Source organism: Camelus bactrianus, chromosome 5 (assembly GCF_048773025.1).
Source record: "Camelus bactrianus isolate YW-2024 breed Bactrian camel chromosome 5, ASM4877302v1, whole genome shotgun sequence".
Lineage (NCBI taxonomy): Eukaryota > Metazoa > Chordata > Mammalia > Artiodactyla > Camelidae > Camelus > Camelus bactrianus.
The window spans coordinates 72,655,292-72,784,915 of record NC_133543.1 but is presented as its reverse complement, the minus strand read 5'-3'; the positions used below and the strand labels follow the sequence as shown (position 1 = coordinate 72,784,915).

At 37.2% G+C, this 129,624-nt stretch overlaps 1 protein-coding gene across 3 annotated transcripts; it reads left to right on the top strand.

Moving 5' to 3' along the window:
* The first annotated feature begins 14,563 nt into the window (after positions 1-14,563).
* On the top strand, positions 14,564-93,306 carry PTH2R (parathyroid hormone 2 receptor). 3 transcript variants are annotated; one of them, XM_074364089.1, is made up of 13 exons: positions 14,564-15,256; positions 40,404-40,506; positions 48,436-48,546; positions 48,659-48,780; positions 55,968-56,065; positions 59,656-59,845; positions 60,781-60,934; positions 67,598-67,658; positions 74,609-74,672; positions 88,160-88,254; positions 89,758-89,870; positions 91,361-91,402; positions 92,689-93,070. In XM_074364089.1, the coding sequence occupies exons 1-13, from the start codon at positions 15,182-15,184 to the stop codon at positions 92,925-92,927; spliced, it is 1,467 nt and encodes a 488-aa protein (XP_074220190.1). In that variant the 5' UTR covers positions 14,564-15,181; the 3' UTR covers positions 92,928-93,070. The 3 variants fall into 3 exon arrangements, with proteins under 3 accessions (XP_074220190.1, XP_074220189.1, XP_074220191.1); XM_074364088.1 differs by having other exon boundaries at positions 14,566-15,256; positions 89,758-89,896; positions 92,689-93,306; XM_074364090.1 differs by lacking the exon at positions 14,564-15,256 and having other exon boundaries at positions 40,496-40,631; positions 89,758-89,896; positions 92,689-93,306.
* The last annotated feature ends 36,318 nt before the right edge of the window (positions 93,307-129,624 follow it).

Genomic DNA, 129,624 nt, shown 5'->3' with positions numbered 1-129,624 from the left:
GTGCAGGGCTCTCCCACTCAGAACGAATTCATAAACTCAGCACTATGCTTTCTTGGGAAAATAGGCTACATAGTAGTGCATGAAGTCACTGATGAACTTGCAACAGCTTAAGACTACAATTCAGTTGCATTGGTCTCAACACCATTAAAGCTAGAATTCCACACATACTTTCAGGAAGGTCTCATCTCCGGTGACATTTCTTGCCATCCCTCAACACTGCACTGAGGGCTCTTTCTTCAGTTGTGTCTCCTCATGAGTCCCAATCCATCAAGACTTGGGTAACCTGCTACATCATATTTATCTCTCATCTGCCTGTGTTGGTATATAGATATTATAACTCCTGAAGTCCTCTATCTTTGCATGAAATACATGTTTATGAATTGTGTGATTTGAGATACCAAGTAAATGTAATTGCTCTGGAATAGACAAAACAGAAGTGGTGAAATAAACATGACGTAAGAAAGAAAACTGTCAAAGACCAATGGCCAAACTATTAGGGTATGAGACATACCAATTCACTGCCCAAACCCCTGAAGTTCTGCTTCTTCTGGAGTTTGGTTATAGTTCGACTCACTCAGGGTGTGATACCTAGTAAGCACTCAAGGATGTAAGCAGCCAATATCCTGTAGCCTAGATTCCTTGGAGCATAACACATAAGAAAGCAATGAATGATTATTTGAACTTTTCATGAATATGCTGAGTTGAATAAAGTAATAGCATCAACATCTTTGCCCTCTTTTTCTTAGAATCAAGAGATTACGGTTAATAATAAAAAGGTAGTCAGAATGTGAAATTCATTATTATATCTGTATTTAAAAATCAGAGAGTACTACACAGTAAAGTTATTAGAAAAGACTGAATTTCTAAAAATTTATTTTCCATTCCTCTGAATGCTAGGAATACACTATACTTTAGAGGATGATACACAAAAAACAAGTGTGCACTCCCACATGCATGTGCACACACACATAATTTATTAGGGAAAATCTCCAGATAGGCTGTCTACAGTGTTTGGTGCAGCTCTATAACATTATGCACTGTTCTATTAAAATTCTTTCCTCGTATTATTTGTAGCTCTTAACAATTGTTCTGCTTAATTAACTCAATCAGTTGTGAATTACTGCCAGTTATATTGCAGAAACCATGGTAATTTATTAACTCTCATAAATGCCAAAAGATAAAATAAGCACCAGAGGGTTGATAATTAAATGCATCTTTTAATTTCTAGCTTATAAATGGGATTTAGCTCATGTTAGTTTGCCAGTTGCTGCCAGTGTGTAGAGCTGGAATAGCACCTTCCTGCCAAGTCTAGGCCACAAGGGGAAGTCGTGAGTCATGGTTAAACTGACTTGCCCATTACCTCTAATACACTGTGCCAAACACTGATGTTTCATTACAAACTATCAATGAGCAAAAATTTAAGATCCTTGAAGAAAGGTTTTTTTAAAAACTATGATATTGCCACAGCCTAAAAAAGTATCTGGCATACAGTATACGTCTGATAAATATTTTATGGAAAGATAAACAAGTTGCTTTTAGTCCTGACTTTGAGAGGGAACTCATACTTTTCTTGGTCTCCAAATACCACATATCAGAAGATATTTATTCAAAGTAAATATTTATTTTATCCAGTGAATAATAGCAGTAATAATACATGTAATGTATTACTAGAAAGCAATTTATCATTAAGCCTAAAAATAAAATCAAACAATAGAAAATTACTTTTCTGGATTTGTAATATTCTTGAAGCCACAGAAATCATGGAAAAAAAATTTTCTACTGTAGGCATTTTGTTAAAAAATATTAGTTTCTTTTTCTGTCACAATGAAGTATTTTAAGTCCCAGAACAGCGATACCTTCATTACCTTTAATGAAATAGTGATGTTTCTTAATTTTCAATATACAGAGTCCATGTCTTATTTAGTACTCCCTGGAATTCTTTGCAAGGATGCTATAAAGGCCATGAAAGTCAAGCACATGTTTTGTGCAAGAAATTGAGCAGCAAACTCACAATGGGTTATAGTAATCGTTGGTTGGAAATGTTTATTTTTTGTAGCAGCCGCCATCAGGATTGCATCCATTTCCAGTTACCATAGTGACTCAGTGGGTGAGTTAAATGTGTGTCCTTAGACAGAAAGAGGCAGAAGAAAGACAGTCACACTCGGGTTCAAAAGGAAAAGCTTCTTTAGGGATATTATATTTTTATTTAGAGACTCATTTTAGAGCCTATATATCGGGTGTATGGGTGTGATTTGGGAATGTAGTTAGAACATTCTGCTAAAAATATTTAGAGGGACTTCTCTCTTTCCCAGAGTTGTTATATTACCAATTTATTTTCTCGATCTTTTGCCATTTGATACACGCCTAGAACCATGTGTCTTAGAGCAGGGCAATTGTTTCATCGACCTATGTCCCTTGTGATAAACACAACAAAGGCTTGAATTGTCAAATTGGACTCTCCTGAATTCCAGCTTTTAACCAGCATCAAACTTGACTAATGCTTCAAAAGATTAGGCAAACACCAGGCACAAATAAATAGTCTTTTATTGGAGCTGTCAGCACAGTTTCCTAAAACGCCCCCCCCCCTTCTCCTGCGGTAGGATGAGCTTTGGTTTCAGATTAAACAGAAGAGTTTAATTTCTTTCTAAGCAATGTATTCAGAGACATTGTTCAAACAAAGGGAGTAACTTTGGTTATGAAACATCTCTTCTTCATACCCTGTTGATTAACTGTTTGCACGATCATCTCTCATTTTGTGGCAAGTCATATCACCCATGAATCTGTAAATTCTAAGTTTATTTATAATAAACAGCCTACATAGTCAAGATATATTCTCCTCACAACATTTTACACATATAGACTCCCTGTTATCTTTCCACTTCTAGTAAGTACCGTTACTATGCTTACTGGGAAGTCTGGTCACGAACGTGTGTGCAGGCAGGGGTTAGCTCAGCAGGGTTATCTCTGAGCATTCTTCAAGACTGGCCCTTGGCTGGCTCCTGGGAGGGCAGCTCTGAGTCCTGGCAATATTCTGCTGGATGAAAGTATTTTTGTATGCCTGAGACCTTGCTGACTTGACCAGATTGTTTATGCTAACAAAGGGATCTATGTTTGAATATCTATTTTTGCTTGAGGTAGGGGGAGGCTGGAGCAGGTGAGGTCAGTAAAACCCTGGATGCCAACGCTTGGGTGCTTTGCACGCATCATGGCTGGGAGAATGAAACATGTGTGTGAAACTCCAGTGGGAGAAGACACCTGGAAGCTTGTGCTTGGTTTCTTCTACATTTTGTCCCATGTGCCTTTTCCCTATGTTGAATTTAACCTGTAGCCTTTCATTGTAATGAACTGTAACCATGCATGTAATAGTTTCTGCCTCCTAGGAGTCCTTCTAGAAAATCATCCAGAATGAAGATGGTGGGCTTGGTGACCCCCAATACAGCATGTTCACAGAGAGATTTGAGGTGTTTTCTCTCTCTGACAGAGGAAAGTCTGCAGGCTTGCTGCTTACCTTTTCCTGTCCAGCATCTAGAGTAGAGATACAAACCTTACGTTAATATCCCTCCAGGCCTTTATACTGACGCTCACTTCCTCCGGTGACTTAAACCTTCAAGAATTATCCCACAGACAATAAAACTTTATTTCAATCGGTCTTAAGTTAAATCCCCTGGAAAATTAATCTCTTTCGAAATCTTAAACTACTTCCTTATTTGACCTATTTTATTCTTGCAGATAATGCTGCTGTTTATAGCTTACTAAAATAAATATTATGTTATAGTGGTTATATGTTCAGAGGCCAGTACAGTGCTTGCTTGTTGCAAACAAACAAACAAACAAAAATGAGTTCTAACTAGTAAGGTCCAAATTCCTCAAAACATAAGTGGTAGAATTGACTTTAGTAGACATTTCTCTTTTGTAATATTATAATATTTTGAGAAGTACCTGTCAAAAAAAATCTGCCCAGTTATTAATCTAGTTATCAGTACCTATCCTTGGGACCACCTAAAATGAGAGTCTATTTCTATTTACTTGTGAAGGGATATTCTTTTATTTTCAGGAATGGCAAGAGCTATTTGAATTTCTCATTAGAGTCTCTCTTTTTTTAAAGATGTCTAGTTTTCCCTGATAATCTAGTAAAAATAGCAACATTACCTAGGTCACTGGTTACTGTGGTATTAGGTTTATTACATTATCTATAACTTTTTATACAGATCCCATTGATTTATTTTGATTTAGGGAAAATTATTTTAGACTTGAATAAATCAGACACTGAGTTTTATTTAAAAACTTTTCAAATCAGGTCAGTGAGAGTTCAATATATAATCGCTATATAAGTTTCTTTAATTTCTAAAGTCTATTTGTGGTTTATTGGAAATACGGTGCATGGGTGTTACAGTCAATTAACCAAGATATCCTTTTATCAAAAGACTTTTGCTGTCTAGACAAATATTTCGCCGAATATATCTGTATCTCTTGAACTTAAGCCAAAAAGTTTTGTGGAACGAATAAATGCAAATCTCATAGTAGATCTTAAAAAAATATCTGACAAGTGTTGACTTTATAGTTCCAGAAGAGAAACCAACTGGAAACGGTACACCAGAGTCAGTAGATCTGGTTTATCAGCGTCATGCCCATTTGTTAATTGTACTCCAAACGTCTGAAGGAGGCAAACAGTACGATTGTGCCATATGCTGATATATTAGATGTGTGTGTACGAGTTCTACAAGAAAATCATTTATATTCTCATATACATTGAGTTTCTTCAGGTAATTCACCCACAGATGGTCTCAGCTTCCATCGTATCTGGACTAATCCTAAATGTCTTCAGCACTCATCTTAGCCCCAGGATCTCATTCTCTTCCATCCCCAAATTCTTCCCCACCTGCCACCTGTATGTTCTAACGTTACCTGCAATTTAATCTGAGGAGAGTTAACATCAGCTTCTCCTCCCTCCCAAGACAGTACCCTTCCCTGCCTTCCCGTTACAGCCAACGTTATTCCTATGCTTTTGGTTTCCAAGACTTGCAAAACCTGGGACTTAAAAAAACCCCACCATCCCTTTTATCTTCCAGTGCCAGTCAGTGACCAAGCTCTGTTAATATTTTCTTTCACATTTTCTCTCAGCTCTGTCCTTTCCTATGTGTTTCCCTGCTTATCATTTTCACCCTGGGGGAGTGCAGCTGCACCCCTCTCCCTTCTAACACCGGTGATCCATCACGCTCTCCCCCAGCTCCTTCCGTGGCGCAGGCGCTGACTTTGCCCTCTGCCTTGAAAGTCCTTTCAGCGTCTCTCCCCCGTTGCTGACTCACACGTAGCCCCTCTTCACACTCAGTTCCCATGTTCCCTCTAGAAATTTTCTCTCGCCCACACAGGGCGAAGTGGCTTCACGGCGTCCACTGCTCCCCGTTGAGCACACCTTGGAGACAGGATGAGATTGTTCCTCCTGAAGCCCTAACGCCTAGCCTAGCGCGGTGTCTGGTGTGCTGTCTTTATTGTTACACGGTGTCCTCTTAGAAAAGGTTCCTCCTCCCTGCTTCTGCATAGAGCAAACAGAACTCTTTTTCCTATAAAAACATTTTCATGTCTCAGCTTTCCAGTGGTGTATGACTGGCTACCGCACCATTCCAAATGCCACACCTCAGCCAGTAATGAGGGACTCCCAGCCCCCTGCTACTTCTCACCTTCCCATTCTTACCAACAAGGCAGTTTCCTTCCCGTTTTCTTATGCACATTAGATAAATATTATATAATACTTACATTTAGCTTCTTGGAAAACTCATGCTATACAAAACATATAAAATGACTTCTCCCTTTCTTCTATCACTTAAGGAGCTTTGTAAATCTTCCCACCTCCTGGACACCTAGTAACCTCAGCCCCAGAAGTGATGATTCCCTCACTCTGCAGACTGGGGCAATTTTTATAATATATTATTTTGTCAATGTTGATGTTTTGCTTTGTCATATAAATTCTTTAAGGGACAAACAATATGTTCTCTGTCTTTATTTTTATCAATATTTACTTCTTACAGTGAGCTTCTGTGTCTAGAGGGTACAAGTATAAATTTCTAACAAATTGTTATGCTCCCTAAGTCTTAATCAAGTTATCTTTTTCAAGGTTTCTTGCATTTTTTTTAAGAAATAGAGGAACAACAAATTTGAAATTTTCACTGTTCTTTCCTAATCCATCTGCAAGTTAAAAGATCATTCCTTTTCTTATCTAGGTTAAATTTCTCTTTTTGTTGTTATTTGGTACATTCTTGGGAGCATATGGTGCCCTGTGTTGAAAGACTCAAAATAAATCAACCATAGATATGTTATACTGCCTGTAATGTGACTAATCCTTTAGTTTAAGAAGAACCTCTTTTAAAAATATGATTCTACTAGGAAATTATTTTTGTGGGGAAAATGAGAACATGAATGAGAAGGCACTTAGTAGATCTGTGAAAATACTAAACTACATCGTATGAGGGTAGAAGAGCGTAGCAAACGTGATAGACGTGGAAACAGAAGAACCAAGCTGAAGCAGCTGAAGCCTCTACTTTTGCTGTGTGTCCTTCTGCCGGTCACTTAGCTTCTCTCTGAAAAGCAGTTCCTTCGTCTAAATGGGTACCATCATTGAAATGGGTAACTTAGTTTACCTATTTCTTATGGTTGTTTGAAGGACCAGGATATTCTGCTGGCACAAACATTTTGCAAGATATGAATTTATGAAGGGAATTTGTAAAATTTGTGAAAAGTTTACACACCACTATAAAATATGAGTTATTGTTATAGTCAGCCAATTGTAGTCATTTAACCCGTGGTTTTGGCTAGTCCAATCAACTGTTTCCCATGTAAATCCTATTACCTACTAAATCAGTGTGACTTTCATCACTAGAATTATTTTTATTGAGGAAATATAGCTCTAGATTTGCAGGGGCAATTTAAGTATTGGGAAGAAGTTGAGAGATTTTTCAAATACCAATATTCTATGTCATTTCTCGAGAAGCATCATAGTTCACAGAAATTATGGACAGAAGAATGAGTCAACTCTGAGAAAGCCAGATGATTTTGGAAAAATAAAATGGAGTTATATGGGTAGAGAGGGTCACCTGTACAGTCAACATTTGGTCAGGATTGAATCCTGGTCACAAGTCATCTAACAATGAAACCAAATTATCCTCATATCCTATGCTATCAGCTCGATAAGATGTTTTTCAAGACTTTTTTTTTTTACAGAGATTTCTCTTATGTCCCTCCCCCACCAACATGCCTGGCCTGAGTTTTGTCAGTGTTCCAGATTTTGGCCACTCTAATAGGTATGTAGTCATATCTCATTGTTGCTTTAATTTGCATTTCCTTAATGACATATGGTGTGGAGCATCTTTTCATATGCTTATTTACCATTTGTATATCTCTGGTGAGGTAACTGTCAAGGTCTTTGGCCCATTTTTTAAAATTGGGTTTTTTGTTCTTATTGTTGAGTTTTAAGAGTTCTTTGTATATTTTACATAGCAGCCCTTGGTCAAATGTGTCTTTTAAAAAAATTAAATGGAGTTACTAGGAATTGAACCTAGGACCTCGTATATGCTAAGCACACGCTCTACACTGAGCTATTACCCTCCCCTATCAAATGTGTCTTTTGAAATATTTTTTCCCACTCTTCTAATTCTCTTGATATTTCCTTTTGCAGAACAGAATTCAAAATTTTTTATGAGGTCCAGCTTATCAATTTTTTTCTTTCATGGATGTTTGGTGTCATATCTAAAAAGACATTACCAAACCCAAGGTCATCTCAGTTTTCTCCTTTGTTACCTTCTAGGAGTTTTTTATTTTTAATTTTAAATTATTTAAGTTCCTTGTTTTTTTATTTTATTAAATTTTTTTTTTTAAATGGAGGTACTGGGGATTGAGCCTAGGACATCATGTGTGCTAAGTATGCGTTTTACCCCTGAGCTATACCACCTTCCTCACCTTCTAGTAGTTTTATAGTTTTGCACTTTACATTGAGGTCTGTGATCCATTTTGGGTTAATTTTTGTAAAGGGTATAAGGTCTGTGTCCAGATTCCCTTAATTTATTTATTTATATATTGGCATGTGGATGTCTTGCTGTTTCAGCACCATTTGTTGAAGATGCTACCTTTGCTCCATTCTATTGCCTTTACTCCTTTGTCAAAGATCAGTTGACTGTATTTGTGTGAGTCTATTTCTGGGTTCTCCGATTTGTTCCATTGATCTATTTGTCTACTTGTTCACCATCACCACACTGTCTTGATTACTAGAGTTTTTAGTAAGTGTTAAAGTTGGGTCACATCAGTCCTCCAGCCTTTTTTCTCCTTCAATATGGTGGAGGCTATTCTGGGTCTTTTGCCTTCCACACAAACTTCAGCAGGTGAGATCCTGAGGCCACAGGAATAGTAGTTAGATAGCAAGATAGTGTTCAGCTATTATTGCTGTATAACCAGCTAACCCCAAACTTAAAGATGTAAAGTAATTACAACCATTCATTAGCTCAGAAATCTGTAATTTGGGCGGTGATCATCTCTGCTCCATGTCGCATCAGCTGGGGCAGCTCAGCTTGAGCTGGAGGACCTGTTTCTGACTTGGCTCACTTGTATGGTTGCTGCACTGACACTGGTTGTTGCCTGGGATATCAGTTAGGTTGAGAGCTAAGATCCTCAGCTGTCTCTACGTGAGTTTCTCTATGGGCTTCTTGGACTTCTGCAGAGTATGATGGCTAAATTCCAAGACTGAAATTGAGTCCCTAGAAATGGAAGCTGCCAGTGTCTTAAAGCTACGATTTACTTCCAGTGTATTTTACAGGCTGAGCAGTCACAGAGACCAGAATCAAGGGGAAGAGACATGGACTGTCCCCCACCTCCCTTAAGAAATGGAAGAGTTTCAAAGAATTTTGGGGACAAGTTTTAAAACCTCTATAGATAGAGAATACAAAGAAGGAACAGAGGGCAGAGGTCTTGGAGGGCAAGGTTGAGTTGGGCTGTTAGGCAGCTATTGGGGAAGAAGTCCTCATTTAATTATTCAAGAAACAAATGAAAAACATTGGGTATTTAATAAGCCAAGACAAACGTAGATTTAAGAGAGAGAAAGTGGGATCGTGCCAAACACATAATTGTCCAAATTCTTAATTTTCTTAAGGCTTTATCTTGACTGAGGTGGGCTCTGAATTTATTACTTATTTTCTTTAATCCTCAGTAGGAAAATTTTAAGATTTGCTGTTGCTTCCCTTTCTAAGCTACCAGTTAATTACTGAGTAATGTATAATAGGCTTTGCATATTAACAGTTATACGTTGAGTGTGATAGTGTGTATGAAAGTATGCTGTAAATACCAAAGTTGTTTGTCTAATTCTGTACAGCTAGTAAAAGCTTTTTTAACATTGTCGTTATCTCATTTAATTCTCCCACAAACATTGTTACTAATAACAACCTTCCTAGATTAAACAGACAGGAAACCACTTTCATATGAGCCACTGAATGTTAGTCTGGGGTCCAGACAGAAGCCCTTTTCTTGTGGAGCACATTTTCCCTTTGTAGTACCTGACCAATAACTGTGTTTAAATGGCCAGGCTTTTCCCTGCTGTGATCTGCCTGCTTCCTGAGTTCCAGCCAGAAAGCCCTCAGGACTAAGCTTCAGAAGTCTAATTTTTTACAGCTTTCCAAACCCCAGACACTCAGAAGAAACACTGCCAGCTGTTTGGTAGGGGCTTTTGACATCTGGGTTTGATGAATGGGATCCTGCCTTGGATAAAACCAAGAGATGCTCTATTAAAGCATCTGCAAAACCTACTATAATTTCTAAACTTCTAAACTTCTTCTAGTACAGCAGCTTTATGTGGAGCTGAAGTTGCGATTTTAGAGCCATCAGCAAACTTTCATCCTCCACCTTCCTTCAAAATATCTTTGTCATTAAAAAGATGGATTCTTTATTAAATGATGCTGTATTAACTAGTTAGATACTTGGGAAAATTATTAAATTGCCACTTAAAAAAGAGTCAATACTTTAAAATGTTCAATGTAAAATTATGAAATAGTAGAAAAGAGCTAGATAAAGATCTGATGAAAGATATTCTAACTTTTAGAATGCAATTTCTTTCTTGGTTTAAAAGCTAAGGAAGAAACTATTAAAGATTGGTAGATTTAGGTCCATAAAAGTTAAAAAAAAACTTCTGCAGTGATTAATATATTTCAAATTAAGCCAAAAATAAAGTTGAAAAACATTTTGGTATTTATAGTAGAAAAAGACTTAATGTTCTAAACAGAGATAGTGCTTTTTTACATCAATAGGAATCACTCAGACTCACCACAGTGCTTTGCCCATTCACATGCTATGGTGACGAGACTTAAGTCATTAATAATAGTAATAATAAAATAATACTATTCATGATAGCTGACATCTATTGAGCATTTTCCTCGACCAGCTATCTTCTTAGTGCTTATGTCTGTTAACTCACTTAACTTTTCCAACAAACTTTCAAGGGAGGCACTCTTATTTTCTCCATTTTGCAATTGAGATTAAGACAAAGGAAGGCTATCCTAGAATTGTCCCAGGGTTACACAGCTAGGAAGGGGCAGAGCCAGAGTTCAAACCCAGGCTATCTGCCTTCATACTGAGAGCCGCTTCATTTCTTCCCTCAAGAGGAAAGAACGTGATACAACTGGGGGTGGTGGAGGGTATAGCTCAGTGGTAGAGCTACTTAGCAAGCACAAAGTCCTGGGTTCATTCCCCCAGCATCTCCATTAAATAAATAAATGAACTTAATCACCACTCCCGGCTAGAAGAATGTGATACAATTGGCCAATAAATGTATACTATAGTCAACCTTATTAATATATAACAAAATAAAATTAAAACAATAATGATGTCATCTTTGCTAAATAGGATTCTAACACAAAAATGTAAGGAAATGTTTCATCAAGACTATAAACAGGTTTAATTTATGAATATCTACAATAAGCCTTAAATTTGAACATAACTTTTTAACAAAAATTTTTATTTAAAAATGTATTTTAAGACAATATTCAATGATTTACATAAAAATACACGTTCAAGGATCGTCATCCCAGTGTTTTTGTTTCTGGAATATTTAGTAACTTTTTGTTTCCAGAATGTTTTATCACATAACATGAAGAATGTATAGAAAATTAACTAATAAAACCCACCCAACCTAACATTCTTAGTGAGTCTGTTTGTTTCTCATCCTTCTAAAAATGTTATGTACAGTACAAGGCCAATATTATTTTAAAATAGTTATGAGTAGACAAAAGATCAGGTAAAGGAATTTTGGTTGATTTTTATTCTCCTCTTTGTGATTTTTTCCTGCATTTGCAAAATTTTCTCTTAGAGTATGCATCATCATAAAAAAAAGTATGACTAAGAATTTTTAAATATGTCTTTTCCCTTGGGTGTTCAGAAAAAGTGAATGGGAACATACATTTATGTCTATCGTCTGTTTAAATTTCTATTGAAATGAGAGAAAATGCATATACTTTTTTTAGCAAAGACTTTTTTATTAAAGTATACTTGATGTACAATATTATATAAGTCACAGGTGTACAATATAGTGATTCACAATTTTTAAAGGTGATACTCTGTTTATAGTTATTATAAAATACTGGCTATATTCCCTGTGTTGTACAATATATAGCTTATTTTATACACAATAGCTTATACCTGTTAATCCCCTACCTCTATGTTACCCTTCTTTCCTTCCTTCTCCCCACTGGTAACCATTAGTTTGTTCTCTATACCTGTGAGTCTGTTTCTTTCTTCTTTTTTTAATTGGAGTGTAGTTGATTTAAAATGCCTTGGTTTCTGGTGTACAGCATATTGATTTAATTATATATGTATATATATATACATATATATATCATATCCTTTTTAAAAAGAATCAAACTGCATCACACTAGAAAACATCAAAGAATGGGATTGGTACACTAAAATTTTTGAGAAATTTTTGGAGTGTTAAAAGCGATACAATTGTAAATGCACACAGACAGCCACACAGACACAGACACACACTCGCAGACACACATAGCAACAGCACGACCACCATACCCAAGCTTGGGATCAAAAAGCTGGAAAGAACTTAGAGACATAGTCAAAGCAATTAAATTATATTGATGATTAATTAATTAACCTCATATCAATTGCTTGATTTTGGGGCTTTAGTGCCCTTCCACCAGATACAGAGCAGCTAAGAGCAGCCATCTTTGCTCCCAGAAGAAAGCCCTCCAAATTCATCCCTAGAAACAGAAGATGTTCTGCTCCAGAGAAGCTCACCAGGAGAGGACTGGAGCCTGAGGAAGAAGCAGAGCAGAGCTTCCAGACCTCCGGTCTTCCCAACAAAAACAAAAAAAGAAGAACAACATTAAAACAAGAAAGATGAATACATTCAGAGATAGAGAAATGACAACAAAAACAAAAATAGTCTTCCTCAAAATCAGGCTGTCCAATCTGCGATGTGGGGGACGTCAGGCCAATAGCCCGCTTGTGGCCATGGCTCCCTGTTACAAAGTAGGCTGACTCTTGACCCCCCACCCCTGGCCCCTCCTTGCAGAGGGTAATGCACTGTTCAAGGAAGGGAAGTATTGCGCTAACAGACCTTACAACTGCCCGTGAAGCCCATACCAGCTGTGTGTACCAATTGGTCCAGACAGCGGTGTCCAAACTTTATCTTGTATGAGAATCACCCAGGAGCTTGTTAAAAATGGAGATTCCTGAACCCCAGTCCTGGAGTTTGGGATTCAGCAGGTCTCAAGTAAAGTCTAAGAATGTACATTTTAGCAGGCGTGCCAGCTAATTCTGATGCAGATGGCTAGTGTATGACATAGAGCACCTATAAATGACAAAAACTAACAAGTGAGTAAACAACAGCAAAACAGAAAACAAAACTTTGCCAGAAATAACCAGATGATTTCTCTGGGACCAGAACTGACTTGAAACTGAGTTCCTTTGTCATCAGGCTCCTGTTTTTTATTTGTGAATGTGGATGATCAGAACTGTCACCTATCTTTCATTGATTTTTAAGGATTGACAGGATGTTATTTGCAAAGAGATTTGGTGGATAAGCCATTTCATCGACTTTGCACAAAGTTTTTTTTTCAGTTATCAATTTGTAAATGATTTTAACTAATTATCCCACGCTTACCTATAATACAAGCAATTATAATATTTTATGGCAAGAGTAGCAAATATCCTGATTCTATCACAGCGATTTGTGTAATTATTTTTTTATTCTACCTAACATGCCAGAAACATGTAGTGTGATACACCAAAAGTGTGACACAACCAAAACTGTCTCCAGACATTGCCAGATATCCCCTGGGGGACAAAACTGCCCCTGGCTCAGAAATACTGTTGTAATGCACAGTGAATTATTCTCAGGTTTTGGGAGGGGGCACAAATAAAGAATGGGAAAGAAAAATTGGCTGGAAAAGTGTTTGTGGTTTTGTGAGGCCTAAGGAATATGAAACAAAATTGTGATAATACTATTGCACAAATAGGAGAACAGATGGTCAGTAGTGCCACTGGACCTTGGGCAAGTGATTGTCTATTTTCTCATCTATATAAAGGAGAACAATACTGCTATCTCATAGGGTTAATTGTAGAGATTAGTCATTTTATGTACTTAGAAGAGTAACTGGTGTAATAAAGCACTTTATAAATGTTTTTATTTATCAGTATTATTATTACCATTATTTTCTTGCTTGAGTAGGATATTGTAACAGGTAATAATTGTAAGTAACTTATTCAAAGTGAAGATTTTAAATAATAGTGACCACAGAGAACTCTGTTTTGAAAAAGAACACACACACAAAAAAATCCCACTTAAATCTTTGACAGAATAAATAGAAAGTGAACTTTACTTGGTAATTTTGCAGGTGTGTACCTATGTGTGTTGTTGGATAATTTAGGTCTTGCTACTTTCGAAAAGCACATAGAATTGTAATACAGATACATAATATAAACAATAAAAACAGAGATAGGAACATTTTCAGACACATAGAATTAGAAATATAAAAGTCAGCTCTTCCTGGTGCTTCAGAGCTGGCCAGTCATTAGTAATCTGTGAGTTTTAAAAGCAACCCAGTTTTCACTTGGCACTCAAATGAAAGCTGGTGGTGACAAATCTCAGGTCTTTATTGTCAAGAGGAGGTATGGAAGGGTTGTGTTTCTTCTATGAGAGTCGTTCCTTCCCAATTGTATCAGATTCTAGGAGACTCAATATTCAACTCAAATGTCTGTGAAGCAAGGTCTTTAACATCTTGATGATTCTGCCTCTGAGAAAAATAAAGGAAAAGGCTTGTCTCAAACGAAGATGTTTACGCACACACACACACACACAATTATTAAAGAATATTTGTTGTCCTTTTTAAATGCTTAGATCCAAAACACAAAACGATCCAAAAAAATTCAACCCATAAATAGATTTCTGCTGGCAAAGAATCTCAATCTCTCTCTCTCTCTCTCTCTCTCTCTCACACACACACACACACACAGACACACACACACACACACACGCACACACACACAGCACTATGATAGTGGTGAAGGAAAAACAATCAGAACTTCAGACGACTGTTCGGCCCACAGCCGCGGATGGAGAATGCGCCTGGGCCGGGAACCTTTAACCACACTGTCCAGGTGGCTGGTGGTCAGTGCGGGAGGGAACTTCCCTGACCACTCCCCAGGGATCTAGGGCGCCCCTAGAGACCGGGCGTTGGGATCTGGAACAGAGTGGAGGGAGGCAGAGACCGTGCGAGTCGAGGGTGGCGACAGCAGCGCTCTGGGTCTGTTGCCCCCGGGCCCGTTGCCCCCGGGCCCCTGGGCTGCGGCACTCAGCGACTGAGAGGAAGAGCGCGAACACCTCCCCGCCGCGCCCGCAGCCGCGCAGGGCGCGCACGGATCCACGGGGAGCGGGGGCCGCGAGTCGAGGCCGGGACTCGAGCAGCTCTCCCCGGAAGCACGGACCGACCCGCCAGGCTCCGCGGCAGGACCAAACCTGAAACGCGCGGGACGCCGGCCACCCGGCCCTGGGCGTCCCCAGACGGTGGCCCTGACCTGACCCCCGAGCTGCGCCGCGCTCCCTGCCACAAGTTTGCCTCGCGCCGGCCAACTTGCGGGTGTGGAGCTTCCCTCGGGCTCCGGGAAGAGCGACCCCGCTCCTTGCTCGGGCTGGTCCGGGATGGCCGGGCCGGGGACCTCGCCTCACCTCTGGGGATGGCTGCTGCTGGGCGGCTGTCTCCTCGCCAGAGCCCAGGTAAGACCCCGTGTCCCGCGGCACCTGCTTTCCAGAACCTGCGGCCGGGACTCGGCGTTAGGGCGGCAGAGACCAAGGCGCGCGAGGGCGCAGACTCTGGCACATCAGCGCACTAACACACACACAGCCCCACCGACAGACAGACAGACACACATGAAGTGCAGCCGGCAAGGTTTGACAAGCATTTGGTGGAGCTGCAAAGATATGCTTTAGATAAATGATGTCTTAGGCTGAGCGCTATTCCGACCAGCATCTTGGCATCTGCAAAGTAAGTGTATTTACGAACCACAGGGTTCTGGATCAGGAGGGTGAGGCTGGAAGGTGAAGAGAACTTTTCTTACTCTTAGACTCCTTGATCCTTGTTTAATTAATCCAAATTATTTTTGTCTACTGGCAATTTACCGTCAGTTTTGAGAACTTAAATTTCTGGGATTGTTTGTGACCACTGTCTGAAAGGAAAATTGGCTCTCCCTGATACGGAATCACGTATCATTAAAGCGAGGAGACTAGATAGAAAAAATACATGTATAACTTGTTAAAACTCAGCTGTTAATGTTTAGAATAGTGGTAGTTGTCATTTTCTTACTGGGTGATCTTTCACAAAGGAGCCTCTCTAATGTGCAAGTTACAATTCATCCTCACTGTTTTTTGAGTCAAATAAAATGTAGGATTTGCCCTCAGCTTTTCGGATGAGTTAGAAAGAGATGCGTGTAGTGTTGGGTGTAATCCAGTTTAAGAACCGACTTTAAACTGAACCAATGTTATTTCTCTCTTCTGTTCGAAAGGGGGCGCACTTTGACCGTCAAATAAAGCCCCAAGTTAGGGTTTTTTTTTTCTTTTTCTTTTAATTCTTTACTCCTAAGAAAATTAAGGCATTCGTTTATATACTGTTATATCTAAACTTAATACTATGTTCTTGACTTTCAGATGGCCAGTTTAAATTTCAGTTATTCTAAAAGTGCGGTTGCTTTTGTTTAAATCACATAGCCACATCCATTAAAGAAAATAAGTGCCTTGCTAAATACTGGGCTTTACCTAACATGACCAGGATATTTCATGTAAACTTAATTGTTTAAAAAAAAAAGACGATATGTTATACATTGACTAATAAGAGTATCAGTGAATGCTCAAAAGTAGAGTATGCTCAAACCTGAAAAATTTCACCAAGGTGACAGTAGGAATATGAATGAATGGAAAAGCTCTAAGAGTTTGGTGACAGTTATAGAACTCTGGTGATCTCTAATGTACTTCCTGGATTTTTGTCTTACAAGCTATTTGGATAATATGCTTGAAAACCCTGCTTCCTTGTACAAGGGGCAAATGAGCCTAAGCATTTATTTCATTCAGTGTTCTAGATTACTTTTTTCTAAGGAAATGGGGAAGTATTGCTTAGCACAAGAAAGAAAAAAAATCACTATGGGATTATGGGCAGAATATGTTCTTTTAATTTTCAATAAAACAATCACAGCATTGAAGTCTTGTTTCTGTAAGGCTTCTCAGCGTTTTGGGCCATATAGTTCTTTGTTGTGGGGGCTGTCTTGTACATTGTGGGCTATTTAGCAGCATCCCTGTCCTCTTTCCACTAGATGCCAGTAGCAACCCCCTGCCCCTTCCTGGTTGTGACAACCAAAAATATCTCCAGGTATTGCTAGAGGTCCCTTGGGAGGCAGAATCGCCTCTGGTTGAGACCCATTGCTTTGAACTAATTTTCATTTATGTCTATAGATTAAGGATTGTGTAAAGTGACAGTTTGTGATAATATAATACATTTTTGGAACTTAAAACGATCTGAAGGTTACATTAAAGTGATTTACATTGACATGTTGACACCTTCTCTGATCTTCAGTTTCTTCATCCATAACTAAGACATGTATTAAATATTTTAATATATTGATAGGACAACAAAGGGGACTCATCCAAGCAGAGTTAGCTTGTGTAGAATAAATGTTTAATATCCAGCAAACAGTGACTCGCATCACAGAATAGATAACATAGGCTAGTACTTGTCAGTTGTTTTAAATATCTCTGTGGTTTTTGGTTGGTAAAGATGCTGCCTTTGCCTCATTGTGCAGTTCAAGGGCAATGAGTTCATGTGTCAGGTGTCATTGCAGAGTCCAGCAGTGCACTTCCTAAGTCAGATTATCCCATGGTAATGAGTTTAGCTGTATAAATATGTGCAATATTCTTGTTCCTGTCAGTGGGTCCTCCTGGAGACAGACTGTGAGCTGGAATTAGAGGTGCAGTAGGTTGATTGAGGGGTAATACCTGAGAAGGATAACAGGCTGGGGAAGACAAGGAGATTGGACAAGGGGAGCCTCACACCAGGATGCAGATCTGACAGAGTCCTGGCCAACCCCATGCAGGGCTCTGGGGCAAAGGTTGCCCATCACAGGAGTCCCATGTGGTAATAAAATGGCCAGGTCCTTGTACTCCCACTGTGCCCAGTCATCGGGTGGGGTTGTTTGTAAGATTGTTGACTTGGCTCCAAAGCTGAGACAGATGCTTGAAAGCACTGCAGCTGGAAGCTATCAGTCAGTTGCACTCCTTCCAGACAAATGGCAGAGTTTTCTAGAAGAATGGTCTTAGTGGTGTACCTCCATGGCTGTTGCCTCCCTTACAAAATTATCAAGGAACAACACCGGTTTTGCTGGGTTTGAGAATGAGCTGACCCTGCGTGACTCAGTCACCTTCTCTGGGCTCCAAGGCTGCAGATCAGTGTGGCTCTCAGACAGCGTGTGCGAGGAAGTGGGTACAAATCCATCATACAGCTGGAAAAAATTCCTGGGAGCTCGTAACATACTGAGTGGAAGTACATTAGCTCCATAGGGTACCAGGTGTGAGCAGATACCAACGGGCACTGGCCTGGGAGCCTGGAAAGCTGCATTCAGATCTCTCCTCAGATAATATGCGGCCTCTGTGGGCGTGAAACTTGATCTGTTTTCCCTCTTTGCAGTGAGGAGGATGCACCTTACTGACCTTCCAGTGTGGTGATTCAAAATCTGGAAAATCAGAAATGTCTTACTGAGTGGGAAGAAAATGATTATCATTGATATTTGTTTGCTTACCACATGCCAAATACCATGCTAAGCTCTTTAATCTGTTATTATCTCATCTAATTCTCACAGTAATTTTATGAGATAGGTACCTTATTGTTTGTGCTTTATAAATGAGAAAATGGGGCTAAGAGATGTTAGGTACTATTCTCAGGTCATACAGCAACAGGTAGAGTAGCCACGACTTACACTTTTGCTTCTGCTCTGGAGCCCACCCCTCAGATTGGTGCCTTCATCATGGAGACCAGTTGGACACCACTTAGCTAGATTACATACACACAGTCTCTGTCTCTGCAAGATCCACCCCTGGTATATTTCCCAAAGAATTTCTCACACAAGTCCGTAATGGTTATTGCAGTAATTCTGTGCTGTTGGAGAGTTGGGGACCATGTGGGTGTTCAGTGGGGTTTTTTGCAGCAATTAAAAAGTAATGGAGTGAGGAGGGTAGAGCTCAGGTAGTAGAGTGCATGCTTAACATGCATGAGGTTCAATCCTGGGTTCAATCCCCAGTAACTCCTCTAAAAATAAACAAACCTAGTTACCCCCCCCCGACCAAAATAGAATAATTAAATAATCCAATAAGAAATAAAATATTAAAAAAGCAATGGATTCAATGTACACAAAGAGGCATGAATGAGATCTTTAAAACAGGCAAAAATATGGCACAGAAACAGAAAATTTTATTTACATTAAAATACATGCACAGAAAAAGGATACATATTGTATCAATGTATTCAGGTAATATGTGTATATATATATTTCTGGTTGCATATGGGAAGGCAGAGAAGTAGGAGTGAGGTATAGAGATAAAAGGAGATAGATAATCAGTTAATCAGTCAAATACGCCTACACTCTGTATTGGAAATTGTGGTGATAATAGGTGGAATTACCCATGAGCCATTGTTGGTTGATTTAAGAATGAGGACATAACTGGCTCATAGGCAGCTTCTCCAAGATGGTAAGCCAAGGGACCACCCTTAGCCAAATCAAACTGGAACTTGACTGCTGATAATCCTTATATTGTGGATTCCACAAGCATTGTTTTTATTAAAGCTCCAGTGGTTGGTTGGGTCTTCTTTCTTATTGACACCTGGGACTTCTTCCATTTGTCTTCTAGTTTTGGGAAGCCTTGTGTCCCTGAAGGGGTGGACTTCTTGGTGACTGCACTGATTCTGGGTAGTGTCTCCAGCCCCCAAACCTAGAAGCAGCAAGATGGATGGGGCTTTTTCTTGGCAATGTACTGAGAGTAGGTCTCATTTCCTCAGAGCTTCCTCAATTCTTTATGAATGAAAATAGAACATTTTCAACTAATGTTCATACATTCCATTTATTTTCCTGCCTCGAGCGTCGATTGGTTTTGTCATCTGCTAGAATCCATCTTCTTTCTTTCCCTCTAATTAGTTTTTGCCTTTTCTGAGTTATTCTTTATATCTGTTAATAACAGGGTGACTTCAGACCACCCATTTCACCTATTTGAGGTTCCATTTCCTCCATTCTAAAATGGGGGCAATAATGGCATTTATCTCATAGAATGTGAGAGTATTAAATTTAAAAAGATACAGATAAACAAAAGCCTTAAGGTGTCTGATAATGAAAATATCAGCTCTTTTTTTCCATTATCCAATTAGTAAAGAGCTTTTCAATGGAATGGTTATGAGATTGAGATTATTTCTGAACATGATCGAGGGGCCACTGAAAGCTTTAAAAAAGGGTGTGTGTGTGTGTGAGTGAATTCTGCAAAGCTGTTCCCTCTGCCTGCAACACTCTTCTATTCCTTATAGTTTCTCTGTCAGAACCCAACTCCATTCTGAAAGTAATTGGACATTTTATTCATATTGCTGATAGATGTTATGGTGACATTTGTTAATATGAGTACTTGATTAATATCTGTCTCCTCCTTTAAAGAAGTCATTCTGAAGACAGTGCAGCCAGTTAGAAGGCAGTTGCAGCAGTCTTGATAAGTTCACTGGTGTGAACTTTTAGAAGTGGAGATGCAAGGAGGCAGGTGGACTCGAGAGACAGAAGGTACATTCAACTGAAGGAAGAGCAGGTTGGGGCAGGTATCATCAATGAGTTAGGTTTTTAGATAAGCTGAGTATGAGGAACTTGTGAGGTATTTAGTGAATGAATAGGAGCTTAAGGAGCTTAAGAAAAGCTCTGGATTTGGCATCATCACTTTTTTAATAGAGAGAATTTGAAACCACATATGTGAATGATATTTTCAATGAGGGTGTAGTGGAATTAAAAGGGCTGACTGACTATATAGAAGAAGGGTATGCAGATTGGTTTTCTATAAGATTGCCCCTGAATTGTAAATTCACAGGGAGAATGGGGCTAATAAACAGTTTGGAACCTCCTGTGACAGTTAACATGTTGCCTTTGGGTGGTGGATTCTTTATAAATAATGTTTGACTAAGGTAATTTGTGTTTCTTTCATTCCAAGAAAATCCATTCTCTTTGATCCTGCTTGGAACTGAAGTCTCTAATCATTTGCTCCAGTTTTAATTTTAAAAATGTCATTCTATTTTAAGGGGCAGGGGTGGCTGCCCTGGTACAAATGATGCAATGGAACCTATGTCTGGTCACAAAGATGCAGAAGAGAGAGTCGCTGGTAAAACGTGTCTCTGAGAGAGTAGGGTGTTTCCAGAGCTCCCTTGTCTTAGTAACTGACAAACAAGCAGGCTAAAGGTTGAGCTTGGCAACTACTTCTTTGGCTAATAGAATTTTATAGACTCTCAAAGAAAGCAAATCTTGGCTTTCTAGAGGAAGAGGAAACTATGCAAAATGGTCAAGGTTATGGGCTTTTATCAGAAATGAATTTGGAATGTGTGTTTCCTACTCTCATGCTGTCACTTATCTCAAAACTCAGTTTCTTCATTTAAAAAATGGGATGACCTCGTGCCAAGTTACTTTTTTTTGACATGTTGATTACATGAAAACCTCAGGAAAAGCATTTAATGTAGTGCCTGTCACAGAGTTTGCTCAATAGAAGTGTTAGCCATCGTTGTTGTCATCATCATCATCATCCCCATGATTTCTGTTGCATTTTAAATTAGTTATTGCTGGTATAGAGAATTTCCATTATTTTTATTTATTGAGTCTCACCTACAATGTTTATTCCTGACCAGTAACAGTTTTTTTTTTCCAATATCTATATGTTATTTCTTTTTCTCTTTTGTCTTGTCATATTTCATTAGCTAGAACTTTCCTATAATGTTAAATGGTAATAGTAATTATTGTGGGCATCTTATCTTGTTTGTTACTTCAGTGGGATGCTTCTAAAGATTTATCATTAAGTATGATATTTGCTCTAGGTTATTTTTTTATTGAAGTATAGTCAGTTACAATGCTCTAGGTTCTTAATAGAAGTAACATCATTGCTAATTTTAAGTTGTCAACTGTAAGGCTAGTATAGAAGTTTTGAATGACAACATTCAAATTTTTATTTTGAAGTCACAAATGATATGTTATTTCTTTAAAAAATGTCATATTGGTTGTATTGAGCTCCTGCCACAGATATTGGACTAATTGAGGGCAAGAACTGATTCTTAATCATTTTTCTAAAGTGAATAGTACCCAGTAGAGGCTCATTAAATATTGATAAGTGTTTGCATGATTATAGGTAGAAGGACTATTATGTATTGCTATTTGAATTAGCGTCCAAGTCAAATACTCTTGTTATTATAAGATACAGATTGATAACATATTAAAGTGTCTAGCAAACAAATAAAAATGTTGTTTAATACTATTTGGCCAAATATTTATATGATAAAATTGGAACAGACTGATATGGGTAATTAAGGTAATTAAGGTAAACTGCTTCTCTTTTATGAAACCATTGTATCAAATCACAAACTGGCTGTAATTTCCTAAATGAGAATAGTTTATACTGCTTGTCACTTTCCTTACATAATCAGGCTAGCTCTGTTTTCTACAAGAAAAAGTCTTGTAGTTATTTTTTAAAATATATTTTTCTGACAGCAAAGATTGTGCTTAATGACTCATTTAAACCAGTTTTGTGGGCATGAACTATGTCTAACGCGAATATTCCTCTGCTTACACCATGAGAGAATCTGCCTTTAGATGGCACTCATGCATGTGGTGCGTGCCAAGGTGGAACTTCTCTTAACGTCTATTCTGGCATCTTATTTCTTAGATGAATAAAGTCTGTAAGATACAATATCCAGGAGCTTTTGATAGTTATGTAAACTCAAAACTTGAGCTCAATTTCATGTTGATTAATTGAGCTTAGAGATATCTAAAAACTGGAAAAAAACCTGGAGTAGATACATGGGGCTTTCCTGCATCCACAAGAATACCTTTTAAAACCAGTATAAAAGACACAACATCCTTCTCTTTCCCACCAGATTGGTATTATATTAGTAATGACATTTTGTTTGTGAGCCTGTTGCATTTTTACCGCTCATGGTACTAGTGTGGTTTAAGAGCCGTATTGTACCTCCTGCCCTTCCCCTGGGCAAGACGCATGGCTTGAATTTGCTTTACGTCTATCTTTTGCCATAGTGTCTTGTCCATGGGAGGACTCGACAAATACTGGTAAAAAAAAAATACGCTCGACACTCCTCACTACTAACCCAGCACAAGCAGTGTAGAATGGGTAGATGACTGGCTGCAGGCTTTTCTGTGAACATAAGGAGGTGCCCCCCCCCCCCCCCGCGATGAAAATTCTCCTTCCTTAAGTCTTCTCGTTTGTAATTCAATAAAATCGCATCAGACCCCTATGTATTATATTTATTGTGCAGGCCCTGAAAGTGATTAATACATGGCTCTGCCCTCCAAGGAGCTTTCACCCTAGACGAGGGGACAAGATTGCCAGTAACGCGAAAAGGAGCTCTTTGCCTCTGCTCTTGACGTAGTCTCCCCTCCCTGCAACCTCTGTTCCTGTCCCTTTGTCCTAGCATATCTTGTCTGTCTTTGGCTTCCATGTTTTTGCAGTGTGAATGGCAGCTACTCAGCTAGAGATGGGGAAACCCTGTCTGATCTCTGCCAGAGGTTTCTCATGTTCAGCACTTTTTTTCTTTTTGCTTCACTAAGTTTATTTTGGTCAAATAAACTTAGCATGTGACAAAAGTATAGGTTTGGTGATAATAGCAGTAATAATAGTTAACATTTAAACAGTGTTCACTATATAAAGGCATTTGACGAGGCACATACAATGCATTATTTTCTTTAGTCCTCACAACAGTCTTATGAGGAAGGTAATAAGCATTTTTATTGTCTTCCAAACATCCGCTCCATTTCTCACCAACTTGGTGGTAAACAAGGACAAGTGGGAGAATAAGGATACACTGTGGAAAAAAAAGCAAAATGGAAGATCCCTGCCCCTCAGAAATTTTATGTTCTCTCATTCTTCTGCAGCCTGCTCTGACTGTGGGTTCAGATACATGTGCCAAGAAATTTCCTTATGTTACTGAGTTAAACATATCACTGGCACAATTTTACATCGAAATCAAAGAAAGTTTGTGCTTTAATTGTATAGATACGGGAAAACAAAGACTACCTTACTTATTGAACATCTTCTCATTAAAGTTTAAGCTATGCTAGATGAGTACATTCTAGAGATCGGCTCTTCAGCACCATGATTAGCAGCACGGTATTGTGCACTGCGAATTTAAGAGGGTAGATCTTGTAACTGTCCTTACTACAACACCCCCCCCCAAAACTAACAGGGTCACAAGGACACTTTGGGAGATGTTGGCTACATCTGTTGTTCTGATTGTGGCGATGGTACTGTGAGTGTTTGCATATGCCCAAGCTCATCACATTGCACACATTAAATATGTGCAGTTCTTGGTATATCAATTATACCTCAAGAAAAGCTGCTTAAGAAAATAGAGTGCCTTATCTAACTTAAAAAGAAGCCCAAACAAAAAAAAACTTCATAACCTTTTATTCATGACAATTCCATTCAGCAAGTACTTTGAGAGCCTTTCATGTGACAGACAATGTGAGAATCACTAGAAATATAAATACAGTGAAATACATGCCCACGTTTTCAAGTGGATCATGTTTAGCATTTTTATAAGCATTTCTAAATTTGAATTAATGTTTGAAACAGCCTTTGAGTGATGATGGTTCCTTTAGAGAGGAAATCAACTTGACAAGGCACCTTATTGTTGAATTGCAGCCTCTTATGTCTTCTCCCTCTTCTCTGTCCAAAGTTTATATCACAAATTACACTGATATCTCACAATCTTGTCAAATACAGCATTCTTTCCCCCTTTTTTCACCCTCACTGGGTTAAGTTTTGTTGGTTCAAAACCTTGAGAGCTCCCTGGGTGAAATTTGAAACTGGCACCTGTACACAGAGGTCAAAGAAAGGCTTAAGAAAGAGGCAGACACTCCAGATTGGTAGGTGGCAGGTTTAATAAGCAAAGGAACATATGTATGAAGCTTGTCTTGGGCAGCTGCAGGATAATAGATCTCTACACTCACCTCCAGAATCTTATAAGTTGACATAGAGGCCTTACCTGGGTTCATTCCTGTGTACCATCTAGATGGTCTCCATAGCACAGCTCTCTCAAGACTGTGTCCTGAAAAGAGCTCCCACCATGGGAACAGTCGGCAGAACATACATTCCAAGGACAGGGGAGGGGGCGAGGAACCTCTGATCACCTGGGGCCAGCTCTCAGCTCTACCTGCATCAGGTCCTGTCTGTGACCTCCCCCAGCAGTTTTACTTTACATCCAGTAAGACCATGTAGACTTTCACTACTTATTCATTTAGAACCTTTTTATTATTCTCCAGCCTGTTAACTAAACTGCTCAATACAGCCTACCTTCTCCTACTTTTTTTTCTAATATTCACTCAGCTATCTAAGAACAGTTATGTCTTGGCCTTCCATCTTTCATCCATAAAGCTAGCTGTTGTCTGATGGATGGCCGTGTCATTACAGCAGAAATTAGGGAAACCAAAATTTAGTTCCAGTATTCACACCTGTTTTGAGAGGCCTTAGGACATTGTTTACTTTACAAATTCTCATAGAAATTTTTCTTCATTCTTTTAATATATGTGCACAATTGTTATAGCAGAGTTTCTACTCTGAAACTTTACCTTACAGTTTGTTGACCTTATAATCAGTGGTGATTTTACCTCATTGCTTTTGCTCGAAATTAGCCTCTTCATTGCCAATGATATGATATCAGCCATGTTAATTTTCTAAGCCACTACTCTTTCCCAGGATCCCACAGCTGCGCCGCATGACAGATTTGTTGCCTGGGGGCAATGACACTAGTTACAAATGGATGGAATGTTGGCCACTGCAATTTGGCCTGCAACCTGATTTTCCATAAGTCGGATTCTGGTTGCCAGCTACCCAAAGAAAGTGATCTTCTTGCTGATTTGTTATGTCCCCAAACAGGTCAACACTGTGTGTGTGGGAGGAATGGCTTTCTGATTTGGATGTATTTTGTTTCTTCTTCTTGCATAATCTCTCTAGCTAGGAATTCCAGTATCATATTGAATAAAAGTGGCAAGAATGACCATCCTTGTCTTTTTCTTGATCTTAGAGGAAAAGTTTTCAGCTTTTCACCTTTGGGTATAATGTAAGCTGTGTTGAGGTACATTCCCTCTATATCCATTTTGTTTAGAGTTTTTAATCATGAATGGGTGTTTTGTGAAATGCTTTTTCTGTATCTATTGAGATGATCATATTATCTTTGTCCTTCATTTTGTTAATGTGGTGTATCGCACTGATTGATTTGCAGATATTGAACTATCCTTGCATTCCTAGAATAAATCTCTTGATCATGATGTATGATACTTTTAATGTATCATCTAACTCAGTTTGCTAATATTTTGTTGGAGATTTTTGCATCTACATTCATCAGGGATATTGGCCTGTAATTTTATTGCAATGTCTTGTCTGATTTTGGAATCAGGGTAATGCTGGCCTTGTAAAATGACTTTGGAGGTGTTTCCTCCATTACTGTGTTTTTGGAAGAGTTTGAGAAGGTTTGCTATTAATTCTGTAAATGTTTGGTAGAATTCACCAGTGAAACTATCTGGTCCTGGACTTTTGTTTGTTGAGAGGTTTTTAATAACTGATTCAATCTCCTTACTAGTGCATTGGTCTTTTGAGCTTTTCTATTTCTTCCTAATTCAGTCTTGGTAGGTTGTTTGTTTCTAGGAATTTATCCATTTCTTCTAGGTTGTTTAATTTGTTGGCATGTAATTGTTCATCATTTAACGTAGTTTCAGTCAATAACAACAGAATTTTTTTTTTTTTTTACTAATTTGACTAAAATTTAATCTGTAGTAATCATATAGAAAAGTTGCTTAATTAAGGGACTCTTACTCAACTAGTTATTAAAGCTTACATATAGCTCAAATAAATACAAATATGTAGGAAAAGACACGAATCTACAGATCAGGAGGTTGAACCATGTCCTGGGAAAAGTAAATAAATAAACCCATCCATGTAATATGTAATATGTAAAAATATTGAATATCAAGTGTACAGAACTTAAATCCTGCAGAGAGAATAAAAAAATTTCTTCTAACAGTCTTCTGTTTTCTTACCCTGAAATGTTGAAGGCAATGGAGAAAGACCTTTAGAGTTTTCAGGCAGACATTATGATTACTTCCATATGCAGCAATGTGTGAAAGCAATAGAATGGGTAAATCATTGAATAAAAAGATTAAAAAGTGGCAATTTAACCATAAATCTGTAAGTTTCAATGCAGTGGCAAGTAAAAGAACTACTCTTTATTAAATAATTTTGTTTTCTATTGAAATGTAGTTGATTTACAATGTTAGTTTCAGATGTACAGCAAAGTGATTTAATTATATATACATAGATATATATTTCAGATTGTTTTCCATTATATGTTATTACAAGAAATTGAATATAGTTCCCTGTGCTATACAATAGGTCCTTGTTATTTATCTATTTTATATATAGTAATACGTGTATGTTAATCCCAAACTCATAATTTATCCCTCCCCTGCCCTTTTCCCTTTGGTAACCATAGTTTGTTTTCTATGTTCATGAGTCTGTTTTTGGTTTATAAATAAGATTTGCATCATTTTTTTTAGATTCTACATATAAGTGATATCATATATTTGTCTTTCTCTGTCTGACTTACTTCCCTTAATATGATAATCTCTAGGTTCATTCTTATTACTGCAAAAGGCATTATTTCATTTTTTGTTATGGCTGAGTAATATTCATATTTATATACATACATACACATACACATACATGCATACTGTATCTTCTTTATCCATTTGTCTGTTGATGGACATTTAGGTTGTTTCCATGTCTTGGCTATTGTAAATAGTGCTGCTATGAACACTGAGGTGCATGTGTCTTTTCAAATTATAGTTTTCTCCAGATATATGCCCAGGAGTGGGATTGCTGGATCATATGGTAAATCTGTTTTTAGTTTTTTAGGGAACCTTCATACTCTCCTCCATAGTGGTTGCACCAACTTACATTCCCACCAACAGTGTAGGAGGAAAAGAACTACTCTTGAAGGATAAGCAAAGGAATGTAAAATTGTGAATTTAAAGCTAATAAACTGAAGTATATATTCGTATAAGTGTGGAAAAGTTGTGAACAGATATAGAACAGTTATCTTAGAATACTTGGGTGTAGATAAAACTTGAAAAAAGGTAAAATCATACTAATTTCCTCATTTTTCATAAAGGTTAAGGTCAAAGGGCTAACTAAATATGTACCCTGGGAACTTAATCAGGAAGAAAGTTAAATGTTAGAATTGTATAGTGATAAATCTAAGATTAAATAACACCAAAGAGAAAGATATAATCTATAATAAATATGCAACTGATACACAATTTTATCTGACCAGTAACATAGTACTAATAGAAATTAAAATCACAGTAAGGTACTGTTCATATCCTTTAGAATGGCTATAATAAAAAAATCTAACAGCATCAAATACTGGAGATTAGAGAGTATGTGAAGTCTTGTACATTTCTAGTGGGGGTGTAAAATGGCATAGTCACTTTTAAAAAATTTTGGCAAGATTGAACAAAGTTAAATGTATACCTTCACTATTCCCTATAAATGCCACTTCTAAATTTTCCAAAGAGAAATGAAAACTATGTCTAACCAAATACACAAGATAGTTTCCTTATTTCTAGTAGCCAGCAACTGTAGTTGCAGTGTATTCACAGAATAGAATCCGGCTCAGAAATAAACATCAACCATCCATGCAATGACGTGGATAAATCTCAAAAACAATCTTATACAAAAGAAGATAGATGTTAAAATAATAATAAAATACATACTGTATGATTCCATTTATATAAAATCCAAGAATGGGTAAAAATGATCTGTGGTGACAGATAAAAGTAGTTGCCTTGGGCTGGGGATGGGAGGGGAAGTGGGTGAGCAAGGAACTGAATTGACGGGGCATGAGAGAACTTCCTGGAGTGATGGAAATGTGTATACAGTTGTGAAAACTCAAACTGAGACCCAAGGATTTTATTATTAATTAATACTTTGATATGTTATTTGTATCTCAGTAAGAAGTTCAAAAGGTGGCTGCAAGTTAACTGAGAATTGTTTATCTCACATACATTATCTCATTCATTTAATCCATAGAACAATATTTGGAATAATTATTTCCCAGTTTTACAGATGCAATAACTCAAGATCAGAAAAGTGAATAAATGCTCCCAAAGTTTACATCTAATAAGAAGTCACATCCAGACCTGCTTGATATCAAAGCACATGTTCGTAGTTATAATGTCATTCTGTTTTCCAAAACCTGGAAAAGGAAGTCTGCCAATCTTTTTCACAGAACCCGGCACTGCACTAAATAAAGCTGGACTATTTTGCTTCAGCTTCTTCCAGTATCTCCTACAGAAAAGGTAAATTGAATCTTAGAATCTTGATCCAATCCTCTATCTATCATGTGTGGAATGACCCTTGTAATGTGGAATGGAAGTTGGCCACACCAGCCTCAATGTTACTTTAATAATATTTGCAACCATGTATTTCCTCATAATTGCTGGAACCTCATTCAAAACAAATTGTCAGCTTTTCTAAGTTCACAGCAAACTTCTCAAGTTCTTACTGGGAGGTGGTTTGGAAAGCCATTTCAGATGTACTAGCTAATTAGGTTTTTAATGCAGCTTTTTTTAGTAACTAAAAATCTCAGGCCAGCTTCACTGAGATATGAAAATGGAGCTTTTAACTCGAGGATTGAGTGTTGCACAAACCTATTTGATCCTATCTGCATAATTCTTAACTTGGCTAATTTTCTGTTGAGTGTTTTGATGTCAACGTTTTGTAAAATGAGTAATTTACTTTTGGGGAAGGTACACACAGTTACCTCATTTAACTGCCAAGGGGGTTGTTTCAAATTAGTTGAGGATTAGTAGAGCTTGCTCAGGAGATATGGTAATAGGTGGGAATTTAAAAATTCTCAGTTCTAATTGGTTTTCTTGTGTTTTGAGAACATGGTAAATCTTTCGTACTTACAGAAGCCTATAAATTATGGGGAACAACCTAATGCATGATTTGTTTTGCACTCAAATTCTTTGCCAAATAGTCTTAATATACTTGAGTTTAATTTGCTCAAATTAGATTATATTTTACTTAATTTATGCTGATTTAAAACTTAGTTGGTCTTTCTCTCATGGTGATAGTCATTAAACAATTCACTAAAAACTATTATATGAATTTAAAAACTCCATTTTGAGAAAATTATAGATTCACGTGCAGTGTAAGAAGTAACACAGATACTGTGTACATTTTACCCAGCTTCTCCCAATGGTAACATCTTTCGTGAGTATAGTCCAATATCCCAAGCAGGAAACTGATAATGCTATAATCCACCTATTTTATTTCGATCTCACTGGTTTGACATGCACTCAGTTGTGTTTGTGTGTATTTAGGTTTATGCAGTTTTAGCACGTGTTGATGCACGTGACCACCACCATAGCCAAGATACAGAGCAGTCTGAGCACAGGAATCCCTGCTGTGACCCTTTTATAGCCACAGCCACTTCCTTCTCCTTTCTTGCCTGCCCCCAATACCTGGCAACCACTAATCTGTTCTCTGTCTCTGTAATCATTATATGACTCTTAAAAAAATTAACTGTGCTTTGTTTCTGAGTCATTGAAGAGCTCTAAATACTAACAATAGATTTGTGTGGCTAAAAGTAAGGAGAAAGGATGAATACGCGTGAAGAATGACAGCTCTGTGTGGTCACCTTCCTAATGCTGTCATCTTAACTGTTTCTAAGCCGTGCCGTAGATAGGCACATTTTATTCTTAAATCGTTTTTGATTTGCTTCTTGTATGAAAGGGTCATGGGGAGTTTTATAGTTTATAGTCAAATGTGCAAAATGGCCTGGTTGTCAGATTTAGTTCTGAGTTAGAGGTCATGTTGTAAAAGGATTAAACAACTTGAGAAGTATAGACACTTTGTATTTTGTGTATGTGTGTGTATTTATGCTTGTATTTTATATGTATTGCTTGTTTTTCTTTGAATAAAAAAAAGGACAAACGGTGGAGTGGGGAACACATTCATAGTTGGTGATTTAATTAAAGGTGGGTGGTTCAATAATATTTTCCCCAAAGCTGTCAGTTTATTATAGCAGATTCCTTTCTGTCTTCTAACTGAATATTACAGACAATGAATTCTAAACAATTAGAAACATGTTTCATTTTCAGACTCTCTTTTCAATATAAAAACTCTGGCCACTCTCAAGGGAGTCATACTGTCTTGTAAAATAAAATATTAATAGGTCTTTATAAACTTTTCTAAGACCTGTGTGAAAACATGATGTAGGCAGTTAATAAAACTTATTTATTATATAGTTCTTCAATACTAGAGTATATAAGAAACCTTAAACTCCAAGCAAAATACCTTATCATAGACCAGCTCATCCTTCTGTTGGACTACGGAAAATAGAATGTCTAACCTCAAAGGGAATTCATTCTCTTTAAACATACTATTATTTTTTTTTCTTTACATCCTGTGAGCTGGCTACGAGCCCTGCTTTGAGGGTCAGGAGCTACCCAGACCCCATTCTTCAGCAGAATTCAATAAACATACTCTTTTGCTCCTTTCCAAATTACAGTCATATTTGATGTATGAATATTATATTAACTTTCTCAGAGGACATTACATACAATTAAAGAAAATTCACTTTATGGAAGAAATATTTTTGAAAAATTATAAAATAATCTCATTTTAACAATTCTCTTTTACCTTTGTTTTTTTACAACCACCTTGTGGCAAATCATCATTTACTTGAATAAGGCAATGATTTTTACATAAACTGTGTCTTTTAAAGTTAGGATAAAATAGTTATTTTTTGAAAGATTAACTTAATTGAGATGTAGATTTACATGCAGTTATAAAAGAAAAGTACAGAGAGAACCGTGTATCCTTTACCCCGCTATCTCCCGTGGTAACATCTTACAAAACTATAGCACAATATCACCGCCAGCACATTAACGTCGATTCAGTCAAGATACAGAACATTTCTATCCCCACAAGGACCCCTCCTATTGCCCTTTTACAGAACACTTACTTCCTTTCCCCGCTTGACTCCTCCTCAACCCCTGCCTGGGAACCACTACTCTGTTCTCCGTTTCTGTAATTTAATTTGTCTTCTTTCTTTTTCTTTGTCTGCTTACTAGAAGTTTGTCAGTTTTATTGTCTTCTCCAAGAACCGGCTCTCTGTTTCACTGATACTCTATATTTTTTTGTCTCAATTTCACTGATTTCTATTCTTACCTTTATTATGTCCTTCCTTCTCTTTGCTTTGGATTTATTATATTCAATTCTTGAGATCGGAGATTATGTTGTTGATGTAAGACTTTTCTTCTTTTCTAATGTAGGTATTCAGTGCTATACATTCCTCTTAACATTGCTTATTTGTGTCCTACACATTTTGATAGGTTGTATTTTCATATTCATTCAGTTCAATGTATTTTTTAAAAAATTTCCCTTGAGACTTCCTTTTTCACCCAAAGATTATTTAAAAGTGTGTTGTTTAGTCTCCAGTGTTTGGAGGTTTTCCTCTTATCTTTCTGTTGCTGATTTCTAGTTTGATTGCACTGTGGTCTGAGAGCATATTCTGTATGATTTCAATTTTAAACTTGCTGAGATCTGTTTTATGGCCCAGGATATGGTCCACCGTGGTTTGTGTTCTGTAAGCATGTGGGAAGAATGTGTATTCTGTATTGCTGAGTGCCGTATTCTATAAATGTCCACTAGATCCTCTTGGTTGATGGTGTTGTTGAGTTCTTTTCTATCTTTGTTGATTTTCTGTCTAGTTCTATCAGTTGAGAGAGGAGTGTTGAAATTTCCAGCTCTCATTATGGTTTTGTCTGTTTCTTCTTTAAGTTCTATCAGTTTTTGCTTTACATATTTTTCTGTTTTTCTGATGTGTATGCATTTAAGATAGCTATATCTTCTTGGTGGAATGACACTTTGTCATTATATAACGTCCGTCTTGGTCTCTAGTAATTTTTCGCTCTGAAGTCTACTTTATCTTGTATTAACATAGCTGGGGAAATAGGGCATCACACTGTTACTGCTCACGGAGGTAGAAGTTGAGGTTCCCCAGCCAGCTGCTGCTGCATTCAAGGTGGAAAGTTCCTTGTTACTGTGGCAGGGGGGTGGGTATGAATTCTGCTCCCCACATGTCTCTACCAACTCCACAGTGAGGTGGCCTCATTTTTGCTAGACTGACACTCCTCTAGGTCTTTTCTGATACTACCCCAATGCGGGGGATGGAAGGACATCTTGTCACTGCCAGCTTGGGGTGAAAGTGTAGGCTCCCCACATAATCTCCATTGATACCTGGAGGGGACCATGAGAGGCCTTGTTGCAGACCACTGTGGGTAGAAGTCCCGACTCTCTACTTTGCCCTGAAACCACTCTGGGGAGGATGTAGGGGCACCTCCTTACAGTGTGGCTAGGGTGGTAGTCTAGGCTCTCCACTTGGCCTTGGTGAGTGTGGGTTGGGGTGGAACTGTAGTTTTTCTGTGGTGTTTGGCTTGGGTTGGGCTGTTATTGTCTACAAGTTTTCTGTCTTCTCATGCTGCTCCTTTCCTTTTTTTGCTGTAGACAGCAGGGTTTTCTTGAGGGTTTTTTATTTTTTATTTTTCTCTTTTTGGTCAGCCCCTGTTGGTGTTTCAGAGTTGCCAGCTTCTCCGACTCCAAGTTGGGAGTGTATGAGATAAAAAGAAAACGCAGAGAATTTACCACAGTAGTATTCTTTAGGATCTGAGGTCTCCAGCGGATCTGTTTTCTGCTCACCACTTTTCAGAATCATCTTATGTTTATTTGATATACAGTGCCCAGAGTTTTTAGGTGTACTTACTGGGAGGAATAGAGGGAAATACATATACTCCATCAACACCAGAAGTAGAAGTTCCAGAATGCTTCTTTCAAAATATACGTCTAATTTCTGGATTCATGTTTGATTAGAAATGAAACAAATGTGAATATTGTAATTAAGAACATTCACATATCCTGACATTAATTAATATCTATAAGGATAATTTTAGTTACTTTCAATTAAATATACATGATCAAATTAGGGCTTATTTTGGCCTTCAAATATGTGACAGACTGAAATTCAGTATTTTATTTCAAATTGTGAATGATCACTTGCCCAGGATAAATTGCTATCATCTGTTTTTCTAAGTGTTCTACTTTGTTCTGGATGTTAATTGTTGCATTTAGAGTAACAGACATTGACTCTGAAAACCACTCTTCTGTATTAAGTACACTATGATTTTAATGTCCCTCTATGGTAAAGAGCACTTGTTTCTGTAACAAAGATAGAAGGGAAAGAAAGCAGTATAAATGACAAACATTTCCCCACTCTCACTTGAAATGACTAAAGATCAATTTAACAGGTCATCAATTAGCACATGCTAATCAAACTTACTCCTTGTTAAACTGGCCACATTTTTTTAAGAACAGAATTATCTTTAGAAGCTGTAGGTTACATGATAATTATGTTCCTGAAAAGATTATCCCAGTAAAAAGGCTGCATTTGCACAAAAGGAAACAAAAATGAATTTGTTCAGGTAAAAATGGTACAAGGGATGAATTGAAATGTTGATGTTGAATAATTGAGGTCAGATTTCTCTGTATCAAATTTATAGTTCTGAAACTTGGTCACAGATTACCCAGTTTTTTCTGGGATTGAGGTGAAAGAAAGTAACTATGGAACTGAAAACACAGCCAGAAAAAAACCCCAAAATAAAAATAAAAAACCCAAACAACTTGAATTGTGCCTGACTTTCTTCCATGCCCACTCAGATGACTCACCTCTTTCCATTTCATTCTCCCTTTTTGATAAGTGAGAGTTTGTGTCTCACTGTTAGAGTAGCTACTTTTAACTCAGAATCTGCATTGTGTTAGCTTGATAGCTAAATTATAGTGTGTGTTCCAATCCAAAACTTTAGCTTTTGATTGTTTTCTCCTTTCACATTAAAATAAGTGTAGGCATTGAACTATGAATTGTCTCCAGAAACCGCTAAAAATGCACACCCATTTATGGATCTACTCTTTGTATTATACATTAATATATAATGTATAATAATATATTATAAAATAATAAATTCATAATTTTCAGGATTAAAACCATTTTTGATGCTAACACTGGTCCTTATGATAGATATTCTTTCTGTATCTTCCATTTCAGTTTAACCTGCAAGTCTATAATTTTATGTCATTTAAAATCGTAATTATTAATAATCTCTAGGTATATTTCCCATGGCTAATAATGTAAACATCTTTCTATTTCTAACATTCTATACATAATGTATGGACAACAGTGTTGCACAGCATAAAAAGATTTGTTTTTCCACTTTCCTTAAAGAACAATTCTAGAAAATAAGTTTGTTTGCAGCCTGAAATTAAAGATTTGGATTTGCAAAGGGCTTTACTATTGGGAGTTTGTCAGTTAGGTAAATTGATATGTTTTATCATCACGTTTGATTTAAGAATCTCCAAGTCTCTAAAAGAAAACAGAAATGCAAAACTCTGGACCCTACTATTGTTAATAAATCCACAGAAAACACCGTTTTCACTAGTCACATTCTAGAAAATAGATGACCACTTACAGAAAATTGTGATTATTTAAAAATATATTTATAAATTTTTGATACCTTTCTTTAAGAGAGAGATTAATTCCTCTCCTGATGAGTGAAAGTTGGTGACTTGCTTTTAATAAATAGGATATGATGGAACTGACTGTGAGTGATATCTGAGACTCAATTATAAAAGGCATTGTGTTGGGAGGAGGGTATAACTCAGTGGTAGAGCATGTGCTTAGCATGCAACACGTCCTGGGTTCAATCCCCAGAACCTCTGTAAAAAAAAAAGGGATTATGGCTTTCTCCTTGCTTTCTTTCTGGAATCACTTACTCTGTGGGAAGCCCTTTGTGATGTTGTAAAGACACTCAAGCACCCACATGGAGAGAACCGTCAGCTACTGAGGAACTAGGCCCCCTGCCAATAGCCCTGTGAGCATACCATCTTGGAAGTGGATCCTCTAGTCCTAGGCATCTATGGCTGAAATCTTGACTGAAACCTCATAAGAGACTCTAAGCTAGAATCACCTACCTAAGCCTCTCCTAAGCTGTGAGATAAGTAATGTTTGGTATTTTATGCTACAAAGTTTTGGGTTAATTTGTTACACAGCTATAGATGACCAATACAGATTTTCCCCTCCTTAAAATTCTGTCCCTCTGGAATCTCTCTTGGTACCAAATGAATTGTATCATGTTAGAAGGAAGCATGACTTTGTTATTAAATTTTCTGGAAATTAAGTGTGATTTGAAGAGATGTATATGTGTGCCATGTTGTCAGAGGTGGATTTTGGTGGCTTTGTAATGTGTCAGCTTGGCTATGTTAAACTATTTCCCAGAATCCCTTCCCTTTGTGTTTCTGATTAGGATGAGCCAAAACAGACATTTTTTTCATGACTGTTTGAGGGCAGAAGTGAAGCAGCAGGCATTTTGTTTTTCACACTGAGATGGTCCCTTATGTATCTCACAGATGTTTCTCATCTGCTGGTTTATCTCATTGGAGAGGGATAGCAGCGAGGCCTGCAACTGCCTCATCTTTCCCTGGGTCCTCCTTTAACTTCTCTGCTTCCTGGATCAAGTGTGTATTTAGGTTCCATGATGAGAGTGCCAGCTGCTTCAGCTGGATACCTGTATCCTGAAGGTTGGAGGAGCTGAGAATTCATATGGTGTGAACTCACAGTGTGTCCTTATGGTTTCTAGCTCATGCTCATGGGTCCAGCTTATTTTTCTCTCTCTTTCCTTACACTCATATTCTCTTTTTGACTGTCTGACCTGCAGATTTCTAGCTCCAGCATCAGATAAGAAAAATTAGCCTTCTGGAAAGTGTTTAACCAGCTCCCACAACTGTATATAGGTCAAATCTCTGTAGCAAATACTTTATTCTGTTTCTATCACTGTTTAATCTGTCTCAGTCTCTTAGGTCTGCTTCTCTGATTGAACCTTAACTAATAGAATGATCTTCATTATCAACTTGTACCTTCAAATACGTTGGTTCTCAAATCCATTAAATTAAGTACAAGAATCACCAGGGGTTCCTGTGAAACATGAGGATTACCAGTACCCACCTTCAGAAATAAATTCTGATTCACTAGGTGTGATGTGCAGCCTAAGAATCTGCATTTTACATAGACATCAGATTCAGATGGTCCAAGCACCATACTTTGAGCAAATACTTACAAATGTTTTATCATATTTAAAATATATATCCTTGAAATGAACATTTTCCAATAATAGAATTTCCTTTCAGTGCTGGTGGTATTAAAGCCAAATCTAGGTGAATTCATCCAACAAACATTTGTTAGTCACTTGTTGTATAATAGAAACATGCTCCAAGTTGGGAATTAGTATCAAGGTATCTACTGAAAGATATCCAGTAGAAAGACATTGTGTTGGAGTCATTTAAAATGATGATATATGTCTTTATATTTCTATTAATAATGATCTTTTTGACAACGCTGTGGTTTTTCAGAGCAAGCTCAGGTATAATGGAAGGTTCAGATTTGTGAGAGAGAGTGATTCTGCAATTGCCTTCCCCTTGGCTTCAGCCAGTGAAGTTCTGTTATTTTATATATATATATGTATACACACACACACACACACACACACACACACGCACGCACACACACACATACATATATTTTAATAGATGAGGTTTTCTCATGAGGTATTTTACCTGAAGAAAATGTACTACATAAGAATAATTGAAAATAAAAATCTTTGCTATAAAATATTGAACATGTTATTTTTCACATAAAAAGTATTTAACAAGTATCAGTTGAATGGAGAATGGATATGTTGGTGCATATCTTACCATTATAGAGCCACAGTATTAAGGGAAGAAGGACAAACCCAGTTAACATCATACACAATGAAGAAAAGTTGAAAGTTTTCCCTCTAAGAGCAGGAACAAGACAAGAGTGCACAGTATCACCACTCCTATTCAACATAGTATTAGAAGTTCTAGCCAGAGCAGTTAGTTAAGAAAAAGAAGTAAAAGTCATCTAAATCAGAAAGGAAGAAGTAAATTGTCTCTGATGGCAGATGCTATAATATCATATATAGAAAACCCTGAAGATGCCATCAAAACTAATAAAATTCAGTAAAGTTTCAGAATACAAAATCAGCATACAAAAATCAGTTGTGTTTTATACACTAACAACAAACTTCTGAAAAAGAATTAAGGAAAACAATTCCATTTATAGTAGACTTAAAAATAATAAAAATACTTAGGAATAACTAGAGCTAAAAAAGGTGAAATATCTGTATACTAAAAATTACAAGACATTGATGAAAGAAATTGAAGGAAACACAAATAAAGGGAAAGATATCCCATATCCATGGATCAGAAAAATTAATGTTGTTAAAATGTCCATAATACTAAAATCCATCTACAGATTAAGTGCAATCCCTATAAAAATTCCAATGGTATTTTGACAGAAATAGAACAAACAACCCTAAAATTCATGTGAAATCACAAAAGGCCCTAAACAGCCAAAGAAACCCTGAGAAACAGCCAAATCACAAGTCCTGATGTCAGACTTTATTATGAAACTATAGTAATCAGAACAGTACAGTTCTGGTATAAAAAGAGACACACAGACCAATGGAATAGAATCAAGAGCCCAGAAATAAACCCAAGTGTACATGGTCAACTAATCTTTGATAAGGGAGCCTTGAATACCTACTGGGGAAAGGACAGTGTCTTCAATAAATGGTGTTAGGAAAACTGGGTATTCACATACAGATGAATGAAATTGGACCCCTATTTTACACCACTCACAAAAATTAACTCGAAATGGATTAAAGACTTAAATATAAGACTTAAAACTATAAAACTACTGGAAGAAAACATAAGGAATTTTTGACATTGGTCTTGGCAGTGATTTTTTGGGTGTTACACCAAAAGCACAAGCAGCAGCAAAAATAAATAATTGAGACTACATAAATCTAAAAAGCTTTTTCATAGCGAAAGAAACAGTCAGCAAGATGAGAAGGCAATCTGTGGAATGGGAGAAAATATTTGCAAACCATTTATCTAATGAAGGGTTAATATCCAAAATATATAAGGAACTCGTATAACCCAATAGCAAAAATAAACAATCCTATTAAAAAATTAGAAAAGGACTTGGAAAGATATTTTTCCAGGGTAGACATACAAATGGTCAATGAGTACATGAAAAGATTCTCAACATCTGTAATCTTCAGAGAAATGCAAATCAAAACCACAGTGAGATGTTACCTCATACCTGAAAGAATGGCCATCATCGAAAGACGAAACAAGTGTTGGTGAGCTGTGGAGAAAAGGAAACCCTTGTGCACTGTTGGTGGGAATGTAAATTGGTACGGTCACTCTGGAATAAAGTATGGAGATTCCTCAAAAAATTAAAAATAGAACTACCCTATGATCCAGCATTTTCACTCATGGATAATATCCAAAAGAAATGAAGTCATCATCTCAAAGATTAGGTATCTGCACCCCCTTGTTTATTGCAGCATTATTTACAAAGCCAAGACAGGGAAACAACCTAAGTGTCCAAGGATGGGTGAGTGGATAAAGAAAATGTGAGACACACAGACACAGAGAGAAATATGATTCATTCATAAAAAAGAAGGAAATCCTGCCCTTTGTGACAGCATGGATTAACCTGGAGGGCTTTATGCTAAGTGAACTAAGTGAGACAGAGAAAGACAAGTACTGTATGTTCTCACTTGTACAGAACCTAAAAAAGCTAAACTCATAGAAATAGAAGAGTGGTGGCTGCCAGAGGCTGGAGGTGGGGGAAATGGGAAGATGTTGGTCAAAGGGTACAAACTTGTAGTTATAAGATGAGTAAGTTCTGGGAATCTAATGTGTAGCATGGTTACTTTATTATATACTTGAAATTTGTTAAGAGAGTAGATCTTAAATGTTATCACACACACACAAAATGGAATTTGAGGGGAAGCAGGTGTTAACTAACCTTATGTGCTAGTCATTTCACATGTCTCAAATTATTAACATTGTACCTCTTAACCTTACTTATGTTTATCTGTCAATAATATCTCAATAAAGCTGGAGGAAAAAAGACAAAATGGTAACGAGAGACCATTTATTTCATAGATGAGTAAACGAAGCCTCTAACCATGGAATGATTTGCCTGTGGTTTCACTGGTAAAGCTAAAGTTTCTTTCTCTTTTCTGTGTACCATAACTGACATATTGCAAGATAATTAACAAAATATTGGGTCTTCATAACATTACAGGAAATTTTCAATATGTTTATTATTTTTTCTAATTATATTACATCTAATATAGTTACTTAATAACATGAAAAATTTCTGGCATGGGATTTTTTTTTTAGGCTAATCAGGTAAAAGAATGATTATTCTAAAATCTTATACATTGATGGATTTTGATAAATAACTATTTCAGATAGCTTAATATCAAAACTGAGTTTTCATTGTATTAGAAGGTAAAATAATGAAAGATTGTATCATGGTTTTTAAAAATAGTCATAAGCATGTTTTTCTCTGTTTGTATTTGGTTCATGTCTACAGCTGGATTCTGATGGCACCGTTACAATAGAGGAGCAGATTGTCCTTGTGCTGAAAGCTAAAGTGGAGTGTGAACTCAACATCACAGCCCAGCTCCAGGAAGGAGGTAAAGATGCTGAGGAAACTGTGTCCTCCATGCGCCTGCCCTAGTCCTCACAAAGATTGCAAATTTCCTCCTTAGCGAGTACTAGGGGTTTCTTCATCCGTCATTCCGTGTTTCCGTGTAGAGAGGTGGGTAGCAGAATAATGCTCTTTTCATCTCTTTAACCCAGGAGCTCTTCCCTCCCTGTGGAAGGAGTGACTTGCCTGATTTGTAAGTTTGGGAATAGCGAGCAGGCCTGTGCACATCGGCCTCTTCCTGACACCTCTCTTTGGGATTTTTCTGCCTGCAGAGCATGTGTACTGGTTTGCCCCTGACCATGCAGTAAGCTTGGAGGGGCAGGCTCTGTACTGGTGTCACCTGCAGTTTTAGGTAGTATGTAAAATTCAAAGGAGCAAATAAGCCCATTTATACATACGTAGACCATGTTCTCCAAAAAACTTTCTTCTTAATAAAATGATGATTTTATCTCCATCTGCCAGATTCCTTATGTAATTTCTCAATTAGTTCCAAATTCAAGTGGGAAACTACAAAAACAAAATTACAGAACTACAGTCGAGCTGGTGGTGGTGTTGGCGCTCTTGGGTGCTTCTACCGGTGCAGCTTCACAGAGACCTTGTGTTCCCCAGGGTCTGGTGTAGCTTGTGTTCCGCAGGGTCTGGTGGTCACCTGCACTGCTCATCAGGGCCACTGAATAAAGTTATTTATTAGATTGGAGTAGTGGGAAAATTATAATATTTTATATAAGGAAATGCCTTGCTTTGATAGTTGAATATATTCGAAGAAATTTTTAAAAAGAGGAGGTGCTATTTACTCAGCTCCCTAAATTCTCAGCAGTCTGAATGCAGTGGATGATGTCCTTAAAGCTACATCTGAAAATAAAATACATAGTTTGATATCTTCTTCATTCTAGTCTCCCTAATATTAAAAAAAATTGTGGTTGATTTCTCAGCTGGTTATGATCAGAGAATGTGGTCTGCATGATACCGATTTTTAAAAGCATGTTGAGACTTAATTGCTTATATTGGTGTCAATTTTGATAATCCATGTGGTCTTCAAAGGAATATGTACTGTCCAGTTTCTAAGGACAGTGTTTTATAGTGCCCACTAGATTAAGCTTATTGGTTGCATAGTTCATATATCTTGTATCCATATGATTTTTCATCTACTTGACCTGTTCTTCTCTTAAAATATCTCACTATGATGATTCATTTTTTGCTTCACACATTTTGAAAATATGTTATTGCGTATATACAAGTTTAGAAATGTTGTATTTCCTGGTAAAATCAAACCTTTCATTGATATGAAATAGCCCTCTTTATTTCTGGTTTTCTTTGGCTTTAAATATTAAATAACATATACTATAAATTTATTGTATTAAAATAAAATATTTAATAAACAACATTAGTTTATTTCTCTCTTGGTTGGTATTTGCCTTGAACATCTTCTCCCATCAAAAATTTTTTAATTATGGTATAATACATGTAACATTAAACTAATCATCTTAAATGCTTTTAAGTGTACGGTTCAGTGGTGATAAGTGTATTCACATGTTGTGAAATCAATCTCCAGAAATTTTTTATCTTGCAAAATTGACATTTTAAATCCATTAAACAACAATTTATTTAAATCCACTAAACAACAATCATTTTATTTGGGCTTTTCATTTCATCAGCTCTTCCTATGTGTCCCTTATACTGCCCACCTCCACCCACTGTTGGCTTCTTTTGAATTGACTGAGACTTTTTTTCTTATTTCATCCTCCCTCCTCCTACTAGTTTAGAAGATATATAGTATATTTAATTCTTTAGTGATTAACCCAGAATTTTTAAATATAGATTTAATTTAAGAAAGTTTAAAGTTATCAATAACTTCCCTCTCTCAAGTAATGTAAGTAGCTTTTGAAATACTTTGCTTCCAAATTATGTTACTGTCATATAGTTTTAATGTATGTTTTTATAATTTTTCTTCTTCCTGAAATACATCCTTTTTAAGGATTTCTTTACATTAGAATTTGCTTATAGTAAACTCTCTCAGTTTTTATTTGTCTGAAAAGGTATTTATTTCAGTCTCAATCTTCAAAGATACTTTTTCTAGACATATGATCCTTGGGTGAGAATTATTTACTTTCGGCACCTAAAGATATTATTTCCTCCTCCCCCTGCCCTTGTTATTGTTGACAAATCAGTTCTCAGTCTCTGTTGGTGATTAGTTTTTATCTTTGGCTCCTTTTAAGAGCTGCTTTTTATTTTGATGTTCTGCAACTTCATTCTGTATCTAGGTATGGAGTCATCTGATTTCCGGAGTCTGAGGATATGTGTCTTTATTCAATGGTGGGAATGTTTTGCTATTTTTTTTTTTTTTTTTTTTGTCTTTGAAAAATTTACTCTCCCTCATTCCCCTGTTCTCTTCTGGAACTTTAAGTAGACAAATGTGGGAATTTCTCACATACTTTGTGTCTTTATGTCTTATATGTTTTTCTTTTCTTTGTTTTTCTGCTGCTATTTTGGTAATTTGTTCAAATATTGGTTTTTAATTGACCAGCTCTTTGTTCAGCTTTGTCTAATGACTATTTCATCCATCCATTAAGTTAATTTTGATTATTCTATTTTTCTCTTTTTGGAATCTTCATAATTTTTGACAGCCTTTTTGTACCTTAAATATTTTAATCTCTTCCCTTTTTTCCTTAAACATATTTTATATTCTGAATTTGATAAATAAAATAACCACATTCTTTGTTTGTCAATACTGACTAGCATACATAGGGCTTATTTCCTTGTGTGTTTGATGATTTATGATAAAGAACTTGTGAGGTCCTCATTTAAAGTACATTCTGTTTTCTGCAAGGTGCTTAGTGGAACTATTGAACTAAGTCCACTTTAAACTAAGCCCACATATTAGACCACACATGAGTGTGAATTTGTGGTTAGAAATTTTCAGAGAAGAATCTTTTTCTCCGTTGTTTCCTAGTCCAACTCTAATGCAACCAAGAATGAAACAAGCCAATCTCTTTTTGAAGGATACTTTTATTTCCTGTTCACTCACTAAAGGTTTCATCTTTTGGGAATCTTGACCTTATACAGGAGTTTCCAGCCCAATTTACCAACTTCATCAGGTCTCAGGCTCATCTTTTGTTACCTGAACACAATCAAAATCCAAGCTGTTAGCCAGTAAGACAGTAGAGGCCTCCAGTGTAAGCCCCAGTTGCAGTGCCTGCTGATCCCATGGAATAATTTCTGGCCTCAGATTTATTCCTTTAATTTGTAGCAAGCTAAGCCATGTTTGAGAAGGAAGGTCTGTATATTAATTTAGCCTTTGTAAGTGTTTTGTACCAGGAAAGAGTTCTCTGAATGGCTAGACAATAAATAGTGTCAGTAAAGGGAATCGCTCAGGTTACCTCTAAAGAAAGCTGACCCCGATACCTCAACCATGCAGGTCTACTAACAACTAAGACCATTGCCGTGAAGGAATTTATAACCATTGTTATCTATGAGGGCCAAATGAACTGTTTTCTATGAAGTGAGCTGGAAGATCTCTTAGAGATTATCCAGTCCAACGTTATCATCTTTAGTGCCCCTTTAACAGTTCAACAAATATATCATGTGCCTACAGTGTGTTGCTTGTGTAGTGAGCACTGGAAAAAAATGGATCAAATTCTGTCCTTACTCCATGGAGATGCTGATCTAGTAAGCGAAGTAGACACCTTTCAGATGGTGTGTAAATTTAACAATAGAGGTATCCCAACTGTGGAACCATGGGAAAGGCATCTTAATTCATCAGGGAGGAATCAGAAAAATCTTTCTGAAGGAGGAATTTTAAAATTAAAGGACAAGTAATTAGATGTGTAGAGGAGGAAGTAAAAAGACATTCTAGGCAGAGGGAAGAGGGTGGGCAAAGACAAGCAACTGTGAATCAGTCACACGCCACAAGAGTTAAACATAAAAAAGGCAAATGATCTGGATGTAAACTTATATAACATCTAAAATTTGTGAAGGCGCAAGTCATATGAAACATGTGGTTGAGTAAATATTAAAAAAGAAAAGATACTTTCTTTGAGATCTTTCTTCATACAATAGGATAGAATTAAATCTGGTTGAACTTCAGTCTTAAGTTCAATGAAAAATGTCTAGTTATATGTAAATTGACTCAAGATTTCTTCACTTTACAAGTGTAAAAAACTAAGTGACATTTTGAATTCATTAGCTAATTTAAGAAGTTTTTATTTTTAAATTCTTCTAAAGTTGAGGGATGCATATCAAAGTATTTAGGAGTGAACTGTTATGCTGTCTGCAACTTACTTTAAATACCACAGCAAGAAATAACTTAGATGAAATAAATATGGTAAAATATTACCAACTGTAAATTCTAGATGATGGATATATAATATTCTGTTTTATTTCTGAAAAAATTTTGTAATAAAATTTTTCTCTCATGTCTATGAAAGAAAGAACAGAAAATGTAAATGCAAATACCCAGTTATAAAACTATTTAAATATTTAAAAACAAAACCCAAAATATTATTGATCCCAGTTTTATTAAGAGCTTTATGGTTGTATTATGTTACGGGTAACTGTAGAATTGAAAAGAATCAAGTTAGATTCTTCAAATTTTAGATTGCTCTGTGTAAGTACCATGGTTTGACAAGTTTCACTAATGAGTTTGTCCTGGCACACACGAAAGATTTCAAAGAATGTAATTAATGGTATGAATTTATAAAGGGAGATTGGTGACTCATTCAGCAATTAATTAGTTTCTTGCTAAATAATGAAAGTATTTATTCACATAGAATGTGAAATGATGATCAAAGAGAAGAAGTTAATTAAGATCACCGCATTATCTGTATGAGGGCATGACTTTCCCAATCTTTTCAACCTTTTGTGAATATTTATATTTGTTATTCTGTTTGTCAGAGAGCCATGAGACACATGATTACAACCTACAGAAATATTATTTCGAGGGACTGTTGGTTTTCTGAATTTGGGGGTATGTCTGTGTGTGTATGTGGATGGGGTGGTATCTTTTAGGGAACAAAAAAAGATAACCTTTTAAAGTGTGAGGAAAGTATCAGCAGGTTTTTCTCTACGGCAGTTTAAAAACTACATGGCTATAGAATAAACATCATTCATTGGCTTTTAGACTTCTATGAAGACCTTACTCTGTCATGTGACCAACCCGTGTCAAAAAGTCTCATGTGACATTGCAGCACACATTTTAGAGGGACAACTAGTTGGAAGAACCCAAGAATATGTGTCCAGGTACCATTTATGTAGATTGCATAGTAGATATCTAGTAAGGGATCAGATCCAGGGAAATAAGGATGCATGACTTGTTAAAGACGAAGCAAATGGGTGGGAAGCCATATGGAATGCTGTCAAGACAGAAGAGATTATCTAGGGCAGAACTGATGGAAGAGGTTGATTTATTGCACTCTATTTAAACAAGAAGGAAAACAAACTAAAAGCAGGCAATGGTGGAGAAAAGCAGGTGAAACCGTGTGCCAGAAGCAGGAGCCAGCGTAATGAGTTCCTGAGTTGCCTGCAGTGTGTAAAGCCCAGGCTTTCATTATGAGAGCAAAGTGAGGCTGCTTCCAAGAAAACATTCTCTTCTATGAGAACAGTGTGGGTGACGGTTATTGCTTCAACAGTCCACAAAGCAGATCAAGTATTTGTTTCCCTGTGGTATGATGGACTCTAGCGTGCTAATTTCAGTTTATGCTGAATTCTTTTTTGCAGAAATCAGTGTTTGCTTGAGGTTCTATTATGCTGACTATTCAAAACGGAACAAACATCTTGGCATAATAAACATTAGCTAGAACGAAAATTCTCAGCTGCAATTAGTGTCACTGGTAACTAAAAATTGAGAGAGCTATAGTGAGTAGTACTTGTGATAGCAGAATACTGTCCCCTCTAAGATGTCCAAACCCGAATATCTGGTGTTATGCCTGTGTTTGTTATAGCACATGGCACAGGGGCACTGCAGATGGAATTAAGGTTATGGACCTTAAAGTAGGAGGATTATCTTGGATTCTTTGGGTGAGACTGATGTAATCACACAGGTTCTTAAAAGTAGAAGAGAAGGATGGAAGAGTCAGTCAGGGAGAAAAAGAGTGGAGTAGAGATTAAAAATGTCAGGAGGACCTGACCTCCCTTGCTGACTTTGAAAATGGAGGAAGGAGGCCATGAGCAAAAGAATGCAGGTGTCTTCCAAAAGTTGGGGGCAGCCCTCAGCTGACAGCCAGGAAGGAAATGGGAGCCTCAGTCTTATCACAGCAAGGAACTGAATTCTGCCAACAACTGGAATGAGTAAAGAAATGGATTTCCCCCTAGAGTCTCAGAGAGCATCACAGCCCCGGCCAGACCTTGATTCAGCCTTGTGCGTCCATAAGCCGAAATCCGGCTGAGCTCGTTGGACTTCTGACCTACAGAAATAGTGAGGTAATAAATTTGGGATATTTGAAGCCACTACGTTTGTGCTAATTTGTTAACGGTAGCAATGGAAAATGAATACAATACCTGCTAAAAGTAGTCTCTTTGGGGGAAGCTGGAACATGATATGACTGATAGGGTCTCTTCTTGGAAGTTTCGTACTCAGCTAATGGAGGGGAGTCCTGGAAAACACAGAGTGACCAATGCATGAAGCAAAACAGACAAGATGCCCCACCCTCATGGTCCTTAAATCCTGTGGTTTGAGAAAACAGTAATAGAATAACACAATAATAGAAGGTGATGAGAGCTCAGGTGAAAAACATAGCAGGAAAGGGGTGGGTGGGTGAGGGATAAGCCAGGGGAGGGAGCAGATCGTGTAGGGTCTCAGGCACTGCAAAGACTTGGCTTTTGCTCAGAGTGAGTTGGGAAGCTTTTGGAGGATTTTGGGCTATTGTGTGAAGAATAAAAAAGAATGAAACTTTGCCATTTGTAGCAACGTGGGTGGACTTGGAAGGCATTATGCTAAGTGAAATACGTCAGGCGAAGACAAATACTATATGATATCACTTACATGTGGAATCTAAAAAATACAACAAACTAGTGAATATAACAAAAAAGAAGCAGACTCACAGACATAGAGAACAAACCAGTGGTTACCGGTGGGGAGAGAGGGACAACCAAGGGGTGGGGTGGTGGGAGGGACAAACTATTGGCTGTAAGATGGGTGCAGGGATGTATTGTACAACACAGGGAATTATAGCCAATATTTTGTAATAACTGTAAATAGGAAGTAACCTTTAAAAATTGCATGAAAATTAAAAAATTTTAAAAAGGCTAAATTTGAAGAAAAAGAAGAGTAAACAAGAGGAGAGCAAGATTGGAATCAGGAAGACCAGCTGGAGGCCATTGCAGCAATTCAGGCTGGAAGTGTGGTAGCTTGGACCAGGCGTGTGGTGGTGGAGATCATGAGAAGTGACAGGGTTCTGGATTCATCTTGAGGAGAGTAGACTTTATGAGAATTTTGTTTGAGATGAGTGTTAGAGTCAAGGAAATTACTAATTGTCAGCAGAAAGGCAAGCCAAAAGCTTGGAGTTTACCTGTGAAGCTCAATTTATTTCATGTGTCATACCTGTTAACAGGAATTTTTAAAAATTTAGGGTAAAAAAATGTAGCTACAACTATGATAAAAGAATTTTACTAACAGAAGTTGTTCTCAGTGAGTTCCAATGTTTCTTACATATTAATTGCTATAACTCATATGTAATGGAATCACTAAAATACTTTTAATTTATGCAAATCAAGTGTTCCTATTCATGGGCCTTTGATGTGGCTAGTTGGATAAATTCTGGGATGTTTGCATCATATCTACCCCATTCTAGTTTCCAAAACTACCAATTTGTTTTACGTTTTGTTATAGGCAGTGACATGAAATTATGTATTTTTAATGCATTAACTTTCTGGTTCCAACTGCATTTTTGTTTATTTGCTTTTTAATTTTTTTCCTTACCAGAAGGAAATTGTTTCCCAGAATGGGATGGACTCATTTGTTGGCCTAGAGGAACAGTGGGCAAAATATCGGCTGTCCCATGCCCTCCTTATATTTATGACTTCAATCATAAAGGTATTGAACTTTTCTGAAATGATTCATTTGGAATAGAAATTTACTTTATTTTTAAAATAATGGACTGTGTGAGAATGGAGCAATCTCAGTGTTTTTCTTCTTATCTTTACAGGAGTTGCTTTCCGACACTGTAACCCGAATGGAACATGGGATTTTATGCACAGTTTAAATAAAACATGGGCTAATTATTCAGACTGCCTTCGCTTTCTGCAGCCAGATATCAGCATAGGAAAGGTAATGATATTTTTGTATTTGTGAACCCCTACGGGAAAACAAAATAAGTTTTTATGCAATTCTTGATTGTCAGCCATTATATATATAAAACCCCTTTGACACAAAGATCATAAAAGATAAAAACAAAGATGGAATCTTTTCAGATACCTGGTTAAGAAAAGGTCTAGGACCTGAAACATCCTGATATTTTCTTTAGTTTAGAATTACCTGGCTGAGATATATGCATATCTACTTATAAATATGTGTCTATTACATTATATTTACATTACATGATATGATGCTATATTATATTATGTATAAAAATCAAACTAGGTAGTCAGCAGCATGATTCATCATTTTTTCTTGGTTACCTATTAATGGCCAAACTTATCTCACTCTATATTCCTGGAGGAGCTTTGTGTTTTAGAGATGTCTTTCCCATCTCATAAGATTTGCCAGGAGGTGATTTCATTAGTATATGAAAGTTTAGAGTTGTGGAATTAACGAAGAGCAAGGGGTGTCCTATAGGTGTCCTCACACAAAACCTTAATCTTATACATGTAAGTCAACTCAGAACCAGAGATTAAGTGTTGGTCAAAGTGACTCAGCTCGATTGTGGCACAGTCCAAAGCAAAGCCCTGATCTCCAAATTCTTTATCAGTGCTGTTCCAGTGTGGTAAGCATATATAAACTTCAAAAACTTCTAGACTGTTACTTTTAAGTTATATGTGGTGGTTTAAAAGTCATGCTTAATTTTGTATCATGCAAACCTCATGAGTAAAATGCATGATGTTTCTAGGAGTAAACATGATAAATTAATGTATAAATGATTTTGAGAACAGTCATAATATAAACTCTGCCAGCATTAGACATTTTTCTTAATGTTTGGTGATATTTTTTGGTAGGAGGAGGGAGAACAGTGGTAGGAGAAGTGGTTAGTTAGAGATTTCTTTGTTTGGTTTTGCATTAATAGTCCGAACTTTCTTTCTTAACATTTTTTTCTGATGCAGAGCACTACCACCTTAATGACTTTTTAGTAAGTTACTGAAAGACCTCAGTTTTGTATTTCATTGTTGACATGCTTCTTGGATAAAACTAGTCAATGTGAGGGGATTATTATGTATTCTTTAATGGGACTAAAGCCAACAATGAGTTAATATAAAATACTTCAAAATAATTTCAATTTCATTGACATTAATAAACATTCCCAATATTTCGTGTTCTCTCTTACGAATTTGTGCACTAAATGATGACAAATGCAAGCCTTTCAGAGGTTTTAGATGACCATTAATTTAAATCATGGTTTTATTGTACTGAACTCTAATTTTATAACCATTCTTTTCGATTATTATGTATTCCGAGAATCAGAATAGCTAAGGATGGTAAAAATACCCAAGGTGTGGACTATTTTATATAAACGTGGTTTAAAAGTTAACTGAAAAATCTGGTTCATTTTGTTAGCGTAAGTAATTTTATCTCCTTAATTAAAAACATAAAGACTGTTTTCTATTGTTTACAACCCTTAAGCAGTAATTTGAGAAAACTGAGGAAAAGTAAATATCCTCTAATAAGAAAACTGGGTATCTCCTGATGTTTTGATAGACTGTAGGGAAAAATGATACTACTTATTTATGAGATATTAATTATTAATTTTTTTGTATAAGAAACAAAAGGTAAAAGTTAAAAAGTGTGCATTTAGGATAAATTCCACATCTTCATAGGGGAAATAAGACTAAGACCTTTAGAACATTTATTGTTTCGCTCTTTAAATGATTTCCGTATCATTGACTTGACAAAATGAGATAATTACTATTTTTTATTAATAGTAAGGGGAAGGAACTCTTATGTTAGGCTGTGAGGTTGTTAAATTCTTTAAAGTATGATATTTAAAACAGTAGCGTACTGTGGAAATTACCATCTATCTCATGTCTAAAGGCTATATGAACTTTTGGACAGCAATTTAACAATACATATTAAGAAACTTCAAAGGGAATCCTATCCCTTGATCTTACAATTTTACTTCTAATATTCACGCATAAAGATTTGAAGTGGGAGGAACTGAATGGAAAAAAAATGTTCATTAAACCATTAATTATTATAGTGAATATTCTGAAGAGTTTAAATTTCCAATGAAGAACTGGCTAAATAAGCTCAAATATATATTTTGTGTAGACTGTGGTCTTGGGAAGTTCTTTTGTTATACAGTCATCTGGAAAAAAAATGAGGTAATAAACTTGTATATAAATTGGGGATGCAAATGCTCAAAACAATAAGAAATTATACATAGAAATAAGATAAAAACAAATACTCAAAATACAGTGGTTCTTTTTGGCTGGTGGGAATTAGGGAGTGTTTTTCCTTTTCTCTTTTGTATTTTACACATTTATCCAAATATTTTCTATAAAAAAGTTTAACATTTTATTAACAGAAAAAAATGTAATAAATATTTTTTAAAAAAGGAACAAGAGACAAAGTCTTCTGCTTCTAATCAGGATGTAGGAAGTTGCAACAATAAGGATGAGCTAAGTAAGATGCAAAATTAGTAATTTGTAAAAATCTGTCAGTGAGCTGAGGATGCCAGAAATCTAAATGAACCTAATTCCAAACATGGGAAAGCCCTTCTTATGAGAAAAGAGACCCATGGCTGCATTCATCCCTGGCTCTGCACCAGAAGAGGAGCAACCAGGCTATATATAGAAGAGGATAAAAAGAAAAGTGCCAGACTTTTAAAACAGTTTTCCACAGATATGGGCTGGAATAAGGGCTTAGAATTCCAAGGAATGAACCACAGTCACAGTGCTGTCACCCATCAGCCGATTCTCTCCCGTGGGGCCTTCACTGAGTGTCAGGAGGCAGTGTGCCAAAGGCTGCGGGCAGTGCAGGTGGGCTGAGAGGTTTCCCGAGATGTGCCTGGGGCCTCTTAGAGTGAGAGGTAGCTGTTAGCTGAAGGCATGGGACAGAACAGAGGCGCTGGGGGACGTCTCTTGGGGGACCTGGGGCCCTCACTAAGTGCATGACCACGGCAGCTCAGAGGCCAGGGAAGGGCAGGAAAGCTGAGAGAAACTCCCAACATGACAAATCTCATTGCGTAAAAGGCAGCAGCCTGACAAAATAGAGCTGAGAAAAATCTTTCCCAGGCATATGAGGTCTTCATCTAAAGCAAGGCACTGGCTAGCTGAGAACCAGAGCAGAGCAGCAGAGGGGAGTGACATCTTCTGAGATGCAGAAAGCCCAGGGCAGAGCTGAAGAGCAAAGTGAGATCCTCAGCAGCTCCAAAGCTGATGGATGGGTCTAAAAGCAGAAGTAGTCCTTTTGTGGCTTGAGAAACTGTAGATGGACTAAAACCCACATAATGGCCACTAGAGGCTGCTGGTGCTCAGTTCCCAAGGTCCGCTGAAAGAAAAGTCTTGATTCTGCTCTCAAAACCTAAAACCAGGATAAGAGGAATCATAAAAACAAAAACAATATTAAAAAAACTATAGCAAACCCAACCCCAGTTTAACAACAAGATGATCCAGCCTCCCCACCCAAGAAGCCTAACAGAGGTAGAGGCCTGCCCTTTTCAGGCTGTTAGTATTATATACTTCAGTCCCTACTGTCCTTTCACTTACAATGTCTGTAGTGTAATAAAAAATTGCAAGATAGAGACCCAGAACCTAGAGTAAAAAGAAAAGCAGAAAAAAAGGTGGTCCAGATATTGGAAATTGCAAATGAGGACTTGCTAATAACTATTATACATATGTTAGATGCTTTAGTGAAAAGTTGCATAAAACAGATGGGAAAATCAGCAGAGAAAGATAAACCTAAAAAAAATAATTAAATGGAAATTCTAGAATTGAAATGTTCAATTCAGGAATGAAGAATTCATTTGATATGAAGTTAGATGTAAAGAGAGAGAAAGAATGGGGCAAAATAAATATCTGAGAAGACAGTGGCCAATTTTCTAAAATGGATGAAATAAATCAATCCACAGGTCCCAGATATTCAGCAAACCCTAGGCAGGATAAATAAAGAGAAAATCACACTTAGACACATCATAGTTAAACTGCTGTAAATCAAGGTGAATAGAAAACCTCAAAAGCAGTGAGAGAAAAGTGTCCCATTATATTCAGGGGAACAACGAAAGAGATGCTTGACTTTTAGTAATGAACTGTGGAGGCCAGAATGCAATGGAATGGCATCTTTCAAATGATAATATGCATTAAGATAAAGGCAAAATAATGATATATTTTGGACAAAAATCTGAGAGAATTTATCAGACTTTTGGTATAGGAAATTCTCAAAAAATTATCTAGGTGTAAGAGAAATATACCAGATGGAAGCATAAATTGGCAGAAAAGAATGAGGGGTACCAGAATAGGTGTATATGTGGATAAAAAGACAGACTCTAAAGTTATAAAGAGAACTAGATACCTATCCTTACTTCTTGCTATGCTTTTATCTATCTTTTTATCTATATCTGTAATCTAATTCTTTAAAAGTCTATTGACTGCTTAAAAACATAATAGCTGCTTATTAGGTTTTATGAATTGTGTAGAACAAAATCTAAAAACGGATAAAGGCTGGGGGAGCAAAATTGAGTACACAACTAAAGTTCTTACATAGTGAATTAGCTCATTATTATTTAAATGTAGTCTGTGATAAGTTCAAGATACAGAATCAAGTTTCTATAGTAACTACTAAAAAATAACACAAGTGAGATACTAAGAAATGCTTGATTGACTTTCCCCATCCCTACCCCCCAATGAAAGGTAAGGAAGTAGGTATAGAGGAGCAAGGAACAAATAGGACATACAGAATGCAAATAACTGTATGTTAGATTTAAACTCAGCCAGAGCAAGAATAGTATTCAAGGTAGATAAACTAAACACTTCACTGAAAAGGCAGAAGTTGTCAGGATGGATAATAAAAGTATGACTCAGTTGTATGCTGTCTTTGAGAAATGTACTCTAAATATAAAGATACAGATCAATGTGAAGATAACAGTTATGTTGAAATTAAAGGGTGGAAAAAGGTACATGCTGTGCATTCTCTAAGCAGAAAGTTGGTGCGGCTAAGTAGACATCAAGACAAAGGGTATTACCAAGATGAAGGGACATTACAAAGTTTTTAAAGACTCAGTTACCAAGAGGGAATAATCCTAAATATACATGCATTTAGGAGTTACAAATTACATTAAGCAAAAATTGTCAGAGCTAAAGGAGGAAATAACCAAATCCCAGGATGTTGAAACTTTTAAAAATGCCATTCTCTTGGTAATTGATAGAACAATTGGACAAAAACATCTGTAAAATATCTTTCAAACAATTTCATTAAATTGACATTTATGGAATACTATACACAACAACTGCAAAATTCACATTCTTTTAAAGTAGTCAACAAAATTTTTCAAGATAGAACATATGCTGGGCTGTAAAACAATTTTCACTAAATCTCAAGATTAAAATATACGGAGTATATTCTCTGACCACAAAAGAATTAATTGAAAATCAACTAAAATAAAATATATAGACAATTCATAAATAGTTGGAAATTATGTGACCAATGGCAAAAGTTTGAAATGAATAAATACGAAAGCTCAATATTTATCAAAAATTGTGGGAAACAGCAAAAACAAAGCATAGAGGAAGATTTATAGCTTTCAATGCTTAATTAGAAAAAAGAAAGGTGAAAATTCGATGATCAAGTCTTCCACGTTAAGCTGTATAATGTAATACCTAGAGCAACCACTGAAAGCACTGTACAAAAATATGTATCAAAATGGAATTCTACAAAATCCTCAACCCACAAATGGCAGGAAAAGTAAAACAGAGAAATGAAAAATATAACAACAGAAAATAAAAAAATAAAATGATGGACTTACCCTTAACATATCAATATTATATTAAAAACAAATGGTCAAAATATACTTATTAACAGAGACTAAAAGAGTCTATGAAAAACACGACCCAACTGTATGTTATCTACCAAGTTTGAAACTCATTTCAAATACGATGATATACACAGGTTACATACATACCATGCAGTACTATTCAGCAATAAAAGAGAGCAAACCTGATGTGTTCAGCAGCTTGAATGGATCTTGAGGACATTACTCTGAGTGAAAAAAGCCAGCCTGGAAGGTCATATACTGTATGATTCCATTTCTGTAACATCTATGAAATGACAGAATTATCAAAGTAGAAAACAGATTAACAGTTGGCAGATGATAGGGATAGTGGGGAGGAACAGGGTAGGTATGACTGTAAAGGAACAACACAAGGAAGATCTCTGTGGTGATGGAATAATTCTGTATCTTGATTGCAGAGATAGTTACAAAAATTTACGTATATGATAAAATGATATAGAACTGTAAACACACGAACTAGACCAATACCAAATTCCTGGTTTGATATTTTAGTATAATTATGTAAGATACAAGCATTGGAGGATACTGGGTGAAGGGTACATGGGACCTTTCTTACTATCTTTTCCACCTCTTTTTAATCTATAATAATTTTAAAATAGAAAAATGAAAAGGAATGAACCGTTGACTCATGCAACAATATCAGTGAATATCAAAACAATATGTTGACAAAAGAGCGTATACTGTACAATTCTAAGTCTGAGAACGGTCGAGAAGTATATGAAGTACATGAACAGATAAAGCCAGTTGTGGTGATAGAAATTGGAACAGTAGTATCCACCTGGGGGTGGATAGTGGGTGGATTTTTGACTAGCAAGTGGCACAATTAACTCGGGTTTGTCAAAACCCATCAAGCTGCTCATTTAAAATCTGTACATTTTGTTTCATGTAAGCCACGGCTCAGTAAAAAAGCTAAAGAAAACTAGAAATAATATTCCAAAATTGACATGTTCTTTTTACCAGTTTTCTCTTAAAATTATCCTGTAACATGTGTTTTATTTACTCCAAATATCACATGTCAGATATACACTTCCAATTAATTAAAATGAACATTGAAAAATACATGGAGTAAATATTGCAACACTTAACTTGGCCTCACTTAAGCAATAAGAAATGCTAGATATTTTCATTCCACCTTTAACCCTGACTTGAATTTAGGGAGTAAAAGGAAGGCCAGAAAATAATCTATCTTATATGAATGTGGTAACACATTGCCTAAGAAGTAAAAGTACGATTTTTAAGTTTATCTACATCAAAATATTTGTTCAGACCTGCTTTTCTGATTAAATCTGTGTTTCTTCAGCAAGAATTCTTTGAGCGCCTCTATGTCATGTACACTACTGGATACTCTGTCTCCTTTGGGTCCCTGGCCGTGGCTATTCTCATCATTGGTTACTTCAGGTGAGTGACTCCTAATCACTTTCTCTGTGAAGGGGCAGCTCTGTTTCCTACCCATCAAGGCACAGATGTCTCACAATCTGTGCCTCCAAATATTTTCCCAAACACAAGTGTTTGAATTCAACCTAGTGTCATATTATTTGACTTTGACAATTTATTTTTCATGAGAAATTCAGTTTTTTGGTTGCTTGTTTGTTTAAAAAGTTAAAGCATCAAAGCAGTATGAGATAATTTAGCCAACAGATCTACCCTATAGTATATTCTGTTTGCAGAGGAATGCTGAGGATAGTCACGTGAGTTACAGAAATTCTCACTCATGAAGTAAAGACTTATTTCACTTTTCCCAAATGATTTTGGTGCCACTGGACATAAATTTATTTTACATAATCTCTAATTTATTTGATGTTGTATATAATGAAATAGTATTTATTGATTTTGCTGCAATTTATTTTGTTATCCACTTAAACTTTTGTCCAATTCATTTCACCTTAATTTAATCAAGACAGAATTTCAGACATCACTATGGAGATAAAACAGTGAACAATGTATATAGAATGATACTTGCAGCTGGCCTGTGACTCAAATAGCGGAGAAAACAGTTTATAGTTTGAAAAGTGCTATGATCCAGGTGAGGAGAGGGGAGGGATATGAGGGAAGACCTCCCAGATGAAGTGAAACGACAAGTGATACATGAGTATAAATAATAGTTAACCGAAAGAGGAGACTGGGGAGAGAGTTTAAACCTAAGCTTAGATCAAGAAAAAGCATGGAATATTTGAGAATTCAGAATTTTGGTGTAGGCAAGTGATGGGCTTTGAGGCTAGAGGGGTAAGCAGGGTTGAGAATGTATTGAGACCTGTAGGTTATGTGGAGTCTGGACTTCACCCTGGGAGCCAATGAGAAACCACAAAGGATTTTAAGTGGAGGAGTGACAGGTAACATGACTTGTATTGCAAGGTGGAGCATGAGCTACTGGGATGCAAAATAGGAAGCCCGTTTGGAAGATGCTGGTAGAGTCATCAGGACAAGAAGATGGTGGCCTGGCCTGGGCCAGTGGCCTTGGGGATGGAATAAAAATGGGCAGCTTTGAGCTATATTAATTAAGACTGTACCATTTAAAATTTTAGTGCTAAATTATGTGTGAGAAAAGGAGTGAGGTTAGATGATACATTAGAAAACTGAAATGGAGGATTTAGAAATTAACAGACACTACAACTAAAAAAGCCTTTTAAGTTTTGGTTCCTATTATCTTATAGTCCTCTCTTCCTTGAAACCGCTCCTGCCTATTTCCTGGTTTGTTTTTCTCCTTTGATTTATTGCTATCCAATGTATTATCTCATGTTTTACTTATTTATCTTTTTATTTTTTGTCTCTCCCTCTACAGTGTAAAGCCACACGAGAGTAGGTGTTTATTTTTTTCTGTTTGCTCACTGCTGCACTCTCAGTAGCTACAGTGTACTTGATATATCCTGGTCCTCAATAATGTTGTTGAATTAATAAGTAAATGACTAGTTCTAATATTCCAACCACTTCTTCTAACATAATTACCCATATAGTAGTGGTCTAGTGATTTAGTTTATATTTCCAAAGTTTTTTGCTTTATTGATTTACTAGTCCCATTATTCAACAAGCATTTTTCTCTACCTTGTGATAGACCCTTCTTTGTATTGGCAGAGGCCAAGTTAAGATACGCTGCAGACCAGGAAAGTAGTATGTACACCACTGAGAGAAAATGACATGTTAAATGATTGTTAGTATTGTAATGCAGTTTTCTAAAAAAGGGAATACCAAGGAGCTAGCCCCAAAACTGACAAGGTAAGGGAGAGAGATTTCCTATAACAGCTGATATTGGAGCTGGTTTGAATGATCAGAAGGAATCCAGCATATTCCAAATGGGAACAGAATATGCAGAGATCAGAGGCATGACAGAGCAGAGTGCTCTCAGGGAATATAGAAGGGTCCCGTGTGAACCCAGCATTAGATGTGTAGAGAGGAGCGGCCATATGGGAACGGGCCAGGGGTAGAAACTTGAATTTGTGGCACTAGGTTCTGCAGACCCTTGTCAAGGGCTTTGAATTTTGTCTTATAAACTAGTGTACAGGGAGCCAAAGAAGTTTTTAAGTACAAGGGTAACACAATCACATTTGTGGTGTTATAGAGGGGTTCCTCAAAATAGCCTTGTGAAGTTGGCTTGGCTGGTGTCATCTCATTTGAGAGACAAGAAACTGAAGCTCAGTGTCCAAAGTCACAAGGTGGTCCAGCTGGAAACAGAACCTTCATCTTCTGCCTACTATCCAGAGCTCCTTCCATTACACTGAGCTTAGCTGTGGTTGTTCAGAATAATAGACAAATATCTATGAGAATAAAAACTACACGAAATTTCAGGAGGATACAAATGATGAAGTAATAATTCTTCAGTTTACGTAACAGTTTATCAAAGTATTTAACAGTGGATACAATTACTTTCTACCCAGTTGCTGTACTATTTTGCTGTACAGCAAAATGATACAAAAATTTTAGAAACTCTTCAGTTGCACAGAACAAAATATTCCTTTATTGTAGTAAGTAGTGTTGACTCTCTTAAAAATCAAAACTTATTTATATACTATGATGAAACTCTTCACAGTAAATAATTACTATGTGCACTTGATGAGTTATCTGAACAAATACTGCTCACCTCTGAAGACATTCCCAGTGAAGACTTAATCAGTGGGTGGACCGTCGGGGCAGAGTGGGCATGAATACATGTCCCTAACATGTTAACAAGGCAACACTTTCAAAATGTCTAAATTTATCTCATTCTCATTTAATCTTTCCCTCATATAGTATGAAATATAAAAATATATTTTTGGATTAAAACATTTCTTACTCCCTTACAGTTGAGTGCTTTGTCTTTTCTGGAAGAGTAGTATTAGTGTGTTCGTTGTACAGGAAGGCTGTGCTTTCTCTCAGTCAAGCAATGGTAGAGCTGAGTCTTTTGATCAGATTATGCATCCCATTTTTTAAAAATCAAACTTAAAAAAAACCTTTTTTGGAGTTAGTTTTCTGTCCTAGTTGGTGGTGTTATATCTATTCCTGAGTATGTTACTGACTTAACTTGTGTCTAAGATCCTTTTTATAGTTCCAAAGCTTTTTATGTTAAAGGAAGCTTGTTTTCTCTCTAATATTCCTAGGAAATGAAACTGTATAATGCTATCAAAATATCTTAGTTCTTATAGTGAATGTATTAAAAGTGTGAACATTTCAGTTTTTAATAAGTTTTGTTCCCATCCAAGGTAGTTCTCCATTAATTATTACTCTAATGTATAGTATAATATAATGCTATAGGGTAATATAGTATAATATGTAACACTGTAAAATATGGATAAACGTGATAGCAGATCAGGATAAATTTGAAATTAATTCTCAAAAAGTTACATTTTAATTTTTGACCCTAATTGTTTCTGTTGGAAATATATAATAGCGAGCTTCTGTCTTTGTTCAGGTTTACTGTATTTCTTCTTTTGGGGGATGAATTTGGGCTCATTTGTGTACTGTATTCCTCCGTTTCTAAATTTATTCAAATCTAAATACTGAATTTTTTCTCTCTATAGACGATTGCATTGTACGAGGAACTATATCCACATGCACTTATTTGTGTCTTTCATGCTGAGAGCTGCGAGCATCTTTGTCAAGGACAGAGTGGTCCATGCTCACATAGGAGTAAAGGAACTGCAGTCCCTGATGATGCAAGATGACCTACGAAGTTCCATAGAAGTGCCTTCTGTGGACAAATCACAATATGTGAGTGTTTTCACCATGAGTTCCTGTCATGGCTCACCACTTTCAAAAGTAAAAAGCCTACCTACAAAACCGGAAGCTTGGGGTTGAAAACCCTATGGCATTTAGTTCCTTTAATGTAGAGTCAAAGACTTGTTCCCATAAAAGATTCCATTGTACTTGATTCTGCTCCTAAAATGTCATGGTATTATTTAGTTAAGTAGAATCACCCAATAACTCAGTTAGTTAGAAGGATTATCACCATTGAAGCAATATATCTAGAAATTAGGTAGAGTAGATTGATCGTCTTGATGGTGTGAATTAATGCCATCGGTATCTGTGCCCTTTGCCCTGTAACTTTGTCGTCCCTGCTGATTCTGATTCTGGATTGGCTTTGTGACTTGTTTTACCTGATAGAATGAAGTGGGTGTGGTGGTGTGCCAGTTGAGAGTAGACCTTTATGAGTGAGCCTAGCCAAGATTAGCTAAGCATCACCCAGAGCAGCAGAATCACCTAGCCAATCCATAGATTCTTAAGACTTACCAAGCATTTATTGCTTTAAGCCATTAACTTTTGGTGCATATAAAAGACCAGAATAAAATAAATTCATGGTAGGGTGATAGATAATATTTCTTCTTTATTCTTTTCTGTACTTTCCTCATTTTCTCTAATGATCAAGAATTATTTTTATAAACAGGAAAAATTAAGGAGAAGTGAATTCTTGTAACTTCTAAAGGAAAAAAATTCTCATTTTAAAAGTAGAATCAAGACAGCAGTTTTAGAAATGCTGTGTTAAAATAACTTTGTTCTGGTCTCTTTCAAAAGTCTTGGCCTTTTTATGTACAAGTGACATTAGACTATAAAAAAGAAATGGAAGAACTTCTTTTCAGTGGTCTAATGTTGGCATCCAGTACAATTAGGAATTCTAATATAGTGCAATGTTGGTTTATTTGTAACAGATTGGGTGCAAGATTGCTGTTGTGATGTTTATTTACTTCTTGGCTACAAACTACTATTGGATCTTGGTGGAAGGTCTCTATCTGCATAGTTTAATCTTTGTGGAGTTCTTTTCGGACACCAAGTACCTGTGGGGCTTCACCTTGATAGGCTGGGGTAAGGCTTTTCTGTCTTCGTTTCTTTTCAACTGGATTATAGATTTTAGGGCTTTCTGTCTTGCCTATCATTAGCATTCTTTCAGCCATTTTCTTGAAATAACCCCCTCCTAACCCTATCTTTAGCTTTCCTTTCTTTTTCATTGTTCATTGGGGACATTATTAAAATTAAATCTGTAATCCTCCCAGTGGTAAACAGACTTTTCACATTTAACTTAACGGTTAGTGTTCTTAGGCCAGATTTTTGAGAGGATTCTTTGGGGGAAATACTGTGTTAACCACACACATTTAGAACTGCTGTGCTCATGTCATTTCAGTGTCCTGATTTAACAATGATTACATTCTAAAAATTTTGAGTTTTGAATTTCTAAGCTATAACCACACATCTTTGATTTGTAATTCTAGGTCATATGATGAAAATGCCAGAGAGAAATTTATAGGACCATCTTGACTGGATATAACAATACAAATTACAAACAATTATGAGATTTACCATGTCTTTTGGAAGGAAATAATCCACATTACTTTTGGCATAAGTGATTTAAAAAAAAGGATATTTAGCTCACATTCCAAAAATGCCTTGTCAGTACTAGAGGGATTACTGAAGGAAGCACTAACTCAACATGATATGGAGAAAAGATGTTGTTATAATTTAAGACAAATTAAAACTCATATATGGTTAAAATTAAGAAGTCTTAAGGTTAACAATTGCAAATCTCAATTGTTATTTTAATATCCAAATTATCAAGTGCTTAGCACAGGAAAAAAATTAACTAAGTGGCTCAAGATGAAATTTGAAGTTTTTTTCCCCTTCCAAAATAAAAATATTTCTTTGCCTGATTGGCCTTAATATTGTTTTAACATTTGCAGATGTGAAATAGGGAACATTTAATTTCCTGCTAGTTAGTTAATAACCTTTAAGAAGACAAAGGGCTAATTTACTGTAACACTTTATTTATTATGAAACAATAATTGTCATGAATAAAATTTTATTTCTGAAAACAGCTTGTCTGCTTTAAGGTGTTCCCTTATCTTTGACTAGCAGTTACTAAAATAAAAAGACATTTTTTTTTAGGGTACTTCAGAAATTTTCTCAACAGCTTTTGGTAGTTTGCCTTCAAATTAAAACTTTATCTAATATTCAAATCATAACTAGAAGTTGGTAAAGGTGTTGATAGAAAATTCAACAATGAAATTGTCTGAGTTCCATTTTATTTTTTGGATTTCTGTGACATTGGTCACACTAGTAATAAACTTGTTTTTCTTTGTTTACGTATTGGTTTGGTAGCTAATTCCCCATCAACTCTTATTTGGTTATATCAGTCAGTCTGTCGCTCCTTAAAGTCAGGAGTTTGTCTCACTGAAACCCAGGAAATCTGTTTTCAAATCTTTTTATGGAAAAGAGAATTCAAAAAATAGTCAGGGTTCCAACGAGCTTCTATGCAAGTATGAGGTTCTTACCTTCCTTTACAACTTTCATTAATTTGTCTGCAAAATTTTTGGCACAGGAATGACAGCTACAGTAGATAAGCATCACCACTTGAAATCTTAATTTCATCAACTGGTTTTAGAACATGCATGAAAGCAAGTAATATTTACGTGGAAACTCACTTTAAAAAAGCATTTTGTATGCAATATTATGTTCACTTAATTAACCACAATTTGAAACAGTAACAACCAATCTTTACAGAGTTATAGTTCTATAGTTGGCCTGTCTTCTAACTTCTTTCTTTGCAGCTCTTTTTTTTTTTTTTTAAATAAATGGTATAGGCTAGGACATCTATAATTTAAAAAATAGTAATATTCTTTTAAGAATCTCTCTCTTCTACTAAGACACAGCTACCATTTAATGAAGTAAATATCTAAGTCTATTTGATTAATAGACTATTTTTCTCTTAGCTCAACACTGAGAGTCTGATTTTAAAATATCATTTTTATTTCAGACTAATTTTTCCAAATTTCTATAAGAAAGATAGTGATCCAAACATTGTAGCTGCTTTGCAGGATCCTTTGCTAGAATAATCCATAGAGGATCCAATTTCATATTTTCTTCCAATGATTTATTGGCCTGATTGGAGAAGAGAATTTACTTGAGTTCCTTTGTTACTCATTGGACCCCGTCATTGTAACTTTAAGCTTTCTTTAGCTAGGTAAATACCCAGAACTTTATTACTCACATTGTAATGATGTGTGGAGTTACATTAGTTACATTGATCTTGCTGATTCTTAACAATAAATTGGTGAGGAAGGAAATTACAACCTAAAGAGGAACATACGCTGTATCTGTTTTGGTAGCTTGAAGGCAGATATTTAAAATGACTGTTTTTATACATCTGAATCACAAAACAAGATGTATAGAGGAGTAAAGGCAAATTCTAATGATGACCATGTTCCTTTTCTTTCAACCAGCCACATTCTTAATTTTTCCTATCTCTGCCTCAGTTTTCTCATAAATAAGGCACTTTACTCTTGGTTCCAAATACACATTGTGAAAATACATTTAATTCTATATTTAACAGATGTCAGTCAAGAAGTACAAACTTCTAGTTAGAAGATAAATAAGTACTATAGATGTAACAATGTACAGCATAATAGAAACAAGATGTCAGTCTTGCTTCTTTATGCTTAATGAATGTGGTAATTTACCTTTATATTAGCAGCCATTCTTAATTTTCAGCTGTCAAATGAGATGCCAGAATGTACCTAATATCATATAAAAGCACCTATCTTGGTTATATCATGCAGTTGTTTCCCTGTTGCCAAGCTTTCATGGAGAGTATTTTCATATTTTGTATTATCTGAGAATATCTGGAGAAGGTACTACATTTCCAGTTTTATTATCTATGTATAAAATGATTTGAATCCAGCAAACATTTTTTGATCATCCATTCGGCAGTAAATATAATTAAGATGCAGAGCTATGTGTTAAAGTCCCAGCACACAAGAAGCATGCAGTCTGATCCTTTATGTTATTTTTTTAATGCTTATTCTGATCATATGTATTATATTCAAAATATTTAATTTATAAAATCAGTTCTTCATAAAATTATTTATGAGCCTCAATATAACACCTTTACACATTTAAAAATCTTGTTTGCTTCAGGCACAATTTAAAAATCTAGAAAAACTATTTTTCATTTTCCATATGATTTTAATGCCATTATTAATTCTACCTTAAAGTTATTTTAAAGTTAAAATTATATTTAACCATTAGAGTCAATAAAAGATCTATATTTTAACTCTACGTTATGAAAGATAAGGAACTTGGTTCTCTCTGCTTATGACTTTTTCCAGACTTTTAAGATGTAATTTGGAGTTCTACTACTTATTATTAAAAATTATATGGATTATTATTTATTTAAAAGAAAATAAATTATGATCAAATTTAGATTTATTTGTGACAATTATGTAGATTTATCACTGTAGGTTCACCTGGTTTCAAGATTCCATCCCTTCTTCAATTTGATTTTCTACAGTTTTTGCCCACTGGCAGTACTTAATTCAGTAAGCATATTTTATTTTCCATTGTAGTGCTTCTGTTTCAGATAGGTCCTTTTTCATAATGCCTTATTCTAGTCTTCTAGAGCATTTTTTTAAGACTATGAATTAGATATATTTTGTAAAGATTTCTTCTGTTTCCTGTGGTAATTCCATGTCAGGAGAAGGTAGCTCTTTTAAAGTTTCATAGGTAAACATTCTCCTTCGTAACAATGGAAGACTTTTCAAAGGCTCTGCAGTTTTCCTGTCAGAGAGATGTGCTCATTCAGTATTGGCTTTAGCATCCTGTGAGCATTAAGGACACTTCTATCAAAATCATATAGAGCAACTTCTAGGTTCCTTAAAGGATGAATCAGCAAGTGATGGATACTGAAGTCCAGCACCCTGCAGTAAGTAGAGAGGGAACTGGAGATATAGCTTGGAGCTTCGTGTCAGGGCAGTCAACACAGCCTGGATTTCCAGGGGAATCAGTGTTCCTGGTTAGTAAGACATTATGTGTCTATAGCAAATCAAGGAATCCCCGTGTCATGATGGGTTTCTAATTTTCAGGACTGACTCTACACTTTATGATCAAGCTATGACTTTACAATACTATAGCAGCATCATAGGAGGAGGGTAAGGCTGAGGTTGGGTTCTATGAAGTTTCTGAATTATCCAATCCAAGATAAAATTACATAGACCAACACAGGGAGACCTTTTTACCCCATTTTGGCCTCAGGGCATCTCTGGTTTATGCAGTGGGCTGTTGCATGTTTTTATTTGAAGAAAGGGTTTATTTGCTAAAAATTTTTGACTACTGTTAGCCCAAACCATTGTTTTAAAGGAGAAGAGTAATGAAGCCACACCAAAACCCAATTCTACTTATTCTTTGACCAGAGATTGCCTCCTTCTTAGAATCACTCATTTGCAGGAATGTGGGTATAGTTCAGTGGTAGAGTGTGTGCTTAGCATGGTCCTGGGTTCAATCCCCAGTAGCTCTGCCAAAAAATAAAAATAAAAATAAATGATAAATAAATAAAAACCTAATTACCTCCCCCCAAACCAAACCAAACCAAACCAAAACAAAATCAGTTGTTTATACTGACATTTCATGAAAATAACCCAGTTCTTAAAAGATGAATGCAAATATAGGGTAATATTCAAATTTACATTAAATCTACTTAAAATAACATTTAAATTTAAAGTAACATCTAAATTTAAAACATTCTTCCTGTATTTATGTGTTCTCAATTATGTAATAATGTGATACTAAGGTTGGTGATCAAAAATCCTTAAAAAGCCCAAAAGTAGTTTCAATTCTTTATTCCTCCATGTTTGTCTCTGTGCTAATCCTGTGAATGAGGGTTTTTCCAAGAGGGTAAGAAAAGCAATTTCACTAAGACATGGTGCCTGATATAAGATATTTGTTATAATTATCATTTAAAATATAATTCCAACTCCAACATCGTTGATCAATGAGTAAAGAACATCATTCAGGAAATTCCTGATTGGGAGATTGTAAAGGAAGCAGAAGATAAAGCCCTGCAAATGAGGGAATGTGGACATTTTGATCAAAGGCAGACAAACACTTTTTAAAGATAACCAAGCCAACAGAACAGCAAGGAGATTTATGTCAGACCTTTTTGACCCATTCTGTCAGAAGGAGCCATGCTCTCTCCATTACATAGTATGTTTTGTTTTTTCTTCATAGTGCTAATTGATAAGTGAAGTTGTTATTAACTTTGCCTCCCCTGCCAGATATAAGTTTCAGGAAAACTCTTTATCTGTTAATTTTTTTAATCTTTGGAGACAATAACAGTTCTTGACACATGAGTAGGCATTTAATAAGTGCTTAATAGGTATATGTTTATATGGATGGATGGATGGATAGTTTAGATAGATAGATAGAATATGCAAACTCAACCTAAGAACTGACCAGAATTGGGTAGATCTATTTTGGCAAAAATTTCCCAGAACATAGAATTTGAGCAAATTAAAAAAAAAAAAAAAAGAAGTTATATACAACAATAAATAAAATTGGAATATGGAATCATAAAATTAAATTGCTACACAGACAGGCTGAGGCTAAATTCAATTAGATCACTGAAGAGATCAAAGAAATTATTTTTTGTGGGATATCATCTTATTTTTATTTCTTTCTGAAAATTTTCTTCATCAGAATCTATTTTTACGTTCACTTTTTTTTTTGCCAAGAAAAGGTATGTGAAGAATTACAAATGTGTTTTTTACAAGGTAAAGAATATTGTGTTTAATAAAAAATGTTCTAAATTAGTTAAAAAATTTTTTCTCCCTTTGTAAGGTGCTTCCTAGCTTCTGTAGTGTTTTCATTATGGTTTCTCTTTCCTTTTTTTAAACCTCTTTCAAAAAGGCCACATAATGAAAAGTTATCCATTAAATCCTATGGTCTTCTATTGCAGTGTCCCATAAAAGTTATGGTTTGTGACTTTTTTGTGATGTCAGAGTCTAATCAGGTATAGCATGAACGGAACAGTCGCCTTTTACTGGGGGCGAAGGACTCGTGGAAAGTCAGTATAATAGATTTGACATTGCAAGCTCACAAGTGTTTATTAATTTATGAAGGACAAATATGCCATGCTCAAATCATCAAACTAACATAGCGCCACCCTTTGCTAGGTGATTAATGCTTGTAAATGCTTCTGTCTTGAGCCAGTATGAACCAGAAAAGAAGAGGCTAAACTGATCAGAACTTTCTAATTTTGTAACTTTCAGTTTAGCCTCTCTGTGCCTTCCACTTTTAGGATGAGAAAGTTTGAATGTTTTTAAAACAGCAGACTTCCTCCTCCTTGAAAGCATGTGGCTGTCAGCGTGGCAAGATTAAAAGTTGGATGCACCAACCTCTGCCTGCTTTTGACCCCAGGGATTTCAGTCTGCTCCAAATATAGCTTGACTCCTGCATCCCTCGAATGAAAACAGGGCCAGTCTTCATCTTCAGGCTTTTGGGAACAAATAACATCAGCGTACCAGTTCATTTCTCAAAGGGACAAGATGAAAATTAAGTGGACTTTTCTGGTTCACATATTAACATTTTCATGTCTGTTTTTCTCTCTCACTTTTAATGGTATATTTTTATGTATGATGAATATAAGGAAAAAAAATCCCTTAATCTTGAAAGAAATATGGTCTCTGAATCCTTTTCTGATTGCAGGGTTCCCAGCGGCATTTGTTACAGCCTGGGCTGTGGCACGAGCAACTCTGGCTGATGCAAGGTGAGTGAAAAAGAAAAGGTTAAAATTTTGCCAGATACTAACAGCTATATACAAAATAGATAACCAGTTTCTACTGTATAGCACAAGGAACTATATATTCAATATCTTGTAGTAACCTATAATGAAAAAGAATATGAAAAGGAATATATGTATGTATATGTATGACGGAAACATTATGTTGTACACCAGAAATCAACACAACATTGTAAACGACTATACGTCAATAAAAAAAAAAATTAAAAACAACCCCAAAAACAAAACAAAACAAAACAAAAAAGAGCTTCGGATTTTCTCAAGTCCAGCTTCCTCCTTGGAATTCACTTGCTGCTGTTCTTGACGACATTGCCCTGTAGAGATGTCATGTGGGAATTACCTTGATGTAACAATAGTCTCTGATACATTACCAGCAAGCTGTCCATCCCAGAGTCATGGAACAGAAAGACTCATAGACCCAGTTAGGATGCTTGAACTCCATGGCTTACGAAGTCAAAACACGTGGTGAGAAGCAAGGGGAAAGAGATGGGTAAGTTCACACACAGGATATGGTGCAGGTGCACGCAGCTGAAAGGACCACGCCACCTGAGTCCTGGGATAGGCAGCATTCATACCGCCTCTCTCTCTCTCTGCCACATCAGCCTTCCGCACTGAGAGTGTGGTTATGAGGACCAGAGATGAGGTAGCAGCAAGGAGACCCACAGACGGAAGTACACACTTGCTGTCTCAGAGAGACCCGTGGCAATTTCGCCGGGCCATGGCTGTAGCTTGCCAGGTAGCCTGCTGAGCAGCTGTGGGTTTTATTTGCATCCTTTGGGCAAAGGGTATGAGGCCATGGGACTTACCAGTCAGTGGCTGAATTAAGATGTCAAGAATTTTGAGCACTTCCTGTATCTCAGGGCTATTTTCTGCCTTTTATCTATTTGGTGTATCATGAATATTTAGTGTCTGTGCTCAACACACGTGCTCTCCTTACTAACTACTTACCTATATTTAAAGCAAACTATAGGTTTAACCCATCCCATTTGCTTTCTTGTCTTCTATAATATAAGTATTTTTAAACAACGGAACAAATGCACAGTAGAGGTGGAATCCATCCTAGTGCATCACTAGCCCGCTGGTTGTTTCTCTTTAGGCTCTTCATAATGAGCGGACACTGAAACATTCATTTTTTTTCATATTATTTCTATTTTTAGTAATGATGAGTCGAAGAAAGAACAGGAGAAAGTGGAGAAGCATTCAGTGCCTGCTCTTTGCTCTCATGATCAAACTCATTGCTTGGACTGAATTGTGTCTCCCCAAAATTCATACATGGAAGTCCCCATCCAGAATGTGACTATATGTGGAGATAGGGCCTTGAAGGAGCTAATTAAGGTTAAATGAGGTCCTAAGGGTGGGGCTTTTATATGATGGGATTAGTGTTTTCATACGAAGAGACACGAGAGAGCTCCCTCTCTCAGTGCGCACACAGAGTGAGGGTCTCAGCACACAGCACAATGACAGTGCTTTGCATTTCCTTTTTTAAAATTGGTCATTCATGTATCTTCTTTTTCAAGAAATTTTAAATTTTTTATACAATTTTTAAAGGTTACACTCCATTTAAAGTTATTACAAAATATTGGCTATATTCCCCATGTTGTACAATAATACATCCTAGTAGCCTGTCTTACACCCAGTCGTTTGTACCTCCCACTCCCCCACCCCATGTTGCCCCTCCTCACCCCCACTGGTACCTACTAGTTTGTTCTCTGTACCTGCGAGTCTGTTCCTTGTTTGTTATAGTCATTAGTTTGTTGTATTTTTTAGATTCCACATACAAGTAGTATCATACAGTATTTGCCTTTCTCTGCCTTATTTCAGGCAGTGCCTTGCATTTGCATCTCAGACTTTAGCTTCCAGACGGTGAGAAGATAAATGTCTGTTGTTCAAGCCCCCAGTCTACAGTATATCATTATGGCAACCTGAGCAGGCTACTGCACTTACAGCAAGCACATGGAGAAGCAATTTAAAGAGAGACAGCTTTAACTTACAGATGTAGTAATGCTGCGCGTTCTTTTATGTTAACAGAGTACAAACTAATATCCACAGGTTGTGTACATTTCATGACAGCAATTCCTTTTTGTTGGCTCCTTTCTTTAGTTGAGCCCATGTGTTTGTTTTGAGTTATTGGGTACTTTCTTCAGAAATCATTTTGTCTGCTATGTGGTGAAAAAAATGCCACACTACATGAGCACCCGAATTCTACAAGAAACCTGCCACTGTTCCCCCAAATCTGAAGTCTACAGATCATTATCTTCCAGGGAGACCCTCCCACTACTGGTGCCAGAACTCCCCACTCATCAGCTTTCTCTCAGTTCTAGAACTTAACTGGCTTTGCATTTTCATCACTGAACTGAACTTAGGTTCACTCATTGGATGTGCAGCAAAGCCAATCTGCTGACACTGGGTTGTGATGAAGGGAAATACAGTGTTATTTGCAGGGTGCAAAGCAAAGAGAATGGGTACCTAATGCCTAGAAGACCTGATGGCTTTTGGGCAGGGTTTTTAAAGGCAACATTAGGGATGCGGGTGGCAGGGTGCAAGGTCAGCTCGTGGACATTCTTCTGATTGGCTGGTGGTGAGGTAACAGGTGATGTTTCAGGAATCTTCATCATCAGTCTTCTGGTTCCAGCCAGTCTGAGGTCTCCAACTGGGTGGGGGAGGGGTCTTAGTTTCTGCAGAACAACTCAGAAGTATGAGTCAGATTGTTATCTCTGTCCCTTCCTGTGACTCTGTTGTTCAAGCTGTTGTTACTTTTCTTGCTTGATTGCTTTTCCTTTGTTTCTGCATTTTCTCATTTCTCTAATCATTAACTGTTTGAGTCTGCTCTCTGGAACTTGGGGTAGCCCTAGGAGACTAAAGCTTTTTTCCTACAAACAAGAAGCAGAGACACAGGTCTTGTATCCAGCAGGGCCACGCAGGGTCCTGCTTAGTTTCATTTTTACTTACCTTTTTCTCTTCATGCTACTTGGATTTGTTGACAATCGAGGGTTAATGTCAGCTACGTTATTATCATTGTTGTTATATTTTCACAGAGATACGGGAAATTTCAAAGAAAACTTGCAGCCCTGCTATTTGATCTCTTGAAGGAGGGTGGGAGGGGTTGAGTCAGAAAGAGGTACTAAGTAATGCAGAATAATTTAACCCTGAGATACGTAACCGTATCTCTTTGATTTGGAATTTTAGAGAAGGTAGAACCAAAGGCATTTTTTGATTCAATCCCCACTTTTTAGAGTTGAATAGAATGAGACCCAGAGATATCAGTTTACATCTTCCAAGCCTACAGCTAGCCTGGAGCAATTATGACTCATTCATCCATTCAACAGCTGTTTGAGGCCTTGAGCATGGAAAGAAAGAAAATGTATTCATAGCCCATTTTATATGGAATTAGATGATTAGTTTTCTTAGTTATTTTGCATTTTTCTTAAAAGTCATAAACTAAATAATCATGTCTCTTTGCTGAAAAAATAAATACAGAAGTAAATAAAAGTTTATTACTTTTGAGAAAGAATCCATTAGGTACATGATATTTTGAAAAATACAACTAATACTAAATATTGCTCTAAAACAGATGAATTAATGTAAAAAATTAAATATTATTTAATTTTCTTGAGTGTGATCTGACCTATGTATAGTGCCAGGTCACAAAGTTCAGGTGGAGAGAGCAGACGCAGAGCATCTCCAAAGGACAGATGGGACTTCTATTCATGTCTCTTACTTTTGAGATTTATCTTTTTTTGATCCAGTCTTTCAAAGCTAGACATCTTGGACATTTAGAGATAAGCAGATCAGACCCAGTTTTAGAAGTGCTCTAAACTCTACTGAATATACAAAATAAGTCTCTTCCAGTTCTAAAATTCTGTCAAAGTGTTATTTGACTGAGTAGTTTAGATTGGACAAATGACTTAAAAACTATTTTTGTTTCTCTTTTTCGTACTTCCAAAAACACTTTACAAGATACCTTATTACCTTCTCCCTGCTCTTTCAAAGGAGATAAGAGATGCCAGCAGGAAGGTTGGGGCTTGCAATGGAAAAGAACAAGAAAAGATACACTCTGCCATTCTTAGGAAATATGTTGGCCCTCAGGGGACTTCCTGTACTCTAAGAGTGTGAGCTGTGGAGACAACGCAATATGCAGTCAACACAATGCCCTGGATCCCTCTGGTGGAAAAATGCGTTTCCTGTTTCCAGTCCTGGCTGCATGAAGTCCTACTTTTTAGTCAGACTTCTGTGTCTCGTGTTCCACTATTCAGAACTGCGTTTTTACTAACATTTATTCCTGTATTTCCTGGAGTATTAAAATTTATTTAAAAAATCTGAACAGAGGGTAGTTTCTGGGCCATGTTTACAAATACTCTGTGAGTTGGGACACTGAAGAATTAATGAAAAACAGGGATTAATAGCATTACCTTGAAAAAACTGTAAAATCTATCAAAGGGCAAATTTGAAACTTCGACATTGAAAACTCAAAAGTCAAGTTTTTTCCTGTTTTTAAAGGTAGCTGGTTTTGACCTACTTCAAAATACAAGTATTTGGTAGAGCTAGAATTGTGTAATTGAATTCCAGTGACACCATGATGAAATGTCATTGAGGCAAAGAAAGAAGATTATAAAGATATTGCCAAATGTCGAAACTGAAAAGAAAATTTATGAAATCCAAGAGTTTTGTGGCTAGTGAATCAGTGTTCAATTTATATTCATACAATATATGCCACTTAAAGTAGGAAGCCTTTTTAGGGTAGTGTGGTAGATGTTCTGCACAACTCAGTATCACTGTCTTTTATCTTTTTTCATCTGGCTGAACAATGTGAAAAATAGATGCATACAAATAATGTTAGGAAATATGCAATGATGTTCAAGTGTAAAATGTCTCAGTGTTTGATTTCCATTCTTATTCAGACTCCAAGCCCATTGACTTTGCAGATTTCAGTGTGGCTGGACCAGGATGACACTGGTCTAGGGGTCTGGTTGATCTAACTGTGGTACCTCCTCCCAGTGAAATGCTGTGCTACTGAGCTCTCTTGGTACCAATATAGAAAGAAATTTAAAAAAAAATACTGTTAAAAGGAAAGAACAAGTTGCAGAACAGTGTACCTTGAATTTTTTTGTAAGATAAGGGAAAATAAGATTATAATATGTGTATTTGTACATCTATAAGGAAATGCTGGAAGAATAAATAATAAAGTAATAAAAGACGTTATCTGTAAGGAGAGAGGCGGAGGTTGAGGTAGACAGGAACATGGAGAGGACTGAGATGTCTCAATGTCTGTCTTTTTATATCATTTGACTTTTGAAGCAAGAATGTATTGCCTATAAAAAACTAAAATTTAAAAATATGTAGCTATTATATGCACATGTTTGAGGAATTGACAGTACTTATCCGATATTGCCCAGTATTTGGGGGCACTAGTCAATTACATTCCACTGAACATAGCTACTTTTTTTTTAATTGAAGTATTGTCAATTACAATGTGTCAGTCTCTGGTGTACAGTATAATGAACACAACCTTTTATTTCTATGGACAGAAATAATTTGCATTCAAGTTTCTTTTATATTCCTATTGAGAAGAATCATTTGCATTATTGCAGAAATAGCTTTTAATTATCCATAACTTGTTAATTAATTTAAAGATAACTTCTTAATATGTTTATCATCTAGAATTTAAAAGATTATCATGATGTCCCTAAAATTTATTTATTTATAAGATTTCATTTACTGTTGCCACAATCAATGCTAGGTTTTGTATAAGGAGAAAGAAGGTAAAGTTTTTTTTTTTAATTTATGTATCTTTATTAAAAAATATTGTTTAAAGTGCTACATTAAAGTTATAAGTGGAACTAGTTTTCTCAACTCTGTTCCATTTTATTCTAGTGTAAGGCCTTGACTACAAACCAAAATTGGGTGAGGTTGAGTTGGACTTAACTTCGAATTAAATTCAGTAAATGTTACCTACTTGCTATGTACTGTTTTAGGCACTTATAATTCAACAGAAAACAAGAACAAGAATGATCCCTGCCCATATAAAGTTAAATTTTAGTTGAGGTGGGTGGGAAGCAAGAAATAAATATAACAAGTAGGTAAATTATATAGTGTTAATTTATTAAGTACTGTTAAAAACTAACTTTTTAAAATTGAAGATAAAATAAGATCTTCTGCACATATAAAGTGAGCATCTGTCAAAGATTTTTTAACTCACTGATTGATGAGGAAACCAGTAAGATGGCATAACTGGTTCAAAGGAGAAATAAAAGTATCACATGTTTATATTTAGCAAAACGTACACTGAAATAAATTTACAAATAAGTAGAAAAACTAGTTAGTATTTACAGGGCACTAGTCAATTACAGTCCACTGAACACAGCTACTTTTTATTTCTATAGACAAAAATCATCTGCATTCAATTTTCTTTTATACTCTTATCAACAAAAATCGTTTTCATTATTGTTAGGTTTTTATTGCATTTCTATGGATAAGAATGCATTATTTCAATGTTCTGTAGTCAAAGGAGTTATAAAATAGAGTTGCTGTAACTTCTGAACGTAAAAGGACTTTATCAACAAGTTTTAATTGTTACGGCTCATTCCAGTGATAACAAAAATAAAGTATCAATGGCACCACATTTAGAAGATTAGTTTCTTTGTTGCCTTGGAAACAGTTTTGACTAGTTACTGTGAAAATAATGTACCACTATTTATAATATTCTACTTATCCTGGGGAAGTAGCTAGCTAATAAATCTTTTTTTTTTTCCACTGGTTTGAGTGTTTTAAAATTTTTCTTTCTTTTTTTTTTTTTTTTGTCTACTTGTTTTGTAATCAAAAGTCTGGATCTGGAGTTTTTGGTAAAACTTAAAATGCTTAATTCTCTTTGCTTATTTGCTTTGCCAATTTATTCATGAAAGTTCTTTTTTATGTCTCAGATGCTGGGAACTTAGTGCTGGAGACAAGTGGATTTATCAAGCCCCAATCTTAGCAGCTATCGGGGTAAGTTTAAAAGCCTGTATAGTTTTTTTAGAAAAAGAAAAAAGGATGCATAATTAAATTGCTGCTAAAGCCCAGAGAAAGTATACTTGTCACTTTGTTCTACAAAGGTTTAGGAATGCTCACATTACAGCAGTAGCTGTTGGGAGACCCTTATTTGTGGCTGACTCTAAGACCCTTTAAGAAAGCACATACCTTCCCTTTAATCAGATAGCGTGTGGAGGCAATACTGGGACTTCAAAATGTCTTTGAATGTTTACAGGTTCAAGCAGTTTGGAGGTCCTGAAACTCGTTCCCCTTTTCAGCCATTGTTTTATAATATTCTGATTACCAGATAGTAGATCAGGAGGAGGAGACAAAGATGGAATACCAGGAGAACTGAGGAGTTACTGAGAGAGAAAAATGATAGTCTGATTTATTATACAGCACTGCCTAAAGCTTTTATTTGGCGTACTTTCGTTACTGAGTCCAAACTCATTCTGCTTGTTGCATGACAGGCCATGTATCTAACAAAACTCACCAAAATGTTTACTCTTGACCTTCCTTGAAGACTTTATGACATTAGCTTCTCTATAGTTTGATGAAGAAATTATACCACTTATGTTTTCCTGGTTTCCATGTATTAACACAAGATTACAAACATCTTACAAAAAAGGACTGATGTCCCAATATTAAGTGTTACATCATATGAAAATAATTCAGCTGCCTGATTTTTAACCAGGTTTGTTCATTTGTCTTTGTTTGTCCTCCAGTTTCTTACTTTTCTCATTTGGTTTCTTTCGGACAAAGTGTCACCCAGTGTGTCAGCAGGTTGGCATGCCGGATCCAGGAGGACAGCTCCGACGTGGTTGAGGTTGTGTTGAGGCTCCATCTAAACAGTCAGATGACAGCTTATTTACCTCATAGGAAAAATGCAGAAAGCAAAATGGAAGAGATCAGAAAGGAGCCTTCATTCCAGAAGCTCACTGATGTAAATGTTTAGAGGGGAAAATAAAATACAGGCATTTTTAGAGAAGCCAGTTTGTACCCTTGCTAAAACAGCCTGTTACCAAATTAGACCGGACTCTCTTAGGAGAAGCCCCAAAATGGATTGTGGTTAAATGAATGACTTCACTGTAGAAACTCTTACCATTTTAATTTTGATGAAGGGCTGCTGTATTAATCTAGTGAGAGATCATTCCATCAAACCTGGTGATAAACTGTCTCCCTGAGAGAATATCAATCAACTTAAAGATGAAAATTAGCTTTATAAATTAACTGATGTTTGCTACTCTGATTTCCCTTTTATCCACTGATTCTCTATCCTTTTCTACATTTCCAAGCCTTTAATTTTCCTTTCTCTTTGTTCCTCCTCTATTATGTTTGCTTATGCATCTCTTACCACCATCTTTTAAAAAGGATAACCCACATATTACTACTTTTTGTGTCTTTAGTGCCTTGTACCGGAATTAATAAATAAAAGATACTCAAATATTATAAAAATGTATGCAAATTTAAGAACATTAAATTAGAGTTAGTAACAGTAGAGTTATGTGATTGTAGAGGTTCTGCAAGAGTCTCCATTGGTGAAGAGCCAGAAATGATGGTTCAATAAACTGAGGGAAACTTAGGTGGGATGCCATTTTCATTTTTTAGAACTAAGATTAGGAGCGCTGCAAAGCAAGACTTCTTAAGTATTTTTCCAATATTACAACATCCATTTAACCTCAAAAAGCAAAGAAAAGATTCAAGAGCACCTTTCTGTTCACTTAAAGTTACCTTTTTGTTTCTTTGTTACAATTCAGGATCATCCCCGTTCCTATGAAAGTTTCCTCATTTTATCGTAGAACCAGCCTGCATGGGAAGAGGGGCACCGGAACCCCAGTTTCAAGCGCTCTGGGCGTGGTGCTCCTTCCTCTGAGCTGTACTGTGTCCTGAAGCCAGGAAGAATGAAATTAATACTGACGACATACACAGCAAAGTGCCTACTACGACTGGGCACTGTTATAAACACTTTATTTACATTGATTTATTAAATCCTCCAGATAACTCGAAATGAGGAAACTGCCCAAGGTCACTCAGCTAGGAAGTGGTGGAGCTGGAATTCTAACTTCAGAGTTAGCGTTCCTTCCTAATGAGCTCCCGGCACTTACAGTAAAAGCCAACATCCCTGGTAGTCCAGAGGAGACAGTCACTCATGCCCACATCCCTTTATATGCCATGCCTTAGCCTCATTGTTTCCCTTTCAGTTCCTTGAACTTGTCCATGTCCGCCCCTCTCAGGACTGTTCTTCATTTTCCACTAGACCCCGGGAAGGCTAGGATATGCTGCCTTCTACTCATTATTGAAAAAAAATTGTTTAGTTGAAATATGGTTGATATACAATGTTGTGTTAGTTTCAGGTGTACAGCAAAGTGATTCAGTTATACATACATATATATATATATTTTTTCAGATTCCTTTTCATTACAGGTAATTACAAGATATTGAATATAGTTCTCTGTGCTATACAGTAGGTCCTTGTTGTTTATCTGTTTTATATATAGTAGTGTTTATCTGCTAATCCAAAACTCCTAATTTATCCACTCCTTCCCCTTTGTTAATCATAGTTTGTTTTCTATGTCTGTGAGTCTATTTCTGTTTTATAAATAAGTTTATTTGTAGTGTTTTTTTTTAGATTCCACATATAAGTGATACAATATGATATTTGCCTTTTCCTGTCTAACTTACTTCACTTAATAAAATAATCTCTAGGTCCATCCATTTCTACTCTTCATTTTTTTCCCCATTCTCAAATGTTATTTTATTTATTTATTTTTATTATTGTATTTTTATTGAAGTATACTTGATTTACAATATTATGTTAGTTTCTGGTGTACAACATAGTTAGTCAGTTATACACACATATATATTCTTTTCCAGATTCTTTTTCATTACAGGTTATTACAAGTTATTGAATATAGTTCCCTGTGCTATACAGTAGGACCTTGTTGTTTACCTATTTTGTATATAGTAGTTTGTATCTGCTAATTCCAACTCCTAATCTATCCTTCCCCTTGCCTTTCCCCTTTGGTAACCATAAGTTTGTTTTCTATGCCTGTGAATCTGTTTCTATTTTGTAAATAAGGTCATTTGTGTCATTTTCTTAGATTCCACATAAAAGCGATAACATATGAGGTTTGTCTTTCTCTGTCTTTCTTCCCTTAGGATGACAATCTCTAGGTCCTTCCACTTCTACCTCTCACTCTACATGTCACTTCGTGGTGGCTTCCTTGATGCCCCCTATCTAAATTAGGTCACCTATTGTAACCCACAGAGCACAGTGACTTTTCTTCCTTCTCACGATCATCATAAAGTATAATGTTTCTGATTGTTGAATGTCCATCTTGCCCACTAAACTGCCAGGTGTATGTGAATAAGAGCCATATTTCCCCTAAATTTCCATATTCTAGTGCCTACCAATTTTCCTGGCACATAGTGTCCACTCAACAAACCCTTGCTGTAAAAATAAAACATGTATATAAAGTAAATATTCTGGGGATTGCTAAGAGGGAGAAAGTGAAATGAGAGCATAAAGCAAGTATAATTATAAAAATTTTTAGTCCATTTCGTGCAACCTTTTTATTTTCTAGACAAGGAAACTAAAGCCCACACTGATAAAGGCCACATAGCCAGGGCAACAAAACAAAGACTATAACCTGCATTTTTGACTGTGTTCTTTTCATTTGCATTCAGATCATGTCAAAATTGTTTCTTGAAGTTATGGGAAAATAATCTTTCCATTTTTATGATGACATTTATAGTTTTTTTGTATATTAACTTTAGGATAAAAGGTTTGTTTTCTAGTCCTGCACTGCATTTAGTATGGATGAACATTCATAGGTTCTAGCTTGAAGAAGTCACATCAACAGAATTGAATTTTAGAGATAATCACAGACTTCAGGGCAAATTTGGAAGGAACCATTTGATTTTGGAATCATAGAATTCCAAAATTGTAGCACTGTTGTTTTCTGTGTTTTGTTTGTGTGTGATAAAACTATATTTAAGGGAACTAGAGTGATTAGAAAACATTAATTTTTGTTCTGAAAACAGATATCTCCAAATATAACAATTAATTATTCACCTGCAACACTTTGATGTTGATTTGACAATGATTTAAAAATTTTTCTATATAGTATTAAAATACGAGAGGGATGTTTCCTAACTGACAACAGAGCATAAAGCATCGTTTGGTCCTGGGCCTTCTAGAGCATCATTAGAGGGAACAGTGTGCTTGGCCCGCAGAGCAGGAAAAGCAGCAGGCAGGGCAGCATTTAATAGAAGTGGTAAAGGTGAAGCTGGCAGATGTGATAAATCCCGACCAAGTAGAGCACTGCCCCTCAAGGGCCCACATTTGCACTGGTGTCAACCGAGAGAGACTGTAATAGCTGAAGAGAAATAAAACCACAGACATAAAAATACAGATTGTTCAATTGAGCAGACTTGCTCATGAGCACTTAGAAGATGTCCTTGAAGATGCCAATAACATGGGATGGAGAGAGGTTTGGTACTAGCATAAATCTGAGATCTTAAATTTACAGATTAGGGATTGTCTTTACCTGTTTCCTTCATCCTGTCTTAGCCTGCTCCATCCATTCATCCATCCTTCATTCATCATCCACTGATGTGTGATCAGATGGTCTTTCTAGTCCCTGCTCAATTTCATTTGAAAAGGAAAAATTTTAAATTTATTTTTTGGGGCAGGGGAAGGTAATTAGGTTTATTTATTTATATTTATTATTTTTTCAAATAGAAGTACTGGGGATTGAACCCAGCACCTTGTGCATGCTAAACACATACTCCACCACAGAGCTATACCCTCCCCCTCAATTTCATTTTTTACCAGAAAGTCTTTTCTTTTGTCCCATGACAGAAATAAATATCTTACTTTCTACTTATCATTTGATGAATAAATATTTTTGAGGGCTTTTTTTTTTTTTTTTTGCTTTAGGTTTTATCTCAAAACCTTTTCTTCATTAACTCTCAAACAACTTTGAAATTGGTATTTTCAGTATTCTCAGTTTGAGTCCAAGAGAAGTTATGTATCTAACTTGCTCAGGTTTATACATTTAGCAAATGCTGAAGCCGGAGTCAGATTTAGGCAGTGTGGTTTCAGAAACCACAGTTTTCCCTGTCTGTGGTAATTAAATTTAAGTTAGGGCAGCCTTTGCCACGGTGAGAGCACATATACCGCTGTATGAGAAGACTGATTTAGGCAGTGCATACAAGGTTACTTAGTAACATTTAGTCATATATTGAGAATATTGGTCCCCTTCCAACCCTTCTGAATACATCAAGGAGAAGGTCTCATTTTGGTACTGGTCTTCAACACCAGTCTAAAATGTGTGGTGTGTTTCTTTGGGGGATGGGGATGGAGGGCAGGCAACCCAGTCTAGATAAAATTTCATATGGCTTGTTTCCATTGTACTTATTTTTACAGTTGCTTCTTATTTCTATAGCAGCTTCTACTGGTTTTCCATTTATGGTAGTGATAGGATATTTAATTTTTAATAATTTAATAAAGGTGGATTGTTTGAAGGAGAGTATTAAGTAAATAATGGTAGGTGAATCATACTGATATGGTAAAATCGTGGTGGTGGTGCACCCTAAGCCATTTGGAAAACGCTGAACTAGACACATTCCTTTGACAATGAAATTGGAAATTACTGCAAAAGGCCTGAATAATCAGTGAGTGTCCACATGGTTGTGGGAGGCTAGCTGTGTTTCATGTGATCAGGCACTTTAAAAGTATAAATGGGCAGGCCATGTGTTCTGTGGAAAACGCAAGAGATCAGACTGGAAAGTGGATAGGAGTTGAATAATGATTGGACTCGTAGTCTGTACTAAAGGACGTTGGACTTTTCCTTAAACTTATGGTGAGACACTGAAAGATTTTAAGCAGGATAGTGATCTGATTAGATCTGGGAGTTGGTCTTACGGGGATAGTATCCAGGCATAGGATGCTGAGGTCAGGCTTCCCCGGAGATGTTTTAGAGAAGGTCTGCTCCCGGCAAGCTCCCAGCATAAAGAAGGCTGGGCTGAGTGGAGGAAACTCAGTATTCTTCCCACATTTACTCATCAAATACTTCAATCCGTCTTCTCCAGGGATGGAGAGAGTAAGTGGGAGTGGGGCGAACAGAAGTACATGTCAGTTCAGCTGCCTCCCCAGAAGGAAAAATCAGGAATGAGGATTAAATGAACTAGTCTGGAGGTGTGGACATCTGTTTAAGAAAGCTATTAACCATTCATTTGTAAATGTGCAGTCCTTTCTGACTGACTTTGGTGTTAATTGTGATATTTTGAAGGTCCTCAGATTTCTGTATGAGAGGGCTGCTCTTGATGCAGGCCTCCACAGAAAGATGCAGGAATTAAAGAGTTGCATTTAAATTGGAACGACCATAAACAATGTTAAACTAAGGTAAGCAAGAGAGGGACATCAGTGCTGCAGCAGCTGGTGACCATGAGCAGTGTGACAGCAATCCATGGCTTTTTCTTCGTTTGATAGGAGTCAGTCCCACATATTCCATTCATGTAAATCCGTTCCTTTGGAGATACCACAAACTCTCAAAGTATTTATCTGTATGATGTGTTGCTTCATTCTAGCTGAGCTAAAATGTAAATGTGCAATAAGAAATATTTTTTTAAGGAACCAAGAAAAGGTGAATGTCCTCAATAAAAATGTAAATGTGTTACTAATTTAAAGATATATTGTTTATACTTGGAGGGTAGAAATTTCTTCCAGACTTACTTTTTTTATAGTACATACAACTAAGCAATGTTTATACAGTGGGAATGATGAGACAGAGAATCCAAGATTCAGCCTCAAAGCAACTGAAAGCTTTTATTTAAAGAGACTGAAATTGGAAATCAGGGCCAATCACTCACTGAGACATTAGAATTTATGTGCTTGTTTTTCTACAGGCAGTAAGTAGTTTGTTTCCCAGTAACTCCTCAGAAATAACCTACAGAATCAAAAAAAATGTCCAAGCTGGGGAGCGTTTCGGAGGTCTCTTGCCTGATGCTAATCTGACAACACTATTGCAGAGATTGTGATATTTAAATAACCCTGCAGACACCTGATGTAACTGTGGGCTCTTATAGTTTGCATAATATATGTTGACAGATTTTAGAAAAATACAGGGTAGTAGTGGTTCTTTCTTTTTCTTTCTTTCCCTATCTCCCTTTCTCCCTTCCTCCCTCCCTCCCTTCTTTCCTTCCTTCCTTCCTTCTTTCCTTACTATTGGTATGTTTGCTTGTTTGCAGGTGTTTGCCATGGCTTATGGCACCATGTGTACCCAAGCTGAGAACTAATCTCTGTGGTTAGCAAGTGGTTTGGGGTGTTTGTCATGGGCTTGCTCATCCTGTGAGTAAAGATCCAATCTGAATGACTAAGTAGTGACCCTTGAGGAGACTGCATGCTGCTTAGAGTGCATTAAATGGAGAGCTCCAGGTTTTCAAATTTTTTTCTTATACATGTTTTGTTGCATGTACCGGTCAAAGGATGTCTCAGGGATTTCCGGTGGATGGAAGAAGATGATGCTTCTAACCAATTTCTTCAAGAAAAATTTGAAAGTGATAAGTTAAAAAAATCACAGCTCGTGCACTTTATAAAATATGACCAGAAGGGGAAAAACAGGATATAGGCATCTCAGCTGCTGTTGAGTCAGCGATTCATTTCCACCCAGTTGTATTAAAGGAGGCTTGTTCATGAAAAACAAGAGATGAGGGCGAGAGAGATGCCTGGTAAGGGAGGAATTTTAAGTCAAGTGGATAAAATTTAATCTGTAATCTTTGATGGAATTGCAAATACAAAATTAACTTTTTCCTCAGAGGAAAGATCTCCATTCCATAATCCCTTTCCTCTTCTAAATCAGTTAGAAACAGAACTTCGAGTGAAATTAAATTTCTGCAGTACACCCCTAAGTTCTAAGTTGAATTCCAGCTGATAAGAAGTGAACTACGTATTTTATCTTCATACCTGTACACATCATCAAATGATCATGTTTGATATAGATTAAGGAGTTTATTATCTATGAAATATTCAGTATTTAAAATTGATACACATATAAACAAAGCAAATCATTTCTTATGTTCACGATATTGAAAAATAAGCCAAAATATGGGGTGGGATGTGATGTATTCAGAGGGTCTCTAGGCAGCTAGTATATAGCATCTTTCTTTTATGCTCAGACTCTAAGCAAGTTGGGATGTAAAACAAAGGGGGAAAGAGATAACCAAAACAAAAGCCTTACAGCTGCTGGAGTCTGGGTTGGAGGGTTTAATCTTTGGTTGGTTTGCCACATGGGCCTGTTGAAGAGCCCCATCATTGAGCAGGATCTGCCCACCTAGACACAGGATGCTGAGGTCAGGCTCCTAACCTTGGAGATGCTGCAGAGAAGGTCTGCTCACCACAGGCTCCCAGCATAAAGAAGGATGGGCTGAGTGGAGGAAACTCAGTATTCTCCCCACATTTACTCATCAAATGCTTCAATCCATCTTCTCCAGGGAATGGAGAGAGTCAGGGGGAGGAAGGAGAACAGAAGTGCATATTGGTTGAGCTGTCTCCCCTGGAAGGAAAAATCAGGAACGGGAGAAAGTAAACCCTCCGCATCATGTATCCACAGGCATAGATGAAAACTGTGAGTGTAAAGAGATAGCTTTAAAGACATTTTAAAACAGGGGACTTTCTTATACATAAATCTTGACTTCTTTTTCTACTGACATCTTTTGGGATAGACACCTAGAAATGACGATTCTGCATCGAGGTGGGATATGCGGGTTTACTTCAATATAAGTAGTATGCATATCTTATTAACTCACTTACTCATTCATTCACTCAGTTAACAAATCCTGATGAAGCATCAAGAACATTGCAGGCACTATGTGAGGCAATGGGGGTGAGTTGGTGGGGAGATAGACGCCAGTTTCTCTTTCAACTTAAGCACAGTGGATGGGACAAACACTTAAACATGACAAGCACTATGATGGGGCTGGGGTGGCAGGAACAGCTTTTGAGAAAATGTGACATTCAGCCTGGAACCTGAGAATGAGCTGACTTTGTAAAAGTGAGAGTGGAGGGAGTGGAGAGAGTGATTCAGGCAAAGGCGATTCTAGGAACAGTCTCAGAGTCAGCCTGAGGGGCCAGAGAGGCTGAAATTTTGAGTTTATTGTTTCAACTCATCTGTGGTTCACTTTGAATAAATCTTTAAAGATTTAATTGAGAGAGAATTTAGTGTTTATATTTGCATTATTTTAAAATCATATTTGCATAAAATTTATCTTATGTGTTACTGGCTTATTAATGGCCTTAAGCAAAATTTTCCCTCCAAGATTACTTGAAATATGCAAGGACGCTCTGAATGATTTCCTCTTAGAATTTTTTCTTCATTTAAAATAAAAAAACTAAAACAATGTCACCAGAATGTGAGTTGCTTTTTTTCATTCCATTTGTCCAGTATATAGAGTCATTTTTCCTTCTGCAGACTCAGGTCTCTCTTTAGAGCAGAATTGTTTTCTCTTTTATATCTTTATTGATTTGTTCTACTTCTCATTTTCTTTTCTTTAGAAAGAGAAATACTCTTTATGATGACTCTCAATTTCATGCCCTCTAAATAAGCATCTATCCCTCATCACATAAGTCTTTGTCCTTTATCCCTCCATTCAGGAAGTTTCTTTAAGTGTCTTCTAAATTGCTAAATCCATTTTCCTGCTGTGTTAGACCTAATGTTTGCTGTTTCTAATATTGATTTTAAAACTTGTTTATAATTTAGATTCTTTATAGTCTTTTCTTAATCCATCCTACTCTTTAAAAAATTTCTCTCCATCTCAATCTACCATTAACTCTGTTTTATGGGCAGTATGGTGCAGTGGTTAAGAGTCCATGCTGTGCATCTGGGCCGCATGGGCTTCATTAAAGCTCCCACTTACTAGCTGTGTGATCATGTATAGTTTATGTAAGATGTTGGTCATTCCTCATCTGTAAAATGGGGACAACAATATGCCTCTCATGGAGCTGTTGTGAAGACTGAGTCAATTCACCTACAACACTTAGAATAGTAAGTAGTCAATAGCTTAGTTTCTAATTAACCCATATTCTATACCTTCCTAAGTTATTTAGAATTATTTGGAGTTTCATTCAACTGTTACTGCCTGTATCAATATGTGTGTGTGTGTGTGTGTGCATCTGTGTATTTTGTTTACCTGTATTTTAAGACAGCAAGTTCTATTAATCTTAGTTTTTCTTAATTCTTATATTCTTTCCATAATCCACTTGGTTGTCCTTAAATGTATCCTTTTAGGTTTTAAACTGATTGACTGATCAGTGTGTATCTTATTTAGTCAAGTTTCTGGCAGTTTGCAGTATTTACGTAGTGTGGTCTACTGACTTGAGTACAGGGTCCCTAGTCATGGGCATTTCAATATGGTTGGAGCTTAAGGCTGGCCTATCTGAAGCCATTTATAATTCTTCCTTTTCCAGGAAGAGGGAATGGCAAACGACAATACATGGCTCGCATTGCTTCCACAGCTCTGCCAGCTTCAGCCGCTAGCCCTTTGTCCTTCACACGGTAGTTATACAGCATCACTTCCCACTGGTTTCACTCTCAGCTGTATTGTATTGCCAGGACTGTAGTCATAGGGAGAGAGGAATTAATGAAGCGTGAAATAAGTTTGGCCATTCAGAAAGTAGCACCCACGTAACAGACAAGCAGTAGTGTCTCACCTTCTTGCTGAAGAAGATTCTGCGGACCTGAACCAGGTGGGTGAGGATGATTGAAACTCCTCAGCTCTCATGTTCTGCATATTTATATCCTCCTGAAGAGAAGGTATAAGATAGTGGTTAAGAGAGATGTCAGCATCATGGTGGTATGTGACTCTCTCTTTGACTTTCCCCTTCAACCTACAACCAGTAAAAGCATCCGTAACTCAACAAACAAGCCTCTGCCCAGCACAGTGGGGTGCCAGAGAGCTCTGCACATCTGGACATCTAAAGGTGGGTGGGATGGAACACACAGAGGAGGCAGAACCAGGGGAACAGCAGAGGCAGAGGTGGTGCCTGTGATCCTGGATCCCCAGCCACAGTAGCCTTTGAGAACCTGGTAGCATCAAGGGAGGCAGAACATAAGACTCTGGCCTCCCAGTCAAAGTGGTTCCCTCAACCACAGGGGTCCAAGTAGCAGTCTCAGTGGGCCAGTGATCCTGTCCGTCCATTCATGGAGGTGCCTATGACTATGGCCCTTCCCTGCCTCCCCCTACCCACAGTGGCGGTGCCTGTGAACCTGATAACCCTGGATGTGGCAGAGGCACCTACAACCCTCGCTCCCTCCCAACCTCCCGGGGTGGAGCCTGAGACCTAGGAGACCCTGGACGTGTGGAGGTGCCCACCATCCCAGTGTCCCAGGTAGTGATGCCAGTAGCACCAAGGCTCCAATGATCCTGAAGGCACAAGCAGCAACAACCAGGGCAACGGGTGACACTTCTGACAGAGGTGTGGAGGGTTAAAAAGTGCTGATTCTCAAATATAACAGAGGCAGAGCAGGTAAGAGACCAGAAACTAGTGCTATAGCACCACTTACTGGAAAACAAAAGAGAGCCTCTAATTACTAATGTGTTGAATTCTTGGAATCAAGTGAAGAAAAAAAAAAAGCTTTACCTAAAGAAGAAAGGTGTTTGCTACTTCAGATGTGCTGGCAGACGAACAACTCATCAAGCTCCATGAAGAACCATGTTAACACTGTATCACAAAGAGAAAATGACAGTTCTCCAGAAACCAAGCTCAAAGTCATGAAATAGTGCGACCTAATTGAGAATTCAGAATAGCTGTTATGAGGAAACTCAATGAACTGCAAGAAAATATAGAAAGGCAATTCAACAAGCTCAGGAATAAAATTGATGAACAGAAGGAAAATTTTACCGAAGAGATTAAAACTCTAGAAAAGAACCAAGCAGAAATTCTTGACCTGAAGAACTCAACAAATGAGATGAAGAACACATTAGAAAGTACTGAAAATAGAGCAGATAATGTGGAAGAGAGAGTTAGTGAGCTTGAAGATAGAAATCTAGAAATGATACAGATAGAAGGAAAGAGAGAATTAAGATCTTAAAATAATGAATAGATTCTATGAGAACTATTTGACTCCATTAGGAAGAGCAACATTAGGTTAATGGATATCCCAGAAGAACAAGAGTGGTGAAAGGGAGCAGAGAGTTTATTTAAAGAAATAATAGCTTCCTTCCTGGGTAGCCTAGGTCAAATCAGTTAATTTCTTTGAGCTAGAGTTTCTTCATTCTTAGAGGCATAATAAAAATGCCTGTCCCACATTTACGTGAATATTTAAACTAGAGAGTGCTGAATAAATAGCAGCTTATTAGCCTCAACACATCCTTCCACCGGTTCACAGCACAGTTCTGTCTTTCCTCTAGGGTATGGGGCTCAAGACCCAGCCCTCAGTTCTTGTAGGAAGCTGTGAAATTGGTGACAGTGGTAGGACGGCAAAGAAGGTGGTGGGGGTTAAGGGCTGATGCAGGTGATCAGCCAGACTGGGGAGCAGGGCACATGAATCACCCAATAACCCAAATTCTCCAGATTCCAGAAATGATCGAAGACTCTGCAAGACAAGTTATCCCCAGGGATGCAGAGTTGATGGGTCCTGATTTCCAGCTGTTGCTCTGGCGTTAACACAGACCCACCCATCCATATTTGCATTATTCCTAAGTATTAGCACTTTCTGGACCATAGACATTTCTCTGAATGAAGGGACCCAAGGTGTTCAGGCTTCTACCTCCTTATGACTCCTGACCTGGAGATCTTTTCTTCTTCTTCACTTGGACCTCTTCACTGATCCTTGGGGCCCTTGGACATAAAATGGCTCATCTCTTCCCCTCCTTTTTTTTAAAGCCATAAAGTTGATTGTCTCTGGTGGTGCCCACACCTATAACATTTTTAATTCAATTTAATTGCCTACAATGGGGTCTTTTCTTATACAGCATCTTCCCTGGCTTTTGTTTTTTTTTTAATCCTTATATACTTCACCCAGTACTTTTCATACATCATGAGAGACAGCATCCCCAAAGCAACTCTATTATTTCTCTCCCTAAAATAGATACAGAAGCTGGGAATTCATTTCAAAGAGGGCAGTCAGTTACATTTATGTAATACCTGTTATCCTTTATCCTGCCAGTCTGCCCCAGAGCTTCACCTGAACTTTGGTTTGGAAATTCTGTGGATTCTGGCAGATTATCCTCTGGTATTTCTACTCTCTAGTGCTGTTACAAATTTTTTAAATCTCTTTGTGTTTTCATGAGGGCAAATCAAGAATCAGTATTCTTTCCTGTAACTTATCCCAGATTTTCTCATTCACATTTATGGAATGGTAATTTCAGTCTTTAAATACAAAGAAGTTCAATTTATGTATTTTGAAAAATAACTTGAAGACTAACTTAATAATTCTTTGTAATATTATCTTCTCTTTCAGCTGAATTTTATTCTGTTTCTGAATACAGTTAGAGTTCTGGCTACCAAAATTTGGGAGACCAATGCAGTTGGGCATGATACAAGAAAACAATACAGGTAATTCCAGGATAGACATCCATCAGAGGAAATATTTGGTATTTAGAGCAAAGAACAGATATCAATTGATCTGAAATGTCTCTAAGAGATTAAATTTGTGAATGTGTATTTTTGTTTGGTTTAATTGTGCCATGTTATCAGAAAAGCGTATATATATGGAAAATATAAATAATAATAAACCTTCCCAATGTGCTTAAATCCTAAATTTTTAAATCTGTTCTTAGCAATTAGGGTTTTACCATAAATTGTGTAACCTCCTAGAAAATCTCTTACTGATGATCTTGGTAGACAGTTTTTTTTATATTCTTTAATACATCATAACTGAAAAAAATCAAGAAAATGGATTTGCTGTATTTTTCCAGTCTTTACATCAAATTGGCACCTCTCATACATTAATTTTTAAAAACTTTCAAATGTACTGGTTAAAAGAGGTCTATTATTCAGTCTGTGTTGAAGAAAAGGACAAATTGAGTATTTATAATCATTATCAAACTATTTTAAGAGTGTGTCCATTTCTTCCAATGATCATTTTGGAAGTTCTGAATCATTTTGGAAGAGGCTTGTATCCAACTGGACACACACATCCACTAGTCAGGTGGATGTGTGTTAGTTTGCTTCATTGAACCAAGCAAGGGAGAGAGTCTGCTAGTAAAATGAATGTAACAATCTTATGCAACATAGTCACAGAAGTGACACCCCACCATCTTGGCCACAATGGATTGGTTAGAAGTAAGCCCAAAGTCCTGCTCACACTCAAGTGAAGGGAATTAACAAGGATGGTTTAACAAAGATGGTTTAACAAGGTGAGGACCACTGGGCACCGTGTAAGAGTCAGCCCACTAAATTGGAAACTGGGATTCCTCTAAATACATGAGAAAATGTGTATGAAGACGTAGTTAAAGGAAATAAAATCAAATTGCTTAGTTCGTGAAAAAACAACCAACCAACCCAACCTAGAACTATAGATAACCTGAGATAGAATATTTGACAGAGAATATTTAGGGAAGGCAAGAAGTATTGACCACATGTAGCTCATAAGAAAATATGAAATGACAGATGAAGATCTAAGTGTAAGAAGAGACTAGGGAGCAGTTGATTCTAAAATGAACAAAACAAGCCAAAATGCTGCCTCTGAAAGTAAAGACAATTAATGAGGATGGACAGTACTTCTTAAAGTCTCAAACACAGACGTTAAAGAAGACTTAGGACAGAAAAAAAAGGCATTTCACAATTTTATGAAAATAGAATCCTTTCAGCAAGAAGAGTGGAGATGAGATTAGAGGATTTAGGAGATAATAATCATGAAACAGAATGAACTACCCGATTTAGTATAAAAGTGACGAAGAGGAGGGAGAGAAGGAAAAACTACCAGAAGCAATGGGGTCCAAAGATGAGGAAACGTCAGTCCCTGTTAGTTCTGCTAAGCTTTATTTTTTCTGGCAAGTTGTCTCTCCTGAAAGGACCTCTATGTTGATTAGTTAAAAGGCTGCTGTTCTCTCCCAGGAAGCTCGCCAAATCGACACTGGTGCTGGTGCTGGTCTTCGGGGTGCATTACATCGTGTTCGTGTGCCTGCCCCACTCCTTCGCCGGGCTCTGGTGGGAGATCCGGATGCACTGTGAGCTCTTTTTCAACTCCTTTCAGGTAGAGAGTGCCAGCTAGTCACTCGATGCCTGTGTTTTGCTCTTCCACCCCCTCACCACCTGCTTCTCTGTCCCTCTCTCTGGCTTTCACACACTTGTCTCCCGAGGGCCATGGAAGGGGCTGTTTTCTGGCACCTGCGCTTCCCCATCCTGCGGAGATCAGGTTAACCTCTCACCGCAGCAGAAGCTGCCTGGGCCCTGAGACAAGAAAGCGTGTTACTGTAAACGACGGGATGCCAACCGAGCAGGAATCTCCATGTGTCTGTATGGAAAGTAAATGAAAGCAAAAGAAGGGGAAGGCAGGCGAGAGAAAGAAAGGGAAAGGGAAACAAAAAGGAGGAGGTTGCTTCCACACATTTGGTCTCATTTGAAAACACGATTACCGTCATCCCTCACATGCTTGGTTACAGACGCTTCCTAACTCTTCTTCCTGCTCCTCATTTGCTGCCTTAGATCTATTTGCTATACAATAGTGGGAAGAAGCTTAAAAGGAAATCTGATCGTGTCAGTAATCTGCCAGAAGTATCCAGAGCCTTTCCACTGCACTCAGAAGAAAATCCAAACCCTGTTTCCTGGTGTGCAGAGCCCTGTGGGGCAGGGACCCTGCCCGACGGTGACCTCACCTCACACCCTGCTCTCCGTGGCCCGCGAAGTTTGAGCTACGCTAGTGCTTCCACACTTTCTGTTCTTCAAGCACATTCCTGCCTCAGGGGCTCAAACTTGCTGTTCCTTCTGCCTGTAATGCTCTTCTCTCTAATATTCATGTGGCCTGGCTTCTTCTCACTCAGACCAGCTTAAATGTCACGCCCTCTCAGAGAGGTCTTTATTGAGTTCTCCCTTTGACAGATGTTCCCCGTTTTCCTCTTTCAGCACCACTTGTTTTGCCTGATAGTCCTTATCATCTTACATGTTTCTCCTGTGGCTATTTGTTTATATTTTATCCTTTGTATTTCCTTCTAGAATGTAAGCTCTCACACAACAGGGACCTTGTGTGTCTCAATTAAATTGTTCCTCTCATGCTGAGCATTTCACATTGTATCAGCTCAATAAATATTTTGCAAGGAGTGAAAAAAAGTCTCTTTGTATTTTCACCATACAATACCCTATGTCTGTAGTTTCTATCACTCACAGTGTATAAATTTCACCAACCAGGGCATGGTCTATAATCCCTGAGTAGCAACACATGAAACAAATATAATAGAAATCAGGTCTTTGTGTATCTTGGAGTGTTTTATGAAGTTGTTTGGTTCAGCTGACACCAAGGGAAGATTTCAGACAAATTTCATGTATACTTAAGGATTTCATACATTAGGAGAGAATCATTTGTATAATTTTCTGAAGGAATCATTAAAAAAAAAAAAAACCCCACAGTCTTTCAGCTTACACATTTAGACACAAGACACTTCATAATTGTGGTCTTCATAATTAAAATTACTTAATTAAAACATTCTATTTTCTTCTCCAGGGTTTCTTTGTGTCTATCATCTACTGCTACTGCAATGGAGAGGTGAGTTTGAAAGACCTCAGACCTCCTGCATGTCTTAACTGTAAGTAAGCTTGTAAATGGCCTTCAGGATAAGACCTGAATCTCTTTAGGGAACCTCATGGGTTATACAGGACAGAAGGGACAGGGAGAAAGGAGATAATCTAGTCATAAATTATTTTGAGAAAGCAAGAATTGGTGTAAATAAGCTAAAAGTTTTAAATGTCAATTCAGTTGCAAACCTTGATATAAAAAATCAAAAAAAACAAAAAACAAAACAAAACCAAAGTGCTGGAATGCAAATTAATACCTGGAAGGCAAGTGAACTTCATATTCCAGTCAGTGCTTCAACTTATATTTAATTTCAAGTTATATCTGAAACTCAGATGCAAGTTTCCCTGGGAGTAATGGATTCATTAGAACTTGCTGACATCTTTTAAACTACGAGATGGTGATGGGACAATTTCAGTTCATTTAGGAGTTGGCTGGAGAGAAATAAGCATGCTCTTTTAGATGACATCTGCTTACCTGGTTTCCACTGCTTCCAATGGACATTTCAAATAAGCTTGTGGAAAACTGCGATAGCGGTAGAACTGAATCTTCAGCGGCAAGAATGGAAACAAGAGCCCCACCTTATCAAGAATGCACTTGCAGTGCCTCCTTATCACAGTCCAGTCCTCTTCCCACTTTCCCTCCTGCAGTGTGCCTTGCAAAGCAATGGCGTTTCAGTTACATTTCAAGCTGAGTATCTTCCATGCCATTCCCCAAACTTATCCTTTTTCTCCTCCAACCTGGAGTCCTCTTTTTCCTCTCCCATGAGTCAGGTATTTGCATTGGCTTTATTTCAGCTTCTATTAAAATATGAACCTTGGACACACCCCTTTGCCTCTCTCTAAGCCTCAGTTTGCTCCTCTCCAGTAGTAGCACCTCTCAGGAAGGTTTTTGGAGGTTGAGAGGGAAAAGCACAGGTTTAAACTTTACAGGTCCACTTATACGCGGACTTTTTTCACTAACTGTGTCCTACAGTACTACACAATCTGGGGTTGGTTGGATCCACGGATGCGGAGCAGTTCAATTGGAACCCCAGGTACAGCAGGCCACCTGTGAAGTCATAGGGGATTTTCTGCCACATGCGGTGGGCACCCCTCACCCCCACGTTGTGCAAGGGTCCACTGTATGTGTAAAGTCCCTGGCACACAGTGGAACCTTGTTAGTGATGAGCATTGTGTTTGAAATCAGGGCAAACACCCATCGGACATGGCTGCAGTCTCTGATGGTTTCTGATGCACAATCTGGTGCTTGCGGTTTAGGTTCAGTCCGAGGTGAAGAAGCTGTGGAGTCGGTGGAATCTCTCCGTGGACTGGAAAAGGACTCCCCCATGCGGCGGCCACAGATGCGGCTCCGTGCTCACCACCGTGACTCACAGCACCAGCAGCCAGTCGCAGGTGGCGGCCAGCACGCGCATGGTGCTCATCTCTGGCAAAGCCGCCAAGACGGCCGGCCGGCAGCCCGACAGCCACGTGACTTTACCCGGCTATGTCTGGAGTAACTCGGAGCAGGACTGCCTGCCACACTTGATCCACGAGGAGACCAAGGAAAGTAACGGGAGGCAGGGAGATGAGATAACAACGGAGGAGTCCTCCAGGCAACTAGAATTTCACCCAGACCATGAAGGGAGGAAAGGAGAAACTGAGGATGCTCTGTGAATGGAGAGCCGTGTCTTTGAAGAACTGGTCCATCGGGTAGTGTCAGAGGAGCTTGGTCGGCATTCTTCTACTTGAGCCCCAGAGCTGAACATTCAGGGTTGAAGTGTTCACAGAAATTTTCAGGCTCCATGAATTGGCTCCTGTAAATACTAAAGCCACAAAAGAAGTGTCAGTGGAGTCGTTTATTACCTTATTTTGGCATTAAATTTTCTTCTGAATTGATGTGTGGTGCTTGCTCTGTGATTGCTCATTTTTCTGCTACTTTGGGGTAGAAAACGTTTCAGTTGCTTAGCTCCAGTTTTCTCTCATAATATTACTCTGAATATGACAGAGATCAGTTAGTATGTGTCATTTTCCGTTTCACAAATTAGTACTCTTTCTCCTTCTCACTTTAAAGTACGTCTATCTTTGCATTCATTTTGCCTGTGCATCAGAGCAATGACGGTCTGAAAATGTACATTGAAAGATTAAAGATCTCGGAAGAAATACACACTGGAAAATAAGTTGGCTAGACTTTGATAAACTAATAAATCTGTGAGGACCTTGCTTCTAAGAAAATTACTCAAAAAATAAATATTGTACATATTCCTCGTTTTGAATGTCCCCTCTGTGACCAGCCAAATCTCGAGCCTTTGCTCTTTTGTAAACCTTGATGTGTTATGAGGTTTTCTTAATCAGTGAGCTTGTGTCTGCAAACTGATTTTGTTTATAATCATTTATATTGAGAGCAAATCACACTGCATCTGTGCCTTTTTCTTCTTTGTTCTGTTGCTGTATTCCAAATGGCATGTGGGATAAATTAAAAATTCATTTCAGAAACACATTTTGGGCCACTTTTTAAAATTTACTCTTAGCATCTAACTTTTGTTTTTGAAAATCAACCAAATAGCCCTTCTCCAAATCTACAGAGATCAGCGTGTAGCTCTGGAACTCTGCTAAACTTGAAATTTCAGTATGTTGTGGTAGTGAATCAGGGTTGAATGCATGTTAGGTACCCAGCATCCTGCTGGGTTTTTACAAGCATTAACTCATTTACTCCTCAGCACAGACTTATGGAGTAAGTCTTACCAATGTCCCTTTTTACAGATGACAGCGTGACTCACAGAAGTGGAGTAACTTGCCCAAAGTCGCACATCTAGTCACTGAGAGAACGTGATTTCAGACACAGACCTTCAGACTTCAAGTCCCAGGTTCTTAACCATTATGCTATACCGTTGTCAATATATGTATATATGGCGTTCATTCACCCAACAATTCAATGAATTCCTTCTGGGTAGAGAGTGCTTTAGGAACTCTTACTGTAATGTTGTCTAACCTCTGACCCTCATGAAGTTTCCACTCTAATGGGGGAGCCAAATACAGACAGGAAATGAAAACATCATGCAGTGTGTTTTTTGGTGAAATGACACAGGTCAATCTGATCCACCTCATTTTGAGGAATGATTTAAATATGCAACTAGTATCATGATGAAAAAGGTACTCTGATGTCTGCACACCCTCTTGAAAAATATTGCACTTTCTTCCCATGTTCATCCTTTCCTTCCTCCTCTGTACCGTACAGAGGTCATTTCCTTCCCATCCTGTTTACGAAGCTGCCATTGTGCATACTTAATTCATTTGATTCAATGCTATCCTGTCACATACTAATACTGCCTCCCTATTAGGAGAACCATCATGGGCTGAGCCAGTGATTAAGTTCAGTTTCATTGTTAATTCTGTGCAGGGCTTTACAAGTCACTTACCTTCCTTTGTAGCTCAAGTCCTCTATCTTCAAAATGAAGATCATATCTGCCTACCTTAGAGAAATGCTCTGATGATAAGAGAAATCACATATTGAAAACACTTGGTAAAATAAAAATCCCATACAAATACTTGGTTTAAGTTGTCATTACATTATTGTTTAAGTTAAATTTAATTTTACCCCATAATATTATAAAAGGCTTCATTGGTCATTGCAACATAATAATTATTAGACTATACATATTTTGGTAATATGGAAAACATGCATGGTTCTTACCTTCTAAGCCACCCCCCAATTCTAAGGCTAGACCACTATTTCTTTACATTAACAAATATGACTAAAGTCCTCAGACTTACCAAGGTTTTCTTTAAAGTTTAATCATTCATTAATTGAACAAACCTTTACTTAGAGCCTATTATGTGACAGATACTACGCTACATGATGGGGCCATAACAAAAAGTAAGGCATAATCTACTCCTTCAAGAAACAAAGAGCACCTTAGTTGCTAGGACTCTATCTCGAGTGTACACACATTTTTTTCTTCCGGGTTTTGATAATGTTTGCATCCAATTAGACAGTTAGGGCTGCAAGTTATACTCGTGTGTTGATTTTATCAAGTAAACTATTGAACAGTTACCAAGGATTGTCATTGAACTAGCACTCGTTTTCTTACCAGCAACTGTTTCATTTTAGAAATGTAAATATTTAAACAGTTGAGTTTATTCAAAATTTGTAGAGGGCAGGCTGATCTTTTCTAAAGAGTTATTAAATATTTTGGTTCATGAGTTGGATTCCAGTCTTTTTCTCTCTTTAGGTCTGTTTTGCCCATGTCCTCCACTCTTTGTCCCTCTCCCTGAGACACACAGGGAAACATTTGCTCAGTAAATCTTGTACCTGCTCTTCCCAGAAAGTTCTAGGCTGAACAGATGGGCTGTTTAGGAATGATATGGATAAGCAATTAAGATACACCGGCTTTGTTTAAGGAATTGAGCTCAGTATTTTCACTATATGTAACATACTCAGTGTATATAGTACATATAATATATATTCTATAATCTTCATAACACACTATGCAACATTTCAAAAATGTCATAATAATCAAAAGTTAAATGATTTGCTCCAGATCAAAGTGGCTGAGTCAGGATTTGAACCTAGTTCAGTTTGCCTCCAAGGCCTCTGATTGTTCTCTTACCCATGTGGCCCTTTTTTACTTTTTTATCAAGAGCCTAATAGTATGCCAAGTCAAAGAGGGAATAAAAAAGAATTAGTTTCAACTGTTTTGATGGTAGAATTACCAATAGTTAGGGGACTGCAAAAGGAAATAATAACATGACTATAGTTTTTGATAAAAGCATTTTTATTGCCCAGTGTTTCATGACTATCAGAATAAACAGTAACTTTTTAATCTAAGCTCTTTTAAAATTTCACCCAAAATATCTAACTAGAGATATAAAGGTCTAAATCCTGGTCTTAAGTTGCCTTGTGAGACCATGGAAAATTTGCCCACATATTGTTGCAAAAATAACTTTGAATAACCTTCGATTACTCATCTTGATGGCTTTTAAAGATAACTTTTATGTAGGCTTCCATTTATTCACTATTATAAAAATCACTCAGAGCAATGGAAGTATCCATAATGGTGCAGAACCAGGCAAAATGGCAAACGTCTTTATCTCTCACTGACTCTTAGTTTAATGCTGTTAGCATTTAAATTCAGCCCCTACTTCAGCCCCTAATCTCTTGCCAAATCACATTTCATTTTGGGAACTTATGTGGCTCATTTGATTGGTGATTCAAATTGCTAAACAGGAAAACAAATTTAGTAGATGAAGCTCTGAGTTTGTGTAACATTTTTTTCCCATCTCTAGCACATACAGCAGATTCTTGCTGACCAAAGACATTTCCAGAGTCTGGCCTTGACCTCCCCAGAGAATGGTAACAGAGATCTGTGCCTCAGAAAAATGCCCACCTGAGAGGCAAAAGGCAGGCACCCCCAGTTCAGCTTAATTCAGGGGCACTGGAGGCACTTCCATCCCATTCCAGTTAGGCCAAAATGTCTAACATTTTCAAAGCTGCTGTAACTTGGAAAGAATACCTCAGTAAATCACAACAATGCTTTAAAATCGGCACAGGTATCAGACATGGCAATGCGTGATTTAATCTTGCTGGATCTTGTTTTGGGGTCTGATGATGGGCAGAGTAAACCCAGGAAGTTTTCACAGGATTGTCTTTTTTTTTTTTTTGCACTCAAAGAAAAGGGCTCTTTAAAATAAGACTACTTAAGCAAGTCCTATTTCCTTGAAAAATCTCGTTTTAACATGCGAAAAACAACAGACAAACCCAAATTGGGGACATTTTACAGCATACTTGGACAGTACTCAAGACTGTCAAGGTCATGAAAGAAGAGAGAATATAGACTGAGAAACTGTCACGGTCAGAGAGGATGGAGAGACGTGACAACTAAATGCAGTGTGTCACGCTGAATAGGGTCATGGGACAGGCAGAGGAGAGTAATGTCAAAACTGGTAAAATCCAAATAAAGTCTGGAGTTTAGTTAATAGTAAACGTGCCAGTGTTGTTTTCTGAGTTTTGACAAGTGTACAATGGTAACATAAAACATTAACAAAGGGGGGAACCCCTTTTTTGGTGAGGGGTGTCCTGGAACTCTCTGTACTATCTCCACAACTTTTCTATAAATATAAAACTATTCCAAAATTTTAAAGTCTTTAAAAGCCTCATTTTAGCAAATTAGGAATAAATTTAGGAAATCAGTATAAATACTATAGTCTAACTCCACTAGAATTTTTCCAAGTCAAATATTTGATATGATTTAATATAAGCTGACATATACCAAAAATCACACACCAGGATCCTTTGGCTTATAAATATATCTAATATTAAACCCACTTTTGTGAATACTTAATAATTACTGAATACTTTTAATCTGAAAGTATTAAATCTTTGTTTTAGCTATTCCCATAGCAAACTTTCTTCCTCTTTCACATTAAGTAATTACAATGTAAATTTTCTAGTTACAGTCTAACCTTAAGGTTTTTTAAAGGTTTTGAAAAAAATAGTAAATGCTGAAAGTGTGGGCTGGAGGCCTTAGCTTTGGAAGTTTCCATCTTGTCACTATCCCTTCTCTGGTAAAGCCTCTCCTCTCATCTTTTGAATGCTATTTTTATTCTAGTTGAATTTCTGTTACACTGAAGAGAGCTGGAAAAAGGTCAGACTTGGAGCTTACATCCTGTAGTTCTATTATATTGGTTGTGACATCATCAAGCATATAACATGTCCTCTTCGGCATGTTTCCTTTTGGCAATTTCCCTTTTGTGAAGGTATCAGCTTCTATAATGCAATCAAGATTACATATTCCCCTTCATAATGAAGTAGTCACAAAAATTCCATTATTTTCCTTTCATCATTTATAATGAAGTAGTCACAATAATTCCATTATTTTCCTTTCATCATCATTTTTTCTACCTATATACATTCACAGATTACAGTCAGAGTTTAGTAATGTGTGGAATTTCTTCTTTGTCGAGTTTTAGACTGTGCCCTGCAATCTTGGAAATTTCCAGCTGAGCAATGGTGATAAGTCCACTCTTTTGTTTAAGCAACACCTACTGAACTCTGATTAATAACCATACGTTTAAGATGCAGAAGTAACAGTCTATCCCTCCTCTCAAGAAGCTCACAGTCCAATATAAGGGCTCCTGTGAGAGAAGACAGTTACGGAGTCCCAGAGAGAGGCACTTGGTTCAGACAGAATGAAAAGAAGGAACAGCAAAAGGAATAACATAGGTGAAATTGCCTTTTAAATCATGCATGCCGAGTAAATAGCTGCATCAGCTTATAAGTATAAAGCACACTTGGTTTTCTAAAAAGAAAATGTGTATTCTTGCTCCTGATGAACATCTTATTGGCATTTATAACAAATGCCTCATACAATTAGCACCAATTCTCATAGCTTATAAACACTACACTTCCCGTACAGGGAGGCAAGGGAGGTAACGCAGAATCTCTAAAGAAGAGAAGTGAGCAGGCAGACAAGGAAGGAAGGTGTTTTGGGTAGTTGAAAACACAGGTGAAAAGCTACAAAAGTGTGTGAGAGTGGGGCACATTCAGGGAAATTCCAGGGTTTCATGCTGAAGTATGAGCTGTGAAGAAGACGACGTCAGAGCTGAGCTGGAGAGGGAGGCAGGGAACTTACTGGGAAGGACTTTTATCCATTGCTAGAATTTAAAGGGAGTAAGGCATCCTTAACAGATGTAAGCAGGTGTGTATTTTTGAAATAACCCTCAACCTGTATGAGAGTGAGCTAGAAAAAGTTCAAAAGGAGCAAAGAAAGCAGTTAGGAGGTGACTGCAATGATACAGGTGAGCTACAACAGGATTCTGAAGGATGACATGGGCAGTAAAAATGGAGAGGAGGTACCCCGTGGAAATTTCGGTATAGGCCATTTCACTTTTACGACAGACCTACATTAGTATGCACCTGTTTTCGTTAACTGAAAGAAATTTGAAGAGAATATTCACTTTTATGCAACAAAGACGAAAAGCAAAAATAGCGGGCAGCGTTTGTTTTGCAGCCAGAGGCGGAGCGCACCCGTAGCAGTGAAGGTGGGACCACCAAGCTCTTTCCCTGGGAACTACACTCAGCATCGCGGCATCAGGTCGCCAGAGCTTTGAACTGTGTGTGAGCATCTGTGTTTTATCTCAGTTTTTGCGCATCCCTCGGCAAGATGTGTCCTAAGGTAAGTGCTTCCTTGCTTTACACCATTTCACCTTATGAAAAGTTTCATGAGAACGGTCTTCTTTTGGATGGGGAGTGGGGTGAACACCTGTATTTAGGAGATAGAAGGCAGTTCCAGTGTTGGGCATGCTGAATTTGAGACTTCTTTAAGTCAAGGTAGCCTGAGGATGGGAGCAGAAGGAAAGACAGAGGAAATTTCCTCTGAGGCAGAGAAATTGCTCTCTGCCATGCCTCCCACAACCGTTGCTCCAGAGCTCTGCTGGCTATACCACTGAGACCTTCCTAAGTGTTGCCTATCAGGTTTCAGCTCCAAGAAAAGAGTCCTAGTCCAATACTTCAAGGCTGTTAAAGGATGAAATGAGCCTCGATGGAAGGTGGTAATCTCCCTCCCTGTGGAGGCATTCCCGCAAAGTGGTAACCAGCTGTAAGGAGCTGGTGAAGTTTCATGAACAGTGAAAGGAATATTAAGTACCAAAGCCTCTGAACTCCTTTCTGTTTTCCTAATCCTGATCAGAAATAGCAGAACTGTGTAAATCTAAAAAACATTCAAGTAAAATGGTAGGTTCGAATCCAGCCACGATTGATGGCAATAAAGGGAAATTAGGGATTCAAACAGTGATACTGTGCAGAGCGTCTTGGGGCTGCTGCTCAGCCTCTGCTCTCTTTCACTCTGGTTATAATGCTCCAGATCTGCTTTGGGAAACCATCCCTCCGCCATTCTCTGGCATGTGACTTGAGGTGGGACTGATGCCCCTTCTAACTCCAGGAGGCACCTGTTAAGGCTTCAATTAAGCAACTTATTTCTTCTGGCTGGTTATTGGTTTTGGTGATGGGGGCATAACCAAGAAGAAATAGGTTTGGGCTCCTGTGGAAAAGCAGCTCTCTCCCTTCCTGAAGCTGCCATCACACAGAGCTTGACAGTGGAGCTGGCCCCGAAGAGGCCACGCCGATGCGTGCATCTTGGCGATACAGTTTGTGGTGAGAATCCTTTCACTTCATGTATGAACTCTTGAATGACGAAACCCATAAATTTTTTTTTTTTTTTTTTTTGCCAGTTGAGGTTTTTCTGCCATTTTCAGCCCAAAGTATATTGATATAAAAAGTCACACTTTATTCACAAGTTTATTTTATTCATTCAGCATGTGCCAATCTGTGTTCAAGGTCCTGGGATTAAAACAATGAATAAGATAGACAGGCTCTTTATTCTCAAGATGATTATATTCTTTGGGAAAAGAGCACAGACAGTAAACATATGAAGTCCTACACAGATGAGATCCTTTCAGATTAAATTAGCTGCTATGAAGAAAATTAATAGAGTGATGGGACAGAGAGTGATGTTGGAGGAGATGCTTAAGATGCAGGAGGGCAGGGAAGGCCTTTGTCTGAGAGGTGACTTCTGAGTTGAGACAAAAAAGCCAGTTTATCAATTGTAGCAAATGCATCACTCTGGTGGGGGACATTGATAAAGGAGGCCATGCTAGCTTGGGAGCAGGGAGCATACAGAATGTGTATACACCTATACCTTCCTCTTATTTAGTTCTTTGACTTTTTTCATCAGAGTTTTGTAGTTTTCCTTATGCATGCAAGTTTACCTTGAATATATGTTGTTAGATTTATACCAAAGTATTCCATTTTGGGGACTGCTAATGTAATGCTAATGTAGATGACAATGTGTTTTCAATTTTAAATTCCACTTTTCACCACTGGTGTATAGGAAAGTGATTGACTTTTGTATGTTAACTTTATATCCTTCAACCTTGCTATAATTGTTTATTAGTTCAAGAAGTGTTTTGGGTTGACTCAGATTTTCTACACAGATAATCATGTCATCTGTGAACAAAGACAGTTTTATGTCTTCTTTCCAGTCGTTATATTTTTTATCTCCTTTCCTTGTCTTATGGCATTAGCTAGAAATTCCATTATAGTGTTAAAATGGAATGATGAGAGGGGACATCCTTGCCTTGTTCCTCATCTTGGTAGGGAAACTTCTAGTTTCTCACCATTAAATATGCTGTTAGTTGTAGGGGTTTTTTTTTTTTTTGTAAGTTATTTGTTTGTAATTGTTTACATGTTGAGGAAATTCCCCTCTATTCCTAGTTTCCTGAGAGTTTCCATCATAAGTGAGTGTTAGATTTTTGTCAAATGCTTTTTCTGCATCTCTTAATATGACCATGTGATTTTTCTTCTTTAGCTTGTTGATGTGATGGATTACATAAGACAATTTTTGAATGTTGAACCAGCCTTGAATACCTGAGATAAATCCCACTTGGTTTATAATTTCTTTTGCATACTGTTGGATTTGATTTACTAATATCTTGCTGGGGATTGTTACATGTATGCTGATGAGAGATATTAGCTGTTGGCATAATTAGCTACCACACCAAGTGCTTCTTATGAGAAAATGACTCACACTTTGAGAAACAGTGGGTGGAAAAAATTCCAAAGACAGTTCCAGGGAGAGACATGTTAGGTTCCTAGTAGTTGAAAAGAACTTTCCGAGTGACATAGAACTTAAGATAGACATTGTAGAATAGGAATAGTTGAGGAAACAGCAAGCAGTCACATCCATCTTGTAGAAAAACAGTCATTGCCCGAAAATTCTAAGATGTAAGCATCCATCCACTTTGTAAATTTCAGTCCTGTTTGGTTTATAGCAAATTAAAAAAAAACAAGCTGGCTACTGGCCCATGTGTAACCATGGTAACGTTTTTAAAAGCACAGTTTTCCTGAAAAGAAAGTAGCAAAAATGGCTATGTAAACAATAAAATATCTCTTTCAAACATCCAAATGAAAACTAGTCTTGAAGAGAGGAATCAAATGTCGTGAGGTGTGGAACTGTGAATCAAAGAAATACATTCTAACGTGGTTTGTCTGTACTGATCTCTCACACAACCTTCACTCTGAGATAATAGGCAAGAAAAAGCATGTTTTCTTTTTTTTCTTTAAATTTACTGTCATGGTGATTGAGTAGTAGTAAGTCAGAAGGTGTCCTGAGCTATATTAAAGTGAAGAATTAAACTTTGTACCTGTACATTTAGAATTTGAGGGTGAACATGGATATATGATTCACATACAAATGACATATAATTCATGTTAAAGTAGGTACATCTTTTATTACAACTGAATGGTGATTTCAATATCATTAGGAACCTGGGTGATTGAGAATTTTTTGTGAAATATCAAGGAGCATCACTTAACTCTCCACATCTAGTGATATCACATATTCAAAATCCATGTACTTATTTACGAGTAATATAAAAAGAACACAAAATCATTATAGTGATAGAAATAAGCCATGACCATAAATTAATAAGAACTAAATTCAGACTTTAAGAAAACAAGCATCAACCATTTCCCTCTTCCTCATTTTCACTCTGTGTGTGTGTGTGTGTTTGTGTGCGTGTAGGGAATCAATGTGTGTGTCTGTATTTATATGCTTTTGAGTACAGTTGGTGGGAGAGCCATAGGTACAGATGAAAGAGTTGACATAATTTATTAAACTCAGTGTCAATTAGATAAACATGGTAAATAACTAGTGATTTTATTAAAAGTTGAACATTGAAAACTAACCAAAGAAAGCTTACTTAACACAGAAAGACATTCAAATTAAATAATTTAAGACTTGTCACATCTGGCAAGAATATTTTCACAGTGAGTGAGGTTTGTTTTAAAATTTCTGCTTAGATTTAAAAATCTGAAGTGCCTGGAACATGCTACAATGACACTACGTTGGAAAATGACAAGTCCTCATCAAATAATGTGCATAATGTTACATTAATGGCTTGTTGCAAGATACTGTTAAAATAGAGGATATTAAATTAGAATACTGGAATACATGTGCATATTCACACACAGCTGCATTAAGAATCTATAAAAAATGGAATCGTCATCCCCAAGTAAGAGATATGGTTTAATTAAGACATTTCAAAATGATGCGGATACAATGAGAGCTGGTCCGTTACTTCTTTTCATGTTGTGCTTTCACTCAAGAAAATGATGAAACTTTGGTGAGCTGAAATGCCTGAACATGAATGGGAATAACATATGAAATACATTTAAATAGAAGAGATAGGACTAATGAGTGCCCAATACAGAAAGTTCCTAAATTAGACAGCTTGTCTATATGGAAAGGGAAAATATTTTTATCATCTTGCTTTAATGTGTCCTTATTGGATTCTCAGTGGATTTAGAGTTCTACACTAGACATAAAAACTCAAGGCTTTAAGGAGGAGCTGCTAAGACAGGAAATACTGCCTTCTTTTACATCATTGTTTATATCAGTACCATCGGATCCTATCTACAGCTTGAATAAAATATTTCTTTTTAAGCAATAAATAATACCACTTATTGAGAAATTACCTTGTGCCAGGTGCTTTGTGCTTTCCTTGTGTCAGTTGTCACCACAACTCAGCTTTACCATAATGAAATGAGTGCCCACGATGTGACCAGGCAGGATTTAAAGTTCATTACCCACAGGTTATTAATAATTAATGTTCATATTGATCATTGATTTACTCTAATTGCTAATTCTTTTTTAATGGACATTAAACCAGAAAATGAAGGAACTGCACTCATTTCAGTGGAAGCTGTTCAGGGCTGGGAGTCACAGGACTTGTTCTAATTCAGCCCTGCAGCAAGCTGGCCATGCAACCCCCATAAGCTTGCAAGGTACTCTATTTTAAAACAGGTGTGCCAGTATTCAAATTTTCCATCTGAAGTCTTCTTGTCTAAAAATATTCTATCTGGATAATACTTCTTTCCATTTAGAAAACAATTTGAGAAAATATAGAATTTAGCAGTGTATATATATATATATATATATATATATTTTATAAAATATTATATAAAATAAATATATATATGTATTTTAATTGAAGTACAGTCAATTGCAATGTGTCAATTTCTGATGTACAGCACAATGTCCCAGTCATGCATATACATACATGTATTCATTTTCATATTCTTTTTCATTAAAGTCTATTACAAGATGTTGAACATAGTTCCTTGTGCTATACAGAAGAAACTTTTAAAAAAAAAATCTATTTTTATATATAGTGGCTAACATTTGAAAATCTCAAACTCCCAGATTTATCCCTTCCACCCACTTTGCCTGGTAACCATAAGATTGTTTACTATGTCTGTGAGTCTGTTTCTGTTTTGTAGATGAGTTCATAGCAGTGTATATTTTTGTTAAGCTTTATTATCTTGTTATGTCATGACTCCGAGGAGACTATTCCCAGTCCCTGCCCTGATTTTGTACTACTGGTTACCATGATGGGGAGCTGCTGGGTGGACGAAGGTTCCTCCGTGAGCCCAGAGCTGAAGTCCCTGTGCAGCACACCTGGGCAGCAACCAAGGGCACATTGACTCTGTCAGGCAGTAACGATCACTCAGTAGCACTGGAGGTTGTAAACATTTTGTTTGCTCTCCTGTAGTCGTTTGTCTTGTTTTTAGATTACCCCCATGCTCCATAGGTAAGCAATCATTAAACAGCTTTTTAAGACGTAGTTGGTTGCCTTAAATCAAAAATAAATAAAACAGAAATTTAATGAGAACATTTCTTGATAAAAAGATCAATGATACTGTTTAAGGTGTGCATGTGATATTATTAGTACATATAATTGATACACTTTCTATTGAAGCAGTGAATCTATTCTTTTGATACTGACATGTTAAAAATGATTTCCTTTTGAAAATTCACTGAAAGAGCTCTGGCACTACTCCCTAGAATATGGAACCATCAAGATTCCATTTTGAAGCAAAATGGTCATGTTCAATACGAGGTTCAAGAGGGTGAAGATAAGCTTGTATCTGTAGGTAATCTTATCTTTGTTGTCCAGTTGAGTAATACCGCAATTAGCTCTTTATTTGGTCCTTGGCAAAAAAAAAAAAAAAAAAAAGCTTAGTATTTTGTAAATGGATTAATAAGACCAAGTTATATATATGTATAATTATGTGTTCTCTGTTATAAATAAAGCCATTTCTATTTTGGTGTTGCTCTCCTCAGTAATGTTTTATTGTAAAAAGGAAGGAGGCTAAATGTATTCTCTATCTTTTAAAAGCCTCACATCTTAAATGTTTGTTAAATCGAGGAAGAAGGTAATTTTGGAATGTGAGGGAAAATGGAAAGTCTCTCATGAAATTAGGGCAAGTGGATGTAGGCTTTTAATACTTATTTTCCTAAACATTTGTCAATGTTTTAACTTTTTTTTCTTACTATGAATCAGCTGAAGAATGCAGGGCTGGTGCTATTCATTAAATCACTCTCAGCAGAAATTGCCATATCAAAGAGAAAGCTGTGGTATTATGCGGGCTGAAATATCAATGTTTCGGCGTATGCCTACTACAGTATTTTATCATGCTCCCAAATGCAGTTTCCCTAATGAGTAAAATTTCCCGGTAACTCAATTTTTAGATTTTCTGGGGTTTGTTCTGTTTCTGTGCACTTTCTCTTCACCAATTTCTCTTCATACGAGTACAACGACGTTGCTTCCCATTACTGTGAGTGTCAGTGAAACTAGAAAGCATGTTTTACTCAGCTACTCCCCTTTCCAGCAGGCACTTTACTAAAAGGGCAGGAATTATGCAAACATCGCTCCCAACTAACACTTTAAAGTGGGCAAACACAAGCCTTCTAATTTTGCTGTCAGTAACACAGTTTGCCACTCAAGCAAGAATTTGGAATGGTTAGTCAGAACTCCAGGTACAGAAAACGTTAATTTATTTTGTATAACGGGGATAGCTCCTCCATTCACCTGGTTGCTCTGCTTTAGAATGACTATTCTCAAGGAGTGGTTCTCAGGACCCAGGAGCATCCCTAAGACTTTTCTCAGGGTCCATAAGGCTCTTCTTTTTCCAACTACGTATCTGAATGAGGCCATATTTTCTTCATATACTTTAGCCAAAAACAACACATCACAACAAACTGGATGTAAAAAGATATGAAAATCCAGTTGTCTTCTGTTAAACCAGACATTGAATATATTTTACCAAAATGTAAATCAATACTATTCTCACTCTGTTTGGTTTTTTTTTTTTTCTTTTTTGGTTTTGGAAAATATAGGACTGAACCCAGGACCTAGTGCATGCTAAGCATGCACTCTACCACTGGACTATACCCACTCCTCCGAAAATCTAAATGTTTTTCATAAAAATGTTTACTATTATGCATATTATAGAGAATATGTATACTATTGTTATTTTCAATGAGTTTATAAATAAATATTTTAGATGATACAGAATTAGTTTCTAATATGGTAAACATTGATGGAAATAACTGACACAAACAAAAGCTCCTTCGGGTTCTCTATTTTTAATATTGTAAAGGGGTCCCAAGACCAAAGTTTTGAGAACTGAATCTTTAGAGCATGTCTCCTACCAATTAAAGCAGAAGCAAAAAAAAATTTCTCTTTAAAATAAAAATCTGTGTAAATATAATTCTTGGTTTATTGTCTCAAGCATATATTTTAAAGTAGTCCTCAGGCACTAAATGATATGAAGTTCTGAGAATATGATTGCTAAAAACCAACAAATGAAAATATTTTGAACCTAAAGGGTATTTTTTTTTAATCCTAGTTGTCAAACTTCTAATAAGTCAAATTAACAATAACATTTCCAAATAATTCCCTTGGTGTTATGTAAATTGAACAGTGAAATGTCATGAATATTCAAAATTATGGCCCCAAACATATTTTAACATGCTCTTACTTCCACACCACTTTTACTCCTCATTTGCAGTTGCTGTTTGTTATTTCTTTAGTGTGTTAAGCACCCAACTTTTTTTCTTTTTGTATTTCTAACTTAAAAAAAATTTTTTTTTTAATTGAGGTATAGTTGATTTACAATGTTAGTTTTAGGTGTACAGCAAAGTGATTCAGTTATACATATACATGCACATGTATAATTTTTCTTTTCAGATTCTTTTCCATTACATCCAACTTTTTTCTAATCAAATTGTCTTTTAAAAAATTGATTAGTGCTAGTCAGATTTACTCCTTCCAAGGACTGAAAAAGTGTTATGCTCAAATTTGTTGTCCCTAAAAATACAAAATACAGTAATTACACAGCAGGTGCAAAACAAATGTTTATTAAATGAATTAGCAGGTGTTATAAAACTTGTTTGGTACAATTAGCATTACATTTAATAAATTAATCATTTTCTTTTGGGGAAGTTGCATAAACAATGATGACTTACGTGACTAGATTGTTTCTGCAGTTCTCTTGCTTTCTATATTTAATGGAAATTTATCTCTTCAGAATTTTTTATTTCTTCCCCCAAATTAAGGGTTACAACTTCAAATCAGATGTTTGTATATATGTGTCTGTGTGTGTGTGTGTATTTTGCTTACTGTGTTCCCTTTCTCCAGATACAGTAAAAATGTAAAACATATCTGCGAAATATTTATTTTATGAATTTTAAATAGGGTTATTATGATACCAAAGAGATTGGATGACTCACTGAAATCAAGGAGTTAGCAAAACTGTTTTTTGCTTAAAATCTTGGTAAAACTGGCTGGGTCTAGACCATTATAAAATCACCCGCTTTTTTAATTCATTCAAGGGGAAAAATTATTCTGGTTTAAGAAAAGCTGATTTTTCTTTCTTTTGGAAGTATTTTCCAAAAATAACTTAATTTTTCAAAAGCATTTCAACAGTGGATGTAGCCTACGTAGAATTAAGAATAAAATGATTGGGAGTGAAATGTCAGCGAGTAGCAGTCGGCGAGGCTGGTCTAAGAGGTGGCAGAGAAGGTTCACAGCATCCGAAGCTCTGCCTGATGGCAAGTGTTTTTTAAGCAAATGCAAGTTTGAAACCACAAGACTGTGGTTCAAAAAAGCAAAGCTAGTCATTAAAAGGAGAGAGAGGGAGGAAGAGAAACATGCCACAGGGGGGCACAAAGAGAAAAGCCATTCCTATCTGTTTAAAGTTATGTAAATCAGAAACTTAAAGCAGTTTCATAAGCAGAAACCAAGACTTTTTTCTATCATTAAGAAGTTCTCTGATAAAAGGTAGCAATGATTTTAGCATAGATGATCAAGGAACATGAGACTTTAAAACGAAGATCAGCAAAATTATCCACTAGTAAAAGATTATTGGGACAAATTCTTCAGCCAGGAAATTCTTAGTGATGCAGGATTTAAAGCCAGTATCATTTGGAAGTATTCATGTATTGTTGACTGATGTGTACAAATTAATTATATTGTATTCCATGAAAAATTACCAGTATTTCTCAGTCAGTTTTTCATTATCAGCCCCACAGAGAGAAAAATTCAATTAAAATTAAAATTTTTAATTGAATTTTTCCCTAGTGAGAGAAATTGAAAACTAAAGAATAAGATTTTGTTGGGTAAATTGACCTTGGGAAGGTTATGAATCACTGTAATATGTAAGAGAACCTCCCTCCCACCGCTCACCAACTTTAATTCCTTGGGGGCAATATTGCTGCAGTTGACAAGGCACGTTCTCTGTGGATTCAGTTATTCTCAAGTGTTTTCTGGTATCAATCATTTCCAAATCCCTCCAATTACAGATAAAAGAAATTAGGAAAACAGTGAGATGACTTACCCTTTACAAACCTATTTCATCACTAGTTAAATGGAGTTAATTGCCTACACTTGCTCTTCTCTGGGTATGAGCTGAGCAATGGGTAGCTATGTCTGGAAGGAAACCCAAGGAAGGAGAAGTGGACCTCTTCCCATGGATGTCATGTGGGGGGAAGCCAACCGGTGGGTCCCAAGAAGGAAGTGCTGATGGGTACAGTGTCTAGGTTGGGAAACAGGAGGAAAACTAGATGATCAAATCAAAGTGGTCATCTGAGATGTGGAGCTAAGTGCAGCAAATCCTCACTCATTCTAGAGACATTAACCACATACGGGGTTGGAAGTCCTTCAGCACATCACATATTTTAACACATGAGTATGACTGGCTTCTCTTTCAGGTTTTGTGTGTGTGTGTGTGTGTGTGGCTTGATAGCTCATTTACTTATTTATTTATTTTTGTGCATATTTTAGATTTATTGTTTATTGAGGTCACACCAGTTTATAATATTATGTAAGTTTCATGTGTACAACATTATATTTCTACTTCTATGTGACGGTATAGTGTGCTCACCACCAAAAATTTAGTTTCCATCTGTCACCATACAGTTGGCTCCCTTGACCCATTTAGCGCTCCTGCCTCGCTCTCTTCCTGTTTGGTAACCATTACTCTGTTCTCTGTATCTGTGTGTTTGTTTTTGTTTGGTTTGGTTTGTTCATCTGTTTTGTTTGTCACACATGAGTAAAATTATGTGATATTTGTCTCTCTCCATTTGCCTTACTTCACTTAACATAATACTCTCAAGGTCCATCCATTTTGCATATTGCATCCATGTTGCAAATGGCCAGATTTCATCTTTTTTTTTAATAGCTGAGTAGTATTTCATTGTTTATAGATACCATATCTCCTCTATCCATTCGTCAGTCGATAGGCACTTAGGTTGTGTCCATATCTTGGCTATTGTAAATAACGCTGTAAGGAACATGAGGGTGCGTATCTTTTCAAATCAGTGTTTTTGAATTCTTTAGATGAATACCCAGAGGTGGAATTGCTGGATCATGTAGTAGTTTTATTTTTAATCCTTTGAGGAATCTTCATACTGTTTTCCATAGGGGTTGCGTCAATTTACATTCCCACCAACAGTGTACAGGGGTTCTCTTTTCTCCACTTCCATGCCAATACTTGTTACTTCTTTGCCTTTTTGATGATAGCCATTTTAACGGGCATGAGGTGATATCTCATTGTGATTCTCTTTCAGGTCTTGTAGCTTCTTGAAGCCTGGGATAGTCATATTTGGGGTCCCATTTTCTTTTAGAAACATTCTCAGGACTCTTCTCATTTGCCTCCTTTCTTGTTTTCCTGAAGTCTTTACACTGAAATCTGATGTTAGAGGGTCTGGAAGTATTGCTGGTCCACAGTAAAATTTGCATTGGGAACCTGCTCTGGAGGATATGATCTTCGACATTATCAAAAGCTATGCTTGTGAAGCTTTGAGTATGTTTCTAAATGTTCTCTGCCATCTGAGATTCAGTCGCTATCCCCATAGCAACAGGAAGATTTCATTCACCATGAAAATCATTTCTTGTCAGACTCATCATCATCCTAAGTCAAAGAAAATGTTGAAGCAATGCTGTTATTATCAAAGAACAAACTTCGATCCCTATGCTAATTCTAAATAGATTTAATCCCCTCATGTAAGAAGCAGAGGGACACTTTCTGGTGTGTTAACTGAATTTATGCTTTTGATGAAAAACACAGTTGATAGCTTACTTCTCCATAGCAAATGTCTAAACTACATTAATAATTTCTGGATTACTAAAGATCTGATAAAAAAAATATGTTCTTAGAAATTTGTTTGAATTGCTATGATTTCTTCTATGAATAATTTCTCACAAGGAGATTGTAATCCATCCCCGTGGGTAGTTTCTTGCAACGCAGACGTGTAGTGGTAGCCTAATTCTTTATGTTTGCTTATTTTTCTGTGTATTTTTCTACTTACTAGCACAGAAAAAACACTTTTAAAGGAAAAGGCATAATTTAATTCAAACCTACCTTTTAAATTCCATGGGAGGTGGTTGTCCAGAAAAAGAACTTGGAAAAAGATGAACTTTGTAGAGAAAGTGGAACCAACATGAGGATCTCAGTAGGGAACCCCTCACTCTACCTTTACTGGAAGATGAAATTAAGAACTCCACTTTCTCCCTCTCTCCTTCTCTCCCCCCCCCCACCCCCTTTCTCTCATTCTCTCTCTCTGGTCTGACGAAGTTATTTAGGGATTTTATTTGTGTTATCACATGGGCCAAAGTGGTTTAATTTCCTCATAAAGTCTTCTTCTATAGGGTGAGAGGAGAAATGGTGAACAAAATTGGTCCCAAAGTGGAATTAAAAAGAGGATCATCCCAGAATTTCAAACCATGAACTTAACATGGAGGTGAAATGTCCGAGAAACAATGCTCAGGGGAATTCATAGAGTTAACGTCTAGATATAAGAACTGTGGGGGCAGTAACACTGGAGGAAGTAGTAATGAAGCTTTCTCATTGGTAGGAGGCAAGTGATAACTCAGGACACATACAGTTTGGTTGGTGTAAGAGGTGCTTTCATTCAAACATTAGCTATGCCAACTTCAGAGAAATGTGTGAGACTCAGTTCTGTCTGAGACAGAGGAATCAGTTATATCTGGCAGAATTCCAGGAGATAATGGGTTTTGTTTTACTGCATCTACTATTGATTTTAATATTTTCTAATGTATTTTTAAACTGTTATGAAAAAGTATAAATCATATTATCTCATATAGACATCAATTTGCTCTTGATAAGTTTTGTGTGACCCTGATTTTCAAACATTTTACAATAATACCCCCAAACTATCTTTCTTTCTTTGCCCAAGTGACATTTCATCATTCATGAATAAACATTTCAAACTATAACACAAGTAACATGTCTGCCAGGGAACTTTCAGTTGTGGCAACATTTTCTCCTTAGTGTTTAGTGAAAATGAAAGATTGGAAAATGGAAAAAAATGACTACTATTTCTAATCATTGAGACAAAGATGAGAGTCATTCAAGGTTTGAAAATAGGATATATTTAGTCCTGTTACTTTTAGGATGAGTAATTATAGATTTAACTGTGAAATAAAGAATAAAAATTTAAAATTCTGAGCCTAGAAAATAATAAAAACATAGGACTCCTACCTCATGTGAGTTCCTACCTCATATGTTACACCAGGATAAATTCAAAATTGATAAAATATTTTTTAAAATTGAAGTGTAAAAATTGTAAAAATCATAAGAAAATTTCTTTTATTACTCCAGAGTGAGAAAACTTTTTCGGACACAAAAGCGAGACACCTCAAAGAAAAGATTGATTATTACAGAAACTGCATTGCAGAATTAACTATAAGCAAAGTAAAAAATGAACAATACTTATAATTCTTATCAAAGAAAAATAAGTGATTTATCTAACTAGTTTTGTATATTCCCTAATATGTGTTAAAAAAAAAAAAAACTCCAACAGTTGACAAGGAAAAAATAAAAGAAGCAATAGGAAAATAGGCAAAGAGTAAGAGGGACCAGCTCTACTACTTCCTAAGAGTGAGGAAATATTTTTCAGAAGCCTCCTACAGACTTTCCTTCACCTTAGCCCTGATTGGATCATGTGCTTATGCTGTCAGTAACGAGGGAAAAGGCTGTGTCATTATGGATTTAGCTTGATCGTCTCATGGATATTGGGCAGTCAACCATAATGAGCACTGCAGAGGCTCATGCTTAAACATAGAGATGAAAAATAAACAAACAGTGATGTACATTTTGTCTCCCTACTTGTTTAGATAAAGAAAAAGAATCTATCTTGATGGAAAAGAAGCTAAAGGGCCATGATTTCATGCTCTTTCTCAGAGTGGTTTGCATTGAAACTCAGAATCCTAGAACTCTTTCATTGGGAGCTGGAGCCGTGGGTGTTTTGCAAAGTAGATTATTTAATGAAAATTAAATATTGGAGATAAAATGCTAAGACTAAAATGCTGAGACTGCAGTGGCTTTGGCAGAGACAAGTTTTCTGATTAAAAGTAGCATTCTTTCAAAGACTAAGCACAGGAGTCACACAAACAATAGAAATACAACTAAAGATACTAATCCTTTTGGTACAGATTTTTACCTTAATTTTGTGTATAAATCATGAATAATTAGATATCCTCCTTCTGACCGGCATATGGTAATTGGGCATTCCCAGCCGCCACATGTAAAGGATAGATCAATAGTTTAAAAGTTTAAAAACATATTGGTAAGAATCACATACCGCACGTTTCCAATTTAGTGTTTATTATCCTGAAGGTTAGTTATAGCAGCCCTGGCTGCCTAGAAGTTATGGGGAAATAAACATAATGCAAGCATGAAAGAAGTCTGGGAGCTGTTTATTTTGTAATGTAGATAATATTTAGTGTTTATTTCAAGTCAAAAGTTTACAATTTTTTTTCATGCATCTCGCTTTAATCTTCACATTAACTGGAAGGCAGGTACATCCAACAATAGCATCACTACTTTACAGGGGAGAAGACTTAGACGACAGAAGTGGAACACCTGTAGCAAAAGCTGCTATTTGTCTGTGTGTGTCTCCTCAGGAGTGAGCATTCCTCTGCACACTGATCTATGGCTTCTTACTGAAAGCACCCATGATTCTGTGCGTTCAGACTTCCTCTGGCTGCTGGAAGTGCTGGGGAGTAAACTCACCCAGGAAGCAGCACTTAACTAAAGATAGACAGGAGCTGGTGGATACATATCCAGCTCCTTCACCCTCTACCATGTTCCACAGTCCCACAGTTTCCCAGAATTCCTTGGGAGGATTGAGCTCAGGTGACCGAAGTTGTATCTTGCTTAATAACATCCCCTCTATTGGCTTCCTCCCTGTGTCTGTCCACGTCCTCACATCTGGAGAGGTACTTTCTGGAGTGACCTCTAATAAACTATTTGCTCTCAAATATTTTTCTGAGGGTTTGCTTCTGGGGGAAACACACTTTAAAGGTGACTCATCCAAGAGCACACATCTTCCATGCAACCATGAGAGAATAAATTCCCTAGGTCTCTTGTTTACCAATATAGGGATTCTTTTGTATCACCCTTAGTCTTTTCGTAAAGCGAAGTATATTTTGAAGGACTAAGACACTAGTGCTTTTTACAAAAATAAGTTCTTATCAGTAATCAAAGATCCAGCTTTTTGGCATTTCATTATTAGGAGATATCCTATGTTTTCAGCTCTCTCAAAGATTTTCAGATCAAAGTCTTTCTACCATTACTGTCATTGACCTCTCTTGTTAAGAAAGTACCTCACTATTTCAGATGTTGTGTGCATTAGATAAAATTGCAATTATGCACTGACAAAATTACTTGTTCTCCAACTACAATAATTTAGAAACCCTGTTATTTTAATTTTGTGTTGATCAAACACAATTTGTCTACCCACTAGCATATGTGACATTGTAGAATGTTTCCTCTTGATTTTTGCTACTAATTATTTTTGTGACATACGAAGTCAAAATTATATAAAATTGGAAAGATAAATTTTTAATTGGATGCATCCCCAAAAGAGACAGGAAAGGTATAGCCCTGAATTTTAAGAGAATCTGAATCATTATAAGGCATGTTTACATGATACTTTGAGTAGTGCAGACACTTATATTTAACTGTTTTGTATTTCTTAAATTGTTTTTTGTGTTAGCATAATATATTGAATTGTCAAAGTAGGTTCATATGAAACTTGAACTTACCCAACATCAAACCATTAACTAGATACAACAAGCATAGGGCACAGATGAAATTCTTTTCCTCTAGAGGAGCCTGGAAAAATCAGATTCAGTTCCCCCAAAATGTCTACATTTCTCTACATTAATATCTCTTTGGTTTCAGAATTTTGGAGCTGTGTATGTAGAAACATTGTTCCCCAATGGAGCCATCATGATTTTGGAGCATCTCCATTTTATGCTTCGTTAATCATATAGCTTACGTAACTAGCACATTCTCCAACCAGACATGTTCCCTGAATCCATAAATTCCAGATTTATTTACATGAAGAAATTTAGGAATACTGTGTTTAAAAAAATTTTATAGATAGAGCCTTTCCACTAGTAATATCATTAGCGGTTTATAAAGGGCGTTGGTCAAGGTCATTCAGTAACACTGGAGTGCAGGTAGGGAAGGACAATAATGGCCAGTTAATAGGCCAATTTTGAAATTAAAGTAAGGCTATCATTTCCATCAATGAGTTTTTAGAAATGACTTTTTCTGGTACATTTGCTTTACTTTTTTCCTTTATATTTTCTAACAAAGTAGAGATGCAGCCATTACTTATCTTCTTCTAAGAAAGGAAGCCAGGCTATATGTCTCAAGACATTAATATCCACTTTACCTCTTGAGAATTTTATACCAGTGAGTTTTTATGCCAAAGAGATAATTTCGTATTGATTGATTCCACTGTTTCATTTAAAATTTCTTTCAAAGTTCTCTATGCTCTTTTTTTCCTTCAGAGAAAAAAAAAAAAGAAAGGAAAATAGATCATTCCTAGAGTCCAAAGAAAGTTTCATACTGTATAATATAATAGATTCTTGAAGTTAAGTGCTTTAGAATCTTTGTATTTTTGATTAACATAAAAAATCAAAGTCTAGAATAACAAGTTGATTGACTCAATATTTAGTTATGAGTATAGTCAAATATGAGTAGACAAAATCACTCTCTGGATATGAAGAATTGGGACCATTATTGCAATATACTAGAGTCCCTATGAATGTTTTTCCTTATTTGGTAGTTATTCTTTATAATCCTTTATAATTTATAATTCTGTATCATTCTTTATAATATGTGATTTATACATTCTTTATAATTAAAAAATCCTTTTTATCAGATCTAGCTTACTTTTTCAGTTTGCCTCTCACTGTTTTCTTCCCTCCCCTATGTACAAACTAATTTGAATCCTGAATTAGGTGAAAGAGTGCTTTCGTATAAATTATCTCCAGACAGGTGGCATTGCCATTTTGAAATTGAGAAAACAAGGTCCATTAAGGTTATGCAAGCTGTCCAGGGTGAGGCAGTGAGTAAGTGGGAATGGGCTCTAGGTCCAGGCCAGGGCTCATGTCATTGTACCATAGTGTCCCTCCAAAGGAGCATTAACATTTTAATTCATGTGTTTGGTATCTAAGCTCCAGGAAGGAAGAGTTGGGACATTTTAGGGCTCATGGTAGACAAACTTGACTACTCATTTCTGGAAGATGATGATCTTAGACAGCAGTTAAATTTCCCATGCCATTAGCTGATTTTGCCTAGATCAGGTATTGTCTCTGTTTTTATATTTCTAGAGAATTAGAGTTCAGGCTAATGGGGAGTTATTATATATCTGCATCGTTCTTTTGCTCTTTTCTTGTCATTATCATTCAGTATATGCTGATCAATAGCCTAATGCTGTCTCAGATATCTCAAAACAAGATTAATCAGCGTGCTTCCATGTCTTGGCTATTGTATATGGTGCTGCTATGAACATTGGGGTACAGGTGTCTTTTCGAATTAGTGTTCCCTTCGGGTGTATGCCCAGGAGTGGGATTGCTGGATCATATGGTAAGTCTATTTTTAGTTTTTTGGAATCTCCATACTGTTTTTTATAATGACTGCACCAAACTACATTCCTACCAGCAGTGTAGGAGGGTTCCCTTTTCTTCACACCCTCTCTAGCATTTATCATTTGTGGACTTTTTAATAATGGACATTCTGACTGGGGTGAGGTGGTACCTCACTATAATTATATTCAACATGTTGTAATAACCTTTAATGAAAAAGAATATGAAAACAAATATATATATGTGCATGACTGGGACATTATGCTGTACACCAGAAATTGACACATTGTAACTGACTATGCTTCAATTAAAAAAAAGATTAATCACAGTGGACTTGAAACTGATGGCTTATTCTTATTTATAAGCAGTTCTGAAACAAATGTTATGTCAGTGTGGTGAGGTTAACACGTTGGAGGGAAAGTCTGTGAAAAAGTTCAAAAAGATCTCTTCTCTCCTGCACATAATGCCATTTTCGGTTTCCTTGGAGAGATACTGCAACTACATGTTTTTTTCCTGCTCTAATAAATTATCTTCGCAATAGGTAAAGTGGTTCAAGTTATGATTCCCCGCCTTTCCTCTTCCAGTGGGAAACAATGGAATTCTTATGCATCATAATTGCATAACCTCATGTATGAACTATTTTCTATCTCAGCATCACTAAAATTAATACATTTTATGCCATATTATCCTCGTCTCATGGTGGATGGTTCTGAGTCTGAAACTGTCAATAGCGTGCTGTGAAAAGACATTCCCAGATCTCAGGCCAGTGCCAAGTTCTCTATGCTGATGTCCTTAGGCTTTGAAATAAAACCCATCCTCAAGATTATCTCAGAAGTTACCTAGTGATTTCTGTTTCAGGTAGGGGTACAAATAAGGAGGGTAGAAGTAGTAGTAATTAAGCATAAACCACTTACTGGACCAATGGTAATTAGCAATGTCATCAGAATCTCAGTCATCTGACCCATGCATGGCCCCTTCCCACTACTTGTCATTTAGAGTCCTTTGAGGTGTCTCTTCTGTGCTGTTGAGTAGAACCTTCCTCCTGACCACCTGAGGGGCATTCTTTATCGCAGTCACTGAAAGGCTAGTGTGTGCTTCCTGGTACTGCCTCAGTACCTTCCTCTTATTGCTATGGCAACTGTCCTCCTTATGCTGTGCTTCAACTGTCATTGCATTGGAGTGGATGGGAACCAATCCCCCGATCTGCATCTGAATAGAACTCACTGCTTCACAGCGTCAGAGTTGAATTGTGTGTTTTCAGTTTATTCTCATCTATTTCTTATGATGCTGTTCTCTTTGATCACTGATTGATCTAATATATTATCATTTTCCCTCTCCATATTGTTTCCACCTCCACTCTCCTCCAGAACCTTGACCAAAGTTTCCTAGGGATTGGGTCAGATGACATTATTACTCTATCCTTAAACCCAACCAGAATTCCAAGAGTAAACTAAATCTGAGCACTCAGACTCCATAATGACCTCTCTCCTCTTCTATCATACAACTAAGGAGGGTGAGAGTAGCCACTGTTTTCTCCTGGGGCAATTATCAACTGAAATACTCTAAACCACTGTTTCCCTTCTAAGGATTACTATGTCCTCCTTCTGCTCAGCAGAGGCACTCCAAACTGTTCAAAAAAGATGCAGTGGTAGGAGCTCAGACTCATTAGATTCATTCTGAACAAACTCTGTGTAGACTCTTCCTTTCCTGATTATATGATCTTTTGCTTTGTTAAACTGTCATCTGTAATTCCCTGTCATTAGCATATGAATGTAACTAAATTCCCAGATATGCAGTGATCAAATCACTGTCATTTTCTGACAGCTGGATCGGGAAATATTCAACCTTTGTCCAGCAGACCTTCCCCGGATAAATAACAGATGGGTGGATTGAGCTGAAAGCTGTATAAATCATGATGCCCTTTGGACCCAGATTTCAGAAGGGAATAGATTTCAGCCCATAAATTGATGATGAAGAGAACTGAGAACAATGTACTTAGCCTTTCTAGTCCCAAATTCTGACTCTGGATAGGGCTCTCTTCGCACAAGAATGTAGAAATGGATGGAATCATCTAGAGAATCTCTATCTCTGAGAGTTCTTTCCTATCATAGACAAAAGAAAATTTTAGGAAATGTTTTTGAGTCCTTACAAACACACAATATAGATGGCTTAAGTGGAATAGGGGCAGGAACCTCAAAATAGAAGATACAGAAGGTGACTTTCCCCACATAAGAAAGAAATACAGTAGCTTCTTTTTATGGCAATGATGTAGATTGGATAAGCTATCAGTCATCCAGAAATGCTGGCAAATAAACCTAAGATCCTTTAAATACTTAGCTGATTCACAAGAGAGAAAAGGAAACACCAGAAGACAAAAATGATTAAGGAATTCATACTATGTCATCTGCTTTATTCTTCCCACTTATCATTTAGCACTATGACTTATTTTTAAAGAATAAGTAATTTAGGAAATAATTTGGGAAATGGAAGACTGACAAGGGAAGAGCAAAAGAAACTGGAAACAGCTTGTGATTAATTATACAAATGTTTTAATTTTTAATTGGATGTGTTGATTCTGCATTCAATAAAATTACATCTTTTAGTATTTTTCAAATTATTACATGCTATCATAAAATGGTAGTCTGTTGTTGGGTTGATTAGATTTTCTTTATAAAATATTTCATTCTTGCTAGAAAATATGTAGTGTTTTGTGTTTTTTAATCCCCTTCAGATATGCTTCTTTAAAGTTCTTCAAAGAAATGTTTACTTCCAAGCTAATCCAACAGTTAGCTTTATTGTAGGATATTTTACCAATGTGGTAAACTTTGTTAGCTCTGGCCTCTAAGCATTTTGTGAACACCTCTCACAAAATATTTGGAAGTATGTCCCACATGGTTAGTGTTGTCATCTGAAGCTAGAAGCCAGAACTCAGTGTCCCCAAATCACTTGAGTGTGGGCAGAGGCATTCAATCTGAGGTCCATCAATCAGACAAAGTCACAAGGCTTCCATCAGCAGTGCATACGCTGAGGGAGCAGGGTCTTCACAGAGCAGATCTTTTAGGTTCCTGCCAAGATGGTGCTTCTGGCTTGCATAGGCTTCTTGCTCCTCTCCCCCGAAATCAGCCCTGAAGAAACTACAGAGGTAAAAGAGAAGTAAAAAATGTAGGCACTAAAAAGCAACACTAACTGAGGAATCCTTGGGGGAACCTAGAGAGGAGTAGAAGGTAGACATGGTAGCTGGGGATAGAGGCTTCCAGAAGGGCAGTCAGGGGACAAGTTGGAGACATTGTTGAGTTTTCCTCTTGTCTGCCAATGGCATTGTTTTGGTGCAGTTATTGCCTGCATCGTCACTGTGGAGACTGGGCTGTGCTGGCCAGTACAGAAAATATGGGCAGTGCTAGGCTTTGCTGGAGTGAGTAGTAGATAAAAGCAGGAGTAAGTTGACCAGGAACCCATGAACACTCATTCCTGCCTGTACTCCCACACTGTCCAACCCTTAAGGCTGATGGATACATTTTGAGGATGTGATATCCTCAAAATAATGCACCTTTCAAAGAGTTCAGAGATAAAACTTGACCAGGGGAGATGCTTGGTGGAAGGAATGCAAAGAAGATGGGGTGTTTACCAATGGTTCTGTGGTTCCTGGGGCTCTCCTCACACTAAAGCTCATACCCTCACTCTCCTTAAATTTCCCAAGGCTGACTTGGGCTCAGGCTGGACCTTAGGGCTCAGGCTGGATTCTTAGGAAACAGAACTGGGCTCCATTCTAGGAACTGGTGATATGCCCATCTAGATTTCAGTATTGTTATGAATTAATATGCCCCCTGTTCCATGTTTTGGAGACTGACTCTCTGTTGACTCCTGTTAATTAAGCACTGTGTAATCCCCTTCACCAAAATCTGAGTTGGCTGTGTGATTCCCTTTTGACCAACGTCACTCACTTCCCCCAAGTTTTTTTTTTTTCCTTCCAGTCAGACCCAGAGTCTGCAGCTAATTTTCTTCTTACCAAATGTCACCCAATCAAAAATTATTTTGAACTGTACTTTGATATAGATAGTATTTCATTTATGACTCAGTAAAATACAAAATTTTAAAGTAATTTTGTGATGCCTTTCAAAACAAAACTAAATGGAACAATTTAAATATCAGTAATTCACCTAAAAATTATTATTCTCAAAAGCAGTGACACATAGTCTCTCATCAAAAGTTCTTACAGCAATTGAATGGAGCTAATCAGGGCTCCATTCACTGACAGCTGATGGGCTGCTTGTGCTGTGGGACAGGTAGAAGCTGCAGAACTTCATTGCTTGGAACTGACTTCTGACTGCAGGTCATCATCAAATCAGAATTTTTTTGCGTAGCAGTTATCCACTGCTACATTACAAATAACCACACAACCTCAATGAGTATTTTTCTCCTTAACTGTAGGCTGACAAGGGAGTTGACTGATCTAGGGTGAGATTGGTTGGTAGCTCTGCTAGTTTTGGCTGGTCTTTTACACTTTTTTGGGAGTCAGCAGATCTAGGCTGGGGTTGGCTGGATTAAGATGGCTCTGCTCCACGTGTCTCCCGTCCTCCTCTTAAGAGCAGCTGGCTAGACCAGTCATATTTTTTCTAATAGCAATGGCAGAAGGGCCAGTGTGCAGGCCTGGTCACCCAGGTGCTTTTCAAGGCTCTGCCTTGTCATATCTGGTGACATTCCATTAGCTAAATCAAGTCATACAGCTCAGCAGAAATCAAGGTTTGGGAGAGGGATGCCCCATCCACCATCGGAAGGCACTGCATACTTGGGGTGGAAAAGGCATGGAGGAAGAGGAATTGAAACAATTGTCTAGCCTATTACATTGAGCCTGGGAGATAGAACTTGTTAACAGCCACCTCAGCTGATTCCATGCACACTCAAATTTGGGAACTACAGGCTCAGTGATGTGTTTCTCAGTATTGACTGAATCATCTGGGGGCTTAAAAATCTCTGATGCTTAAACTCCAACCCTCACAGATTTTAATTTAACGGGACCCGAGCATTGGCTTTTTTCTTTTTTACATTTTTTAAAAACTTTTTTTTTATTGAGTTATAGTAATTTTACAATGTTGTGTCAAATTCCAGTGTAGAGCACAATTTTTCAGTTATACATGAGCATACATATATTCATCGCCACATTTTTGTTTTTGTTTTTGCTGTGAGCTACCACAAGATCTTGTATGTATTTCCCTGTGCTATACAGTATAATTTTGTTTGTCTATTCTACATATGCTTGTCAGTATCTACAAATTTTGAAATCCCAGTCTGTCCCTTCCCACCCCCCACCCCTGATCATTGGCTTTTAAAGACAATGATTTCTGGTTAAGAATCGCTTTCCTGAAAGATTTTGAGTACTAGAGGAAATCATTGTTATGTTTATTCCAGCTGTTGAAATTTTTATAGAGGTGAAATCAAGGAAATATGAACAGAAAACTAAATCAGAGGCAGCTCTTAAAGACTAGTCCATAAACAAGTCTTTACTGAATATCCCCTCTCTGCTGGGTGTTTGGCTAGGCCCTGGGGAAATTGTGGCAGCCACCAGAGATGCAGACTTGCCTACATGAAGCTGAGAGAGTCCTCCAGAAGATGGATAAGTAAATATTTACAAAATATTAATTAAATAATAAGACATACACAAAATGCTGCAAAAGACAAGCACAGGCTGGTGTGAGGACAAATAGATCTGTTTTCCCATGCAGATCCATCAATCACCAGTAGGAAGACAAAAAGCTGCTGGGAAACAAGCCGCACCTAAATTTCCATGAGCTTAAAATATTATATTCACACTTGCTTGCTTAAAATGAACATGCTTGCTTTGTTTTAATGTTTTCCGCAGTAGATGACCTATAGCACCTATTATGCTAAAGAAAATTTGTGAGGGGCAATCCTGAGATTGACCATAAGGGCACGAAGGAGGGCGGATGTTTCCTTGGGGTAAAACAATGGACGGTCCTGGAAAGCCAGGTCATCCATTCACAGAAATTTGTTCTGGCATGAAAGCATGTGGTTTAACCCAGGGGAAATATTTGCTATCTCGAGATGTCCTGGAGGCAGTAACAGGATAGATTTAGAAATTTTGCATACCCTGAGGAGGGTGATTGTTCCTGGAAGGGATGGACCTGAAATTAATCAGTTAATCAGCGAGCAGAACTTAGTGCTTACCGCATGGAATATCTAAAGCCCCACCTCTTTGATTGCATTTTTTCCTGAGCTGTATATTCCTAATAAATATGATGTCGACCAGGCTTTCTGCACTCTAGATCCACGAGATCTTGAGTCCCCTGGTCCCATCTTTGCTCTTTACTTTGTCTCTTTGTTTCTTAAGTCTTGCGTTGCCTGTCCTCAGACACAGTCCCGAGCTGCACTGGATGCAGCAAAAAGCAGCCAAGGTAGGAAGGGAGATTTTGTATTAAAAAGTCAGAATCACAGCTTTACTTTATAACTAGTCTGTCCTCTCAAATTTTATTTTGCGTGTGTGTCATTACTAGTCAGTCTGTCTTAAATTGAATGGATTCAGCAGGAGTCATTTCTTAGAACTTTTCTAAGAAATGTGAGAACTGGGTCTTTAATAACACCTTCAACTGGGTCCTGAGCTGGAATCTGGGAGACCTGTCAAATTTAACTTTCTTGTTGATCTTAATTGACTCCAGCCTTCTAGGAAGTGTGAATGAAAAATACTGCAAACCCTATCAGTAAACAAAGAATGCTGAAGCCATCAAGTCATCAGTGGCTGCCACCACCCCCCACTGAAGACAAGCCTGCAGCCCAGCCTCTGCAGCCTCTCACAGTGGTACACTCTGAGGGGACTCAGAATAAGAAAGGACAAGATACTGGCCCTAGATAGCTAGATGCTTGTCAAAGGAATGAATTCAATGAGCCCAAATGTTTGCTCCCTCCCATACATAGAAAAGCACTAAATTATTTAACTTGAGATGCCTGGTTTTCTTCAGTTAGCAAGTGATCTTTTAATGGTCCGACTACCTGGTCTTTGTTGTAAAGCTCCTATATATCCTAGCTCCTGACTTATCTCTTCGGAGCAGTCCCTCAGAGCTATCTGAGAGGCTATCATCCCGGCTCGAGTCCTCCCGCCAAATAAAACATAACTCCCAACTTTTAGGCTGTGCATTTATTTCAGTCGACAGGAGTAAAGGCTTTTATATAGTATAATGTCCATCACGTGAACTGCATTGTAGCTTATGATATGTGTTTCTAAAACTGACTCTGTTTAACAAGGGAGGCTTGTTAAAATTTATCATCTTTAAATTAGAAGTAGGATTGTAATTCATTCGATGGGGCAAACTCACTGTTTTGGGTTGACTTTCCGCCAGGTAAGAATCCTAACATAAATTCTGCCAAAAGAAGTTACTACTAGTAAAAATAGCTGTTTTTTTTTTTTAATCCTAGAATAATGCATCTCCTCTGTCACCTGGTTTCACAAAGTTTTTATAAGACTTTTGTATAGTTACTCAGTATTCAATCAAATCTATAATATTTTTGAATTCACTAGAAATATGTTGCCATACTGATTCATCACAGGCAATTGTGTGTGATTTTCTAACTGAGTTTTTGATATTTTACCTGCTGTGAGCATTTAAAAATTATTTAATGGTTTTAAATTAAAAGATGCCAGTGTTTTCAGTTTTGCCTAATCAATATTCAGGAAATATATAGATTGCCATTCAATAGTTGATCTAGACTTTCAATTAATTTTGCCACAATAGTTGTTATTTTTCCCTCATAGAATCGTAGCCTTTTAAAAATTTCAACTGTTTTTAGGTTGCTGCACTTATCAAATTTAGCATTTAAATTTGATATGTGTATTAGATTTCTATTGCTGAGTTAACAAATTACCACAAATTTAGGGGATTAAAACAACACACATCAGTAACATCATAATTTCAGTGGATCAGGGGTCCAGTTATAGCTTGGTTGGGTCCTCTGTTTCAGGACCTCTCGGAAGATTACAATCAAGGTGTTGCCCAAGCACTGAGTTCCCATCAGGAGGCTAGGTCCTCATCCATGTTCAGGTGGAAAAATGTATTTCTTGCAGTAGAAATCAAGGAATTTTACTTCTTCTTCAAGGCCATCAGGGGAGCATTTTTCCTGACACTTCATCTTCTTTGAAAGGCTCCTCCAGTTAGATCAGGGCTACTCAGGAGGATCTCCCAGTTAATTAACTGAAAGTCAACTGATTAGTAACCTAGTCACAGGAGTGAAATCATACAGTGGTCACAGTTTCTGCCCACACTTGAGGAGAGAGGTGGGTGGGAATTTGGGGGGCTGTTGTGGTCTATACGTGTTCCCCTAAATTCATATGTTGAAATTCTAACCCCCACAAAGATGATAGTATTAGGAGGTGGGACCTTTGGGAAGATCCCTTGCCCCTTTTATTAAGTGAGGACATGGAGAAAAGTCTTTGCAGCTTAGAAGAGAGCCCTCACCCAACCATGCTGACCCCCCGATCCAGCCTCCAGAACTGTGAGCGATAAATTTCTGTTGTTTATAAACAACCCAGTCTATGATATTTAGTTATAGCATCCTGAACGGACTAAGGGACCATCTTAAAATTCTGCCTACCACAAAGTGTAACTGAGATCTAACATAGTTCTAAAATATCTTTGAAAGAAAAGAAATTTAATTAGGCATTTTCTTAAAAATTTTTATTAAAAAATTCACATTCATTATATACTTAATAGAGTCATTATGTTTTACTTTGCAGTTCACACACACACACACATTCACTCAGGAGTGCAATTTTATACTATGGTGCAGACAGTGATCATTTGCTGCTCTCGTGACGTTTACATTCTATTGCAAGGCAACAAATAATAAGTTAAAAAATTATATGTAGCAAATGGAAATGAAGCACTATGAAGAATACGATGAAGGCAGATAAATGTTAGAGAGGAGGGTGGGCAGATGAGGAAGTGGGGTTAAGAAAACTTCTATCATTATATAAAAGGTTTTGAACCCATATGTGAAAACATGAGGGATTGATCCATGTGGGTTTTGGACAAATCTTTCCAGGTGGAGGTGAAAGTAGGTACAAAGGCCATAAGGTGGAAGCACACTTGATGTGCTTTATGAAAAACAAAAAGACTAGTGAGGCTAGAAGAAAGGAAAGATTTTGTTCTTAGTGAGATAGGAAGCCATTTGGAAGGTTTAGGTTAGTAAATGACATGATCTAATATATTTGGAAGCTTTAGATTAGTAAATAACACTATCTAATATATTTTTAAGTGTCACCTTGGCTGCTGTATTGAGATTAGACTGTGGAGAGCAAATGGAAGCAGGAAGATCAGTTAGGGTTCTATCAAGATAATCTGACAAGAGGTGATGATGGCTTAGATTAAGGAGGTAGTAGTGAAGGTGGAGAAAAGTGGTTAGATTCTGAATATACTGAGAATAAAATAGACGCAATTAATTAATTGTGGAGTATCAGAAAAAAGGAAAAGTCAGAGATGACCCAAGGGTTTCGTCTGAGTCTCTAGAAGAATGGAGATAGGGAAAGCTGGAAAGGGTAGACTTAAAGGTTTGGGATGGTAAATTCTAAATGCCAATTAGACATCTAAGTGAACATATGAAGGAGATGTGTGATAATACATGACTGAAGATCAGGAGAGAGATCAAAGTGATTATGTAAATTTGGGACTCACCAGTATATGCATTCAGTGACCTCATTTGATAAATAGAGTGATTAATTCTTAGTTCTGAGCTTGCTCAACCATTGATCACTTCCTCCAAATGTTGAATTGTGACAGTCTCAATCTTGGATCCCTTCCCCCTTACTGTTCACACTCACTAAGTGATTTCATTTGCTCCCATACTTTAAGTAGAATGTGCTATTTGCACAGGGCTGGTCAATCCAGGAATAGGTGTTAGAGTATCTAAAGGAATTAATGCATGAATGAAAATCCTCCAGGAAATCCTCCCTACACTATTCGTTTTTTCTCAGCTGAGCCTTTGATAAGTTGTGAGAGATAATGAGTTCAAAGTTATGCTCAGTGTCCTCCAGGATCTTCCAGTATACTCATGGGGCTTATCACATCACTTCAGTGCCCCAGACAGCTGAGGTGACTGTGACTGGCTGAGTTTTTCTAAAGCCACCCACCTAACCTTTGTTCCTCAAATTTACCAGGGAAGTCCTCCCATTACAACTGAAGAGAAGGCAGAGTTTATAGGAACACAATAAGGAGATTACTAAATTTGGTTTAGGAGATAACATAGTTTTTATTTGAGCGCTATTTTTCTTTTTAGTGAAATTAGAAGCAAGGCATCTAATTTCACTGAATAAGCTAAGAGTGAGACAGAAAGTAGAGAGAGAAGGTTTCAAACCATCATCTCAGAAAGAAGGAAAGTCAACCAACTTGGGCCATGTACCGGGCTTGCTAAAGCAGTGCCACATGTCTGCTTGTGGTCTGTGGTCATGTATTAAAAGCACGACCAGAAAGTATAATTACGTGTTTTTCTCCAGCCGTGGTCAGCTGCTCAGGTACAGTTACGATGGCCTGGGCAGCTATTTGGATTTAACCGAAGTGTTTTTTGCCCCTTTCATTCAAGCATGACAGAGAAGGGCAAGAGAATTAAAAGTAAGAGGAGAGTATAGTGTTGAACCATAGAATCTATGGGTAAGGAAGAAACTAGAAACAAGAATCAAATGGTGTTAATGGCTAGAACTTTGGGTAACAATGAGGTTAAAAAGTTGCAGGGATAGAGGTCACTGGAGAAAGTAATAACAAAAATTAGAGGAATGGTACCGTGGAAAAGACTGCAAGACCAGAATCTAGGAACAGGATTTTGTCATTGCTAAGAACTTCACTGTAGCAGCAAAAGAGGGGCATGCTTGTCACCTCTGGATGATGACCACACACCTATCTTTCCTTTGTATGTGGTGTAATCCATGATTCCCTCTGAGACTTGGTTTGCGGTCCGAAAGGGAGGAGTCTAGGAGGCTGGTGATTCTCAGCAGAAAAGGAGGGAGTGGAAGTTGGTTATCAATTTGCAAAATGCGAAACAGCTCTTTTGAAAGAAGTGCTGATAAATTACACTTTAAAGAAGTCACAGTGATTGTCCAGGAAAACATCTGTTGAGCCTCTAACTTTCTTTTGATAACTTCGGAACCACAATATGCAGCTGGAGGGGCTAGTTTTTGTCATTCACTGGATTTTCTCAAATTCACATGAAGATTTGAGAGGACATTTAGCCCCAAGTATGACCTAGATTTGAGAAGAGGTTTAGGTATAACCACAAATGGGTGAATAAGCTTGGAAAGCATTGGTGGAGCCTGGAGATCTCAGAGTGTCGGAGGGAACCTCCCTAAAGATAATCGAGACTTAAAAAGAATAACAGAAGAATGGGAAAGTGAAAGCCATTGAGACAAGTGAGGTAAAGTAGCTACAAAGTCGGGGGATCTGGTGGCATATTGTTAAATAGAGCTGGATTTTTGAGCAAAGGAAAGAGAAACGATTTAGAAGCAGGATTGAAGTCCAAGAAAGACATCCTCTTCACCTCCAGCCCACAGTAACTGGGGTGTGAGAGGAACCAGGCTTCCTTTGTGAGAGCTGCAAGGTACACATTGTTATTCAAAGAATGTCAGATTTCAGAGAAAGAAAGACAAAGAAACACTGAGGGAAGAGGATGCTAATTAAGAAAATGCTGGTGACAGGCTTGAGTTCCAGCGGGCAGAAAGGATTGGGGACTAAAGGGCCCCAGTTCTCCCTGCTGTGAGTTAGTTGTGTGCCAGCTGGACTGCCGGAGGCTGCCCAACCCCTCTGAAGCACCAGGAAAGGAGACTCATTCCTGTAGATTAAGCTGCTTTTCTCTTGCACCTGTGCCTAGAATGAATAAGAAGACTAAGTTCTGCTGCCTGCTCAATCCAATGCAGTGTTTAATGGAAGTACAGTGTTGGTCACCTTATATTCTGAGCAATGAGAAAATAAGCCATCTTTGACTAGAACTATGTCCTGGCTTCATGTGGCCTTTCTCAGAGCAGTGATGCATTTAAGGAAATGCAGCATGACTTGCCTCTCTCGAAGCACATCAATGGGTGTCTTATTCATGCCTCTCAGCAACACCTCCTGAACCTCCCTGGTCTCCTTTTTTACTTCCTCAAGCTGCTTTGGGGCTGCTTCTACCTCAACCCCCTTCCTGTTAACTCTTCTCTCTACTCTGGGGAACCCAAGTGTGACTCTTTTCACTTGTCTCCCTCTCTCTCTGTTCTTGCACTCTCCAGTCCTGACCCCTTCTGCATCTTTCTCATATTCTGCACTACAAAAGCCTTAGCCGGGGGAGAACATAACAGGATGAGACATATAAGAAACTGAGCAGAGACAAAATTCCCGTAGTGGTTGCCTCTTTGCACAAGTAATTGCCAGCATCTCTGTCAAGCCTAATGCAGAGCCTCACCCTGGCAGAAGCATAAGTCAGTGTCAAAAATGAAATAGCAACTCCGGAGGGTAGCTCTATGGAGGCAAAATTCGAGAAGTGCTTTTTCATGGCATCTCACACCGCAGACTCTAGACCTTGAGGTATTGTTAGTCTGGCCTGAAAAGCTCTTGACAGTTCCTAAGTAGGAAGGAGTAAATGTCACTTCCCAAACAGGTCTTTGGTCTTCAGGAAAAGAACATGGACGTGCTTGTGGGTCTTGCTTACTAGATTCTGAGCCTTTTGTTGGCTCTTCTCTTGACAGTGCCCTGGAGTGCCTGTAAAATCTCACCTGGTAGCAGGGGGTTCCAGGCATGTAGATAACAGTTCCCAGGTGCATTATGATTAATTGGGTCCCACTTGCTAGGAACAAATTAATTATAAACTCTTGGTGTCTTCTGATTCCTGGGTCAACTCCTATAGTCATAATCACAGGGAATTTTGTATTTATTCCAAAGAACTAATTTT

Coding starts and splice junctions, on each gene's coding strand:
- PTH2R (XM_074364088.1), top strand. CDS start 15,182: ATGGCCGGGCCGGGGACCTCGCCTCACCTCTGGGGATGGCTGCTGCTG. Junction 60,935..67,597: donor CTTCACCTTGATAGGCTGGG/GTAAGGCTTTTC, acceptor TTCTGATTGCAG/GGTTCCCAGCGGCATTTGTT. Junction 74,673..88,159: donor CAATCTTAGCAGCTATCGGG/GTAAGTTTAAAA, acceptor CTTCTCTTTCAG/CTGAATTTTATTCTGTTTCT.